Source organism: Taurulus bubalis, assembly GCF_910589615.1.
Source record: "Taurulus bubalis genome assembly, chromosome: 3".
Lineage (NCBI taxonomy): Eukaryota > Metazoa > Chordata > Actinopteri > Perciformes > Cottidae > Taurulus > Taurulus bubalis.
Genome location: NC_136591.1, coordinates 35,587,146 through 35,730,187, shown reverse-complemented (window position 1 = coordinate 35,730,187; position 143,042 = coordinate 35,587,146). Strand labels below are relative to the sequence as shown.

Here is a 143,042-nt window from a genome sequence, read left to right as displayed (position 1 = left end):
GGCCCCATCTTCCTCCCACTGAGACCACCTCAGTGATCCCAAACAGCCACGGCCAGTTCAAGCGTCTCTATCTGTGTCCGCTGATAAGACGGCGCTCTCGCCCCTCTTGCAGGCGGCGAGAGTCTTGATCGTCTCATGACTCGAACTCGCTGTCGCTGCTGACGGAGATCTCCGGGGTGGAGGCTCCTGTTCCTCTGCGCTCGTCTGTGCTGCAGTCGCTGGCCTCCGGGCTGCCCAGGTGGCGAGGAGAGGGAGGCAACAAGTGGGGGTGATGGTGGCGGTCCTGGAGGGAGCCATCGGGTGAGCTCCCAGAGGGCATGTGGGAAGGATCCTGCTGCATTCTGGGTGGAGGGAGAAATGAGAGACATTTGGGTTTAATAGCTGCTCTTCAGGCAGATATTAGTATTCATCATCATGCATGCACTGGAATCTTCCCTCCTTAGTTTGCCTCATCATATCAGTTGTATGCTTTTTAACAAACTGTAACCTATGTTACTGAAGGCCAATCGTGTCTGCTTCTCAGAAAAATGTTGTACAAAAAAAAACATAATCTATACTTCGAGTCACCATGAGCCCATTTCTCCTCGTCTTTTCTCCTTTCTAGTCATAATAAGCATAAGCATATGTACACCTTGACATACCTGTTCTTTGCGGACGCAGCGCGGTCTCTCTGCCGGCGGTTCTTGAACCAGTTGCCGACCTGTGTGGGCGTGAGCCCCGTGGCCTGGGCCAAGTGGCGTTTCCTGGACGGGTTGGGGTAAGGGTCTTGAAGGTACCACTCTCTCAACAAACTGCGAGTCCTTTCCTGGAGAACACATAGAAATATAGGACATATTTAGGCTGCCATTCAGTAATCGTATGTTATACAAAGTATACTCTATTAGCATGGAAAAGCACTTTGAAAAGACACCATATTGTGTTTTGATATCATTCTATTACACCACAATAATCTTAACACTCATATGATGCTCAGTATAATCACATTAGACTGGATTTATGAATACAGTGATTACAATCTACATTAGGAGTATGAATAACAATTTATAGCCACTAAATTGGATCATGTTAAGGGGCTTAATAGGCTGTTGGGGGGACGATCCCTCCTGAGGTTTGGAATTAAAGATTAACACGTATGAACAATACTTCGCCCTGCCACATGAGGGAGATCACACACATGAACACACAACTCAATCTTTGAATCCTGAAAGTTCATTCCTCTATTTTGAAATTGAACAGATTATCATAGCAGTTATCATAACTTTATGTGATGAATAACATCTATTTGCTTCCAAAATAACTACTCATGATCTCATGGCACTAAACACATATTCAGTGTTTCTGTATAATTCTGTATACACATGTTGCTCAAGTGGCACCAGCAGTTAAACATGGAACGAATGTCTATATTGGCTCCTGGATAGCAGATAGGTGGCTCATTTAGATTATTGTTCATACTGTGGTTTTTCATTTTGAAAGAAGTAGCTGCTAATTTAAAAAAAAAAAAGAAGTTTAAACTCTACTGGACCCTGCATACATCTGGCCTTTGCAGGTGCACACATATATGTTACAGCAGCGAAAGTACAAGAAGAAGAAAATTATGCAGAAGTGACAATTATTAAGTCAAGAACACATACAGGTAAATAAAAGGCTGTGTGACATCATATAAAGTTGGTATAAGAGATATGAGACAAATATATGACAAAACAAACCAAGAAACTTGGACATGGACACTTGTGGATTTACAAGTTGTGCTTGAATCACTGCTAAAACTACTAATTTGGCATCTTTGGGAGCCGTAATCAGTTTATCTAACTAAGAATTGTTTTCCCAGATTTGAGTGAGTTTGTGTCTCACCATGTCTAAAGTAGTTTAGTATAGCCTTCACGGCTAAAGGCAGAGGGATTACCACAGATCATTCTCATCTCCTTTAGAGGAGAGCAACTGGTGATCAAGTTTACATTGTTAAGTTGCACTTTCCTACTGATTTTCAATATCATTTTCGCCCAAAGGCGAGGGAACACGTGGGTTGTTCCGGGTTCAGACTACCTGTCACCAGCAGCCATCGTTACACCGTGTTTACCTTGAAGCAATGCGTCTTCTGCTCGCCGTCCCAGATGGTGCGGGGCAGTGGGAACTTCTTGCGGATCCGGTACTTCTCCACCGGGCCCAGCGGCCGCCCGCGCAGCCTCTCCGCCTCCCGGTAGTGCGCGTCCAGCCACAGGTCCTGGAGCTTGGCGTGCGACTCGCGCGTAAACCGGTGGCTCTGGAGGATCTGGTAAAGACCCTCGAAGTTCCCGCCGTGGAAGGCGACCAGCGCCCTCGCTCGCATCACGGACTCGTGTCGGTTCAGCGCCTCCCCGGCGGAGCCAGGGACGGCGGCGGGCAGGGACCACAGGAACCTGCCGAGGCGCTCGATGTCCCCGGTCTCCTCCAAGTTCTCGCACACCCGAGCCACCTGGTCCGGCGTGAACATCGGCAGTGGAAACATCTCGGCTAGGTGCTCTTTTCTCCCTGTAGCTCACCGAAGAAGCTATGCAATGTTCGCGTGGCGCATGAAGTGTCGTGTCCAACCGTGCGTAACGCTCCGTGCGCTCGCTGCTTCTTCTGTGTGTGTGTAGGTGATGGCAAGATTATTGACACTTGCAGCATCAATCTGCTGCCTCTCTTATTAAGCAGCTGAGTCCTTCCTGGTATTTGGGCAAATGTTTCAGAGAAGCTGGTGCGCAACGGTGGCTCCAGGTTTACGAAGCAGAGCCAAATAAAGAACGAGGACAAGGAGTCAACCTGTATTTATAGCGAGATACAATTAGCATCTCTGTAGTTGTTTTGAGAAGGATTATACGTCCTGGCCATTAGCCTCTTAGCGGGGGGTAGTGTGTACAGAGGTGACTGGCTGATCAGCTTGTTTGGCTTATAGCCTGAGGATACATTGACTGCCGGGATGACTGCAGAGAGCAAACAAGCGAGGATAGGCTATTTGGTGAAGGATCTGGTGGAGCTGCAGCACAGCCTGAGGAGGAGAGGCTGAGGGGAGAGTAAATGTGGAGTGAGACAGAAAACCACTCAAGAAAATGGGAGGAGAATGCCAATAAATTAGGTTATTACAGCTTTTATAACACTTTGAAGTGGTAATGAGGACTAGGTAAGCCTGTACACTCGGATGGCACAATTAAATCTTGGGGTCATGGTCATGAAAATCTGTATCACATGTGCCTGGACATTTGGCCAAGAGGACAGGTCGGGACACAAAGCTGCGATCCCCGACCAGCTAATACCCATGTAATTAAAACACATACGGTTGCACCTATAGGTCATCCTCAGCGACCTCTTGCGAGGACAAGACATAATGAAAACGCCCCTAGACATCGGTGTATGGTGGGGCAACTCTGGGACAAGGACTTAATGATCTGCTGTTCAATCCCTCGGATCTCAGTAGCTCATTAATCAGATTTAGGATAATTTTCTTATTAATCAGGTTAAGGATCCTGTCAGCATCTGTTGACCGTAATCCAAACATGGTACACGTCATTTGCACATCATAGCTGGAGGAAATATGTATATGTCACTTTGCCAAGCATCAGTGGACCAAAGGCTGAATAGATAAATATATAGATATTAAATTAGCAATTTCATTTAAAGCCTAAAGCAAACGGTGCTGAAGGCAGACGCAGATTAATCCCTGGAGTGAATATGAGGCTTTGCCTGAAGGTTGCAGTCAGGTCAAGGATCATCTGGTTTAAAATGAGGTGAAGTGGCTTAAAATGTAAAATAAATCTGTCTAGAATACAGATATGAGCCCGCCAGACATCGAGCTATTTTGTGTCTGCAAATAGTTGTTGTTGTGTTGTTGAGATCGATACTAAACAGCACATTGAAATAATTCCTCCAACAAAAACAGTTTGTGTCATCTTAAATATACATATTTAGTGAATATAGTGCTTTAACGTGTTATAAATCTATTGTAGAAGCAAATGATCAACTGTTGATGCACACATAGAATTACAGAAAATGTATTTTCATAGAAAATGAAATGAGCAAAATATGAATCTGATCAATTCAAAGCAAATTATTAAAACTAATTCTATATGAGCATCAAGTAAGGAGTCATCTTAAGACTTATGCTCACACACCAGTTGTGTGTGTTTTGTTGTGGTTTATATTTACATTACATCCTTTTTCCTGAAAGACATAAATACAATATAAATGTTTATTCAGTTTCATGAAGCAAGTTTTACCCAACATTAGTTTTTCTCAACATTGTAGTTATGAGTGAAGCTTCATCTTCTAATGACATTTTGTCAGTGCCACAGTTTTAGAACCCTTACGATTATTAATTATGTTGTTGGTTAAAGTTAGTTGTAAACTTCAGAGAACAAACTAATATTTTAATTTAATATATCACTGTAAAGTTATTTACTCAATTATATATATATTTTTTTTTTTTCTTTTTTCTGACAAACAATACAATATACCACAAGTTACAACAATGTAAAACAGAAATGTCCAAAATATTCAATTCACAGTAATATAAGATGTGTTTGAGCAGCGGAAATTAACACATATGTTTGAGATAAATTACTTAAATTACTTAATTAGCAATTAACCAATTATCAGAATTGACACAAGTTAATTTACGTGGAACTGGTTGACTATTTCTTCCAGCATCAGTCATGACGGACGCTTTGTTCGCTGTTCAGTGGAGTTTAGGGTATAGAAAGCGTATATAATTACTTCATAAGCAGTCGGCAATCATTTGATACGTGTTAGAGCCTAAATCTAGATTAACATACCAGGTGGGATTGGTGAGCTAATGCAGAAGGGGTTAGGTGTGATGTGTGTGTGTGTGTGTGTGTGTGTGCGTGTGTGTGTGTGTGTGTGTGTGTGTGTGTGTGTGTGTGTGTGTGTGTGTGTGTGTGTGTGTGTGTGTGGCACAGAAGGGGAGAAATGAGCTCAGTGAAGATCATGCTCACAGTTAATCTAACCCCTCTAAAGTTTCAGACACTTCGCGCCCCTGACTGCCACCACACTTACGTACACACACGCGCGCAAACACGCACACACACACACACACACACACACACACACACACACACCTTCATTACAAGAAATCCCCCCCAACCCAATCTGTTTAACACTTTGAGAGCAGACTGAACCAAAATCTGCTTAAGTGCTCCCAAGCCGTTAGAGCAGGATGAATGATAAAATGGTGATGGGATGAACGATTACATATGTGTTTGTAGAAGGGAGGGGGGTCGTACATATATATATATATATATATATATATATATATATATATATATATATATATATATATATATATATATATATACAGTATATCACATCTTATACTTTGTATCTTTGTAAAATAGAACATCTTGACATCACTGATCATGCTTTTGTCACTACCTCTTGCAAAGTATATGCAGTGTATATGAAGTGTATATAAGTATGTTTGTTAGTCACCGTACATACTTGTATACACTACACTTCATATACACTTCATATACACTGCATATACTTTGCATTTTTGCACTTTCTATATTGCTTAATTCCTAAATGAATACGCTCTGCTAATTTGTTGTATATATTGAGTTTTGTTGTATATATTGAGTATTTTCATTCCGATATTTGTTCTATGTAACCTTGCTTGCTACTGTGACAAACCCTTGGGGATGAATAAAGTATCTATCTATCTATCTATCTATCTATCTCTTGTGATAGTGATTTAAATGTGTAACTTCAAGGTCATTTAAATCCTAGATGTTTGTCCTTTATGTCTCTTGGCCATATCTTTTGGACAGCAGAGCACCACCTCTCACTGCCACTGCAGTTTTACTCATCTGCAACAATTTCAGACAGACTTTTATTTTGAAATTGATACCCAAAATGTATATACCGTTGTACTTTAAAATGTCAAAGAGAATTACAATAAGTAAACATAGATTTATTCAAATTAATGTTAAATAGCCGCTGTAAACATTTTGGAGCGGCATTCTTAAAGGGAATCTCAACTTTATCTCTACATATAATAGTCCTGCAACATATCCTGTGTTTCTCTAAACCACTGCCAAAGATGAGCAGCCCAAAAACAAACAAAATGCTAACGTTCACTGTCACTTCACAGAAAGGTTTAAAACCTTCAAGTGTTCAAAACAGTCCCAACGCATTCAGGATAGTAGAACCGGAAAAGCCCAACGTGTAGATGTGACTGTGTGTGTGTGTGTGTGTGTGTGTGTGTGTGTGTGTGTGTGTGTGTGTGTGTGTGTGTGTGTGTTTGTGTCCTTTGCTGGATCCTAATTCAGGTGCTGGACCACCCAAAGGACAAGGCACACCTGATCCGAAGGTCAGACTGAGCCGACACCTTTTTTAAAAAGCCACCGGTGCATTCAGGTGCTCCTCATCCACTCATCAGATGAGAGACTCTTCATGTTTACTTAGTCGACCCTTAAATGGTCAAAGGAGTGTAAACATCCATGCAACGGTATAGAGATGAGGCCGAGCTTTCATGTGTTACCCTGCAAAGGGAATAAATAGTGTAGTCCATGTTTAACAGTGATTGAAGACCACCTGATGGGGAAAAAAGAAGGTAAATACAACGCGTTTGTGTGACATTTCCCGACTTAATGAGTTGCTGAGAGTCAATTGATGCACACAATGGATTACAAGACACAGAGGGCTGGGTGCAGCGTTTGTGTTCTCCAAAAAGTAATCGACTGGCTTCGTAGCAGCATTTTAAACAGAACGACTATACCTTATTAACTGGTCTTGAAATGCACAAGTCTTCCCAATACACAACGCCATAGGTTTTAGCTTCTGATCAGGGATAACAAGTGGAGAAAATGGCTGCATATTTTGCTCTTTGTCAAAAAGAATAATTGACAATTTATCGACTCGGACTTCTGGTTTCATGATAAAGTAATAATAACTATAAAGAGTGCACACAAAAAAAGAAATCTTCAGTAGATTTAAACCTTTAGTGCCATTGAGTATGTGTTGTTTGGTCACTGTTTAACTGTGTTTTAATTGAAGAACAAACTGGAGAATGTGTAAAACTTGTTAGCAACTACAAATTAATATACACACACAGACACACACACACACACACACACACACACACACACACACACACACACACACACACACACACACACACACTGCCTCGTTGGTGGAACCCCACTTGGCATAATTAATTAGAGGCTTAAACAGAAGCCTCCTGCTTAAAAAAAATGACCTGTTGATTTTGCCAACAGGCAAAGCAGGGGGCATGCTGTGTGTTTGCGTGTGTGCGAGTGTGTGTGTGTGTGTGTGTGTGTGTGTGTGTGTGTGTGTGTGTGTGTGTGTGTGTGTGTGTGTGTGTGTGTGTGTGTGTGTGTGTGTGTGGAAAGGGGGTATTACCATGCTGTATAAATCCACACCAAGCACAATTAACAAGCAATTGGGAGGAGAAGTAATTAGTATTATCTGCTTATCACCGTCGACCCCTATTCTAAGGAAAATGGGTTAAAAAACACACACACACACACACACACACACTCACACACTCTAATTCCCTCCAGGCAAATGTGTAAGGGCTAATTACAAGCTCATTTGCAACTGAATAGCAGTATCCTCCCAGACAGGTCTATCCCCCATGCGTCCTCCCCTCCCCTCGTCCTCAACATACTGTGTGTTAGCTTTACCTCTCAGCCACGCACTCACCAAACAAACGTCAAAAACTGCTTCCCCGTCCGTCGCTGTGGGGTGAGAGGAGGGGGAGAGAGGGAGATCTCTTGATTCAATAGACACAGGTGATATAAAGTAAATGTGGCATTAAAACTTTAAACCAAACAGATGTTTAAATTAGATCTCCAGCTCAATTTGATGCATATATTTGAATACAATTTAAGGAAATAGACACATATTGTACCAGTGTGTATATATAAAAAGTGCTATTAGCTGAAGCCTCTGCCTCTTTGTGTCAAATCTTAATTTTGTAACTTGTATGATTATTAGTTTTGTCCAACTGTAACACCCGGGGCTGTTTGGTCTTATGAATGTAAAGAAATTGTGAAATATTTTGACAATTTTACATCGCCCAAATTGACATATTAAAAGTATGTGTTATCCCGAAATTAACAGTCCACACTACGGAGATATTACTTTTAATATCATTGCCAAAATTTAGAAAAAAAATTTGATGTGTTTAATTGAATATAATTAGTACATTTCTGCAATGTACAAAAACGTCTGTTTGAGAAACCTAAATCAATATGAGGTGGACATTCACAAGAAGGGAAAGAAATTGAGCTTTACTCGGTAGACCCAGTATGTTGCGGGACGAGGTGGGAAACAATCGTCATGTTGTTGACTTAAAACGCAGAATCACATATCCACGATAAGAAATGCTGCTTGAATAAAGAAACACCAAACTATAAGTCCCATATTAAACAGCTGATTGAGCAGCTGTAACCGTTGATTTCTTATTAAATAGTTTTGTATTTAAAATTACTTTGATGATCAATTGATTATCAAAGTTGTTGAAGATTAATTTTCTGTCAGGCGACTACCGTAAAAGTCGGGTTACAATCCACTTCTACCTCCGATGGGTGTCCCCGCTGTAGCAAGCTAGCAGCAGCGCAAGCTAGCAGCATCGGGGAGCTAGCGCTGCTGCTAGCTCCCCGCTGCTGCTGCTACTGTCCGCGTCCCCTCAGCCCAAGTGTCGAGTCGGGGCTGGCCCCGCTACCTTCGGTGGTTGTCGGGGAGCTAGCGGAGCGCTAGCAGGAGCGCTAGCTGGCTATAGCGGGGCACCAACGGGGACACTGACCGAAGGTAGTAGCGGCTTGTAACCCGACTTTTACGGTAATTGATTACTGCACTAATTGTTTTACTTCTGCGATGATGTCTATATACATAAAGTATGAAGTGTCATCTTCTCTTATTATCGCCGTGAGGTTTTGCTCTGACTGATCTTTCATTTTGTGTTGATTTTGGCGCGCCCCGTTAACAAAATGGCAGCTAAGCCGGTCTGGGTGGGTTGAAACCAGTTGAAAGTTGGTCACAGTTCCTCACAGTAACTTTAAAAGATTATATAATAATGAATATGCCAAGCGTATATTCAAGAGGCCAGTTTCCTTTTTAAGACTTTCACGACGTGTCAGAGGAAGATTCTTGTGGCACGTGACTCGATTCCCTCGACAGAAACAGTGTCGATGGGCCTGGTGCCGTGACATTACAGCACTTACAGGTTAAATCCCGTCTGCGTGAATTAATAAGTGATTCAGAGCAACAAGCTCCTCTACACTTCAAGGTGTGAAGTGGAAAGCTGTCCTGAGATTAGTTGTGCGGTGAGGTGTTCTTTCCAGGCATTATTAACCAGTGGATCCCTTGTTGGTCCCTCCAGTACAATGAAACGCCCCCAGACAGTATCATGCTCGCTGTTGAAGGATCAGCTTACCACAAGCTCACAGTTAGCTGGTAAATGCTAATTTAAGCCTTTAAAAAATAGCCCAGCAACTCACTGCTACTGCTGGATTAGTTCTTTTCCTGTCTCATTGTGGCCGAAGAGCTTGTTTGATTACAGAGAGACGACCGTCTGGGTGACTCACTACGTGATGTAACGGGGACATTTTATAACTGGGAAAGCCTGGAAGCACTTTGACTGTTTGTACGTTTGTTTGAAAGAGAATCAGATGAAGAATCAGGTGACTTTAAAACATCCATCCTGCCATCTTCTTAAACTGTCAAAAGAACGGCTGCACATTATATTGGATAAAACAAATTAAAGTTAGATGATTTAAATGAGTTGTGCGCTCGTCAGTAGTCACAACATAAATGAATGTGTTAAATAACCTGAATATTCTCTCAGGGTTTCATTTAGTTACTTCACAGTTTGCCTAGTATTTATTTATTGACAGCTCCTTCTGAGAACAAAAATGTGTTTCATAAAATCCTCTCACTTGTATTGGTCTCAGCTGCTCCTATGGGTCCGTGTAATTATTCAGTTAAGCTTTGATTATTGTTCTCATTTCTACTTTTATTTCAACTGAGTTTCTGACATGAAACAACTCAAACAGAGCAGCTTGATTTGATTGCAAACTATGCATGAGTTTGCAATAATATAAAAAAAAACTAAAAACAAATAGGCAATATTTTTTGTCTAAAAAAAGGTTTTATTCGTCTTTTTTTTTAAAGACAAATGTAGTATAAACTGAATATTTTCCAAATATTCGTATCAAACCGTCCATCATGCTTTGTCATAGAACCCTCCTCTTCCTCTGCTTCCCTCCATCATCACATGTAACAGGTGTTACTGGAGTTGTTTAGGAATCCTGACGGATTTAAGGTGGGACTTATTCTTACCTAATACTATAATGCTCATTAATTCCTACTTTGGTGACTCCCACTGATCCTCTGTGGTCGGCCCGTCCTCGCCCTCTGTGCTGCCAGCGCTGTCAGGGAGACGGCTCAGCTGTCAGGAGGGAGGAAGCAGAGGATGGTCGGTCTTTTAGAGGGACAGTAGCAAGAGGCGAGAACGTGGGACTGTAGGATGAAAGGGCGTCCCGCTAATTCTGTCCTGACCCACCAAGGAGGGGTGTGTGTCCCTTGAGTATTTTGTGGAACAATTGTTTGGACTGTCTTCAAAACAATAGTTGCTTAATTCTGGTGGTGGAAGAAGGCACTTTGTATGGTTTCTCCTGCTTTGTGGCAGAACTACGACTCTGATAAATCTGAAAATTTAGTCAACGTCGTGACTTTGAGCCAAACTTTGTGCGCTTCATTAAATGTAATTTGTGCATTTCTACAATTACAAAAACATCTGTATGAGGTTCCTCAGTAGAAGTGCAATGGTACGCAAAATTCGTACACGCAAGGATTTTGGGGTCTCGATATTTTTAGTACAGCAAACAAAAGATTTTGTTCTTTTTTTAATTTATTTTCTATTGTCTTATCAGCAAGAAAAAGTAAAACAATTCAGTATTGGTCTAAATTAATTACAAAACTATAGACACATGAATAAACATAATAATATCCAAGAGCTTTGTTTCATTTATCACTGCGTCTCATCACATATCAACAATAAGAAACACTTCTCCGATCAGAAGGGAACAGTGAACTACAAGTCTGAACAGTTCAGGGTGAATCACGTACCATTACCACCGTACTTCATATAAGCTGAACTGCTTTATAATTATGACATACGGGACGTTTTAAAACAGCCAGATCATGTCGGGACACAGATGAAAACTGCCCGTTGGTGACCTTTCTGTCACTTTGTGTATTTTCTATAGGCTTCATGTCAGAGAGCATGGGGGATGGAGCCCCCATCTGTGAATATGTGATACCCCACAAACTAATGAGAGCATAATCTCTCACATGAAAACGTTGCCGTCAGGCGGTCCGACATCAGATACTTGACGGCACTCGACAGAATAGTTGTAAAAACTTATTGTTTTGTTTACCGAGTATATTCTGTAACAAATTTAACATTTAACACCACCTTAATTATTTCTGTCAAACATCCTCTGCCCACCATTTGAGTGATGCATTTATTGAGTTATAGTGTGTACTCTGTATAGTTGTCTTATGCATATTACTTAGCATTGTTGCTACTCCTTTTCATAGTAATCTGTTTTGACAGTTACTATACAATAGGATGTGAATTCTAGAAGGGACAAAAGACTCAAAAAAAGTTATTTCTTTTAATTGTGAGCAGCTTAAAGCGGCTCCTCCATTTACTTTGTGTCTTACATTCACATTACAAGTATCAGTCACTATACTGACTCCTTGTAGTATACAAAGTATCCTTAAAGTATCTCCAGCCTTCTACACACACTTAATACTAGTTTCTCGTATGAAACTCTCATCCAGTTGTTTTTTAATATTTAGCTATTATTCAGCAATGACTACATTATTAACACCAACTGCGATTCAACAGGTGTTTTAGCACCTGCAAAGATGTTATACAAACTCTGACCAGCAAGAAAAATCATTAAATAGTAGTGAAAACAGATATTCACAGTCACTCCTAGCTTATATTGATTTTGTCATGTTGTGTGATCCTTTGATACAGCGGCTGACCGACTCAACTAAAATTGAATCTGTCATATAAATCCCACTTAATCTCCCGTGTTACAACCGCTATATTAAGTATATTAACTAGCATAAGTGACGGCCGAGTGGTTTGATATCAAAGCAGCCTCTCTGTCCGTTTGAATCTTTCCTGCTACTTTTAATCGACTTTTTTAATTAAAATAGAATCCATGTTTGTTGTCTATCGATCAGCCACGCATGATATCACTGAACCCCTCCAGGTAATCTGTGAGACCTTGTTGGCACACAGCCAGGATGTGTTGTGTAAACATTGGGGTACTTGTAACATAGCTCCCAAATGGCGTCGATCGATCGAAGCAAAATTAACTCGTGGCCACGGCAGCCATTGTATAACGTGTGTGTGTGTGTGTGTGTGTGTGTGAGCGGTGGAGAGCATATGTTTTACTCCTTCGGTGTGTGTGTGTGTGTGAGAGAGAGAGAATCTCTTGCAGCACCTATGCAAGCGTGATGACTTTTAACGGTTACTCACCTGTGTGTGTGTGTGTGTGTGTGTGTGTGTGTGTGTGTGTGTGTGTGTGTGTGCTCTTGTGTACATGTCTGCTGTGTGTTTTCCCGCTGGGTTCATGTGACAGCGGGGGTGGGAGGCTAAGAGCTTGGTGAGAGGGATTACCTATATCTGTTAGGCCTCCTTTTCTTTCCCCCCGGCAGTGTCACGTCTCATTACTTCTGTCCTCCAGCGCGGATAGTCTGGCTTTAGCGGGATACATTTAAGATGCGGGCAGCCTGCGCGTCCAAGAACACCAGGTTTAGAGGCAGAGTGATATGCGCGCCCTTTGCCCGAGAGGCTTTTTTTTTTCAGTAAGCAGACAGGTAAACTTCTCCCAAAGCTGGCATTGATGGTCGTTAAGCCTTCGCTTGTTTAAGTGAAACGGATGGCTGCGCCTCAGAGGGAGACGTGCCGCTCAATCTGAGGAAAAGAACACGTGACACTTTGCGATGTGCGAGGAAGACCAGAGAGGAGCTATGAAGGAAGGAAGAGAGGTGTTTAGAGAAGGAGACATAGTCGAGTGTTAAGGGTGAGCTCATAGATGGAGAAATGTGGATATGAGAAGGCATTTTTTTTCCTTCTAAAAATGCCAAACATGTGGTTCCAGCTTTTCTAATGTGAGGATTAGCTGCTTTACTTCAAAATTGAACATCCTTTTGTTTCACTTTTTGTTGGACAAGACATTAGAGGACGTCAAACCAAGCTCTTTTTTTTTTAAAGTCAAAAGTCAGCTTTATTGTCAATTCTTCAACATGTGCAAACATACTGAAGAGTCCAACCTATGAAGTGAATACATATAATAATATATAATAATACAGTGCAAATAGATTTTAAAAAAGAACATTGAGACAACATATAAATTAAGAAAAACGATCAGTCTGTATTACAGCAGCAGTCAGACATTTTCTTGAAATTGTGAAAGGCATCTTTAAAAAAAGAAAATATATTGATAATAATAATAATATAATAATAATCTGGAACTACTTCAACACACTGTTTCAGTAACACAAGAAGCTACAGTTCTCCCACTTTCTTTGACTCAGATGAAAAGAACAGAGAAGATGAAGCAACGTTTATATTGATGAAACAATTAGTCGACCAGTTGTGATGCTTATTGTGCTGCTTATCTCTATGAAATATCATTGTAAAGTGCAATTAATTGGGTGGAGAATCTAGGAAACTGTGATCTGACATCCAATAGTGCGAATGATTGATCAACCAAGACACTAACCGATGATGAAAATATTTTTTTTGCAACAATTCAATTTTTCTTAATCTCACCACCAGACGTCAATCAAAAATTCCCATTTGTCTCAACCTGCATGAATGTGTGTGTTTAACCTCTCTATCAGGGACGTTTAGGGAGTAGCAGCTGAACTTTTGGGCCCTTAAAGTTTCCTCGATGCCTCCCCACCCGTGTGTGACAAACACACAATTGTGTGATTGCAATCCAATTTGTGATTTGTTAAGTCAGTATCCTGAAACAATAAATTCTAAATCCTCCTTTTAGACACTCCAGTTGAACATGTGAAAGACGTCTTCGAGCATTCTCTCGCCTAAACCATTCGGGCCTAATCACTTGCAAATCCTTCCAGTCAAGTGTCTCATTAGACGAAATCACTGATGTTAAGCTGAGTGGCATAAACATCCTCTATGGTCCTCTTTCCATTCAAACCGCTGTTAAACATGCTACAGTGGACAAAACAACCGATTCGTTTGTTGCCACATTTCATTTTGAGAATTCCTTTCATCAGCATGGGTCATTGATTCCTTCATTCCTCACCCATCCGCTGACCCAGAAGGGCCCGCATGTCGACAGCGCCCGCATGTTGACCCCTATGCTCTCATGGCCCCCGCACCCTTTCCTCCCCCCCCCCCCCCACTCCCTGCTCATCTCGCCCTCCAGCTGGTTCCCTCCACTGCCAGAAGCCGAGGAGTTTTCCTGGCCTTAGCAGGGCGGCTAATCTAGATGGCGGGAGGCCTCCCTCCTGCTAGCGTACACAAGAGAGGGCAGCCCTAATTGCTTATGTCGTAAAGCTCTCTGACCCAGATAAGCCTCCACTCCCCAAAGCTGTCGATATAACCCCACTTTACCTCACCAAACCTGGCTCTGCTGATCCACACAAGCTAGCCCCTCCTAATGTTTCTGCACCTTCTGCCACATTATTAACACCCAGGACAGGGGGAGATACGGGGAGAAGGAAACGAGCACCACGAGTAGACGAAACGTGACGGGTTGATACCGGCAGCTTATTTATGGAGGCGCATGCTGCAGGGAGCCGACTACTTTCAGTGGGATTTTGATTTGTGTGTTTTTTTGTTTTTTAACTCGCTCAATCAATGCATGTACTTTGCTCTCATTTCATCAGACATTATAAATGAAAAAGACAAAGAACGGGCCTCATATAGGAATACAAAGGCAGCATTTGTACGCAAGGGAGAAGAAAGACAAAAACTGGAGAAAACAAACAAAAATAAACAATTAGTCTGTTATTTGGTGAATTCTTATATCAACCTTGTTTCTTTAGCTTAAAGGAGAGAGGAAAATAAACTTCTAAAACAATACACGGCTTATTCAGATGCACGAACACCATATAATGCACTAATACTAACAGAGCGTATTAAAAATCATTGCTCAGCACGCTGGGAGTATACGACTCGATGACTTGACCAGAAATCAAAAGTGACAGCTATTTTTCAATGGTGCCACTGCTTCACCAGGTGGAGGGTGATTAGGTGTGCTCAATGAAAGCCCGGCTAAAGCCAGAGAGCATGGCGTTGCGTGCAGCCCGGCTCTCGCATGCCCGGCTCATTGTTGAGCCCGCTAATGCAGGCTTAGCCACAAAATGCCACCGCGGCTCGGACGGTTGTCAAGCGGCGAATGTCACACGTGCTGCAGATGGCCAGTTCCCCGATCAACACGAGCACAGATAGTGATGTTCATTTAAGTTTTCCATGTTAACTTTTCTTAAACTGAGATACTGAATAGTTGTTCTTCAGGTACTCGAGTGGTGTAGCGGCCTCGCTGAGGATTCCTTGAAGTGCACTTTAATACAGTTCTTAATTACTAAAAAGGAGCTTTTAATTGGCTGCTGACCTCGCTCACTGTATAATCACCCACCACATGCTAATGCTATTGGTGCAGGGATGCCTTTAAACCCCATCTTAAGCCATGTTACACCACAGGTAAATGTCAACCGCGTCAAGTGCTTGGTGAACGATACTCCTCCTGATATCTTGGGGTTTTTCCCCTCACTGCCAACGACACACCACGATAAACAAATCTACAAGTTCCATCATAACTTTATGCTCTTTGTAGTTCTTGGCTCGTCCCGCCCTCAGCTCCTGTTTAAGTGATACTTCCAGAAACACTCTTTTTAATATACTTGTCCTTACAAATCCCTCTGGGGAAGTTAATTGATTTAATCTAAGTGCTCAATGAGCTTTACGCGGACTCAAGATGGTGTTCAGTAGTTGTAACAAGTAACTGTAGTTTGTATAATAATAATAATAATAAAAAGTATAATGACAGTTATGGGTCAAATAAAAGTCATCCTGTAGGTTTAATAGAAAATCCAACAATACAAATCAGGCATTATATTTTGTGAACACAAAACAAAATAGAGAAATAAAGTACCACATCACGTCATCACACGAGTAATATGTTGAAATGGATCTTGCTCCAAAATACCAAATAAGAATGATTTAAAGTGGTTCTAAAACCAAAAATATTCCGTACCAAACATTGTTTTTTCGCACCAAACACAATTTCGTGCTACAGTTTTCCTGCTTAGGGTCATTTAAAAAAAATAAAGTCACCCAAATTCAGTTAAACTAAAACATCTTCACAATAAATATATCATAAACACCACAAGCTAACACTTAAAAGTAACCGAGCATCTTTTGCAGAAGCATCTGCTGTGTATCGAAGAAGAGTGGTTGACGTTTAATACTGTATTAAATGTATGAGGTATAAAATCAATCATTTCATATATTCTAGTGGCGTTCAGCTAACATTTCCACAGAAATCCTTTTGACAACACAGACTGCTTTACATTTTGATTGTGCAGTTAGTTTTATCTTCTTCATGCTACATTTCTACCTGCATCATCAGGAGAAAACCCCCAACTCTAGATAATCTAACCGACTACCAGCGTCAGATCCTCGGCGGTGCAATACAGCAGTTTTCCACAGTGTTGGCGTAGTCGTGGTGTTGTACAATGTTCTCTGTAAAGTTCCCCAGTGCATTGTGGTCCTCAGGACTTGTGAGTAATCTCTTCCGACAGAGCAAGTGCCGAGAACGTCTGAAATGTGCCGATGAGTCAATTTCCATCCCGTGGTGTTGTGTAATCCCCGTGTTCTGCTGTAGTGTTTCCAACACACACTTCAAGCAAAAATATATGTAGATATGCAACTCTGCACTTTACACTCAAGGACTTGTTGCCACCTGGTGGTCGCACCACGTCATTGATTAGCACGACGTTCAAAAAAACATCAAACTGGAAATAAAGTTATATATACGCAAAAAAACAACCACAAGGGAGAATTATATATTTTGGCAGTTTCTTGATTGTGCCCTACATTTGCATCGGCCAATCAGAAGGCTCTCTCTGTACGGGAAACTTGTTTCCATACAGCCAGTCATATCATTTTAAACCTTATTCACATCATGTAGTTTTATCTTTGGGATAGAAGGATTTTCTTTCCTCTCTATCTTTTTTAATAATAAAAAAATAATAAAAATCAATCAGCTATGAATTTGACGTTACGTCTAACAACGAAAAGGGACGACTGAATGTGATTTCAGTTGGACTTTGGAAAAAAAGGCCATCTTTGATCAGCTGTCATGAAATGTTGAGCCTCTAACTTCCTGTTCCTGAACTCTCAGGATGTCTCTCCAAGTGAATATGTAGAGACTATTTATGTATCTGGACCGGCTCAAAAGTGTTTTAAAATAGAAAATGTACCTCATATGCTTTAACATTAATGTTGATCAAATGGCATCTAGATTTCAAATTTGCATTAGATAAAAAAAAAAAAAAGCCAGATTTCCAATCTTTCCTTACTTCCAGTCCCAACCAGCAGGACATTCTCTGAAACCTTTCCCTGCTGCTCACTTTCAGAGGGACTTGAAATAAACCCAAGCGTTGGATTACATTAAACTCCCACTGTGCCGTCCCCACGAGAAATAAAAGAAGAAGAAAAACGAGGATGTCTCGGGCAGCGATCTGGTGAAAAATAAGAAACATGTTCGTTTTCATTCTAGACGCCGACAGAGTCGCAGGACGTGTGCTCCTCCTCTTGCATCAGCACCGCCGGCTGGAGGACGGGTATTTGGTTTTCAGGCCCTCCTTGAAGCTGCGAAACAGAACGCGGTTGCGTTTGTTCTCCTCGTCCTTCCTGGCGTGGAACTCCCCTTGGATCTTGAAGCCCCGGTGCACCACGAAGGCCGAGCTCAGCACCGAGAACCTGTACCCGGCAACGTGGAGCTCGCAGGCCTGCGAGGGGGACAGAAAGACACCGTGAGAAGGGAGACGTGATGAGAGGGGGAGGGTAAAGGAGAGTATGATCATAGCTCGAGGAGATGGACCACGGCGGAAAGAAGCTGCCACAAGAAGGACAGAGGATCAAATAAATCAGTAACAAAGTTGATAGTTCATTAAAGGGCCATTCCGCTGATTCAGTGTCATACTTCCATGAAGTTGGGAGACCTGCGAGGGTTCAAAACCGAAGCAGCAGAGGCCGAGATATGACTTTGAGTCCTTAGTGGGGGTCAAACTCTCAAAACACTGGATCTTATGCTTCCCATAATGCCACTCCTTAATTGTCCCTGTTTAGTGAATTACCTTTCAAATGCTACACCCCTATTTTGTAAGGCTTTCAGTCAAAAAATATGCTGAATATGACTGATGATTCCTGCATTTAGAGAGTTTTTACAGGTGGTGTAGTACTCCTTATTCAAAGTGCATTGCCTTTCATGTGTTAAATGTGTATTTCTTCCTTAATGCAGTCATTTAAAGTGAAAGTATCACTAGTTTTAGCTTCTTGAGTGTGATTATTTGTTTGTTTACTTCCTCTTTATTGATGATAAACTTAATATCTTTGGGATTTTGGACACTTTGTTGGACACAGAGAAGGGAAGACGTGCACTGAGAAGTAAATAGTGAATTAACTCAAGACTTTCGCCAAACTTCATTTACAAACTAATCCTGCAATGTTTCGCATCAGGACGTGCTTTTTTTGTGCAAAGTACAATGTTTTCCCCAAATTCAAACGACTCGTAGTCAGTCAAAGAAAGAAATTTAACAAAACTGGTCAAATTAAATATTACCCTAAAATTCATATTATTATCATTGTCTCATCTCTGCAGTGCAAACAGATGCAAACCTGGTCTGCATTAGACCAAAAACCTTAACTCAAGGACCCACTTACTAGCTTTTCAAAGCTTTCAACTGAATCTCACAGTCATCTTCATTAAGTATGTGGACCCGGAGTTATGTTCTATTTAAAATCAAAATAGAAATGTGCAAAGTTGTAAATAGTACAACACCTGGCTGATCCGATTGAAGCCATACTGCTTGAAGTTCTCGTCGTAGAGCGGCACCGTGTGGGGCCCGATGTAGAACGGCTCCCAGGGGTCCCTCCAGGTGAGCGTGTGGGCGACCTCCAGGGTGCCCGTCTCTCTGACGTGGCTGTTGACCCACTGGGAGTAGTTGGTGGGGGCCTGGCATCGGGGACACAGCTCCTCGTAGAAGGGCCGGACCTCGCCCACCTGGTACAGCTGCACCAGCTCCGCCTTGTTGGCCGGCATCTTCCGCGCGTGGCGGATCTCGAAGGCGGGCAGCACGAACACCTCGTCGCTCCTCGGCTCGCGCGCCAGGATCATGGCCAGGAAGTGCTGGTGCAGGTCCGCGCTCGGCACCATGTCGATGTCGATGACCAGGATGTAGGAGGTCTCCGTGCCACCTCGGGCCACGTTGCGCAGCAGGTTGTTCGGGTAGGAGACGTTCCCACTGATGGCGTAGTTCTTGTGTTTGTCCCTGTGGGTCTCCAGCCTGGAGAACACGGAGGCGCAGTCCTCGAGACCCGCGAAGTGCTCCCGGTCCTGGTCAGGGAAGCTGGCCATCTCTCCAGAGAGGCAGACCAGGTGGAAGTCCACCAGGGATTGGATCTGAGGGCAGAAGAAGCTGAGCGCATAGGCCAGAGCTGTGGCAAACTTGACATCTTGCCCGTGCGCAAAAATGGCCACGGAGAGCGGGTTGTGCCACCTGTCCAGCAGAGAGTCCAGGTGGTGCAGGTTGTTGATGGTCGTGTGCGTGGCTAAAGCCAGGACCCCGGAGCCGGGGTCGGATCTGGGCTTCAGGTTTGTGGTGAAATCGCTTTTGATCAAGTTCTTGTACACCCGGTACTGGCCGCTGTTGTCGAAGATCCCCCCGGTGGACAGCGAGTACCTCAGGCGCTCCTTCCGAGAGTTTTTCTCGGGGTGCCCATTCTTCTTGCCCCCGGAGCCTCCGAAGAGCTCAGAGTATCGGTACCGCTGCTGCTTACCGTGGAACTTGGAGAGGAAGGACAGGTACATGAGCTGCAGGAGCGCCACGAGCAGCAGAGCACTCAGCACCACTTTGAAGACGGAGCATTTCTTGGAGAGATGCATTCCAGAGAAACTGCAAAAACAGACACCGGAGCGAGGCTATTTCTGTCCGAGCGCAGCAGCTAACAGCACCGACATGCTAACTTATCGCCGCAGCCTACCATGGCTGGAAATGCAACGACTGCGTGCATCACGTCTTGCTGGTTTAGTGGTACAGATGCCCCTAGGTTTCCCACGCGGCGGGCCTCGACAGCGCGGATGAAACGACGAATATAATCCAGTGTCCGTGATCTCCATCAAAAGACAACACGGCTGTTACCTTTCTGCTGCTGCGACAGCGGCGCATGTCTCTACGTAACGACCGTAATGTTGAGAGTAAAGGCGCCGCCGGATCCCGCAGCACCGCTTCATGGTAGTTGAACCGTTGCTGGCGGGTCACGGGTGGAAATGAATAAAAGGCTTTTAGTACATTGTCGGTTTATGTGACTGCGGTGGTGTGAAAAAGTGACTTTTGTGTCAGTGTCATTGTGTGCATTTTATTTAAGAATCCATATGATTTGTAGATTAAGTCCATAAGACGAGGTGGCCGAGTGGTTAAGGCGATGGACTGCTAATCCATTGTGCTCTGCACGCGTGGGTTCGAATCCCATCCTCGTCGGTGTGAATTTTCATCTTTATAGAATTTAAGATCTTTTGAATATTCATATATTTTGCGTATAGTATCACCATACATCATACAATTATTTTAATCTTCAAAATAAATTTGAGACTCAAACAACCAATAAAACAAGCTGATTTTTTAATAAAAAAGCAGGGTGCCCCAAAAATGTTGTTACATTTTCAGCAAACCAACAAAAAGGCAGCATTGCAAGTCGTTGTTATCCGACAGCGACGTCCCTTCAAATACAAAGCTTATTAAACCACATGCCATCATAAATCTGAATCAGCTTTAATGGCCATGTAAGTTTGCACATACATGGAATTTGACTCTGGTTTCACTTTGCTCTTCGTACTTATACACATAATATACAGTAAACAAGATAAATATAAAAGACATTAAACACTGTAGTCAAAAGAATAGGGACACATAGAGATGTCACACCTATTGTACAGAAGTACAAAAGGCAATTTTATGCAGCTTTGATCTTTTATCAAAGAATCCAAATCCAGTGTTTTTTTTAAGCTCTGGCCAAAAACAGAAGGGATATTAGTTTAAAAAAAAATCCTATTGCCTTATCCACAAGAACACCACGAATGTGAACTATACCTTTATAAAGAATACCTTCATGCATCAGTCAAACAGACAAATCTGGGACTAAGAAATAAGTATAGTAAACACAAAGTGCATACAGTAGCAAGTATTAAAGACACCACTCAAAAAGCAGAATTGTGACATTCTTTTATTCATGACCATCAACAAAAACATGTTTGTCTTTACTACAACATAACCAGTGCAGACGGCACACATCAGGTACGAGGACGCATTTCCTCAGTTTAGACAGTTAACAAATTGATTTAACCAAGCTCAAGCATGTGCTACAGATCATAAAGAATATGACAGCGTTCACTGTGTTTTCAATGGCAGGGCTTCATTAAATATTGATGTTGCGTTGGTAGCTCTGATTAGTCAATCCATGACGTGGGGACATTAACTGACCACACTTTACAAATTGAAAGTAGCCATTCGGTGCCTGGCTGACGAGTGGAGACAAGTGGATGCGTCGTGACTAAATCAAAGAGCCATTAATTTTGATCTATAGTGACATGTTAGCGGTATATTCTCTTGTTCATGCTCATAACCGATGTTGTCCAAATGCCTTCCAGGTCCTGTACTGCTGTGGCAAAGGTGACTTTTTGAAAAGCTAAACCTTCTTAAAAAGGCCCTGTGAAATCAGCTTCTTTTTTTAAACCTAATTTTGAAGTTGTTGGTTCAAAATATGTGTGTTTACCAAAAAATGCACTGTGATGTAGCTTTAGTTTAATAACCACGTGCACACTAGTAAGTTGTAGGCATTGGATTTTTTTTTTTAACGTAGCACCTTTGAGAATTATATCTTAATATGGGGGGGCATATTTTCAATAATCTGATACAGTAAAACACTAATTTGCTCATTTGTAAATGTGAGTAAGACTAAAACAAGTACTTGAAACTATTTCAGAAATGAAAATAGTCATCGACACTAAAAGGCAGAAGTAAGACCAATGGCCTTAGTTGTTAAATGCATTGCACCAGCATTCACACATATGTAACACGATGTGTAGCGAGTTTGTGTCTTTTGCAAAAAAACTTCAATACCAAGTGAAGTATATGAAGCGGAAATTTAATCAAAACAAGTGTTTTTCCTGTGAAAGGTTCAATTTTTGAAACCTAGATTTGATGTCTTCAAACATTTTTTTCAGTACTGCAGAAATCATAAGGCCCTCCGGTCGCCCTTCTGTTACTACGACACTAAAACGCCAGCCCCGCTCTTAGACCCGCCCCCTTCGCTGTCCCTGGAAGATGATGCCGACTGGCCCTGTCCCTCTTCTCCCTCTCCCATCAACCGGATGTTGTAGCGTTCTCTGTACTCCGTGAGTTCACGTCCTTTCGACTGCATCTGTGTGCTGAGGGTCTCGATTATTTTGGAGATCTGAGGCGGAGAAGAAAAAAAAAGGGAAGAGAATGAGACCTTTTCTTCTGAAGGGAGACATTTGATAGACGATGAACTAGTTTTTTCTTTTCTCATCCATCACCTGTTCTTTGTTGGTTTCCAAAGCTGGTAGAACTTCTTTTACCGTCCGCTCCACCAACACTCCTCCTACGAGACGAAAGCATTTCCTCGAAGGGTCCACTTCCCTCAGGGTGTCAATTACTAAGCTGGAAGGAGAAATAAGTGAAGTTAAAAATAAAAGAAATTACAACTAATCAATCCACTCAGCGGATCTGTTTTTTTGTGACTTAAGACACGGCTGCAGATGTTGGAACATCTGCTACCGACCTGTGCTCGTTGATCTCCATCTCCAGCTCTGCAGATTTAGACGCCATACCGCGCTGCTCCTGACGCATCCTCTGAAATGATGCCACCACCTGTCACACAAAAAAATGCACCGTCAGCAACGTAACAGACGCCCAGACGTGTATCATGCTGGTTAATTTTAGTTTGAGCCAGTACAGTAGTGATGATACTTCATTTTGTATTTTTAAAAATCAAGTATTTTGGATATATGGCAGTTGATATACTGGATCAACTCCAGTATGTTTTAACAACATATTCAGAATTGTAAACCAACTGATTTTTTTTAATGCATGGGCTATTTGATAAGTAAAAATATCTACAAATATTTAGGCCTTCCATACTAAGCTATAAGATTTAACACAGACTAATATTTTCTACTATAAAGACTGAGGCGGTAGTGGAAGGTTTTCTATAATAATAATAAAAATAATAATAATAATAGTAATAATAATAGGCAGAGTAATTAAAAGTGAAATAACCATTAGTGTCAGGTCTACTTTATATTTACCTGATTCTGTATTGTACAACAAAAACAGCACTTTGAACACACGAGTACTACATAGTATACAGGAGTAATAGCTACATATTGTTCAGGAGTATTACACAGTAATCTGAATACTTGACGTCTGATTGACGTTAGCATCGGATTTGATGGTCTCCAGTGATACAAATAGCTTCTCCCACTATCTTCAAATGGACAAAACGTGTTCACTATTAGAAACGTAACGTTAATTAAACATAGATCCTCTTTATAAATGTATATCCTATTTAAGGCTGGCTCCCTCTGTTGTCACGTTTCGTGGTGTGGAAGCAGAACGGTGGCGGTGAGGAAGCTAACGTTAGCTTCAGATAGCCGGGAGTCAGATCCGCAACTTCAGCTTCGCGGGACTCGACCGAGCAGCAACAACAACGAGTGGCCCAACGAAAGCAGCCCGAGGTGGAGGTGAAAGTACCTGTTCGGCCGACGGGCCGGACGGTTTTCCACTGGCGGTGATGCTGGCTTTGCTGCCCGTGCTGCTACTGTTGGCTGCCATCTTGGAAGGGTGTTGCTGAGAAGGACCCCAGGCAGGACGTATGGAGCTGGCTCACGGGAGCGCCTGTGTGGAAATTAAGTCCAGCAGCCGGTAAAGGTGGAGCTGATTTTAATTACTTTCCCAGACAGTGTTTACTACGAGGATAGAAGCTAGTCAGACTCCGGTCAAGAGCAGCGCACGGCTAATTTACCGGTGTTAACGTCCTTTTACCGGCTCTAGTAAAAGGCTAAGCTAACTCTAATAATTAAATCGATATAAGCTTGAAAGGTAAGAAGTTAAAGTTTAGTTTAACACCATTTAAATTCGCTGAAAACGGACGCTAACAGGTGCTAACGCCGGAGTTAGCCGAGCTTCTCCGGACAGCTTGGTCACGTGACATGAGAATGACGCGTCACGTCGCTCTGCGTTTCGAAGTGCTGGTTGCGCAATAGTTGTTTTTTAAAATTGGCAAAGATAAATATAGTTCCAAGTTCTACATGATCGGGCTGCACGGTGGCTTAGTGGCTGAACACTAGGCCTGGCATACACTCGGTCTATGGGTTCGACTCCCGCTCCAAGCTGGACTCCGAGTCCCCTTTGAGAGCAACCGAGACCCGATGCTCACCACCACCGCACGGTGGTGAGCACCGGGCCTCGGCTAGGGAGTTAGACCCGCCCCCCCGAATGTATGTGTGAGTTGGCATTGACCTCCCCGTGCAGTGTGGGTTAAGGTTTCCTCCCACAAGCCAAATACAATGCAACAGGTAATAGAATTGGACAAATTCCAAAGTGTCACATATATGCAGTACTGCATAGAATACAGCATATATACCCCGTTAAAAACTCTATTTTATTTTTTTTATAGATAAAGTCTTTTCGCCCAAGCCGGATATCCGGTTACTCGTTTATTTATTTATTTATTTTTTTACAATTTCAACTGAATAAAAAACGGCAAAATACATTGAAATACATTTTATTGAATATTTATTGAATAACAATTTTTAAAGGATTTTTGAATGGATGGTTCATTTTAAATATATATATGTATATATATATTTATATATTTAAATCTCACGTACTCCCAGGGGTCCACATACCCCAAATATATTTAAATGAGCATCTGACATCGCAGACAGTCTCCGGTTAAATTGGTGGTAGAGCACCAATACTCCCAATATAATGAGTTTATGCAGGAGAAACACGCTGCTGTCTGTAAACATGTCACTAAACCTGAAGGATTTCGTGTGACCTGAATTAGATCGATTACACATCGGTGTGTAGGAGGGTACACACTCTTGAACCCGGTGTGCTGTATTTTATCATTTACATGCTCCGTACTGCAGGAAGAAGCATTGAGCATCCTAGTTTAATCTGAAATATGCTTCCTTTCTCTTTGCACACAATTTAATCACATTGCCACCTTTTATTAAAAGGTTAACCTTACACCGAAAAAACGTTGAGTGACACTAAAAGCCAGACCAACCTTCTATTAATGATGAGTCATTCTAGTCAACATTTTGCATTCATTTACTGATTTTATACCCCTTTGAGCATGTAAGAAACATGAATCAGCTGCTGTTTTGCCAGTGACTGACATGAGAAGAGTTTAACAAAACATCCAGCAGGTGGAAATTACGGAGCTTTTATTGCATAGTTTGGATTTGTTGAAGCGTGATATCTTATTGTGAAGGACAGATCTACGGTCCGGGTGTGTTGACAGCATTGATGGTCACTTTAGTGACTCTGCTAAAAGTTAATATCCACACTCTGCTGGCTAGTTTGTGATATAGTCTTATCTTAACCTGTGATAATACAACATAATCTATCTCATTTTCATTTGTAATATCAATCTAAATTTGTAAAGTGATCAAATATATCCTGTAAAAAGCACAATATTCTCCTCTGAAATGTAATGGAGTAGAAGTATAAAGTCACAACAAAATGGAGATACTCAAGTAAGGTACAAGTACCTCAAAATTGTACTTAAATACAGTACTTGAGGAAATGTACGCTTCCACCCTTGATCCAAGAAAAATCCAACTACAGCCAACTTTCTGAATGCCCAGAGTATTTTTATAAGACATATAGCCATTTTGATCATTCTGATACGTCATGTTTTGATCTGAACGTTCATATGTTTATATACATCAACATTTCTTCACTATGTTATCGCAAATTCACCTTTCATTATGCAATTAAATATTCAGCATCACCACAAACTACAGCCTCCAAAAGGACCACTAACTGAAATGAAGCAATTATCGCTGGTGAAAAACTGATATTAATCAGGACAAGTGCAGGATTCATCTTTCCCTACACATGTGCTGTTTGTTTTTTATGATGCAATGTATCATTTTGGTAAGTTTATATTCATAAAAGTATATTTTGATAGTAGAAAACCTATTAAAAATAGTGCATCCAAACAATTCAGCACTCAAACCAAACCAAAGCCTTAAAAATGGACTCTTCAGGAAAATTGTTCAAGATAATCATCTGAGTATATTGTTTTTTCATCAATAAGAAAAGTCAATTTCGCTCAACAGTCCAGTGTTTCACACTTTGTCAGACAAAAGTAAATACTCTCCAGCAGGTGGGGGTGGTGTGCCTTCATGTTGGGTTTTTATCCTCTGATAAACAACAGAAGAAGACAGTTGCCAGCTGATTCTTCCTGCTGTACACACCAAACATATGTGCTTCTGTTGACTAAACGGGTCGGGTCGGGACGTGCGGGTGGGTCACTTGGGTCAATGTTCATGGTCAGGTGCATTTTGGGAACTTCTGCAAAGAATTTGACCTCTCGTCCAGTTCTGAGACAACGGATCAAGCTCAGCTGAGATGCATAAACATTAATCTGGCATAAGATGTAGGATATTCAAGGTGCTTTATATGTATTATAAAGCACCTTGAATATCCTACATCTTATACTACATCTCACTAATGTGAGATGTAGTATAAGTAAGTATAAAAGAGTGTAACATAGAAACACTCAAGTCAATCTGATTTACTTGACATTACTCTGCTGTAATCCTGAAATGTCCCCACTGCGGGACTAATAAAGGAATATCTAATCTAATAAATACCTCAAAATTGCCATTAAGTATACTTGAGTGAATGCACTTACTTTCCCTCTCTGCTTGTTGAGTATTTTCAGTGTTAGTACTAAGTACATTTACTAAAGTAGTACACTTGTTGATGCATTGCTGTAGACTAAACTACCCACTATGTATAAATTAGTTAAAACCAGCAAAATGCAACATACACATTTAATGCAGCAATTATAATAACAATCAAAAACATACATAAATAATAGTAAAACACTGATGGAGAACATTTTACTGCACAATGAGTGCACTTTTGATATTTATAATAAATGTAACTGATTAGCATATTTGTATTTATTTAAGTAGTATTTTGAATGCAGGACTTTTACTTGTCTTGGAGTATTTTTACAGCGAGGTTTAAGTACTTTCACCCACATAAATAAGTACTTCCTCCACCACTGCAGTAGCACAGTGTATTTCTCTCTTTACTAGTTAGCTTCAGATAGCCGGGAGTCAGATCCGCAGGACTCGACCCAGACAGTGTTTACTACGAGGATAGAAGCTAGTCAGACTCCGGTCAAGAGCAGCGCACGGCTAATTTACCAGCGTTAACGTCCTTTTACCGGCTCTAGTAAAAGGCTAAGCTAACTCTAATAATTAAATCAAAATCAGCAAAATCAAATCGATATAAGCTTGAAATGTAAGAAGTTAAAGTTTAGTTTAACACCATTTAAATTCGCTGAAAACGGACGCTAACAGGTGCTAACGCCGGAGTTAGCCGAGCTTCTCCGGACAGCTTGGTCACGTGACATGAGAATGACGCGTCACGTCGCTCTGCGTTTCGAAGTGCTGGTTGCGCAATAGTTGTTTTTTAAAATTGGCAAAGATAAATATAGTTCCAAGTTCTACATGATCGGGCTGCACGGTGGCTTAGTGGCTGAACACTAGGCCTGGCATACACTCGGTCTATGGGTTCGACTCCCGCTCCAAGCTGGACTCCGAGTCCCCTTTGAGAGCACCCGAGACCCGATGCTCACCACCACCGCACGGTGGTGAGCACCGGGCCTCGGCTAGGGAGTTAGACCCGCCCCCCCGAATGTATGTGTGAGTTGGCATTGACCTCCCCGTGCAGTGTGGGTTAAGGTTTCCTCCCACAAGCCAAATACAATGCAACAGGTAATAGAATTGGACAAATTCCAAAGTGTCACATATATGCAGTACTGCATAGAATACAGCATATATACCCCGTTAAAAACTCTATTTTATTTTTTTTTATAGATAAAGTCTTTTCGCCCAAGCCGGATATCCGGTTACTCGTTTTTATTTTATTTATTTTTTTACAATTTCAACTGTGAATAAAAAACGGCAAAATACATTGAAATACATTTTATTGAATATTTATTGAATAACAATTTTTAAAGGATTTTTTAATGGATGGTTCATTTTAAATATATATATATATATATATATATATATATATATATATATATATATATATATATATATATATATATATATATATATATATATATATATATATTTAAATCTCACGTACACCCAGGGGTCCACATACCCCAAATATATTTAAATGAGCATCTGACATCGTAGACAGTCTCCGGTTAAATTGGTGGTAGAGCACCAATAGTCCCAATATAATGAGTTCATGCAGGAGAAACACGCTGCTGTCTGTAAACATGTCACTAAACCTGAAGGATTTCGTGTGACCTGAATTAGATCGATTACACATCGGTGTGTAGGAGGGTACACACTCTTGAACCCGGTGTGCTGTATTTTATCTTTTACATGCTCCGTACTGCAGGAAGAAGCATTGAGCATCCTAGTTTAATCTGAAATATGCTTCCTTTCTCTTTGCACACAATTTAATCACATTGCCACCTTTTATTAAAAGGTTAACCTTACACCGAAAAAACGTTGAGTGACACTAAAAGCCAGACCAACCTTCTATTAATGATGAGTCATTCTAGTCAACATTTTGCATTCATTTACTGATTTTATACCCCTTTGAGCATGTAAGAAACATGAATCAGCTGCTGTTTTGCCAGTGACTGACATGAGAAGAGTTTAACAAAACATCCAGCAGGTGGAAATTACGGAGCTTTTATTGCATAGTTTGGATTTGTTGAAGCGTGATATCTTATTGTGAAGGACAGATCTACGGTCCGGGTGTGTTGACAGCATTGATGGTCACTTTAGTGACTCTGCTAAAAGTTAATATCCACACTCTGCTGGCTAGTTTGTGATATAGTCTTATCTTAACCTGTGATAATACAACATAATCTATCTCATTTTCATTTGTAATATCAATCTAAATTTGTAAAGTGATCAAATATATCCTGTAAAAAGCACAATATTCTCCTCTGAAATGTAATGGAGTAGAAGTATAAAGTCACAACAAAATGGAGATACTCAAGTAAGGTACAAGTACCTCAAAATTGTACTTAAATACAGTACTTGAGGAAATGTACGCTTCCACCCTTGATCCAAGAAAAATCCAACTACAGCCAACTTTCTGAATGCCCAGAGTATTTTTATAAGACATATAGCCATTTTGATCATTCTGATACGTCATGTTTTGATCTGAACGTTCATATGTTTATATACATCAACATTTCTTCACTATGTTATCGCAAATTCACCTTTCATTATGCAATTAAATATTCAGCATCACCACAAACTACAGCCTCCAAAAGGACCACTAACTGAAATGAAGCAATTATCGCTGGTGAAAAACTGATATTAATCAGGACAAGTGCAGGATTCATCTTTCCCTACACATGTGCTGTTTGTTTTTTATGATGCAATGTATCATTTTGGTAAGTTTATATTCATAAAAGTATATTTTGATAGTAGAAAACCTACTAAAAATAGTGCATCCAAACAATTCAGCACTCAAACCAAACCAAAGCCTTAAAAATGGACTCTTCAGGAAAATTGTTCAAGATAATCATCTGAGTATATTGTTTTTTCATCAATAAGAAAAGTCAATTTCGCTCAACAGTCCAGTGTTTCACACTTTGTCAGACAAAAGTAAATACTCTCCAGCAGGTGGGGGTGGTGCGCCTTCATGTTGGGTTTTTATCCTCTGATAAACAACAGAAGAAGACAGTTGCCAGCTGATTCTTCCTGCTGTACACACCAAACATATGTGCTTCTGTTGACTAAACGGGTTGGGTCGGGACGTGCGGGTGGGTCACTTGGGTCAATGTTCATGGTCAGGTGCATTTTGGGAACTTCTGCAAAGAATTTGACCTCTCGTCCAGTTCTGAGACAACGGATCAAGCTGCAAAACAGGTGATCTTCTAATCCTGACAAGGGACTGTATTGTTTTGCTATCTAACAGCTGTCCCTCTAAACAAGGACCCTTTGATAGAACCTACATTTGTGTTGTGTTATGTTAATAAAGTAAAGCTGATATCTGCAAGTCAGTGCATGAATAGACTGCGTAGAGTTTTTAGTTCACATATTGCATTTGAAAGTCCCCATAAGACAATGCAATATTACACAATGAATACATAACAAAATAACCGGTGCCGTTAATGGTCAACCATGGTTGTCCTGACTTCTTTGCCAGTGCACTCAGCTTCTGTGCTCTAAGTATAACAGCAACCTCTCCTCCGTGCAGGATGTCGACGTCCCCTCGCCCGGTGGCTGCAGTGTGTCAGATGACAGCCACCCCGGACAAAGAGGCCAACTTCTCCGCCTGTCAGCAGCTGGTGGAGGAAGCCAAGGAGCGAGGGGCCTGCATGGTCTTCCTCCCCGAGGACTTCGACTACATCGGATCCAGTCAAGAGGAGACGCTGTCGCTGTCTGAGAGCCTGACGGGAGACACAATCTCTAAATACACTCAGCTGGCCAGGTAGACAAACAGTAGTTTCATTTTTGTTCCCAGGTTTGTTTTATTTATTTTTTACTCCGCGTCCCACTTTGACGGAAACGTCTGTTCAGTTCTGCTCTGAGAACCGATATTTTCCATTAGGCTGCTGGTTTAGAGCAAGATAAAATACTATTTTCTAGTTCTAAATTCATTCTGCAAATCTTAACTCTGTCCAAGCGAATAAAGACAGTCTATACACAAGATAAAAAAGATACAGAGCTTTAGGAAAATGTGAAGAAGCAAAACGTAGTGTTGGCTTCATGAACAAGTAGAAAGAGAGACGTGTGCATTTAGAGCTAGAGAGCCAGTCTGGGTTTAATATGTTTATTAGTGTAAATATGTATTCTGTGCAGACGACTCTGAATCCATCAGCAGGCAGCTTCTCTACTATTGTCACACGTGAATAACTGTCACATGTTTAGGATTTCTTCAGGTATTTTAACTCGTCCTTCTTCCAGGAAGTTGGAAGTGTGGCTGTCTCTTGGAGGATTTCATGAGCGAGGACATGACTGGGAGTCCGACAGACGAATCTACAACAGTCACGTCATAATTAACGATAAAGGTACTGCTCCTTGAACAATCTCTCTTCACGCTCAGAAATACACTCATTAAAAGGGCTTCCTCACTGCATTGGAAGACCTGCCCTCCATGCTGTCCACTCCGTGACCCCTTTTGGGTCGACGTACTGACACGTTGTCGTTACACCCACAGGTGACGTCGTTTCAGTTTACAGGAAGTCTCATTTGTTTGATGTGGAACTGCCAGAAAAAGGTGTGTCCCTTAAAGAAAGTGCCTTCACCGTCCCTGGGCCGTCCCTCGTGTCTCCGGTCCAAACTCCCATCGGCAAGGTGTCATTTTAAGAGATAATAATTATCACCAAGTGGAGCTGTAAATGCACATTAATGATTTATTATTATTATTAGTTGACAGAAAGATGTTGGGGGGGGGTATAAGAATATGTTCAGCTCTTAAACTGTAATGCAACATGCTAATGCTAAATATGTCTTATGTTTACATGCAATGCATTTATTTTATTGTCCAGTTTGGAGTGACCTCACTGGAAAGAAACACACATTTTTAATTTAGGAATTTTAAGTTTTGGCTGTGGGTTTTCAAAACGGTAGGAGATTTTTAAAATGTAAAGAAACAAAACGACACATTCTTCTTGCTCAATTCATTTGTTTAATACAAAGAAAATGTTCAGGCATATTTTAGATCCACTTTGGCTTTCCAGCTGTAAAGTTTAACACTAAGATCTGTTGGTGTTCTGAGTCTTTGTCTTGACTGTTTTTATTCTGTCGCCACAGGTTGGCCTGGGCATCTGCTACGATGTGAGATTCCCCGAGTTATCTCTGGCTCTGAGACGGCATGCGGCAGAGATTCTGACGTACCCATCGGCCTTCACTGAAGCAACGGGAGCTGCTCACTGGGAGGTGGGACGAGTCATGATAAGACCAAAGAGAACAGGGAAGGTAAAACCATTTTTCAAAAACAAGCAAACACCAATTCCATGTATTCGCTCCCAGGTGTTGCTCCGGGCGCGAGCCATCGAGAACCAGTGCTTCGTCCTGGCGGCCGCGCAGGTCGGCCGGCACACTGAGAAGCGGCGGTCGTACGGCCACGCCTTGGCGGTGGACCCGTGGGGCGAGGTGCTGGCCGACTGCGGCGGGGTGAAGCCCGGCGTGGTGCTGGTGGAGATCGATCCGGAGAAGGTCAGCAGCACCAGGAAGAGCATGCCGGTGCAACAGCACCGCAGAGACGCTGGTTTCTATCACAGTCTGGAGAGCAGCTGACCAGCTCTGTGGGCTCCGTCACGCTGCTTTATGAGCACTTTATGATGTAATTAATGAGAGATCAAAAGAAAAATGTATTTCTGCTGGTTTATTAATGAGAAACACCAGGATGGGATGGTGGGAACATGAGTTTACTGTGAGGAAATAAGCATATATTAGTGCCAAATGAAGCTGTTAATGAATATAGTGAATTTTATCTGCTCGAGATAAAAGTAGTAGTGCAAACTAGATTATCTGAGCATATTATAAAACAATCTGCTGCATCTTCTTTTACATTCGGCTTTTCTGGTTTAACTTTTGAATCATTTTGTCATCACTGCAGTAGATGATCTCATTTATATTAGTAAAGCTCACTCAGGATCAAGAAAATCAGCTCAGACCGAATGAGTCTGTAAAACAATATTACTCGTTGGTCGAGAGATGGCGCTGTTGGGCAGTAACAATATTAGAAACCGGAGGAAAATGGCTGTAAAACATTCCTGTTCTGGTTAAATTACAGATTTTTTTTTTCATATATATATATATATATATATATATATATATATATATATTGATTAGTTTGTCTTCTGTTTCCAGTAACAAAGTAAATAGTTCATTTTCTTCCTTCTGCTTTAAGGTAACACATCACTGACACTGAATGATATCAAATAATGAGTGAAATGGTGAAGGAAGGTTTAATCTCTTTTTAAATTAAAATATGTAGAATTATTCCTCTGAAGAGAAGGTTTCAGTTTGAGGTTGATCCTGGTGCTGAGAACGACTGCACTTCTTATTCTTTTCATGTTCATTTTTTAAATTGTCAGAATTTTCATATTTGGTTGAATAAGAAAAGAAAGTGTCTGAAATAAACTTCTAGCATGATACTCATGTTGATGTTCATCATTAGTATGGGTTACTATCATCATACATGTACACAACAAAACTAAATTACTACATAATAAAAACAATTATTGTAAAAATAAAGTAGAATCATGTCACTCAAACAGGACGAGGGTTGAAACTGACCATTTGTGTCGTCAATTAATCGGTGAAATGTGTTTCTGATTGATTTATTAACCATTTAGTCTTTAAAATGTCCTCAACTTTGTTAAGTGTTAATGTTAATTCTTAACAGCAGTTAATTAACCAACTTGTTTTCCAGAGCTTTCAACCATATCTCACAGTCTTCTTCAGACTCTGATTTCTTTTTTTGTGCAACCAACGGTGATGCAAGAAGTATTAACATTTCAGAATGTCTATTGAATTATATATATACAGTATATTTATATTATTATTCTTAACATGAATCTGCAAAGCAACTTAATGGCGCAAAGAATCGTAGTGGAGTAAAAAGTAAACACTTGTATTCGAGGGGACAACACCTCCTACACACAATATACAATCAAACTATCGTAAACATGCATAACACCAGAACAAAGAATATCGCACGATGCCCAACACCAACATATTGCATATTCCTCCTAATAAAAAGACGTACAGTTTCACCAGTGAAAGGAGCTCCAGTATTTAGAACCTGTATGTCAGAGAAAGTTGAGTTAACATTCACCTGCTGTTGTCGTCCTGAGAGAAATGCAAAATACCAGCAGATTATATCTGTGTTCCCCTCCATCTGCTTCAGCTTTAACACCGTCTGAGGGAGTTTGCTATTAAATCCTCAGCTGAGATGCATAAACATTAGTCTGGCATAAGATGTAGGATATTCAAGGTGCTTTATATGTATTATAAAGCACCTTGAATATCCTACATCTTATACTACATCTCACTGATGTGAGATGTAGTATAAGTAAGTATAAAAGAGTGTAACATAGAAACACTCAAGTCAATCTGATTTACTTGACATTACTCTGCTGTAATCCTGAAATGTCCCCACTGCGGGACTAATAAAGGAATATCTAATCTAATAAATACCTCAAAATTGCCATTAAGTATACTTGAGTGAATGCACTTACTTTCCCTCTCTGCTTGTTGAGTATTTTCAGTGTTAGTACTAAGTACATTTACTAAAGTAGTACACTTGTTGATGCATTGCTGTAGACTAAACTACCCACTATGTATAAATTAGTTAAAACCAGCAAAATGCAACATACACATTAATGCAGCAATAATAATAATAATAATAATCAAAAACATATATAAATAATAGTGAAACACTGATGGAGAACATTTTACTGCACAATGAGTGCACTTTTGATATTTATAATAAATGTAACTGATTAGCATATTTTTATTTATTTAAGTAGTATTTTGAATGCAGGACTTTTACTTGTCTTGGAGTATTTTTACAGCGAGGTTTAAGTACTTTCACCCACAGAAATAAGTACTTCCTCCACCACTGCAGTAGCACAGTGTATTTCTCTCTTTTCTAGTTAGCTTCAGATAGCCGGGAGTCAGATCCGCAGCCTCAGCTCCGCGGGACTCGACCCAGACAGTGTTTACTACGAGGATAGAAGCTAGTCAGACTCCGGTCAAGAGCAGCGCACGGCTAATTTACCAGCGTTAACGTCCTTTTACCGGCTCTAGTAAAAGGCTAAGCTAACTCTAATAATTAAATCAAAATCAAAATCAGCAAAATCAAATCGATATAAGCTTGAAATGTAAGAAGTTAAAGTTTAGTTTAACACCATTTAAACTCGCTGAAAACGGACGCTAACAGGTGCTAACGCCGGAGTTAGCCGAGCTTCTCCGGACAGCTTGGTCACGTGACATGAGAATGACGCGTCACGTCGCTCTGCGTTTCGAAGTGCTGGTTGCGCAATAGTTGTTTTTTAAAATTGGCAAAGATAAATATAGTTCCAAGTTCTACATGATCGGGCTGCACGGTGGCTTAGTGGCTGAACACTAGGCCTGGCATACACTCGGTCTATGGGTTCGACTCCCGCTCCAAGCTGGACTCCGAGTCCCCTTTGAGAGCACCCGAGACCCGATGCTCACCACCACCGCACGGTGGTGAGCACCGGGCCTCGGCTAGGGAGTTAGACCCGCCCCCCCGAATGTATGTGTGAGTTGGCATTGACCTCCCCGTGCAGTGTGGGTTAAGGTTTCCTCCCACAAGCCAAATACAATGCAACAGGTAATAGAATTGGACAAATTCCAAAGTGTCACATATATGCAGTACTGCATAGAATACAGCATATATACCCCGTTAAAAACTCTATTTTATTTTTTTTATAGATAAAGTCTTTTCGCCCAAGCCGGATATCCGGTTACTCGTTTATTTTTTTTATATTTTTTTTTACAATTTCAACTGAATAAAAAACGGCAAAATACATTGAAATACATTTTATTGAATATTTATTGAATAACAATTTTTAAAGGATTTTTGAATGGATGGTTCATTTTAAATATATATATTTAAATCTCACGTACACCCAGGGGGTCCACATACCCCAAATATATTTAAATGAGCATCTGACATCGTAGACAGTCTCCGGTTAAATTGGTGGTAGAGCACCAATAGTCCCAATATAATGAGTTCATGCAGGAGAAACACGCTGCTGTCTGTAAACATGTCACTAAACCTGAAGGATTTCGTGTGACCTGAATTAGATCGATTACACATCGGTGTGTAGGAGGGTACACACTCTTGAACCCGGTGTGCTGTATTTTATCTTTTACATGCTCCGTACTGCAGGAAGAAGCATTGAGCATCCTAGTTTAATCTGAAATATGCTTCCTTTCTCTTTGCACACAATTTAATCACATTGCCACCTTTTATTAAAAGGTTAACCTTACACCGAAAAAACGTTGAGTGACACTAAAAGCCAGACCAACCTTCTATTAATGATGAGTCATTCTAGTCAACATTTTGCATTCATTTACTGATTTTATACCCCTTTGAGCATGTAAGAAACATGAATCAGCTGCTGTTTTGCCAGTGACTGACATGAGAAGAGTTTAACAAAACATCCAGCAGGTGGAAATTACGGAGCTTTTATTGCATAGTTTGGATTTGTTGAAGCGTGATATCTTATTGTGAAGGACAGATCTACGGTCCGGGTGTGTTGACAGCATTGATGGTCACTTTAGTGACTCTGCTAAAAGTTAATATCCACACTCTGCTGGCTAGTTTGTGATATAGTCTTATCTTAACCTGTGATAATACAACATAATCTATCTCATTTTCATTTGTAATATCAATCTAAATTTGTAAAGTGATCAAATATATCCTGTAAAAAGCACAATATTCTCCTCTGAAATGTAATGGAGTAGAAGTATAAAGTCACAACAAAATGGAGATACTCAAGTAAGGTACAAGTACCTCAAAATTGTACTTAAATACAGTACTTGAGGAAATGTACGCCTCCACCCTTGATCCAAGAAAAATCCAACTACAGCCAACTTTCTGAATGAGTATTTTTATAAGACATATAGCCATTTTGATAATTCTGATACGTCATGTTTTGATCTGAACGTTCATATGTTCATATACATCAACATTTCTTCACTATGTTATCGCAAATTCACCTTTCATTATGCAATTAAATATTCAGCATCACCACAAACTACAGCCTCCAAAAGGACCACTAACTGAAATGAAGCAATTATCGCTGGTGAAAAACTGATATTAATCAGGACAAGTGCAGGATTCATCTTTCCCTACACATGTGCTGTTTGTTTTTTATGATGCAATGTATAATTTTGGTAAGTTTATATTCATAAAAGTATATTTTGATAGTAGAAAACCTATTAAAAATAGTGCATCCAAACAATTCAGTACTCAAACCAAACCAAAGCCTTAAAAATGGACTCTTCAGGAAAATTGTTCAAGATAATCATCTGAGTATATTGTTTTTTCATCAATAAGAAAAGTCAATTTCGCTCAACAGTCCAGTGTTTCACACTTTGTCAGACAAAAGTAAATACTCTCCAGCAGGTGGGGGTGGTGCGCCTTTATGTTGGGTTTTTATCCTCTGATAAACAACAGAAGAAGACAGTTGCCAGCTGATTCTTCCTGCTGTACACACCAAACATATGTGCTTCTGTTGACTAAACGGGTCGGGTCGGGACGTGCGGGTGGGTCACTTGGGTCAATGTTCATGGTCAGGTGCATTTTGGGAACTTCTGCAAAGAATTTGACCTCTCGTCCAGTTCTGAGACAACGGATCAAGCTGCAAAACAGGTGATCTTCTAATCCTGACAAGGGACTGTATTGTTTTGCTATCTAACAGCTGTCCCTCTAAACAAGGACCCTTTGATAGAACCTACATTTGTGTTGTGTTATGTTAATAAAGTAAAGCTGATATCTGCAAGTCAGTGCATGAATAGACTGCGTAGAGTTTTTAGTTCACATATTGCATTTGAAAGTCCCCATAAGACAATGCAATATTACACAATGAATACATAACAAAATAACCGGTGCCGTTAATGGTCAACCATGGTTGTCCTGACTTCTTTGCCAGTGCACTCAGCTTCTGTGCTCTAAGTATAACAGCAACCTCTCCTCCGTGCAGGATGTCGACGTCCCCTCGCCCGGTGGCTGCAGTGTGTCAGATGACAGCCACCCCGGACAAAGAGGCCAACTTCTCCGCCTGTCAGCAGCTGGTGGAGGAAGCCAAGGAGCGAGGGGCCTGCATGGTCTTCCTCCCCGAGGACTTCGACTACATCGGATCCAGTCAAGAGGAGACGCTGTCGCTGTCTGAGAGCCTGACGGGAGACACAATCTCTAAATACACTCAGCTGGCCAGGTAGACAAACAGTAGTTTCATTTTTGTTCCCAGGTTTGTTTTATTTATTTTTTACTCCGCGTCCCACTTTGACGGAAACGTCTGTTCAGTTCTGCTCTGAGAACCGATATTTTCCATTAGGCTGCTGGTTTAGAGCAAGATAAAATACTATTTTCTAGTTCTAAATTCATTCTGCAAATCTTAACTCTGTCCAAGCGAATAAAGACAGTCTATACACAAGATAAAAAAAGATACAGAGCTTTAGGAAAATGTGAAGAAGCAAAACGTAGTGTTGGCTTCATGAACAAGTAGAAAGAGAGACGTGTGCATTTAGAGCTAGAGAGCCAGTCTGGGTTTAATATGTTTATTAGTGTAAATATGTATTCTGTGCAGACGACTCTGAATCCATCAGCAGGCAGCTTCTCTACTATTGTCACACGTGAATAACTGTCACATGTTTAGGATTTCTTCAGGTATTTTAACTCGTCCTTCTTCCAGGAAGTTGGAAGTGTGGCTGTCTCTTGGAGGATTTCATGAGCGAGGACATGACTGGGAGTCCGACAGACGAATCTACAACAGTCACGTCATAATTAACGATAAAGGTACTGCTCCTTGAACAATCTCTCTTTACGCTCAGAAATACACTCATTAAAAGGGCTTCCTCACTGCATTGGAAGACCTGCCCTCCATGCTGTCCACTCCGTGACCCCTTTTGGGTCGACGTACTGACACGTTGTCGTTACACCCACAGGTGACGTCGTTTCAGTTTACAGGAAGTCTCATTTGTTTGATGTGGAACTGCCAGAAAAAGGTGTGTCCCTTAAAGAAAGTGCCTTCACCGTCCCTGGGCCGTCCCTCGTGTCTCCGGTCCAAACTCCCATCGGCAAGGTGTCATTTTAAGAGATAATAATTATCACCAAGTGGAGCTGTAAATGCACATTAATGATTTATTATTATTATTAGTTGACAGAAAGATGTTGGGGGGGGGTATAAGAATATGTTCAGCTCTTAAACTGTAATGCAACATGCTAATGCTAAATGTCTTATGTTTACATGCAATGTATTTATTTTTTTGTCCAGTTTGGAGTGACCTCACTGGAAAGAAACACACATTTTTAATTTAGGAATTTTAAGTTTTGGCTGTGGGTTTTCAAAACGGTAGGAGATTTTTAAAATGTAGAGAAACAAAACGACACATTCTTCTTGCTCAATTCATTTGTTTAATACAAAGAAAATGTTCAGGCATATTTTAGATCCACTTTGGCTTTCCAGCTGTAAAGTTTAACACTAAGATCTGTTGGTGTTCTGAGTCTTTGTCTTGACTGTTTTTATTCTGTCGCCACAGGTTGGCCTGGGCATCTGCTACGATGTGAGATTCCCCGAGTTATCTCTGGCTCTGAGACGGCATGCGGCAGAGATTCTGACGTACCCATCGGCCTTCACTGAAGCAACGGGAGCTGCTCACTGGGAGGTGGGACGAGTCATGATAAGACCAAAGAGAACAGGGAAGGGAAAACCATTTTTCAAAAACAAACAAACCAATTCCATGTATTCGCTCCCAGGTGTTGCTCCGGGCGCGAGCCATCGAGAACCAGTGCTTCGTCCTGGCGGCCGCGCAGGTCGGCCGGCACACTGAGAAGCGGCGGTCGTACGGCCACGCCTTGGCGGTGGACCCGTGGGGCGAGGTGCTGGCCGACTGCGGCGGGGTGAAGCCCGGCGTGGTGCTGGTGGAGATCGATCCGGAGAAGGTCAGCAGCACCAGGAAGAGCATGCCGGTGCAACAGCACCGCAGAGACGCTGGTTTCTATCACAGTCTGGAGAGCAACTGACCAGCTCTGTGGGCTCCGTCACGCTGCTTTATGAGCACTTTATGATGTAATTAATGAGAGATCAAAAGAAAAATGTATTTCTGCTGGTTTATTAATGAGAAACACCAGGATGGGATGGTGGAAACATGAGTTTACTGTGAGGAAACAAGCATATATTAGTGCCAAATGAAGCTGTTAATGAATAGAGTGAATTTTATCTGCTCGAGATAAAAGTAGTAGTGCAAACTAGATTATCTGAGCATATTATAAAACAATCTGCTGCATCTTCTTTTACATTCGGCTTTTCTGGTTTAACTTTTGAATCATTTTGTCATCACTGCAGTAGATGATCTCATTTATATTAGTAAAGCTCACTCAGGATCAAGAAAATCAGCTCAGACCGAATGAGTCTGTAAAACAATATTACTCGTTGGTCGATAGATGGCGCTGTTGGGCAGTAACAATATTAGAAACCGGAGGAAAATGGCTGTAAAACATTCCTGTTCTGGTTAAATTACAGATTTATTTATATATATATATATATATATATTGATATTGATATTGATTAGTTTGTCTTCTGTTTCCAGTAACAAAGTAAATAGTTCATTTTCTTCCTTCTGCTTTAAGGTAACACATCACTGACACTGAATGATATCAAATAATGAGTGAAATGGTGAAGGAAGGTTTAATCTCTTTTTAAATTAAAATATGTAGAATTATTCCTCTGAAGAGAAGGTTTCAGTTTGAGGTTGATCCTGGTGCTGAGAACGACTGCACTTCTTATTCTTTTCATGTTCATTTTTTAAATTGTCAGAATTTTCATATTTGGTTGAATAAGAAAAGAAAGTCTCTTTAGAAAGTGTCTGAAATAAACTTCTAGCATGATACTCATGTTGATGTTCATCATTAGTATGGGTTACTATCATCATACATGTACACAACAAAACTAAATTACTACATAATAAAAACAATTATTGTAAAAATAAAGTAGAATCATGTCACTCAAACAGGACGAGGGTTGAAACTGACCATTTGTGTCATCAATTAATCGGTGAAATGTGTTTCTGATTGATTTATTAACCATTTAGTCTTTAAAATGTCCTCAACTTTGTTAAGTGTTAATGTTAATTCTTAACAGCAGTTAATTAACCAACTTGTTTTCCAGAGCTTTCAACCATATCTCACAGTCTTCTTCAGACTCTGATTTCTTTTTTTGTGCAACCAACGGTGATGCAAGAAGTATTAACATTTCAGAATGTCTATTGAATTATATATATACAGTATATTTATATTATTATTCTTAACATGAATCTGCAAAGCAACTTAATGGCGCAAAGAATCGTAGTGGAGTAAAAAGTAAACACTTGCATTCGAGGGGACAACACCTCCTACACACAATATACAATCAAACTATCGTTAACATGCATAACACCAGAACAAAGAATATCGCACGATGCCCAACACCAACATATTGCATATTCCTCCTAATAAAAAGACGTACAGTTTCACCAGTGAAAGGAGCTCCAGTATTTAGAACCTGTATGTCAGAGAAAGTTGAGTTAACATTCACCTGCTGTTGTCGTCCTGAGAGAAATGCAAAATACCAGCAGATTATATCTGTGTTCCCCTCCATCTGCTTCAGCTTTAACACCGTCTGAGGGAGTTTGCTATTAAATCCTCAGCTGAGATGCATAAACATTAGTCTGGCATAAGATGTAGGATATTCAAGGTGCTTTATAAGTATTATAAAGCACCTTGAATATCCTACATCTTATCCTACATTTTATACTACATCTCACTAATGTGAGCTGTAGTATAAGTAAGTATAAAAGAGTGCAACATAGAAACACTCAAGTCAATCTGATTTACTTGACATTACTCTGCTGTAATCCTGAAATGTCCCCACTGCGGGACTAATAAAGGAATATCTAATCTAATAAATACCTCAAAATTGCCATTAAGTATACTTGAGTGAATGCACTTACTTTCCCTCTCTGCTTGTTGAGTATTTTCAATGTTAGTACTAAGTACATTTACTAAAGTAGTACACTTGTTGATGCATTGCTGTAGACTAAACTACCCACTATGTATACATTAGTTAAAACCAGCAAAATGCAACATACACATTAATGCAGCAATAATAATAATAATCAAAAACATATATAAATAATAGTAAAACACTGATGGAGAACATTTTACTGCACAATGAGTGCACTTTTGATATTTATAATAAATGTAACTGATTAGCATATTTTTATTTATTTAAGTAGTATTTTGAATGCAGGACTTTTACTTGTCTTGGAGTATTTTTACAGCGAGGTTTAAGTACTTTCACCCACAGATATAAGTACTTCCTCCACCACTGCAGTAGTACAGTGTATTTCTCTCTTTACTAGTTAGCTTCAGGTAGCCGGGAGTCAGATCCGCAGCCTCAGCTCCGCGGGACTCGACCCAGACAGTGTTTACTACGAGGATAGAAGCTAGTCAGACTCCGGTCAAGAGCAGCGCACGGCTAATTTACCAGCGTTAACGTCCTTTTACCGGCTCTAGTAAAAGGCTAAGCTAGCTCTAATAATTAAATCAAAATCAGCAAAATCAAATCGATATAAGCTTGAAATGTAAGAAGTTAAAGTTTAGTTTAACACCATTTAAATTCGCTGAAAACGGACGCTAACAGGTGCTAACGCCGGAGTTAGCCGAGCTTCTCCGGACAGCTTGGTCACGTGACATGAGAATGACGCGTCACGTCGCTCTGCGTTTCGAAGTGCTGGTTGCGCAATAGTTGTTTTTTAAAATTGGCAAAGATAAATATAGTTCCAAGTTCTACATGATCGGGCTGCACGGTGGCTTAGTGGCTGAACACTAGGCCTGGCATACACTCGGTCTATGGGTTCGACTCCCGCTCCAAGCTGGACTCCGAGTCCCCTTTGAGAGCACCCGAGACCCGATGCTCACCACCACCGCACGGTGGTGAGCACCGGGCCTCGGCTAGGGAGTTAGACCCGCCCCCCCGAATGTATGTGTGAGTTGGCATTGACCTCCCCGTGCAGTGTGGGTTAAGGTTTCCTCCCACAAGCCAAATACAATGCAACAGGTAATAGAATTGGACAAATTCCAAAGTGTCACATATATGCAGTACTGCATAGAATACAGCATATATACCCCGTTAAAAACTCTATTTTATTTTTTTTATAGATAAAGTCTTTTCGCCCAAGCCGGATATCCGGTTACTCGTTTTTATTTTATTTATTTTTTTACAATTTCAACTGTGAATAAAAAACGGCAAAATACATTGAAATACATTTTATTGAATATTTATTGAATAACAATTTTTAAAGGATTTTTGAATGGATGGTTCATTTTAAATATATATATATATATATATATATATATATATATATATATATATATATATTTAAATCTCACGTACACCCAGGGGTCCACATACCCCAAATATATTTAAATGAGCATCTGACATCGTAGACAGTCTCCGGTTAAATTGGTGGTAGAGCACCAATACTCCCAATATAATGAGTTTATGCAGGAGAAACACGCTGCTGTCTGTAAACATGTCACTAAACCTGAAGGATTTCGTGTGACCTGAATTAGATCGATTACACATCGGTGTGTAGGAGGGTACACACTCTTGAACCCGGTGTGCTGTATTTTATCTTTTACATGCTCCGTACTGCAGGAAGAAGCATTGAGCATCCTAGTTTAATCTGAAATATGCTTCCTTTCTCTTTGCACACAATTTAATCACATTGCCACCTTTTATTAAAAGGTTAACCTTACACCGAAAAAACGTTGAGTGACACTAAAAGCCAGACCAACCTTCTATTAATGATGAGTCATTCTAGTCAACATTTTGCATTCATTTACTGATTTTATACCCCTTTGAGCATGTAAGAAACATGAATCAGCTGCTGTTTTGCCAGTGACTGACATGAGAAGAGTTTAACAAAACATCCAGCAGGTGGAAATTACGGAGCTTTTATTGCATAGTTTGGATTTGTTGAAGCGTGATATCTTATTGTGAAGGACAGATCTACGGTCCGGGTGTGTTGACAGCATTGATGGTCACTTTAGTGACTCTGCTAAAAGTTAATATCCACACTCTGCTGGCTAGTTTGTGATATAGTCTTATCTTAACCTGTGATAATACAACATAATCTACCTCATTTTCATTTGTAAAATCAATCTAAATTTGTAAAGTGATCAAATATATCCTGTAAAAAGCACAATATTCTCCTCTGAAATGTAATGGAGTAGAAGTATAAAGTCACAACAAAATGGAGATACTCAAGTAAGGTACAAGTACCTCAAAATTGTACTTAAATACAGTACTTGAGGAAATGTACGCTTCCACCCTTGATCCAAGAAAAATCCAACTACAGCCAACTTTCTGAATGAGTATTTTTATAAGACATATAGCCATTTTGATAATTCTGATACGTCATGTTTTGATCTGAACGTTCATATGTTTATATACATCAACATTTCTTCACTATGTTATCGCAAATTCACCTTTCATTATGCAATTAAATATTCAGCATCACCACAAACTACAGCCTCCAAAAGGACCACTAACTGAAATGAAGCAATTATTGCTGGTGAAAAACTGATATTAATCAGGACAAGTGCAGGATTCATCTTTCCCTACACATGTGCTGTTTGTTTTTTATGATGCAATGTATCATTTTGGTAAGTTTATATTCATAAAAGTATATTTTGATAGTAGAAAACCTATTAAAAATAGTGCATCCAAACAATTCAGCACTCAAACCAAACCAAAGCCTTAAAAATGGACTCTTCAGGAAAATTGTTCAAGATAATCATCTGAGTATATTGTTTTTTCATCAATAAGAAAAGTCAATTTCGCTCAACAGTCCAGTGTTTCACACTTTGTCAGACAAAAGTAAATACTCTCCAGCAGGTGGGGGTGGTGCGCCTTCATGTTGGGTTTTTATCCTCTGATAAACAACAGAAGAAGACAGTTGCCAGCTGATTCTTCCTGCTGTACACACCAAACATATGTGCTTCTGTTGACTAAACGGGTCGGGACGTGCGGGTGGGTCACTTGGGTCAATGTTCATGGTCAGGTGCATTTTGGGAACTTCTGCAAAGAATTTGACCTCTCGTCCAGTTCTGAGACAACGGATCAAGCTCAGCTGAGATGCATAAACATTAATCTGGCATAAGATGTAGGATATTCAAGGTGCTTATAAAGCACCTTGAATATCCTACATCTCACTAATGTGAGATGTAGTTTAAGTAAGTATAAAAGAGTGTAACATAGAAACACTCAAGTCAATCTGATTTACTTGACATTACTCTGCTGTAATCCTGAAATGTCCCCACTGCGGGACTAATAAAGGAATATCTAATCTAATAAATACCTCAAAATTGCCATTAAGTATACTTCAGTGAATGCACTTACTTTCCCTCTCTGCTTGTTGAGTATTTTCAGTGTTAGTACTGAGTACATTTACTAAAGTAGTACACTTGTTAATGCATTGCTGTAGACTAAACTACCCACTATGTATAAATTAGTTAAAACCAGCAAAATGCAACATACACATTAATGCAGCAATAATAATAATAATTAAAAAACATATATAAATAATAGTAAAACACTGATGGAGAACATTTTACTGCACAATGAGTGCACTTTTGATATTTATAATAAATGTAACTGATTAGCATATTTTTATTTATTTAAGTAGTATTTTGAATGCAGGACTTTTACTTGTCTTGGAGTATTTTTACAGCGAGGTTTAAGTACTTTCACCCACAGAAATAAGTACTTCCTCCACCACTGCAGTAGTACAGTGTATTTCTCTCTTTACTAGTTAGCTTCAGATAGCCGGGAGTCAGATCCGCAGCCTCAGCTCCGCGGGACTCGACCCAGACAGTGTTTACTACGAGGATAGAAGCTAGTCAGACTCCGGTCAAGAGCAGCGCACGGCTAATTTACCAGCGTTAACGTCCTTTTACCGGCTCTAGTAAAAGGCTAAGCTAACTCAAGCTAACTAATTAAATCAAAATCAAAATCAGCAAAATCAAATCGATATAAGCTTGAAATGTAAGAAGTGAAAGTTTAGTTTAACACCATTTAAATTCGCTGAAAACGGACGCTAACAGGTGCTAACGCCGGAGTTAGCCGAGCTTCTCCGGACAGCTTGGTCACGTGACATGAGAATGACGCGTCACGTCGCTCTGCGTTTCGAAGTGCTGGTTGCGCAATAGTTGTTTTTTAAAATTGGCAAAGATAAATATAGTTCCAAGTTCTACATGATCGGGCTGCACGGTGGCTTAGTGGCTGAACACTAGGCCTGGCATACACTCGGTCTATGGGTTCGACTCCCGCTCCAAGCTGGACTCCGAGTCCCCTTTGAGAGCACCCGAGACCCGATGCTCACCACCACCGCACGGTGGTGAGCACCGGGCCTCGGCTAGGGAGTTAGACCCGCCCCCCCGAATGTATGTGTGAGTTGGCATTGACCTCCCCGTGCAGTGTGGGTTAAGGTTTCCTCCCACAAGCCAAATACAATGCAACAGGTAATAGAATTGGACAAATTCCAAAGTGTCACATATATGCAGTACTGCATAGAATACAGCATATATACCCCGTTAAAAACTCTATTTTATTTTTTTTATAGATAAAGTCTTTTCGCCCAAGCCGGATATCCGGTTACGCGTTTTTATTTTATTTATTTTTTTACAATTTCAACTGTGAATAAAAAACGGCAAAATACATTGAAATACATTTTATTGATTTTATTGAAAAAATAACATTTTTTAAAGGATTTTTTTAATGGATGCTCATTTTAAATATATATGTATATTAAATATTTATTAAATCACTTTTTTTCTTTTTAAATATACTTTATTAGAGAATGTGCACAATATGATGACAGGGATCAGCAAACTGCAACATACACATTAATGCAGCAATAATAATAATAATCAAAAACATTAGTACAGTAGTATTTTGAATGCAGGACTTTTACTTGTCTTGGAGTATTTTTACAGCGAGGTTTAAGTACTTTCACCCACAGATATAAGTACTTCCTCCACCACTGCAGTAGCACAGTGTATTTCTCTCTTTACCCCCTCCGCCCCCCGCGAGGATGGGAAACAGGAAGTGGACGTCACTGACACAGGAATGGGACTGAAAAAAGAAAACACCATCATGATGAGGAGAATGTCAAATCCACTCGTGTGAGGAAACACACAAAAAAACTGTTTCAACCCAACAACAACCCTAAAAAAAAGGATGAATTGTCGTGTCCGAGCTGGAATTGAGGCGTCAGGAAGGTAACGCGCTTTCTTTTCTTCTTCTCCTCCTTCTTTCGCGGGTATAACGGTTAGCTATGTGTGTTTGAGGGGGGCAGACGTGTGTGTGTGTGTGTCTGTCTGTGCGCGTGTGTGTGTGTTTCACCACCCGAGGCCATGTCTCCATCCTCTTCCCGCTGTCACATTTAGTGAACTCGCGAGGTGGATATCGCGTCCTTCTTGCCGCACGAGCAGCAGAGCTTACATGAGAATATTTAGTGGATAAAATGCTCGTTTTATTTGTTGGTGGTCGCGGGCCTTTGGCCACACACAAGCCGGCGTTACGTGCACGCAACCCGGCTGTTTTCACCGCGACGTGTCGGGGGTGACGGCGCAGGGTGCGCGCGGGCTGACGGTTGGTGTGTTTTCCATCGTCGAGTGTTGGAAATCGCCGCATTCTTCTTCTTCTTCTTCTTCTTCTTCTTCTTGCTGAATATGTGACTTGTAAAAGTGTAGAAAGTTGGGCTGGATAATACACTCATTTTGATTGTGGTATTTTTTTTTAACAATGACACTTTCACACACCACTTCATATAAGTTTTGTTCAGGCTGATTTTTATTTAATTGTTTTAATGGCAGATGAACATGAGACAATATGACTGTTTGTAATCCAATTTAATTGACTATAAAGCTGATTTTATTTATAATACAACTTATTAAAAAATGTGATCAATCTTAAGTTGTTTTTTTCCCAACAAAATGTTTGAGTCTTTTCATGGCCATAATAAATCAGTTTAAAGATAATACAAAATATACATTGTAATGGCTGTTTTTCACGACAGTCAATGGGTTAATTTAGTGTGAATTTATGTAATGTTTATTTAAAAGGACGAGTAAAGCCTACAGCGTTCACAACTGCCACATGACACAGCATGTCTTTAGACTGCGAGATAATACAATTGTTTGTTGTCACTCTGATATTTTGTGCATTTAAATAATACTAGAATGTAGTTATTGAGTTGTTTTAGCTGAGGTCTGATAAGAAAAGGACACTTGACTTCCTGTATTCAGTTGAATACATAGATGCATTTACATTTAGTAAAATGTGAAGAAATGAGTGAATAGTGCTCATTGCATGACGTAAATTACTGCGAACCTGTCTCTTTACGACACTATAAAATATGAACGATTATTTGTTTCCTCTGAACAGGACGAACACATGTAAATACAAAATACACGTTTTCTAACCAATACTGTATCCATGTCGACAAAATGTCACACTTAAAGCAGTTCAATGTTCAACATGAACTTAAGTTAATGTTTCCCCACTTTGACTGTTTCACTCCATCACCGGTCAGTCATAGTTTATGTTTTAACCATTCGTGGGCCTGTCCTCTCTCCTTCCTCCGCCGCCTTATTGGATTTGCTGTGACTGTTGGTTTAATCAGCGCTGCTGATTGTGTTACGTCTGTCTGGAGTGTTTCGCTTCATTAAGCACGACCTCCGAGTTTCATCCACAGACAGACAGACAGTCGGGACGTCTCATTTAGGTGTTTATCTCCTTCCCCTCCTGATCACACACTGTTTTCTAGTTTGTCCATCTGGAAGATCAGACGACGACAACAACAAAAATCTTTCTAAATCACTTGTCTTGACTTCCATTTCCTTATGTCTCAGATGAAAACATCAGCCTGAACTTTGCTTCCCCGTGACAATCATTCTGTTTTGCGGTGAGTCATGCTCTTCCTGAACGATTAGTAGAACCAATGGCGGCGTAATGAGATAACTAATTATCATATCGGGAGTTTTCACTCCACAACGGATATTACTAGCAGTTAGATTTACATTAGACTCCTTTTTTAGTTCAGCTGTCTTCAGAATAAAATAATATTGTCAGACTAGCGTAGGCTTGATGCAATTGATCGCTGACAAATCCTTATTGGTCGCACACACACATACAGATATACACAAACATACACATACGTACACACAGAGAGAGAGAGAGAGAGAGAGAGACACACACACACACACACACACTGAAGGTTTTTTGAATGGCTGCATTTCTTTTACTGCATGGCTGCAGGCCATACATGTATTATTCATATTTCTGCATTCATTTTGTAAAAGTAGGAAGTTCCTCTGTCTTCTGTGAGACTTGCTTCTTGTTTGTTTTTGTTTTTTTTCCCCTTGACACAGCAGCATATAATGATTAATATCTAATCTACATGATGTGGACTAAATTATTAAATAAAAAGATCAATAGATGTAGTGATAATCTATTTAATATAAGTGAAATCCACTGAAAGCTTATAGTATCTGGCATTAATTGTAAACGGAGAGTTCTTCATGGTATTTGCATGTTTTCATGTGTAGTATTATTATTATTATTATTATTATTATTATTATTGGTTGCACATCTGCAGCAGCTGGTCAGTGTGAGGACTGAGAGCTCCAGCTGTTGTGTTGGAGCTGATGTGCGATCCATATATTGATCGCCTGTTGTCTTTTGAAGTTATTGGCCTCCGTCTATTGGAGGAGGTGTGAGCCCGTCGGTTGGAACCGCTGAGTCACGTCCCGGCAACGGTCGCCTGGGCAACACCTCCTTAGTGACCAGCTGGAGGAAGATAACGGCCCTTGCTGCTCATAGTTGTGTAGCATCAGCAAGGCAAGTGTGTTTGTATAGCACATTTCAACAACAAGGTGATACAAAGTGGTTCACATAAAACCGTTAAAAGCATCAAAACATAATGCAGAAGAAAACAAGATTTAAAAACAATTGAGAACATTCATTTTAAAACATAAAAAAACAGTCAAAAAGCGAAAAATAAAATGCAGTCCACAAACATTAACAGTCCCCGCCACGTTTCGTTCCCTCACTGTTGAGTGTGCTGCTACATACATATGCTCACACACACACACACACGCGCGCGCCTCCCTCTCCTTCGCTTATGCACGTCCTCAGACAGCAAAATGAAACCTGACTCGTAGGATAGTAGCTCCTCAATGATCAACAGACTCTCGGCTCTCTGACATAATTACTGTTTTGGTTGCCGTTGCAAAGATTGAAGGGGAACACAAATGAGTTTTCGTGATTATAGCTTTCTATTCAAATGCCACCAGCGGAGAGAAAAGGGGACAAAAGACGACACGTCTAATGAAAGCAGCCATCGTCAAGAGCTGTCCGTCTTGCTGCAGAGTCTGAGAACCTGGAAATGATTTAGCGTTTTTTTTCCTTCCGGTTCCCTCGTCTCTAAGTCAATGTTTTTTTGTTGTTTTTATGGGTTTTTGGTTAACTGCCAGAAATACAGTCTGTGGGTATCACAAGCTTTACAGATTTTAACGTTTTATTCTACGTCATAAAATACATTCCCACTTGTGAATTCTGTATCTTAAAAAAGCCGCTTGCTAACACACATGAAGAGGAGATGACTGAATGTCGTCATGCTGAACAATATTCCGCCTGAAGCTTAGTTGTGGGAATGTAAAGTCATTTTTAGCACAACATTTACACTTAAAAAAATCATAAAAGTAAAGTCCATTTGTGACGATCATCTTGCTGAACAAAACGTAGAAGTGTCATAAACCTGCGTTTGCACGCATAGCTTCTTCTTTTTTTTTACAACAACCAATCCCATTGGCTGTTTGTTGAGGCAACCAACACATAGCTGAGATTAAATGTGTGTCTTTACATCTCAGAACTACCACAAAAGCTTAGTTTCAATCCGATCAAAATAGTTTAAGGAGACTAAAGAATAAGGAGGATTTAAAGATAATCTTTCTCCAAATCATGATGACTCTGCTCGATTCTTCCGTGCGTCTAGAGGTCAAAAGGTGACATCACACGAGCGCACCGAGACGATCCCTGCCTCCAGATAGACTCTACACACGAGCAGAATTGAATTTACAGCTGATGTGATCTATCTCAGAGGGAAGACCTGTCTGATGGTGAATCATTGCGGTTGTTGGCGCAGGGAAAGTTTCTCTTCCCTCTCTGCCTCACATTATAGACTTTGTGCCAAAGAGGATTAACGGGCGTCAGTTTCACCGCTTGGCGCTCGCAGAGGGCTTTTTGTTCTTGATAGCTCTGTGCCCTGATGGGGGTATTATAACAAAGTGTCTGGATTTATTTGTGAGAGGAGAGTAACTTTCACTGCACCGCCCGACATCTAAAAGGGAAAGGGACGTTTTAAAATATGGAATAAATCCAAATTAGAGCTTGAAGTATGAATTCTTCGTGGAAATATGCAGTGCAAAGCAGCCAAATAACTGTTTTTTATCAGTTTAGAAACATCCCACAAGTGAAATAATGTCTGTTTCACCTTGAAACTCACTGTTTTTAAACATTTGTACTTTACGTCCTCTTTTGCCTCAATCTAGCTGACTCCAACTTTCCTTTTTCTTCACTTCCTTTTTTTTTTATTGTGGCAGTACACAGGAGAAAAAAACAGAACAAGTAGAAAGTGAAATCCATTCAGGTCGATATGAAGGCAGCTTAGAAATCTAGGCTCAGGTTTTTTTTTTTTTTTCAGAGATATAGAGGAATATGGAGCCGCCTGTCAGAGCGTAAAGGATTAGTGAAGGCTGCAGCACCGGGGCACATTAAATGTCTATCTTTCCCCTAAACTCTCTTCCTCTTTTTTACTTTGTGACCCATCACGCCTTGAGACGGATATTCTATAAATATCTTCAGGCTATCTTCTAATTCTCAGGAGTCATTGGACTGTCCTTGTGCCCATTGGGCTGTTGGGGATCCTTTCAGGTCACGTTTGGTCACAGGTCGTGGTGTAGTTCCCACCTCCTCCACAGGGGGGCGATGTCTGAGCACCGGTGAAGCGCTGCGTGTTGACACCACTCTTCTTTGTTTGGCCCACCACTTTTATTCCCATAATCATCCTCTCATTTTAATGGGGGGATGTCCATGTGTTACTGTAATCCCTCCTTCTATAAATACTCCACTTTATGTGCAGCAATCAGAACATTACAACGTCACTGCTGAAAAAAATGTCTTTAAATCGTAACTTTATTATTTTAAAGGAAATAAACAAATTATGAAACAAAGAAATACACAAGCTGTAAAGCTCATTCCTGGCGAAATGCATTGCTACCAACGTAGAGGTGGAAGTTGTCATTTGGTGTTTATTATAGCGCTTATGAGGATTTAATAGAGAGAAAATCATTCCAATGTAAAACTAGGTAAAATATTTATTTATGCTGAATAGTGTGCTTGCCTATATTTCACTTTTTTCCCTCTCAGGGTCACGCTAGAATAACTTGTAATTGGTTCCTTTCTTTTTAATTAGTATCAGATGAGCTGAGATATTGACTTTGATGATGAATCGCAGGTGTGCCGTCTTCTTGTTCCGCTCCTGGCGTCTCCGGTGAAGGGCTCCAGACATTTGTTCCCGATCCTTCCACCTCGTGTCTGGAATGGCTGACGGCCCGCGTCCATCCTTCACTCTGACGGACGTCCTGCGTCCCTTCCCCTCTCGTTTTCCGTCCACACCTCTTTCCCTTTTTAGTTTGACTTCCTCTTCCATCACCGAGCGCTGCAGGGTTGATCCCTCAAGGTTGTCTCCGCCGCGATAATATCATCATTTACCATTTTGTTGTTGCCAAGAACACTTGGACGTGAAGGCACATGTACCTACTAACTCTATTTATGGATACACAACACAGAAAAAAAAGATACAAAAATCTGAAATTGAGGACTTTTAAAATATATATAATATTCAATTAAATTTTGTTTATTTTGTATAGCCCAAAATCACAAATTTCCCTCAGCGGGCTTTACAATCTGTACACACCGGATCAGGAAAAACTCCCCCAGAAAATAGAAAAAAAAACTTTCACAGGGGAAAAATGGGAAGAAACCTGTGTGCTGGGTTTATGAAAGGCTTGCAGAAATGTAAACCAGTGATTGAAAACAATATTGCATAGTGCATATTTTGATCTTGTGATAATTTCTCTAGTAAACAAGTAAAAACTCTGTGTTTGTCGTATAGGAAAGTACTTTGTATATTTCTTAGTGGGCACATCTCATGGCCGCTTGCTCTTTTGGTTTCCAAGTGAAACCACCAATTGCCTCATTCTCCAAATATAAGTGGACAGACATGTGACGGATAACATGATCGATCATGTGACCAGATGATTGTCTTTCAGCTCTGGCTTTTGTTGTTTGGCTGAGAAACGACTCTGGAAACTGGTTGTTTCGATCCTTTTGCCGGACCCTAAATGTATGTCCGACTATTAATCCCTCACTGAGCGCCGGTCCGTCTTTGTGTTTTTTTTCTGTGAGTCGATTTGCACGTTGACATCCCACCCTACTCATCCGTGTACCTGACGGACCCACCTCACCTTGCAGACTCTTTAACTAGCGTCCTCACAACACAGTGTGTGTATCTCCACCCCCCTCCTTCCCTCCTTATCACCCAGGGCACCGGTGCGTTGCTAAATGGAGTCGGAGCAGCTGTACCACAGAGGCTACTGCAGGAACAGCTACAACAGCATCGCCAGCGCCAGCAGCGACGAGGAGCTGCTGGATGGAGCCGGCGCCGTCATGGACTTCCACACCACCGAGGACGACAACCTGCTGGATGGGGATGCTGCCTCCCCAGGTAGGGAGAATAGGACACCTCCAAATACACTCCCTCCCTCCCCCAAGCTGTTTGATTGGTCCTGGACCTTTTGCGCTTCCGCTTCATGACCCGGGCTTGATGAAAAAACCGTCACCCTCCAATCAGATGGGAGCTTTCCCACCGGGCCCGATTTTCTCTCTGTTGCTGCGTCTTCGAGTCCAGAATCGAGTTTGTCTTCATGACTAAGCTGACACGTTGCTGCGCTGGTTATGAGTCAGCCCACCGCTGATGTCAAGACGCATCCAGTGTGTGTGTGTGTGTGTGTGTGTGTGTGTGTGTGTGTGTCGCTCTGCCATCTGCCCTCCATCCACACCCATCAGCTGCTCTCCATGCCGTCTCGTCACACCCTGCAGACACCTGCCGCCGTCATGACCCTGCCTCACGAATGGTTATAAAACTATGAAATTATATTTAAATGGAAAATGAACATAGTTATATTCCAAAGCCAAAGGCTCTTCTTTATAACCTGCTGAACACAAAATGATCTGAGCTCCTGAAGGTTTCGACCATATCTCATGGTCTTCATTCAGGAAATGGTGCTGGCTCCGATGACCTTACTGTGACCTCTAACTCACAGGATACTGTGTTGAGGTGATAATGAGAGTCTTTGTGACAAAGTAAACAGACTAGCTTTTTCAGACCTTTCAACCAAATGTCATGGTCTTCGTTGCCGTATTTAAGTGGTTCAGGGACTCAATAACTAATGAGATGTATTGTTTCTGCCGAAATAAATGAAGGAGCAGCAAAATAAAAATGCAAACTAACTGTAAACATGTGTTTGCCCATTCGAAAGCTTGGTGCTCATTATTTGTTGTGTTTATTTACAAACACATTTGCAGTTTAAGCTATTTCCTAATTAATTGATTAGTTTGTGAAGTCCTTGTAACTTTGCATTATCCAGTAAAACATCAGTTAACTCACTGCTTTATAACCATTTGTACGGCTCTCTAAGGACTCTTTATGTTAATTTAATTTTTAGTATTTTAAGTTGTTTTTGTGTTTGCACGTCTCACTTTTCGTCACGGACAGTGACTGTTCTTGTACCAAACTTTACTTTGCATGGTTCCAGGGTTTCGCCTGCTCCCAGTTTCCTGTGAATTCTCCTGTTTGCATCCGCTACCTCGACCCGGTCACCCTCTAAACGTTCCTGCTTCCTGCAGTTTGTCTTGTGATCTGCCTCCACTTTAATGTGCGCTCGTGGTTCCTCCTCCGCCTCGTCTCTGGGCTTACGTGGCCTGGTCTTTCCTGTCCGGCAGCAAAGAAAGATAGGTGGGTGTTAGTATAAATACAGTCACGTGGCAGAGCCTCTGTTCTTTTTTTTGTTTTTCTGTATTCATCAATACGTCATCAGCTGGCTGGTGGTGTACAAGTGAGACTCAGTGATTTAAGCTTATTTAAAAAGACTTTCTATAGAGTGTGTCCCGATAATAAGTTCAGATCAATACTTCATACATAGTTCGCCGGCCCAAGTGATCTCTGCCTATCTGGCTGCCATCCATGCGCATTGCTCAGTGATTACAGTCATACCTGTCATTCCACTGCAGTCACCGGTTTCTCATTCATTCACAAACTCAGTGGCGCTCTAGACTGATATATATCTGGTGTCCCATCGACATCCGATCTGCTGCATCCTGTTGGTTCTTCCTTGTCTGAGTGAAAGCGCTGATTCCTCTCGTTTTTGTTCTGGCTTGCGGCTGATTGGACAGAAAACACACATGCTGCTGGGGGGGGGTTGTGTCCAAAGATTAACGATTTGGAAATGTGCTGGTTTTGTTTTTGTGTGAAATCCGTGTGTTCTTTGAATGCAAAACGTTATCAAACTAGTGTGTGTTCTGCATAGGATGAAGACGCTGTGTGTTTGCTGTGCAGAGAGGAAGGTCTGTCTTTTTGAATCGGTTCATTAGCATCACCTGCCTTCATTCGAGTAGGTTTAAAGTTAAAAAATTAGTTTGAAAGGTTGTTGTCAAAGTCAACTAGTTGCTTGTTGCTTGTTGCTTATATCCCACTAACTTATATCCCACTATGACCTGCCACCTCTCTTTACTTTGATGCAAATGTTTTCATTGTGTGCATGATAAGCCTTATAATACATGTATGGTGGGCATAAACCGAAATATTTCTGTTAAAGTGAACATCTAATGCTCTCTTTAGTATTCAGTGTTGCCCACGTAAACACTTCTGTTTTGTCTTTGCCACATCAGTTTACCTAAAGAGGGAGCATGTGTGTGCGTTTAAGAGGGATTGGCTTTCATTTCAGTGTCTCCAGCCTCTCCTTCTTTTGAAACTGGACCTCTGGCCAGTTAACTATAAGGTGAAAGCAGGAGGTAACCCTAACCTGCCTCCACTTATACCGTCACCACCACTGCTACAGCGAGCTTCAGTGAGACGCAGGACACATCGCTGATTAGTTCCTTTCAAATATTAAAAGGACAAGGAAAATAAAAAAGGAAAAAATTAAAAGGAAATGACAGCTGTTGCTTTTAACCAGTTACTTCATAGCTACTTCTGTATTTGCCCGGGGCGCCACCTTCCACTCTGTCACTCCCTGTGAGCGACACCCATACGTGCGCCGACATTCCCGTGAACCAGTTTGCCTGCCAGCCTTTCAGGAAATCTCCGGCAGCCTGCTTCTTGCTTGAAGCCGGTGCGCTGCCTGCTGTGCTATTCCTGTGTGGTAGTGAGGGGTGGGTTAACTGGAGCGCTCATAACGCCCTCCTCCGGGGGCTGGCTCGCTCTCTGGTCCCGTGGAGATTGTTTTCTCAAACTTTCTGTCTGCTTGGAGGAAGGAAGTAAAGCAGAAACATGGAGCAATGCTTTGGGGAATATGGGGCCGTGAATTGAAGTGGATTAAATCATTTTTTTCTTTTTGAACTCACTGGATTACGTAGACTTGAGAGGTTTTTTCCCCCACCGGTTTGACGTCCCGACCGGGACGTGTCGAGCAGGGAGGTAGCAGACTATGGCTGGCATCACCTGTGTCATTGCCTAGCAACAGGAGCCCCGCTGAAAGGTAAGGGAGCCCGGAGGTCTAACGTATGACGGACTGTTTATTTCTCTATTATCGTGAAAACAAAGGTTTAAGCGTGTGAAAAGTCAGGAACCTGCAAGCTGCATTGTTTCATTTAATGACAGACAATCACACCAAGTTTACAAAACACCTTCTGTCCTGAAGCAACGACCAACTTTGTGATCATTTAACCCATGAAGTCCACTTCAGTTCAGACGGGTTGGAAAGTAGATTGAAGACACAATTTCTCACAGTAAGTAAAACATGATAAGGATCGCAGGAATTATTCACATTTTTGGGTCTGGAGCCAGTAACCTTTTCACCTAAAAATTATAATGAATTGATAATCAAAATGTTTTTTTTGCTTATCAATTAATTGACTATTTTCATTATCCTTAGTATAACTTCCATTACGTCTTACTTCAACCCCCCCCTGCACTGCTCAGAATAGAATATTCCATTTCAGAGCTTGCCCTATCAAACACACACACATGCGCACACACACGCACCCCTCTGTCCCGGCAACATGGTCTCTCCCACCCAGGCAGTGCTCACTGATCTCCCCTAGCAACCAAGCAGGCAAGGCTGACCGGGCTCGTCTTTCCCCTTTCAGTGTGTGTGTGTGTGTGTGGGGGTGTGAGTGTGTGTGCGTGGTGACATCATCAGCTCCAACAGTCAGCTGCTGCAGTGGAGGGAGAGCGAGTGAGAGAGAGAAAAGGATGGGGGAGGGAGAGAGAGGACACACTCACACACACACTCTCTCTTCCACTCAAACACACACACACACACACACACACACACAGCCTCGCTTGTCTTCCTCTGGTAAACATGGCAGCGGCAGCAGCGACTAACACACGCAGCGAGCAGTGCGTAGTGAAGCCTAGCTTAGCTTAGCCTAGCCTCGTCTCAACTGTCAACATGGAGGAGGAGGACGCAGCGGCCGACCCCTACTTGCCCTACGACGGGGGAGGGGACACCATCCCGCTGCAGGAGATCCCTAAAAGAGGTACGCCATGTCCCCTCTGCTGGTTTTTTCCCTCCTTTCCTCACGCTGCTGTGATGACAGAGGCCATCCTCCTCCTCCTCCTCCTCCTCGTACAGAGGGTGCATGTGGCTCCATCATGTTGTTGGCGAGGCGTCTGAAGGAGTGCTAGTATGGATTTGAAGCTGCCATTGCTATTGACTGCATGTTCACTGGGAGCAAAACAGCCACCTGCCCAGCTCCCTTCAGCATTCCACTCTGTAGATGATCAACCAGCTGTGTGTGTGTGTGTGTGTGTGTGTGTGTGTGTGTGTGTGTGTGTGTGTGTCCATCAGCCAGAGATAATGAGATAAAGAGGGAGTTGGGTTTACTGTGAAGGCTTGTGCTCGGGCCTGTAAGCACAGGCGACTGAAGGCAAACACCACGGGCATCCATTTTAATTTCCCCTCACTGAGAGGCACACTCGGGCTTCGGCTGCTGCATACGTGATACTGGATGTTGTTAGACGTGTGTCGTCGAAGCGGTTCACAATGTTCCCGCAGTGCGAGCAGTCGGACACCTGTTGGCGTCACGTCGTGCATAACGAGGTCCTCGGGGTGAAGCCACGCAGTCGCATTGTGCCAGCTTGTTTTTCCCCCACGACACAAATTCTGACTTCTTGCGCCGCGTCCTGTTTCTCTTCCCCGGTGTGGCCTTCGGGGGAGTTTTCTCTCAGTCGGTTCCTTGCGGGCCGTGTTAGATTCTTACGGTGAGCGAGCAGAAACAAAAGGCCCCTCGTGAGTTTAGGACTGCCCACATCATCTCTGTGCAAAGGGATGTCCCTAAATCCAAGCTCAAGCGACGTCCTCTCCTTTCTTGAATTCCTCGCCTCTACATCTACCCCTCTCTCTTATATTCTGTCATCTCTTCACGTAGAAGCTCTACCCGTGTGTCTTGATTACAGGAATTATAATCCAGATTTGCTTTTGTGACAATTTCCTGCTTTGATAACCCGTCAACTTTGTCGGAGCGTTCGTACAATAAATGGAGCGATTTGGTTGCTCTGAGGTCATTTACACTGTGTCCTTGTCTCAACCGTCCTGAAACCAACACGTCATATGTAAACACACACACACACACACACACACACACACACACACACACACACACACACACAAAGGGGGAGGGGCTTTTCAGACTTTGATCGATTTCTATTTGTCAGCCTTTCCGTGCGCCTCCAGTGTTTCCTCCAGTCTGGTCGACAGGCTGCGGTCCAGGGCTGTAAGGAGGCTGTCGGGTCAGTTCATGATGCTGATCACATGACCGCTGAGCAGACTATCCCGACTCCAACCGGGCTGATCCAGGGTGTCTGAGCCAGCGGCCTCTAAAGCTCTCTGATCAGATTTACTCGGCAATAGTAGAGTACCGATAGGTCAAATACAGAGGAGTGCTGGGGCAGTGGTTTCACTGGAAACCTGGAATTTCTCCACCCAGTAGACACTGAAACCGCTGACTAATCCACATGCGTCATAATAACTAAGAAGTAGTATTCTTGACCTGCGTGTGCACCGCTGTGGCTTTTCTCCATGATGCAGGCTGAACTGAACCGCCGTGCCGCTGTTCTAAAGCACGAGGGGAAAAGAAACCGAAGCTCTGCCTTCACATGTGTGTCTCCTGCTGGCAAAGCGCTCGTACGCCATCTCTTTTTGGCTTTTCTGTTTCCCGAGGCGTTGTCCTCGCATGGCTCGACTCCTGACTCGACTGACGGGTGCCAGTAGTGCTGCATCGTCATCATCATCATCAGCCGCTCTCAATTATCTCATCAGTCAAATCTGTTCTTGTTCTTGCTGGAAGCTGGAAATGTTTCCTTCTCAGTCAGCCATTCGGCTTGTGAGCTGTTGCCGCAGTCTTATCGTTGTCTTCATAGAGCAACACAGCTGGGTTTCTGCCAGTGAATGTGTTTTTTTTTTTCTCTCCATTGAATTAGTTTTATAGCCCCCTTAATCTGCATTTTAGTTTGTCAGGTGCACATTTATTGAAACAATGAAATCATACATTCGCCTTTTAATCATAAAGCACGTAAGTCTCTTACGTAATATATGTCTGTGTCTGTGGTCAGCATTTCTGCAACTACTGTATGTGTAGTGTGGAGAGCTATTCTGTTGGTTTTCAATCAAGTTTTTTGCACTTTCCTGCTGAGTCGAACCATGAAGCAGCTTCAGGCCAACGGTGGCCAGAAGTGATGTCTTTTAATGAACTGGTCTGCCCTGAAAGCTTGAAACCTCGAGTACTTTGCATTGAGAAGTGCATAATGTCAGTCAAACCCTTGCTATGGAACTGTGCCAGTAGTGGTTTCTACTATAGCAACAAAATACTCAACTAAAATATGTATAAATAGCAGTTTTCATTAAATGAACCAGAATCCAAAGCAGCCACAAGGTCGTGCTTTATTTTGATACGGCTTCCTCTCGGGTGCTTACTACGCAGGTGGCAAACTGATGACTCAAAGGAAAGTCGGTCTTAAAACCACGTAAACAAACATTTCCTTTGAAATAGTCAACGGGAAAGTCACACGCAGCTCTACTTGAGTTTGTTTTGGGGTGTTTTTTGTCCTCAGATGGCCAATCTGTTCAAAAAGGGCACATCTCAGTCCTGTCCAAAAATACAGACCTCCATGTCAGACTTCAACACACACACACACACACACACACACTATCCCTGGATGTATCTACCCAGCGCTCTTACGGCTGCTGACTCTCCATCAGTTCTCCTCTCTGAACAGGACTTGTATCTGCCCGTCAGATAAAAGCTACACTTTTACCATTTTGTTCCTGCCTCTTTAGGAAATTCTCCCCTGAAGGCTCTTCAACTTATTTCTGCTCTCCCACATCCCGTCAAACATCAAAGCGCCCGATTAGAGCCAATAAGCGGCACTTTCTTTCAGCGGCTGTGTCGCTTCCCACATTCGTAATGTGGGAAACAGGATTTATCTTCCGCTTATGTCTCCGTTATTGAGGATAACAAATATAAAACGTTGCTTTATCCCCAAACTAATATGTATTTAATCTGATACAAAGCATTACCTGATTCTCTCCTGTTGTGGATTCATTTTTTTTTGGGTGCATTTAGTTGTACAATGTATTAAATATGGTAATACCTTTTTTGTATTGTTATATCAGCTGCAGTGTAGAGATGCAGATGCATTGATGTAATTTTATGGCTCTGCTTGTGAGGGATTTATAATGTTCAAAGGGTCGTTAGCATCTGTGAATGAGGCCTTGTTTGCTCGACGTGACCCTGCCCCAGTTGTAGTTGTGCTCAGGGGATTAAAGATGAATTGTAGACTGGAATGTGTATGTTCGCTGTTCAAATGGCCGCAAGAAGTAATATCGCTGGTGTGTCATGACTCTCGCCCCATATTGTTACAGATCAGAACCCGTCACGAGATTACATGCAGGGTGCATTTTAGCATGACTTTTTGTTTGTGTTCTCTACTCCTTAAAGTGGTTCTTCCAGTTATAGTCATCTGATAAAATAGTTGAATTTCTACCCTCCGTAACGCCCTCTGCTGTGAACCGTGCCTAATGCTGGAAAACAGGCCTGACCCATGTGTGACTGACCGCATGGCATTGAGCGAATAAACACGGCAGAGGAAGTCGAGATGGAGCGTTACAAACTAACCGTATAAAAGCATTTGAGTCTGGTTTCATAAGGACAACCGGAAATATTAGTTGAGGGAAACAACATTTGCATTTGCAGTTGTTTTAAGAATTACTCTTAAATTGTGTCCCTTCAATATTGAAAAGGTCATGTTGTAAGAGTTACTTTTACATGGCATGCAAAAAAAAAAAAATTGCCTCGCTCGTATCTCTTCATGTGGTAAATGTTCAAAACGTCAACATTGTACCTCATCCTCTGACTTCTGATCTCTCCAAGTGATAAACTACCCATGTATTTCCCTTTTGAGGTACAAATGTGCAACATTATTATGCTTTTTACCATATTTATAAGGCTGGGTACTTATTTCCCAGCAGCATTTGTCACTATTTAGCTTCTGTTTTGTGTCGTTTGGTCAGATTTACTGTTGCACCCATTTTGAATGCATCTGATATTTCTGAATAAACACAGACGAGGAGGAAGAAGTTGTTCTCGGGATGTCGTGATGCGCCACATAATCATTTTGACAGTATTCTCCAACTGTTGCTCTCTTGTTGCCTCTCTTTTGTCCTCGTTACACACTGAACTGCCTTTGTGTCGCAGAGAAAGAAGTCACAAGTGGGAGGACTAGGCTCCGCTTTTCTGATGATTTCAAAATGTCAGAGGACCGGTTCTCCCTAATTTATTAAGCACACTATGTGCCACATCAAACATGTGGCACAAAGTGCATTTTACAGATGAGACGGACCCTCTTATACTTGACTGTCGGACCATGGAATGAATCATGAGGACGATGGGAAGGTTTTGAAGGATTTAGCTTAAAAATATTGCAGTTTTTTTACTTTCTTCTATGAAAGAAATTTCTGATCATGAAGCCGTGAAAGCTAAGTGGGAGCCACGCAAATCCTGTGAGGTTTTCCAGATAACAGGCTGAGAGAATGCTGCTTCTCCTCGCTCTCTTAGTGTGTGTGTGTGTGTGTGTGTGTGTGTGTGTGTGTGTGTGTGTGTGTGTGTGTGTGTGTGTGTGTGTGTGTGTGTTGTTCACCCTTCTTTTCTTGAATCTGTGCATCCAGCCAGACCAGATGTGTTCAACCAGAGGCATTTAGTGTCTCCTGTCGTTATGAGCGTTAGATAATAATCTATTTATAGCATCGGGACAATCTTTTAAACAGCAGTGGACATCGTTTGCATTGTGTGTTTTGTTGTTGTATGCGATCTGCCGCCTCTGCTGCGACTGATCCTACTCATGTTGAAGTCAATACTGAACTCGCTGCCTCATAACCTAGAGGCCGATACAATCACACCGTCGCTAATGAGACCGCCAGACGTCTATGAGTCTACGCTTCATAGGACGGGGGAGAGAAAAAGCCAACAATAAGATTCACGATATACTTAAGCTGTTGTTTACTTAGTCTGGCTTGCACAGAGAGCACGTTTAGTAGAAGTTGCAGATAGAAGGCTTCAAAATGTAAAATGTAAAAGGCCACCAGAGCAGGAAAAATGAACTGCCGTTAAGGTTGAGCAGCTAGCTTAGTGTGCGGGTGTGACTGTGTGTCAATGAGGATAAAGGTTGACCGATACTTCACAGCATAGTTAACTCATCCTAACGTTCAGGCGGTGCAGATAAACCTCCACTCCCTCCGTGTTTTATGATCCAGATGAGGCGATGGAGGGTTTTCTCGGCGTGGCCGTGTCGTTAGCGCTCAGCGGTGACCGCGTGTTTTGCTCGGCGGTGTTTCTGATGGGCCAAATAATCCAGGAGGTGTAGCTCTAATGCACCGCAGGCAGCACCGGGATGGATCTCTCTTTCTTTTTCAGGAGCATTTACAAGGATAAGATGTACGGCCAAAACATTACATCACGAGCGTTTCTTTTTTTGTCTTTACACAGTCAGATGTGATGGTACTTGTTTCTTATCTTTTATATCCTGCATGCTCTATCGTATTGTATTTTTTGACATGATGTGCTTCATCTTTTTGACTCGATGGAACTACATTGCTGAACCATGAACTCGCCCTCATGACCCTTTTCCTTCTGTCGTTCCTCTTCAGGCTCTAACTACGTCATGTCTAACGGGGGCGGGGCACCCAGCAGCACCACCCACCTGCTGGACTTCCTAGAGGAGCCCATCCCGGGTGTGGGGACCTACGACGACTTCCACACCATCGACTGGGTCCGTGAGAAGTGCAAGGACCGAGAGCGACACCGGAAGGTGAGGAGACGTGGCGAGGCCGGCTAGCTAAGCAAACCTCTGTCCTCTGACCCACGTCTGAAGGAAAAGGTCTGCGCTGCCAATTTGCTTTAGAGAAAAAACATTCTCAATGTCCTCCAAAATGTTCGTTATCCAAAAGCTTTCAACAACAATGACAGTCGGCTTTTCACTCGGCCTTCGATTGTGGCCGTTCATAACAACACACCTTCTCTTGTGGAGTATGACCTCGCCTTGAAGCGTGCAAAGGCATCCGGTCTTCACACCTGGGTTTAGTATGTCGAAGGGTGTTACTGCTCAGAAAAGTGCTCCACAGGAAGTGTGTTTTACATCACTTCCTGTGGAGCAACAGTTCGTTTTTGGTTGCACAAAAGGTGGGTAACTGGGTAGTTATGCAGGGTGAGCAGTTTTAGCCTGAAGGGCTTATCAGGGAGGGGGAATAGTCCGATCAACCTCCAGAAACTGCAACAATCAACGGAAAATCCAAAGAAAATGATTTTAATATCAAAGATTTTGCAATTATTTCTTTTTTAAATTGAGGTTTTCTGCAAAAAAAGAAACATTTTATTTCAGCCAAACACAATTTTTTAGTGTTGCATTGCTGAAACGTAGATTGACAAGAAAAATAAATCCTTGTTTTGGGGCGTTCACTAGTGTGAACTCATGAATGAATCGGAGTGAATGGACACTAATAGACTGCTGTCTTCCTGCCCTTCATGTCCAGGTCACAACCTCCCTGTGTCAACACTTTTAACCAAATATTGACACGGCGTTACAGCCTCCTGGAAGCGATAACTCTGAGAATTTAAATGTTATTTGAATACTTTTTCAAACCGTTTTTTTAAACCAGGTCTCACCTGCTTTACGGAGGTTTTATTGTTTTATTGAAGCAAGAGTAGAAACACAGCCTCTAGAGGAGATAACGGAGTTGCTTATCATCGGGGACGAGTTGTAAACCTTTGACCTACTTGCATTACTGCCACTTTAAGTCATTTGATAATGTTCGAAAAAGATTCTAAATGTAGTTTTCTGTGTTTTTATGCATTTGATTTTGCTTTTGTTTGCTAACTGTTGTGTGTTTTTAGATCAACAGTAAGAAAAAGGAGTCGGCATGGGAGTTCACAAAGAGCCTGTACGACGCCTGGTCTGGGTGGCTGGTGGTGACGCTCACCGGCTTGGCCTCAGGTAGCACACACACACACGCACACACACTCGCACAAACACACGCACACACTCGCACATGGCTGTTATCTCCTCTGCTGGTGACTCTCACGTGCTTTTCCTTTCTCTTGGTCTCTCTCTCCGTCTTTCGCTCTCGTTTAACTGCAAGCGGAAGCATTTTCTTTCTCCGGCAATGATCAACACAAAGGTTTTCTATTTATTTGAAACGGCACAACCAGAAACCCTTTACGTGAGGACCAGCTAATCAAAGATTTAAAGTGCATGTAGGAAAGCTTGTCTAGCATCCAGGTTACAAAGGGAGGGGAATTGGCACAATCCTCATGTATATAACACTCACTCCCCATGTCTCATCCAATGAAGACTCATCTGACCTGGAACAAGGATTTCAGTTGTTTCTGATACATTATAAAATAATAATAATGCAAAGGAGGGTCTCCCCTCTGATGTGGATATTTCCAGTATAGAATAATGCTTCTGTAGTGAATTGCTTTTGAATGAATGTAGGTCAATGTTTAGGGTGCATGACGCTCTTCGGTCATCAGGATTAGAGCTAACTTTAAGGTTTAGGATGCAAATTAAAGAGTCTTATTAGAGCAAAAGGCCTCCGTGTTGCAGCCTGAACACGGCGTTGTCAGGTTGAACTTTGTATTTTCTTTTTATATTGCGACTTTTACAGACTTGAGGCTACTTTGCTGTTCTAAATTAATATAATAACAGGCAAATATATATACATGGTAGCATACCTAGTATGCTAACTCCCTCTGCTTCTTCTTTCTCTTCTTCCTCCCTGCCTTCGCCTCTTCACCCCTTCCTTCCTCCCTGGTTCCCTCCTCCAGGTGCTTTGGCTGGCCTGATTGACATTGCTGCTGATTGGTTGAACGACCTGAAGGAGGGCGTGTGTCTGAGCGCCATGTGGTTCAACCACGAGCAGTGCTGCTGGACGTCCAATGAGACCACCTTCGCTGAGCGGGACAAGTGCCCTCAGTGGAAGAGCTGGGCTGAGCTAATACTGGGGCAGGCCGAGGTAGACTAACACAGGCACATGTTGGGTCTCATGCAACCTCAAAGCATCCTCCACGTTTACATCAAATGTACTTTTACATGTTAGACGCACCACTCTGCTGCTTTTGTTATTCACTAATTACATTGCTATCATGAGTGAATCTCAGCCTTGTGGTCTTTTAATTTGAAAGATGCAGGAAGTATTGAGATTCATTTTAAATAGTTTATCAGAAATACCATGAAGAAAAGAATAAACACAGTAAACAGAAAACATATGTCTGTTTAAAATTGATTAATGGAGAAAGAAACAGTGGAGAGAGATTCAGTTTTCCCGACTTGCTCTAAGTCACACGTGTTTTAGGACTTTGATGCTTTGGTCCCAGTGAGTTTCGTGGATCTGACTCCTCCTCTTCCTCTCCTCTCTGCAGGGGCCCGGCTCGTACATCATGAACTACTTCATGTACATCTACTGGGCTCTGTCCTTCGCCTTCCTGGCGGTGTGTCTGGTCAAGGTGTTTGCTCCCTACGCCTGCGGCTCGGGGATCCCTGAGGTGAGGAAAATATCGCTTTTGGAGAAAAGAAAACCTTTTCAAGTACACTTGAAAGAGATGCTTAAGCCTCTCCTTGGTGGTGCCAAGAGAGTTGGCCTTCATGCAACATTTCAAACATTTATTTTTCTTGACAGATATTCATTTGGTAAAAGATACTTTGTCTTTGCTAAGTCACACAACCCAAAGATACTTTTAACCACAGAACGTATCAGTTTCATCAAACTAATGGAGGTTAGCGGGCTGCCTCTCTTTGTGCATGAGTGTCTTTCCTGTCTCTCTGTGTCAGAGTGAGTGAAGCAGCTTGTGCAGATTATTGATGTTCTTTTGTATCTCTCGTTTCTTCTAATTTTCCTCGTGTGCAATCAATTTGCTCTGGCTGTCAGGAACTCAAAGAAGCACATGAAATAGAAAGCCTATACATCTCTGCAGCTGCCTCCATGAAAGCGGTCTAATTAGTTATTCGCACCCTTAAGGCGTGTTTTCATTCGTATGGGGTTTCCCTTTAATGTCATAAAAAGGCATAAACTTGTTCACTCAGTGGGCAGCAGGGAGGTGACAGGTAGGGCCACCATGTAAAAAAAAAAAAGAGATGTATGACAGCATCTGTCTCCTGATTTTACTTATTAAATGAAATAATTACCTGTCAGCTCTCTACTACCCACTGAAACAAAATTTAAATTGATTTGAATACTTCTTTCTCAATCACTAAATGAATAAGAAATGACCAAATCTGATTACCTTTATCGAGACAGTTAATGTCATACTAGTTTGATAATAGTTTGAGTCAATTAACAAAAGAATGCAGTACATATGCTGGTTCTAGCTTCTATAATCTGAGGATTTGCTTCTGTTTTCCATGGACTACAAAGACCACACTGCGTGTTACCTTTGTTCTGCACCTTTTAATACCTCGCTCTGCCATGAAGGTGTTTCCTGCCCTTTTAACCTCAGTGGAGAATCAATTCAACCTTTACCTTCCTCTTCGTCTCTCCCAGATCAAAACCATCCTGAGTGGGTTCATCATCCGGGGCTACCTGGGCAAGTGGACCCTGTTGATCAAGACCATCACTCTGGTCCTGGCTGTGGCGTCTGGCCTCAGCCTGGGGAAGGAGGGGCCCCTGGTCCACGTGGCCTGCTGCTGTGGGAACATCTTCTCCTACCTCTTCCCCAAGTACAGCAAGAACGAGGCCAAGAAGCGAGAGGTGGGAGAGGAGACGTTCAAGTCGATGTTTTTGATTGTAACGTGAAATTGTCTCACGGTCTTTGATTCATCCCCCATGTATTTCATCATTATGACATACGTGTGTTTTCAAACCCGTCCCGTCAGCTGAGGTGCGTTTGTTTTGTTCTCTCAGGTTCTCTCGGCTGCGTCGGCGGCCGGGGTGTCTGTTGCTTTTGGCGCCCCGATTGGAGGAGTGCTCTTCAGCTTGGAGGAGGTACAGTTACTGTCGTTAACTACTCTCAAGCTTCACTTCCTGCTCAAACTCACCGCATCCTCTAGACATAAATGGCCGGATAACGATTCAAAGTGAACGCCTCCTCTCTCTCTCTCTCTCTCTCTCTCTCTCTCGTCCAGGTGAGCTACTACTTCCCCCTCAAGACGCTGTGGCGCTCCTTCTTCGCCGCCCTGGTGGCGGCCTTCGTCCTGCGCTCCATCAACCCGTTTGGAAACAGCCGCCTGGTGCTGTTCTACGTGGAGTACCACACGCCGTGGTACCTGTTCGAGCTCATCCCCTTCATCCTCCTGGGAGTGTTCGGAGGCCTCTGGGGCGCCTTCTTCATCCGAGCCAACATCGCTTGGTGCCGGCGGCGCAAGTCGACGCGCATGGGCAAGTACTTCAGATTGGGACGTGGCCCGCCAGCCCGGAGGTGGAAGTCGTTGGAGATGATGAAGCTGTCAGAAAGATCACTGTCAGCGGTTTGCACTCGCAGACTTCAAACGACCAAATGATTTAAACGGTTCAGGATGACGGCTTTATCGTTTCAGTCTTCTTTAATGTTCTGAGCGCTATGAAGCGAAGATGAATGTCTCAGGGTGCTAAAAGATTCTCGCAAGCAGCCATTAGAAACACTTAAGGTGGCAAGAGAGGGTCATATGGACGGGTGCTTGTCGATATTAAAGGATAGATTCATAAGTTATACAGAATTCCCTTTGTTTTGTTTCCATAGATCGTTACAAGAAGGGTGATTTTGACATTAAAAGCATATTAGGAACGGATCTATTAATGCCATTAATAAATACACATCAGGATTTGAGGTCCTGGTTAAAGGCACAACATGAATGAATGAATATATACTTTATTAATCCCCAAGGGGAAATTTGGTGTCGAGTAGCAGCCATTTACACAGAAAATAAGATAGTGTAAGATAGTGATATATATATATATATATATATATATATATATATATATATATATATATATATATATATATATATATATATATATATATATCTATATCTCTATATCTTTCATCCCTGTTGTTTTTATATCTTATCTTATTTTCTGTGTAAATGGCTGTGTGTGTGTGTGTATGTATGTGTGTGTGTGTGTATATATATATATATATATATATATATATATATATATATATATATATATATATATATATATATATATATATATATATATATATATATATATATAAATAAAAATAAAGATAAAAATAGCTGGATGAAAGAAAAAAGAACGGTATTAATTTAGGAATTAACTTAAACAGTAGAAGTGCAAAAGTGCAAGAATTTATGTGTATATTAAGTGTGTGTGAGGTGTAAATAAAAATAACAAACAATATGAGAGTGCAAAAATGCAAATTATGTATGTAATGTAAACATTTTATAACGTGTTGCATTGTCCCCGTCTTTAGGCAAGTACCCGGTGCTGGAGGTGATCTTCGTGGCGGCCATCACAGCCGTGGTCGCTTTCCCGAACCCGTACACTCGCCAGAACACCAGCGAGCTGATAAAGGAGCTGTTCACCGACTGCGGCCCGCTGGAGTCCTCGCAGCTCTGCCAGTACCGCAGCCAGATGAACGGCAGCAAGGCCTTCACCGACAACCCCAACCGGCCGGCGGGGCCCGGCGTCTACGCCGCCATGTGGCAGCTGTGCCTGGCGCTCATCTTTAAAATCATCATGACCATATTCACCTTCGGACTCAAGGTGACGCCCCGGGTGTTTTTTCTGTTCTGCAGATGCTTCGCCCTGCATGTCTTCATCCACGCTAACACCACTTCCTGTTTTCGTCGTCCTTAAGGTACCGGCGGGTTTGTTCATCCCCAGCATGGCCATCGGGGCGATCGCGGGGCGAATCGTCGGCATCGCCGTGGAGCAGCTGGCCTACTATCACCACGACTGGTTCATGTTCCGAGAGTGGTGCGAGGTGGGCGCCGACTGCATCACCCCGGGGCTCTACGCCATGGTGGGGGCCGCGGCGTGTCTGGGTGAGTCTGAGAAAGACAACGTGATCGTGTATCGATAGAAATGGCGTTAGTTGGTCAGAATGTGAGACAATATTAACGTTTTGAGCCTCACATATGTTATTATACTGTTAATACTGCAATCCTTTTAAAACTGCTTTAATTAGAACGTGTTTTGTATTCTATGTGATGCATGATTACAGGATTTTTGCTATAGTCAGATGAATTACTTTGTTTTTGCAGGTATTTAATTAACTAGACTAGACAAAAAAAAACTCACATCAGGTTATTTAGCAATAACTTTCTCATTTGGCTTTTTTTTTTTTGTAGGATAGGATATATACTTTATTCATCATCATCGTGTGGCTGGAAAAACTGAGGGGAAACTTGATTGGGCCGCCGCAATCAGAGTAGACATTTGAGAAAATGAAATAATAAAAATGCAAAGTATATGAAGTGTGTAAATAAATATATATACAGTGAAAGCAGTGCTAATGTTAATGTCTGATGATTCCATTATATATATATATATATATTCACTAAAATTCAGATGTCATCCTCTTGGTTTCCAATGCTCACTTTTCTAGAAAGTAAAAGTTTTTTTTCTTTATTAAAAGAAAGTAACAAATGTTACAACTATCTCACTGCAGTGGTGACATAGGATTATATACAGTATACTCTGGTATTTAACTCTCTGGGTATTTTCTGTCTTAATGTTCATTCTGGTAAATATAAAAGTGGGATTTTTTCCAGCTAGAATCTTTGTTTATTTCTGTCTCGAGGTGTGTTCATGTCCGCGTCTCCCTCTCCTCAGGCGGTGTGACCCGCATGACCGTCTCCCTGGTCGTCATCGTCTTCGAGCTGACCGGCGGCTTGGAGTACATCGTCCCCCTCATGGCCGCCGTCATGACCAGCAAATGGGTGGGCGACGCCTTCGGCCGCGAGGGGATCTACGAGGCCCACATCCGTCTGAACGGATACCCCTTCCTGGACGCCAAGGAGGAATTCACTCACGTCACGCTGGCCAGGGAGGTGATGAGGCCTCGCCGCAGCGACCCGCCGCTAGCGGTGCTGACGCAGGACGACCTGACGGTGGAGGAGCTGCAGAGCACCATCAATGAAACCAGTTTTAATGGTTTCCCCGTGATAGTGTCCAAGGAGTCCCAGAGGCTAGTGGGCTTCGCTCTGCGCAGGGACATCAATATCGCTATAGGTAACTGTGTGCAGAAATGTGAGGGAGCACGGGAATGCTACTCGGTAATCCCCAAAGTGACAAATTAAGACATTTTCTCGTTTCTTTCTCTCCAGAAAATGCCCGTCGCAAGCAGGAGGGCATCATGTTGAACTCCAGGGTTTACTTCACCGCGCACGCACCCACGCTGCCGGCCGACAGCCCCCGGCCCCTCAAGCTGCGCTCCATCCTGGACATGAGTCCCTTCACGGTGACCGACCACACCCCCATGGAGATCGTGGTGGACATCTTCAGAAAGATGGGGCTGCGCCAGTGTCTGGTCACTCACAACGGGTAAGTAGGACATTTAAGATTGTCTCAAGAGGAAGGATGTGCCGTAAGAACAGAAAATCCTTCTCGCATCCTTTTTTTTTTCTTTTTCTGGTGCTGTTATGATTGACCCCGTCTAAGGTCGACCATTTTGCACAAACATGTACACACTGTCCGGTGTTGCATGGGCTCTAAAATCCCTGGATTTACCCTGTAATCTGCATGGCCAGGCCTAACCGCTGTGCTGCACCCCCTTTACCCCCCTCCGCCCCCCCCCCCCCACACACACACACACACGAGCTGCCGAGACTAACTACTACTACATAACAGGTGTCATGCTGGGAAATGTAGTCTGTCAATAAAGTCTGTGGATGTGTGCTCTGACTCTGAGAAGTGAGAAAGACACCGTGAGCATTTAAATGATTCATTTTAGTGAATACAAATGTCTCACGGGGGTCAAACTCACGAGGTCCAGGTTCTGCATAAAGACACCGAGTTCCAGGACGGGTTGGGTTCAATACTCCTCTATTCACGGATCACTTCTCAGTTTGCTGCGAATCACCGGAGAGGAGCTGTTTGGCTTCATCGACATCTTTATGTTAAACTATTTTTATTCACATTTTGAAGGATAAGGCAAGTTTTATTTTACATTTTTACTTATTATTATTATTATTAATAATAAAAAAAAGTGACATGTTTTTGATAGACAGACAAAACTTACTAGAATTAATTCATTGTTGTTGTGATTTATTGGCATTAAGAAAAATATCACCAGACTTATTTTTTCACATTTTCATCCAAATTTTGTGCCAGAATCTGCACAATATTTCACAAATGAAAGTTCATCCTGTTGTGTGAATATTGGGATTCCCGTAAATCATTGTAGAAAAAAAGAGAGTGCAACAAAATGACTGTAGTAATTCAAAGAGTGGCAATCAAACTTAATACCTTTTTAAAATTACGCTTTTTTTTTTTTAAATTTTGGGTTAGATTTTCTGTTCCGATTTTGAGTTTTCTGTTAAACGTTTTAAGTTGCAACCTGTTGTGTATGTTTCTGTGCTGCTGCTGTCTTGTTCTCTCTCTGTCTCTCTTCTGTTTGTTGTTTTTGTTGATTTGTTGTTTTCGGGCAGTTTACCGAGTAACGAGTGTGTGTTACAGGATTGTTTTGGGCATCATCACAAAGAAGAATATATTAGAGCATCTGGAGGAGCTCAAGCAGCACAAGGAGCCCCTGGTGACTAGCCCCACCCCTTTACACATGTGACCCCTCCCACACTTTCGCACCTGTCTCTTAGGCCCCGCCTCTTAAGAGGGCTGCATGACACTGTTGACAGTTCCCGGCTACACATAAAGCCTTCCTCCTCTTCTTTTACTCGCTGTTTGCTCTCTGTTGTCCATGGGTTGGTTTAGTGTGGATTCACCTCTAATGCAGCCGCTCATCGTAGAGAAACATCTGCAGATAGACTTCCTCTGACCTCCATCTTCACCGCTAGTAGCAGTCTTCACGAGTCATCGTATTTATAGAAGTGCTTCCTTATGCTTTTCTGGGTCCTGCAATGTTGGACCTCTACGGGAACTGTCACCCACATCGCCCCAGAGCCCCTTTCAGACGTGCGCCTCATTACGGAGATATGCCGGCAATTTCACACTTTGATGTTAAAGTTATATTACTGTTAAAGTTGTGGCAGCGCTCTCTTCTAGCAGGTAAACAATGAGTCTCGTTACGCTCTCTAGGACAACAGCAATACATCATCGTCTTTTACGCGAAACTTTCAACCACATCGAGGCCAAAAAGGATCTTTAATGCGTCACTTTTAAGCCTACGTGTTTGTTTGTGTGTTTGTTTTATTCAGTCAATCATTACAATACAATATTCTATATAATATACAAAACAGAAAGACTGAAAAGGTATAGGTAAAAGCAAAAATGCTTATTTATTCCTATCCTAAATTATTATTATCAATTAAATCAGATAATTAATTTGAAATAAAGAAAACAAAAAAAACATTCACACTTGAAACCCTCAAAAAATGTTTTATAAATAATCCTTTTGGAAAACCAAAAATGAGTTGACCGCTCTTACATCCATGTTAGCGTTGTTCCATAACTGAACTCCTACAATAGAAATACATCTTCTTTTAATCCCTTCTTTAGCTTTTTGTACAATAAACTTACAAACATCTCTCAAATCATATTTACACTCATGTATTGAAAACAACCTTTGTGCACAGTCTGGCAGTGACTTTGCTTTAGCTCTGTACATTGTCTGCATCATTGTATAATAAACCAAATCATGGATGAGAAGACATGCAAAAAGCTGCAGAAGCCTCCAGACAAAGCTTTGTGTTTCTGCTTCACTTTAAAGTAAAAATAAATTCAGTGAAACATTGAGATTAAGTGTCTGAGCCATTGTCAATATGTTGTATTTTCATCTCCTCATGATGGAAAAGAGAAGAATTAAAACAAGCATTCTGCTTTACAGGTAATTCATATACAATACATGAGTCATAATGTAAACGTTTAGCTTGAGCGCTGTCCCATCGTAGGCTGTAAACATCTTTATTTGTGTCCCATAAATACTGGATGATAAAATGTCCGCAGTTGATAACTTGATGGCTAACTAAGAGATTAACTAAATACATTTTTAAAAACCCATCCCTGGTGAAGCCGATGAGAGAACTTGTCCAACTCGCTGCTGAACATTTCTGTAAAGCTCAGCCTCCACGTCTGAAAGGGGCTCCGCAGCTTTGCACCTCATCCCATCGCCTGTAGCTCTGCTCTTGGTGTCGTGTGCGCTGCATCCTGACGTCCACGCGCCTTGTTTGTTTCCACGGTAGCGTAGGCGTGTTCTGCTCTCATCCTGAGTATATTCTGTGTCACTGAGCTTCACCACTAGAAGTCATTTGCACGTCTGCAGTCATGTGACCATGCCCCCCCACCCCCCCCCCCTCATCTTCCTCCTCACGACGGTAGTCGATCATTTCACAGTGACGAGTCACCCGCCTTCAATTCTCTACCTTCATTAACAACTGCTTTTTCTTCTTTTTTGTGTGTGTTTTTTAACTCTTCCTCTCCCCCGGTTCCGCTCTGGGTCTCCACAGATTGACGACATCTGACTCGTCGGCTTATCAACCACTTGGCGAGTAGCTAGCCGCCTTGGGAAAGCGGACTACTGTTGTGTTGATACCTTTAGAGGGAGTGTCTGTTACTCTTTCATGACTCGATTCATTCCCGTACGTCCCTCATTCTGTAGTGAGCGCTGTGGTGCAGTGACGTTGTTGTGCTGCTAGTTAGCGTGTGACCTTAAAATGACCTTAATGACGTCATTACTAATCTTGCTCTAACCTGCCGATGTTTCCTCTTAGCCAGCCGCGTCCCGTCCTCTTCTTCAGGAGAGAAAACAGATGTGTGTTCTCCTCAGTCGAGGGCCACAACAAACACAAACTAGCTTAGCCTCAGTGGTTACGGATCTTTTGGTATTAATATCGACTGAAGAGCGCTTCATCGGGCTCATAGCTAACCACCTTGTTTAATAATAGAGCACATTGATACGCAGCACTGATTACTGTGTAATTTACTGATCGTGTAAAACAGGTTTACCTTGACACAAACGATGAACATCATCAGTCTGTCTCCATATGAGGAAACGGAACATAAATAAGAGAATAATTAAAAGAATAGTCCAAATGTATTAAAGAGGATGTGGCAAGTTAGTGAAGAGGATTTGAATACATTGTGAAATATAAATCTGCTACAAAAACAAGAAGCTGAGGCGGCGTTTGAGTCGATTTCCCTTCTTTATTCTGGAGATAACTCTAAATATATGTCAATACAAACCGCTGTGGACTCTGCTGGCTAACGGGGGATATCTGACCCTTCACTCCCCGATCGGCCCCCGGCACCCCGAGCGCCTGCGCCTGCTGATTTCACTGGTTTTAAAAACCAGTGACGCAGTCGTGGATCTCAGCAGCTCCGCCGGGTTCTGATCCGAGTGTCGTCTCACCGGTGTTTCTGGTGTCTCCTGCTGCTGTAGCTCCTGATCCCGCCTCGACTCCCCTCACTCAGACCTGAGTTCAAATGTTCCTTTTTACGCACTTTTATTCACTTTTTGTATTTTAGGGTTCAAATGAAGCTGAACAGCACATGACCATGCCTCCATGTGACAGTATTAAAACTCTGCACATGCTTCTCTCTACTTGACCTCAGACGACGCTCACGGCTGCATTCAAGAGCACAAGACTCGTGTTTAGACAGCTGGAGGAGTCAAAGACATTTAACATCCGCTCAGCCTGCGCTCTTGACTCAGCAGGATTAGCCGTGGATATTTAGACACGTGTGATTTATACGGACACAGTCTTGTTAGTGGGGTCGATCAGATAAGTGTGCTTTATAGGAGAGGGAGGAGGAGGAGGTCACATGGGTCAGAAATCGCTCGCATCACCGTGGAGGTGTGGATAGACCTCTAGTGGTTTTACGGAAAAGGATTTAAAAGACAAATTTACACAAGGCAGCTTGTTAAATTCAAGTTTCTTCAATACATTAAGTTAATACATACAAGTGTTGACTTAAAAATAACTTTTCAACCAGCTTGTTACATAGTGAATGATATTTAAATGGTTTGGGGTTTCCTATCTTTTCTGGCAGCTGTGAAGCAGATTGTTAAGATTGTTCATCCTTAAAGATGAAACATCCGTCTCCACATCCATCCTCCTAAAAGATGCCTGACTCCCGTGACGAGGTCGTCTCCTCGTCTCCTTCTCAGAGGTCCTAACTCTTCTCCACGTCCCCGTTCACTACTTCCTGTCTCCTTGTAGGATCCAGGTTCTCCTTCCTTTCAGCTTTGTGGACCGATAACATAAACCGGCTGGGGCGGCGTCTGAACCGGCCCCCGGCTCCCTGGTGGTCGGGTCCCGGTTCAGACCTGCTTTCACTCCTTTCCCCCTCTGGTTACTCACTCCCTCCTCTCCTCCGGCTCACTTTTGCTTCCTCAGGGACTCGTGTTTTTGTTGGCTTTCCAATCGATCAACGTCCAAAAATATATTGAATCCAATTGAAGTCTCTCTGATGGAAGACCAACAAAAGCATGATGTTTTCTCTCCTCCACTCCAAAGCAGCAGCACCTCCTCACTCCTCTAACCCGCCTCCTCTTCTCTCGTTCCTCCCTTCTTCCTTTGTCTCCCTCTGCAGGCGGCTTCTTGGTATTATCACAAAAAAAGATATCCTTCGTCACATGGCTCAAATGGCAAACCTAGATCCCGAGTCCATCATGTTCAACTGATCCGCTCCTTCCAGGACGGCCGGGGAGGAGCGGGAGACGACAGCGAGGAGGAGGTGCACCTCCTGGACGGCTCCAATCTCTGACACTCGGACCCCGCTTTCTCTTTTTAGTTTCCAGCTTTGTAGGCGGAGCCTTAGCGGGACTGACTGTGGCCCCCAGAGACTTACCGGCCGTGAGCGATAACAGACATGATGTACGACTTTTGTTGTCCTGCTCCTGGCTGCTGAGGGCACACGGAGGTCACGGGGTTGACGGCGAACACATGAGGAAAGCACTTTTTACACACACACACAAAAACCACACACTTTTGCACCTGCAAGACACCTCAGACATGCATGCTCTCTCTTCACATACACATAACCTGTAAAGAAGACACCCATTTTGCACTCTTCATGTGCCTCACCCTTGTCTCCGCTGAAGTCGTGGTAGACGTCGCCTGGCAGGGGTCAAAGGTCAGAATGAACCGCCGATGAGGGACGCGATGAGGGACCTTGAAACCCGCAGGCGTCTGTTCAAGTAAACTCACTTTCCTCGTCCCGCTGCACTCACCAGACCTGTCCGTCCTCCAGAGAAATACATTGTTTACCTGTGATTTAAATGTGTGTGAGAGAACGTGTGTGTGTGTGTGTGTGTGTGTGTGTGTGTTTGTGTGTCACCAAGCGCCACTACATTCCAGCCAGGATACCGTGGGAACTGAGAGGACGTGCACCTGCTCCTCACCTCACCCGACACCTGTGGCAGAAGGCCAGGATCGCATGGCTGCTTCTCCCGGGTGCACGTTGGTCTAAATGGGACGGCTTTAGCAAGTGTGTGTGTGTGTGTGTGTGTGTGTGTGTTGGGTCAGACCTTGATGGGTATTGTATTTCAAGAGCAGAAATGTTCCCTGTAAGAAGGAAAAAAGGGGATAAAAGAAAGACCTTTGTGAGCATGTGATTTCCTTTCTGAGCCAGCTTTGTGTGTGTGTGTGTGTGTGTGTGTGTGTGTGTGTGTGTGTGTGTGTGTGTGTCCTTCTCGTTGATTCATTCAGTGTGAAGGCAGGTCGAGTGTGTACGTAAAGGAAACAAAACAAAGAAAAGAAAAAGTGTCCACTTTGAGTTCTTCTGTGTTCTCTGTTACAGGAAACAAAATATATCACATTTGTTTTTTCTTCTCAGACTCTGACTCTGTAATCGGTTACGCTTTTATGGCTCGAAGCAAAACAAAACTGGAAATCTAAGTGAGTGGTGGTGACTTTTCTTTTTCTGAACTCTGTCCACGTCTTCTGGTAATAACTTCTGTTACTTTCAAGCAAGGATTGGTGTGTGTCATGTATTATATTCCCCTTCTTACTTTATCAGAAGAAACGTTCTATTTAACGCTCCATCAATAAAAAAAACAAACAGATTTTCCACTCACTGAAAAACAAAGTTCAAAATGTAAAGCGATCTTGTAAAACCACACTTTGATTAAATGGCATTTCCCAACAGCTGATGGTGTTTTGATTTGAGCCACAGCGAGAGAGATGAGTGGAAGTTAAGAGTTAAATTGATAACACTTTGCTTTAAAATGACAGAATACAGGAAATCAAAACCAATAAAATGTTCAAACAAGATTAAAAGATTTAAAACTAACAATTATTAGGTTTCTTTTGGTCAATTACTCAAGCCCAGGTTTGGATAAATACCCCAAATGTTGTTCAAGTCCAAAACAAACGTATTCCAATCATAATGACGCTGTAATTCTTCACATTATACAAGCTGTGGTCAGCAAATACCAACTTTTAATACCGACATAAATAATGAATAATTAAACTGACGAGTTGAAGAGCTTCTTTCTTCCAGACGTGATGACACGACGACGTCAACCAGCGGTCTTTTTTTCATTTTAATAAATTGTTTTGTCACCTGCTGTTTCCAAAGTCAGGAATGATCTTTCAGGCTTTAGTTCATTTTAATGTTGAGCAACATGTATTTTCCTTTTTAGTGTCATATATCCTGCCGATCATCTGCACGTTTCAGTTCCAGCAGGTTGCGCTCAGTCTCTCTACGTCTGCCAAGTGCCTGGCAAAGGTTGTTGTTTTCCTGGCTTTACACACCTGTATTGTATCCCCCCAAAAAACTCCCAGCTTCTCCCAGCAACATTTCCCACTTTGCCCTCAGAGCGCGCAACGTGTCGCGCTCCTGTCTTTGTGCAAAAGATGAAGGGAATAGAAGCGATGGAGAGATGAAGCGGGGACAAGCGGCAGCACTTTACCTGTAAAGTGGCGGCTGCAGAGAGAGAGAGAGAGAGAGAGAGAGAGAGGAAAGTCGGGTTCCTCCTGCTCCTCGTCTGCAGGCAGCAGATCATTTAACCAGTGGTGTTGCCTAACATTGTATTTCATACTGATCTCGATGTTTTCTCCTTTTTATTTCTTTTTTTTTATTTATGGGTAGTGTCGATAGAGTTGTGCATTATTATGTATAATTTGATGTATGATTACATTGATTGTTTGATTGTACATTTAAAACTAAATGTTATATAAAAAGATTACATTTTGGTTTAAATTAAAAGGAACAAAACGTTGGTCTTGGTGCTTCACGGTGCGGTGGGATCTGGTGGGATTTGGCGCCACCTGGCGGCGGGATTGTAGATTGCAACTAACGGGGCTTCTCCTGCGGGCCGAGCGTTTCGAGAGAAATAAAGTCGCCGACGTCAAAACGCAAATGGCCCTTTTGTCGTGCCAGTGTTTTTGTTTGTCCATTCTAGGTTACCGTAGGAAAATGGCGGCCCGCTCCGTGAAGAGGACCCGCCGTGTGTGTGTGTGTGTGTGTGTGTGTGTGTGTGTGTGTGTGTGTGTGTGTGTGTGTGTGTGTGTGTGTGTGTGTGTGTGTGTGTGTGTGTGTGTGTGTGTGTGTGTGTGTGTGGATACTAACTGCTCATTCTAAGGTAACCGTTATTTTTAGGTGATTACACACTAAAGAAAACAAACATCCAACAAAAGGTTCGAAAATGTGTGTTTGGTAGATTATTTCTCTGTTGTTGTAACAACGCTTCTTGGCAAAACATTGCATACCGTTGGAAAGCCCGTTTATTCACCTTTCAAGCGGGCTTTCCAACGGTATACAATTTATTGCCAAGAAGCGTTGTTACAATAGAGAAATAATCTACCAAACACAAATTTCCCAACTTTTTGTTCGATGTTTATATTCCATAATATTTCATCTCTGCCAATCGATTCTTCTAAAACCGCACACTGTACCTTTTAATTGTTTTTCCTGACCTTTTTATAAATTATCATTTCTGTGCAGCTTCATTTCTCTCGGGTATTACACTTTTACAATACTAGTGGCAACAAGATATCCATGATTCCATAACGTAAGGAAAATAACTTGTTGTATTTCCTTGGTCCAAAACTATTTCCACTCAAGGTTCACTTGTTCTGGAGCTTTTGACCGTATCTTGTGGTCTTCATCAGCAGATACAGTTTGCAGCGCTTTCCAAGGTCAAGAATGTAAGATCAAGCTCGACATTTGAGTCTTGAAAGCTGCCATGAAGGATGAAGACCGTGTGATACACTCAAAAGCTCCGGAACAAGCGAGTGAGTGGACCTTTAGTGGAGTCTTGCATAAACTCTGCCTAAAATGATATAATATAATTAATGAGGTTCAACATTTTTATAGACAAAATATTGATGTTTTAAAGACCCATAAAATGCACACTTCCTGAAAAAGTCAATATTTAAAGGAACAGTTAACCAATTTTATACATGAAGACTAGTTTAATTCTCTGTGTTTTAAAAAGTGGGAGCGTGGCAATCGAAGGAGGTCAATCTAAGATTCAGTATTTATTTATATTAGAGCGAATATTGTTCGTCAAAACAGATTCTCCTGCTTTTAATTTTGACAGTAGTTTACCAGTGAAGTGCATCTTTAACGCAGACATCCTCCTCCACCAGCAGGGGGCAGCAAAGCTCCACTGTTCTTTCAAATCAGAAAGCCTTTCTCTTCTTAAATCATTTATAATCCAAAGGTTTCAAAGGGAAATACTTCACGCATTAAGGAAGAATAGACTGTTGGAAGGCGTTTCTATAATTTTGTCCAGCTCCTGTGCTCATAAACACATTATCTGTCTTCAGTCTTGCTAAAAGCTCAACAGTGTCTGCATCGTCATTAGCGTTAACAGTGCTTTACTGTTGGCACCCAGGGGTGGGAGTGAATTAGGAGGTTGAGTCTGGAGGTGACAGGGGGGGAGGGGGAGGGGCTGCCTCTTCCAACCACAGAGCAGCCTTTGTGAAAAAAGAAAAGTTCACAGAGTTTTCAGAGTTTGACTGCAGCACGTGTCTCCTGGTGTCCCGTTACAGAACATCTATCACTCATGACTCAACCTGAGACTTTGGGGTTTTTTTGGTTCCCCATGTCGGCGTCAGTGAGCCTCCTCTGCGTCTGCCTTTATGAGAAAAAACAATACTACTTTCACACCAAACTCCATATAAAGGTCACTCATTTTAAAGTCTTTGTCGGCGGAGTTAAATAAATGTTTTTTAGGGAATCTTTTGTTAATCTCACATTATTTCTTTCAACAATGAGCTCTGTGTTGTGAGCGGTTTGAGTCCTTCAACGAGACGTTTTACCCTCCGGTCCAATAATTATATACTCAATAAATCTGGGTTAACATTTGAGTTATTTTTGTTTCATATAAGTGTTTTAAAGCGACAGCCTTTCACCTCGCGCCCGATCTTTGCCTCAAGATTGAGAGATTTCTCTTTACAACATTTAAACGGTTGATTAACTATCAGAGGACAAGTTTTAACAAGGATGAGTGTAGGAAACAGTAAATACACTTTTACAGAAGGATGACACACTAATGGTAATGCCTGGGTGATACTAATACTAATAATACCTTTTAGAAAACACACATTTAAATTAATTGAGGTATAGCAGACATTTCTGAGCAGGTTTATAAAGCTGTGTGTGTGAAACTGATGGAGGAAAACACAAGTGACCAAACGGTGGAAACAATGTCGTTGTTTTAGTTTTTTTACACAGCACTTTCATTTTATTCCACTACAAAAAGAAAAAGCCATCTCAAGAGCACCAGCAGAAGCAGAACAGAACCCAGTTCTCCTCCACCAGCGGAGCCGAGCAAAGAAAGAGTCCTTCGGTCCCACCGTCCACCGACACATGCAGCAGAAATGCAACCCTACTGTAAAGCCTCTGCAGAAGCACGACGATGCCAGAGATCGGGCCAGGAGTTAAATTAAAAACCTAGAACTGCACACGGCTACTCTTCTATACTGAGGAGAAAGAAGACAAAATATAGATAGTTTTTAAACTAGCCGAGAACAAAAACCACAGCACAAGGGGTAATAATAATACTCTTCAAATATTTGAAAGGTAACAGACAAAAACTCTACCGAGAGGTGTGTGTTTGACCCAAGCAGGAAATATACTGTACACACACACACATTTATCTGGCTTACTTGTTGGTTGTTTTATAGAAATACAGTCGCCGTACAATCATGAAATGGTGACCAAACTATCTTGTTTTTTTCCGTCCAGCATGCATCTCTCGGTGAGCAGAGTGTTGTGCGGTGACAGCGCAGCGGCTGGAGCTGGATGTGAACTCTGGAGCGGAGGAGGGAAGCGTTCATGGGTTTCAAAATAGCGGCATGAAGAGCAGCTTGAGGCAGATTTCTGGTGTTAATCATAAAAACTATCACTGTAAGAAACTAAAAGTGGAAAAATCAGCCCCTCCCCTTTGAGTGAAGTACCCTTGTTCTTTAAATAATAGTCTGAGCTATGAAGATCTTTACAAATCACTGCTTATTACATTAATAATATTATTGATTACCTCTCGCGTACATTCAAGCATGATAGTCCAGAGTGAACAACCTGCTCAAGTGTCTAAAGACATTGTGATTTATTCTCCGAACGGCCTATAAAGGCTTCAAGAGATCGTTCCGCTTCAGATGAATACAAATGTGATTGTTTCTCTCCAAAATGTCAAATTAAAAATGTTTTGTTGACTTTTGTTGTTGTTGTCTTCAAGTGGAGATGCATAGCAGGATAACTCTCGGCTCCCCCCGGGTTCAGCTCGTCACACGTGGCTCTCGTAGAACACCTGGCAGGGAGGAATTGCTTCTGTCGGCTCGGGCGCCGCCGGCTCGATGTCCGGATCTTCCTCCGCCTCGGGCTGCTCCTCGTGGTCAAGAGGAGCGACGGGTGGCGGGGAAGGGGGAGGCGAGGAGGAGGAGGAGGAGGGAGGAGGAGGAGGCGGCGAGTGAGGACGAGGCGAGGAGGGAGGAGGCGAGTGAGGGGGAGGCGAGCAGGGTGGAGGCGAGGAGGGCGTCGCCTCTGGCTGAGCCGGAGCGTCGATGCTGCAGTAGTTGGTGATGGCGAGCTGCGGGTGCACCGACACCTGGATGGCGATGTGCTGCGGCTGCTCCTGGACCGACGAGTTGTCCGAGTCGGCGGCGGGGGACTCGCTGCGCTCGCGCTCGCGCTCCAGCTCCCGCTCCTGCAGGATGGTGAAGACGTCCCTCCCGCCGATGGCCCGGCACACCGTGTCGCGGAAGCCCTCGGGCGCCTGTCTGACGAAGGTGTGCCGCATCTCCTCCACGCCCACCACCTCCAGGATCTCCTCCATGAAGGTGCGGCAGTTCATGATGAGCGGCGGCAGCGGGATGCTGCGCGCCAGCTCCTCGATGTACCGCGCGAACTCCATGGTCTTGAACTGCGTGACCTTGGCCAGCTCCAGCGTCTTGGCCGAGGTGATGATGGGGATCCGCTTGGCGATCTCGAAGGCCTTCTGCAGCTTCTCGGCGCCCTCGGTGCGGAAGAATTCGTTGATGGCTTTCTCCGTCTTCTTCAGGTGGCTGCTCATCATGCAGAGGCGCGTGACGTTCAGCGCCATGATGATGGTGAAGGTGACCAGACACACCACCATGTAGTACACGCCCATGTCGCCCTTGGTGATGACCACGCGCAGCGTCACGGTGCAGTTGGCGTTGCCGTGCACGTTGGACGCCATGCAGGTGTACTTGCCGCGGTCCGCGAACTCGATGCCTGTGATGTTGAGGACGCCGGTGTCCATCAGCCACCACTTCTCACCTACGGAGAGAGACGGAGGAAGGTCATGAGGACGGAGAACAACCAACCGGCCATTGAAGGAAACTGTGGTTTATTACACCTTGGGGTTTTGTTTATGTCGTTCTTCTTCTCCTGTTTATAACCTGTATGATGGTCTGACTCACACTTGTGTTTATTAGATAGATGGGATCTGACCAATTACTTTAGTATCATCATAACTGAACCAAAGCTATACATTTAAACACATTTTCCTTGAACAAATTCTCAAAATCGGTGTGATCAAGTGGAACAAGTACTAAAACCAATCCATTACTTTGCGGTAAAAAACATTGGTGGGACTTGCTGACCTGCTTTTTTCCCACAGATGCTCCATAACCCCATTAATATGCAGGTTGCCCACTAACTCACGGTTTAAACCCTGAAAATCCTCTTAATGCATCTGTTCCTCTGCCGTGTGACTTGACAGCCCGCTCCCCTCCGCGGTGTTTTTGCAGCTGATGCTGCGCTTTACAAGAGGAACTCGCTCACTCAGATGTGCTCACGTTGTACTTCTGCGCTGTTAAACGTTTTTTTTTTATGGCGTCTGACGGCACGAGAGAACAGAATGTTTTGGCACACAGATTTATTAATCGATGGAAGTCTTTAAACAGAAGTGTGCCCTCAGATCTTCTGTATCAGCTTCTATCTGTGAAATGTAGAGATGTTCAGGATGTGCCATGTTGATGTGCGATGTATATTTGGATCAGATTGTGAGGGCAGCCGTGACCTTATTATTCCTGCCATATTTCAATATTTAAACAGGTGGTGTGGCTGCTCTGTGCGCTGAGGTTTGAGTCATCAAAACAGGACGGATCTATTTACATGTTCTTGTGGTTAATTCAAACACGATTGAAGGATCAGGTCTCTCAAATAACAAAAAAAACAAAGACATTTTTTCAGTGTCACAATTTTAACAAACGTTAAAGCGCACAACAGCTTTCGGTCGCAAAATGAGTTAACGACCAGTGAAACATCCGTCCGTTAACGGCCAGAAACGTTTGAGAAAAGTTTAATAAAAAGTGAGCTGGACACCGGTAGAAGCTACAACATCTCGCAGTGATGTCATCAGCAACGGCAGTGTGTACAGTTTATATGACTGGCGGCAGTATATTTGCTTTGGTTATCGGCTCTTATCAAAGCGACGAGGTAGTTATTTCGACTGATAAACTGATCGACCTATTAGGTGAAGTCACGGCCTTTGTGCGGTTCAAACAAATAGTCCCGACATTTTGGGATATATAGGCTTATTTGCTTTCTGGTGGGGAGTCGGTTAGATAAGAAGATTGAGGCCGTTCTCATGTCGGTCTGTTGAACATAAAGCTGAGGGCAGCAGATGGTTAGCTTCTCTTAGCACAGAGACGAAAAACAACGCAAAAACACTTTGATTCATGAATGGAATAAACAAACGAGAAATAAAGTGTTAATTGGTGAGCTTTAGAGTTGCTGGAATGCACATTTTGTGACCCTTGTTCAGTTTATGCGAAGCTAGTAATGAGTAGAGTCTGTAAATCTGTAGTCGGCAGTCTGGAAGAGAACACAACAACATTTTCTACCGCCTTTTACACTGCTGGCACGATCAATTTCCCACACTGGTTTCCACTGCCGATGAATGGGACGGTCAGGAAATGAAGCCTGGCCGACGACAGCGTCCATCCGCCTTTTCATGCGAGAGCGAGATTTCTATTTTTACCTCCACCACCGGATCATGTGCTGTGATTGATGTGCTGCCCAATACTACAAGCTACTTTGCAGGAGATAAAGAAGAAAAAAGCAGTCTGAGTCACAGACAGACATCTGCAGAAGAAACAAGCGAGGGCAGGTCGTGACGCCGCTCTGCAAGGAAGTGTGTTTACTGCCGAGTGAAGTGCTGCCTGCCTGGTGAAAGTCTCCCCTTCCCTAATGATATTCCTGTGTGTCGCCCAGGGGAGCGGCTCTGTGGCGCTGCAGGCGCTGCTCTGGGTTTGTGGGTCGTATTCACAAAGCTGCCCGTCCTCTCTGACGGCAGGTTCCAACAGGAGAAGCATCCGAAACTCCCACTTCTTCTTTGGCGAATTACAAGATTCAAAAACACAAGACGGCACGGAGCCTCGCCTTGAATGGAGATCAGTAGTAGAAACTTTCTGAACGATTTCCTGACACTAATTGGTAAAACAAACTGTCATTCCTGTGAGAAAATAATCACGGCCGCCAGACGAAATGTGCAATAATTGAGCGGACTTTCCCTCTGAATACTGACCACGAGGACTAAATATTTTAAGGAAAACATCTGCTGGATGTCAGGGTGAATAAAATCAGCTCCGTACACAAAGTCCTCAGTTCCTGACGTTTCTTTTCCCTCTCGGCCTCTCTTGTTGAACGCCATCATCGTGATCCAACATTGAATATACAGTATAATTACTCTTTGCACTGAAACAGAAGATGGCCTCTCAACACCTGCAGGTATTGTCTTCCATGTGAGCTCACACACTTTGTGTGCATCAGAGCATCAGGATGCACCGCCGTCATATTTTCCAGTAAACGCCCCCAGAGAACGATCTTTTCCACAATAATGTTGATAACGATTCGCACACATTATCTTTATATTGTGAACTACATTAGGTCTGCCAGTAATCCCAATGGCATCAAGCTCTAAACACAATCACTGGTGCTCTGGGTGAGTGATATCCAACTGATAGGTTTCCAGTTCTGCTGATTCATAACCTAAACTGCTTCAGGGCCATATTAGATTTTCATTTTAGAATGATTTTTGCATCAATTGATGAAGTTTCTTTGTTTGTCAATGATTTAATTCGCTGGATTAGTCAAAAACAGACATTCGGTTATGTTATTCATTGACGGTTTCAAAATATTTTTCCAAAGAAGTATAACTATGTGCGGACTCATCAAGTCTTCCCATAATTCAAGGCTTCTGGGTTCATTTCTGAAACACAAACTATTGCCTCTATCTACGACACATGGAAATGTAACTGAGCAAGGCAGCAGGCCAGTACGCACTTGAGTGGCGAATAAGATGGATGCGTGGCTATTTTTAACTAGTGTACCCGTATTGTAAAGTTTTTAAATACAGGATGCGGACCATGAGCTGGCTGAAAGGAATTTTAAACAACAAAATCAGAAGGTGGGCAGGGTTTCCTTCAGTGGTCATTTGACTAAATAAATCAATTCTACTGGGCAAGACTACTAACTAACTCGCTCCAATTGCTCCTAAATGTCTACTTGTTAAAGCCTTCTTAATAGTGAATAATAAACCTGAAACTCTTCTCCATTTGCTGCTAACGAATTCCTCATTGAGTGGCGGTGCAGTGCTGCTGACAAAGAGAACAGGAAAGTCTCAGGAAGTCTCACCATTCATCTCCGTGTCCAGACGCTCTCCATGGGAGTTGAACCACTGGACACTGGGAAGCGGCTCTCCGGTGACATTGCAATTGATCACCGCGCAGGTTCCCTCACGGGCAATTATCTGGTGCACTTTAGTGAACACAACCGGGACGAATCCACCCTCTGTCGCGTTGCCGTTTTCCGTAAGGTTTCCGTCCGCGTCCCCCGAAAAGGCAGCGGTGGCGTGGGAGGCGATGAGGGACGCCAGGACCAGAAAAACGTATCCACCGGTCCTGTACATTTTCTCAAACTGCTGGTGTGTCATCCGAGAGGAAGGAGACTGTGTCATTCCTCCTGTGTCTCCATCCAGCGGACTGGCTATCTCTTGACGGTTGACGGCAACTTGGTATTCAGCTCTGTGACTTGAAACATCTCACTAGAAAACAGAAAAAGTGAGATTTATTAATCGGAGATGGTGCCGGTTCACTTGATGCTAAGCAGCTGGAACAAACTGATAAGGAGGCTGTTAAAATAAATACAGGATTGCGCCTAATCATCATGAAAAAAACAAGTGGAAAATTCCTCACACAAGTCTTCAAATTACTTGTTTTGTTTCAGCAAATGCAAAGATATTCAATTTGCAATGATATAAAAACAGAGCAATAAGTCCTCATATTTCGTCCTTAAGTTATTCTAGTGTTGTTGATTACTGATTTAGTTCAATATCACGCAAAACTACCCTAAAAACTGTTCTTTTGATCACTGCGATCACAATAATTGATCACCCCTACCTTTAGAGCCTGCAGGTATTAGACGACCACTCATGAAAAACAGATTACACTTGAGCGCAATCGCCCACGTCTTAGTCAGCACAAAAAAAGATGGCCTTTTCTATGGTACTGACGTACAGATCACCTTCATTCATAGTTTACTAACATTTATATAACATATTCATCAGATCCGTCAAATCCAGATAATACGTGTCTGCAGCTAAAACGCTGATTATAATAACACGTATTTAGGGCTCAGTAACGCTGCAATAGATCATTTGTAACGTTAAATGATGACGTAGTTTGCTCCTGCGTTATAACAACAACTATTATCTTGATAAACGTGGAAAGAAAAGACACAGCGCAACATAACGGAGCTGTGCGTGGGCTCAGTCTACTCCCTAGTTCCTCTCGTTGCACATACGAAGATAGCGTCGACACTCATTTAATGAGCGTCAACTATTACGTTATTATTAAATTATTACTTTATAGAACATGTTAGTAAAATGTGAGATTGCTTTCAAGATGTCGTCGCCTCGAACGGCGCCGTTTAGTCGCAAAACACGGGCGTGGGACACGGCTATGTGCTGGACGGCGGATTTTACATCACGGGACCCTTATTGAAAAAACGGAGGTGCCGTATTTAACTAAAAATAATGTACGGTTTAGCTAAAGATAAAGATGAATGTCACCGTAGACAATAGTCGGAATCATCGCTAAAGAGCGTGAAAAAAAGAAAAAAATGTATCCCGAGTAATGCGGTACCGTCCCCCCTCAAAAGCGAGACAACGGCCCAACGGCTCGACGTCAACGGCTCAATCGTCGATAAAAACCGTTGAAATGTCAAAACATCCCAGTGGATTAATGGCGGGGTTCATACTCACGTCATGGTCCGTCGCTGGTCACGTTTAGTGGGGAACAGCGAGGCTGTTACTCCGCATCTCCATCCTCCCCCACCCGCTAGTCGTCCGCTGTGTAGCCAGCGACGCTGCTTGCTTCAGACTAGACTGGGTGGCAACATCGCCCAGACAGTTGCTTGGGTTGCATTGCGATTATACTACTACAACAATGAATTTATTACAACTCTTTTCAAATAGAGCATCCATGTAGGTACTTCATGGGGACCCTCGGGGCTTATTGAGTACATTTCAAGAGGAAATACTTGTAGTTTGCCCTCTGAGCAGATCGTTAAAGGAGCTGTATTTAACGTTCAGTGACATGTTGAGAGCCGTTAGAGGCAATCAAAATGATCCCAATTACACATACTTGACTACTAGAGTGTTTCCCTCAAACATGTTTAAAGCTGCATTAATTTACATGTTGGCCACTCGGGTGCAGCAGAACAAGTCGTAAACACAATGCAGAAACATTATAGACATTAAAACATTCATGTTGTTTAGCCATCCGACCACTGTAGTTCATTATTGACTTTCTTTTTAGTTGTGTTTTTATCTTAACCAAGTCCTGACATTATTCTCTGCATTGTTTACGTGCATTAATGCTCCATAAAGCTGAGGACAACTGGAGAGTTGAGTGATTAAAAACCTGTGGGTTTGTCATCACCAGCCACGCCTATCATCTTACCACTGGTAATTAATAAGTGCAGCTTTAAAGTTGCCAACTCTCAACCGAAAAATTGAGGCTAACTAACACACTTTGTGTTGTTTTGTCATTTCATTCGTCGGCCATCTGTATTGCAGTGTGTTTGTGCAGCCTGGCCTTGAGGCTCCCTCGAGAACACAGCAGCAGGATCTGGGCGGCTTCCCAGTGTGCCATCGACCGCTGTAAAGACCGATGGGCTTGATACTCTGCTCACATATAGAGGTGAAGTGCAAGTACATTTCATTTTGTGGTGCAGGTCGTAGACCTTTCAGAGCACATTTGATTTTAGACACGTAATGGCAGGTGAATGGACTGTTGGTGAAATCCCATCCCCTCTGCATTTGGGATCAATTACAGCTAAAAGGTTGGACTACAACAAAGCAGCTTTAGGGGGTCTGTAGTGTTGTGGCGAGAAGATAAAGCAAGAATAGGATCAGGGGCATAAATGGCAGGAGGAAACACACTTTGAAGCAAAACCATAAATGAAGGCAGAACTAAAGCGCCTCAAAACAAAGATGAGTCAGAGTTATCCGAGCTGTTTTTGTTTGTGTGCCAGAGTTGAAAGCTCACTGACCTTGAAGCCGCAGTTAAAGTCTGAAATCGACACTCTGCACCAAGGCCTCCGCACACAGTCAATAGATAAGTCAATAACGCTCCGTCTATGTTTAGAAACATAGAGGGGATGTTCGTGTGCCGGTGTTTATCAAACATTAGATAATTCACTTTTACCGGTCGCTCCATTTTGTGAGATATTCTTCTTTCTGCACAAAATGTCACCAAATTGAGGTACATTTGTTGTTGTTTTTTACTCGTTCTTGTTGCGTCACAGTTTTACATGCAAACACGATAAGCTCATAAAATGAAGTCAAGCTGCCCAAGTAGTGCAGACTAAACACATACACACAGTATATGACTCCATAACTAAACACTCTGAAAGAGGTCACTCTTAGCGCTTTCATGCTTGTGTACATTTCACTAATATTTAACTTTAAAAAGCAACATTTAAAATGCAAGAGTCTCAGTTTTCTGAAGTATATTCACAGGGTGATGTTTCAGTCTTTACCAGAGGGGTTTTAAAACATCGCTTCACTGTAAATAACTGTCGCAAATACCAGATTTTTAAGCCAAACCTCTGACCCGGTTATCCCTTTACGGATGAATGCTTCAGCTTTACACAAACACGTCTGAGAGCTCGGTCACACGGCTCACACTGGGCCACATATTAACACACCGGAGGGAAAGTCTGTACAAAGGAGGGGAAAACAGTTTCCACCGACACACACAGACCCGATTGTTGTCAGCCGGTGTCGTTCCAGTTCGTGATCGGCTAACATGCAGGTTGTTCCTTCAGGTCACCATGAAACAAAGGGGGTCAACCCCCAGGACTCTGAGTGTTTACTCCAATCATAACTGTACAGTTTTAAGTAACTGTGTGGTTGAAACTATGCACAAACACAGATGTCTTTAATCTTCCGCTACCAATAAGAAACAACCCAAATTATTTGTGTACCGCGATTATCAGTAGCCTAAATCGTTGTTTATAAATATAACAATTTGGCAGATAAAGGTGACATAAGACAAGACTCTTTTTAGGTAAAAACAGAAGTAGTCAGAGTTTCTGGCACACTTTAACCTACTTCAAAGGTGCACAAAGAAAGGGGAAATGGCTTGTGGCACTTTATTGTGAAACAATTTGCGGCTTTTAACGGCACCAGGAATAACCCTTCTGTCTGTCTCACAATGCAGTTATTCCTGATATTAAGTATTGCTGGATTGTTTCCAGATTACAATAAAGCAACATTTGATTGAGAAAATTGTGCGATAATGAGAAAAAAAACATACTAAATACTTAAATAAAATAAAAGTTGATGTATTTTTTTAGGGTTCCAGCAGTCACACAAATTAAGACTCAAAAGACAATATGAAAACAAAAAAGGTTGTTTACTTTTTTTGTACATGGTAAACATAAACACATCCTCAATGTATTTTTCTTCTCTTGCTACAAACAGCTTTCAATGATCGGCACCAAGTACAGTACATCCATTGTAAGTTTCTCCTCTTGATATATGGACATAATCAGAGGTTACACAATAGCAAAATAAAATAAAACTTTATTAATATTTTTGAAAATAGAAGCTTTCAACAATAAGTTAGAAAATACAGCATCTTTTAGGGAAAAATAGATATTTGTTCACAAAGCCTCTTTGATGAGAGAAGAGAGTCTTCTGAAAGCCTGTTGAAATCATTGTGAGAGATTAGAATCATTATTGAGTGTGTGTGTGTGTGTGTGTGTGTGTGTGTGTGTGTGTGTGTGTGTGTGTGTGTGTGTGTGTGTGTGTGTGTACCTCATCAATCTGCTCTGGTGTGGAGAGAGAAAAGGCCGCTCTGACGTAGGGACAGGGGTCACTACTGTTGATCATGAAGACGCCTCCAGGAACCAGCAGTACCTTTCAACACACACACACACACACACACACACACACACACACACACACACACACACACACACACACACACACACTGAATCATGGGAAAGATAAAACACTGACAAAGACTCTCTACAAATCTAAAGTGTCGTTTAGCTGTCGACTCGGAGTTTTTACTATGCGCTGCTTGGAAGGAACTGCAGAACCATGGAAAAGCCTGATTGTACCCACTCTTGTTTATAATCGGCTAATCAGCTCTCCGCTAGCAGAGATTTATAAGTGCTGTGTGTGTGTTTGTGCGTATGTGTAACACTCAGTTGCTAAACCCACTCACAAGAGTGCACAATGGCCACTTTAAATGCAGCATCCCACACGCTATTCAGACACAAAACCTTGGTTCACACACACACAGAAATGCATTCTGGGTACCTGCTATTTGCATATTAGGTGTACAGTAGGTATGTGTTAACCTCCAGTGGACACAGTTAATTGGGTTTTGTTCCACATTAAGCCACCAGAAGGGATTCATATGTGAGGGCTTAGACTGAAATACCAGAGGAACAAATTGTGTGCTGACCTCTTTCTCCAAGGCTTTCTCCATAATGAGCTGTTGGGTATCGGCTATGCCCTTTAGTTTGATCCACAGGAACATGCCTGCCGACGGGGTGTGCCACTCTGCTACATCTGTGAACACACACACACACACACACACACACACACTATTGAAATAAATTTAAACAAGCCTGCGTGTTTGCTTCCTGACTCATATCAGGATTTCCCTTCCGTGATTTTTTTTGTCTGTTCCTCTCTTAAGATTATTAACGCTTTAACTACATCTAGACTATTAAAGTAGTTAACACTTTTCACAAATGTAGTGGTCGTTGTTCCATAAATCAACACGTTTATGTGGAAATGCCTTAACATGTAGTTCCTACAATGGCCACTAGGTAACTATACTGACTCAAGACAACTTTAACTTCTTACTACACATGTCCTTTTTTCTTCTTCAAAAAAAACTACATTAAGAGCCAAAATGTTTTTTCCTCTCGCTCCGTCTTCAAGGTGCTCAGTTGGACCAAGCATCATAATAATTCAGAGAGTCTGTATTAATCTACATTACTTTACTTTTTTAGCACCAGTAAAGAGTACAGCCAGTTCCTTTTTTTTTTAGCTGATTGGACAATCTATCTGACATAGGGCCATTTTTTTGTATTCAGTAAAATATTCAAAGGTTCCCTGTTGAGTTAACTTGGAAACAAACAAGTGTGTCTTGCCAAAACTTAGTGTCTTAAAATCAAGAATGACCAACCAAAGTGATGAGGGAATGTGTCTTTTCACTTTCTTCACAAACCTTTGAGCCACTTGTCTGCAGAGCTGATCATGGCATTGCGTTGTTTCCTGTAAAACTCAATCACCCTGTGAAAGGGAACAGAAACTGTGTCATTGCTTTTCTTGACCAGTCAAACCAGTCACGCAGAGCTGCAGCATTGTGGGAGGCGACGTACCCGTCTATGTGCTGGAGGAAACCCTCTCGGCCCCAGCTGTGCAGCAACTGAGACACCATGAGCTGAAAGGAGGCAGCGCACAGGTTATATAATGCAAAGGCCTGTGGAGCCAAATCATTTCACTGTAAAATGACCCTGCAGCAGAGAATCCACCTGCAAATCTGTGTTTCTATCAGCACACCAGTGCAGCTGCAGCACGACACACCTTCTAGAAAAGTTTGTTTTCGTCCCGTTCACGTCTCCAATTCTAAATCTTTCGGAGTTATTGTCAACGTTTGGTCTGGATTAGATGAGAAAGCAAAGGCGAGGGTTGAATCAGAGCAGATCTGTTTTGCAGATCCTAATTAATCTCCCTCGACTTCCTTATTTAAAACTCCTCTGCAGCAGCTGCCGATCCAGATGCACCACGGCGTCTGGTTTGGCTTTGGCTATGGCGTGACGACACGCCCCTCCTCGCTGCTGAGGTTATGCAAATCTGGCGTGCCTGAGGGACGGGAACAGAAGCTGTGTACAAGTATGAGGAAAGACTCCATGACTGCACCGCCCTGACGTGTGCCGACTGCTGCGCGGAGGTCTGCTTGGCTCAGACTGCTTTTTACAATCTTATATTGCGTTTCTGTTTTGCCTGTTTAGCGGCCAAGACGACGGAGGATTCCACAGAAAGCATCAAATCATTTCTACTTTAAATGAATACAAGGAAAAGAATACGTGACAAAGTTACTCAACACAGTTGAAAGCAGTTAACCAGAATTGTAGACTGAGTGTTTCATTCACCTGCGTGAAGGTACTCGTGTGCATCGTGGAGGCCTGGATGTGCAGCACCACCCGGTCCACCAGCGGTTTGGGACCGGTTACGAAACCGATCCTCAGCCTGGAACAAACAGGCACAGACACACATAAACATGCGGGTGGATTTCTTCATTATGTGGCTCAAAATTAAGCTGGAGCTTATGTGTAAAACAGAAAAACAGTTCCTGAGCACAAGTACACCAAACGTGAGCAGTGGGAAGTGGGAAGTTACACAATACGACGATAGGCTGGGAATAACACACACACCGTTTACAGGTCCTGACTCATTAAAGGAAACCGCAGAGCTTCACATGCATTCGGTTTAAACACACACACACACACACACACACACACACACACACACACACACACACACACACACACACACACACACACACACACACACACACACACACACACACACACACACACACACACACACAGGCGCTCACCCTGAAGACAGGATCTTGGAGAAGGAGTCTGTCCTGAGGATCCTCCCGTCAACATCCATGGAGAGGAACGTGGGAGCCCACGGCTGCCAATTAACAACACTATTAATCATAATAATGAATGAGTTCGGATCGTTAACACACTTCATGGTTCTCCAAAGTCAAAGTGCGAAGATCAGACCATAAAGTAATGAGACAAATGCACCATTTCACCTTTTTAAATGACAGAGAAGACGATGCGAGTGAACTCTTTGGGTACCTTGTCAAACTGCAGGAAGTAGTAGGGGTCGTCCTCGATGATGAGCATGTCGTACTGCCTGGCCAGCTGTTAAGCAGGTGGGAGGGAATAAAACAAAATGTAGAGGGAAAGCAGCCTCACAACGAGCTCTAATGAGCAGACCCAGATGTTAACGGACTGCTTTGCATAAATAAAATGCAGTGTGTGCATGCAGTCGTATTTCGGACCCCCTGAGTCAGGCGGGACAAACCTCGTACACTTCCTCCTTCCTCTGAATGCTCATGGAGGCGCCGGTGGGGTTTCCTCCGTTGGGGATGGTGTAGAGGATCTTGGGGGCGGTGCTGCCGGGCTTCTGGACCTCAGAGGGGTCCCACCGAGACAAGACCTCCTTCAGGGCTGCAGGTATCATGCCGTGCTGGTCGCTGGCAACGTTGATCAAGTTGCAACCGAGCGGCTGGAGCTACAGAGGAACGCAGGAGGCGAGACGGTCACAGAAGCCTGAGTCACTGTACGTGTGTGTGTGTGTGTGTGTGTGTGTGTTTTTAATCAAAGAAGCGCTCTCACCGCTGCCAGTGTGCCTGAATACGTGGGTGCATCCAGCAGAACGTTGTCTCCGGGGTTGACCAGCATCTCAAACACCTAAAAACACAAACGCATGTCAAGCTGATAAAAGTATGTTTAATAGATTATAATGTATGTATTTGATCATTTGAGCCCGGCTACACGGACAGCTGGTGGAGCCGGTACCTTGCAGAGCCCTTCCTGGCTCCCCGTGGTCACACACATGTCCGTCTGGGTCGGCGGCTTGTGGAGGTCCTCCTGCAGGCTCTTCATCCATGTCAGCAGCTCGGGAATTCTACGTACAAAAGACTTCTCTCTGTAATGTGTGGTGTCTTTATATAAACACAGTGCATTTCCCTTTTGCTACTTTCAGTAATTACATCTATGACAGCTTTTCCACATGCTGTTGCTGGGTATGTTTTCTGAGAAAAGTGTTGCGTTTTGAAAAAGCATAAAAATGTATCGAGACAGACAAAGCACTGTTTGATAAACTGCCGATATGTTGTTGGCTGCGAGCACCAAAGAAACAGCTGTATATATTTGGGCAAATGATACTCAGATTGGGTTTGAAGTCAAGATTAATCCTTGGTGTAAAATCTTGTTGTCTCGTTCTTTTTGGGCGGCATTTTCTGGATTTATTGGAGAGCAATACTCAAGAGAGATGACAGGTGCCACTCAAAGTGTCACTTACCTTAACCTTATCTGTTTGTCTGAGCACTTTACCTTATACTTAATTTAATACCCATTGCACTGTTGTTGTCGTTGATTGTTGTTTGTCTCGTCTAACGTCTCATGTCTAATGTACGCACCTTCCGCCTAGAAAAATTCCTCGTTTGTGTAAACATTCCTGGCAAATAAACGGTTTCTGATTCTGAAGTGTCTCTGTTTGTGTTTTAAAAAAACAAACAATCCATACAGGATTCCTGTGTTGATGCCTCACCCATTGGAGGCAGAGTACTGCAAAGCCCTCTTCATCGTCGTCTCATCGAAGGTGAGCGTCGGCCCGTTCTTCACCTTGATGGACGCGGACAGGAAGGGGAAGGTGTTGGGGTTGGGCGCTCCTCCGGCCAAAGAGATCAGGGACGCAGGAGACCGCTGCTGCAGCTCGGCTAAAATAAGGCAAAAATAATGTATTAATTGTGTTTGAGCACTTCAAAGATTACATCTCTGTGGAAATGTAAAAAAATATATAACTTTCCAATTAAAATATGGCCCATTTTAGCTTCCTACTGTGTATCAACTGGTTTGTGCTCAATAAATTGACATATGTTAGACATTATGCATCAAAGCCAAATATGAACTGACAGGTGCTGTATTGGCTGATTTCGAGTAGTGTCAATTATTTATTAAATATTTCTGCTGATATTGTGCATACGTCGCATGAGTTGTTTTCATTTGCATTTGAATAAATGAACTTACTCAGCATCCGGATAGGGGAGGGCTTTCTAGCTGCGCTGACAGCGGTGAGAAACCGAGCGTAATTCATGATTCCTGCGAAATTAAAAAAATCACAAACATGTACCCTCACGTAACAATTAATACACTGGGGTTTTGTTTAATATAGAACACGTTGCAACGTATTACATGAAACATATTTGACGACAAGACAACTTGACATTAGTCAATAATTCCCACGTTATTCCCTACTTTAAAGAAGACGAGCAGCTCTGTAACGTCGGATGTATGAACAATAAACTGTGTTATAGTGACACGAGAGAGCGGGGAAACGACAACGAGCAAGTTAACGTTAGTAAACTGGAAAAATGACAAAGCGACGACGTTCAGGTGTGTGTGTCACTGACCTTGCGTCTCTCGGCTGAAACACCCCGGTGGCTGCTGGGTAATGTATTTCTTAGAACACCAAGATTCATCCGCGGCGTTCAAAACGTGAACTACATTGCCCAAGACGCTAAACAAAAACAAAAAACTATGAAGAGCTCGCGATTAAATAACTTCGCTTACTTTTTTTTCACATTTTACTGTTGAAGATGATATCACATAACTAGTTTGATTCATTCAAGAAAGAAAACTATCGAAAGCTGAAGTCGCGTGACTCCAGTATCAGTCGCCGGTTATTTTATTTAGTTTTTCTCCACTAGAGGGCAGTCAACCGAATTTAACGACTCAACGCGACCGGAAATGACGAAGGAAATGAACTTCCGTGTTGTTGTTGTAGCTTGGTCGAGCTAACTAGCTACTCAAGACAAACTGTGTAACGATAGCGTAATTTTAAGTTATTTGAAGTTTACCAATTACATTCAACCTTGCGTCTTTTCCTTTCAAATCGCAACTTGAATCGTTTTATTCGGCGTGAGTTTTGTTCAGGCGTCGGCAGCATGCGAGAAAATGTCTAAATAAGGTAACGTGAAGCTAACGGCCTGGTTCAACTCAACCGTCGGCCTGTTTCATTTCATATATAACGTTAAATATAACAAATGTGTGGTTATGGCTGAGCTAATATACTAGACAGAGAACATTAACATGCACTTAAATCTATGTGTTTCCTTCGTTTAAACGCAGTGTTTAGATAACATGTGTGTTTCTCTCCTCCTCAGTGAAACTCGTTGAGATGTCTGCTGTAGACTGACCGTCCTGTTCTCAGCTTTTACGTCCCCGTCGGCGTTTCAATGGGGAAAAGGAAAGACATGATTCACCCCAGGTTCCTTGGTGAGTATGTGAGAGTATTGGTATTACATTTAGTTAGTTTGAACACATTTTAAAAGCTAACACAACCGCCCTGTCATAAATGTAGATATTACAATGTTGAAACTGTTTATTTTCAACTTTATGGCCATTTTGAAGGTTTGTGATGCTGTTTTATTGTATTGCAACTATGCTGAGATGTTTCTAATATTGTGTCCACCCCCTATTTATCATATTAGACTGTAGGCTATATAACAAACGCCTCTCACTGTATAATGCAATACAGTTTAACATCATCACAAACTGCACGCTATACAGTTGAATCAACCAACACTTGTTTAACAAAAGTTTCAACAATCATACATTTGGAAGATTGACTCTGAGAGAAAACAGAGACTGCGTGTTTGAGTCCTCTTATTTACTGCCAGGGTCCAGTTCTGACAATACTGCAATTTTTCCCTTTTTTGTAAGCACCAGACTAATTATACAGGATCACAAAAATGCCAGATCAGAAATATTCCAAATATCACAGAGGCTTTTTGGACTGATATTCTTGCTTCGTACAAATCTTCTTTGTCGACATCGATGCACTTATAGGATTGTTATTTAATAGTTCATACATGTTTATTGTATTTATGTGTTGCGCTCCTCTCGTCCTCTGCAGGTGAAGGCGGCTCCAGCCTGCACAGCATCCACAAACGGAAACACAAAAAACACAAGAAGCACAAGAGGAAGCACCACAGCTTCGCCGAGGCGCCGGAGCCTGTAGTGATTCCTCGTCCTCCTCCGCCACAGCTCCGCCTCAAGATCAAACTGGGAGGACAGACGCTGGGGACCAAGAGGTGAGGCGGGATGTCGAAGATGGTCGGTTTGGTCGTAGTGCCGGTGCTTCCTTTCATCTCAACCCGATGACTTCTGTTTCCTGTCTGTAACAGTGTTCCCACCTTCACCGTGCATCCCGGTGTGGCTTGTCCTCCATCTCCCTTGATGATTATTAATAATGTTAATAACAACGATGATGACGACGACGACGATGATGATGATGACGATGATGACGAAGAGCCCTCTGTGCCTTTGGAGCAGTATCGAGCCTGGCTAGGTGAGTTACAATAAGATAATACTAAGATTCTTTACACTGGAGCTTGATGAAAAGTTATAATCTGTTATTAGAGTTGATCAGGTCTGGTGATAAAGATTGTGGGTCATATACAGAGAAATACAAGCAGTCATGGGCCAAACTATTAGTGAATGCACATTACAGTGATTTGTTGTTGTGTCCACGTTACAAAAACTATTCTTCTATCTGCTGCTCTTAAATATAATTTTGATTAAGTAGATACTTTTGCACTCTAAAACGGTACATGTCCTAAGTGTCCCCATGATTTTATGGTTAAATAAGTCAAGTTAAAACCGGCTGAAATTGACAAGTTTTGGTTTTGTTCATGCCTTATTGGTCCACAAATGTAAATGTAAGATTCAAACGTGTAATATTAGGATGTGAAGAACGGAACTGGCAGTAAAGATAAAGGATTTGTTTCTGTGCCAAGAGGTTACAACAGAGGTAATTTTACTGAATTTAATCAACATCTAGGATGTGCAATTTGTTAGAAATCTGCCAATGGAAGTCAATGGATCACTAAAATAGTAGAAACAATCTCCCTCGACTTCCTTATATAGTAGAACAAAGAGCATTAACTATGAAAACATTTAATAAAGTTAACTTTTAAACATGCAAAAACACTGGTACAGTATTGAAAGATGTCTGTCTAAAATACCTCTAATACGACATTAATACTTAAATGAACATTCACTAAATTCTAAATACAATTTTAAAGAGCTACATGAATTATCTTTCATTCAAAATTAAGAATGCAAGTTAACTTCATATTAGTGTTTTTGCTGTTGTAACACGGTTAAGACAATTTTCTGGCCTTGGTTGGACAATAAATCCACGTTTGTTCTGTATCAGATGAAGACAGTAACCTGGCCACATCCCCTATGCCAGACATAGACTCAGACTCCATGCTGGGCGTTCCCGTGGACGAGGAGGAGCGGTGGCTGGACGCTCTGGAGAAGGGAGAGCTCGACGACAACGGGGAGCTGAAGAAGGAGGTGGACGAGTCTCTGCTCACAGCCAGACAGGTGAGGAAGAGCGGAAGCAGGAAACACGGACTTCATTGCCCTGCTGATTTAAAAATAAATAAAGTAGCGATAATCGTACATCCCTGAGTGTTTTGTGTGTTATGTTTAGAAAGCCCTGCTACACAAGCAGCAGTGCCAGCCTCTGCTGGAGCTCCCCATGGGCTACAAGGAGAAGGAGATGACCGCGGAGATGATGCAGAAGCGGGAGGAGCGAGCCCGGAAGAGGCGCCTGCAGGCGGCCAAGAAGGCGGAAGACAGCAAGAACCAGACAATAGAGAGACTGACGAAAACCAGCAAGGCCAAGATCAAAAGCATGAGAGAGAGGAAGTCCCGGCAGAATCAGTGTCCCATGATCCGGTACAGCGACTGCGCCCTGGGCTTGGCCATCTCCTTCCCCTCAGGGGTCACCGCACCGGCACCGACGGTTCCCCGTCCTCCACCGGCCGCCCCGGTGAACTGCGGGGTCACCGGCTGCTCCAACCTCAAGAAGTATTCCTGCTCGAAGACCGGGGTTCCCCTCTGCAGCCTCCAATGTTACAGGACCAACCTGCTGCTCGTTCAGAGCGCTGCGTGAACTTTAACGGGACGAGCAGATTCAACATGGACTCAAATGTAGTTCTGTTACTACATCGTGAAGGTGGGGACAGTCCACGTGGCCGGATTGATATACAAGTTGGACTTTACACTTTTTTGGGGGACAAAATATGTTGATTTACTTTTTCTCGCCATGCTTCTGCATGTAGCTGTGTCCTATTCATAATAATTATGGTTTTCCCAGCAGAGGTGCTGGTTACTTAATTCAATTATGTACATTATATAATGTTAAGAAGTAAAAACTATATGATTTCCTTTTCCACAGTGTCCGTTTGTTGAAGATAAAATGTATATTTTTGTTAAGTTTGGAGAAAGAGTAACATTATTGCTACATCCTTGGACTATTTTTAATTTTGTCAATAATGTAAAACTATGTTTAGAGATGCACGAAGGCCGTTAAAGAATACAAGAGAAACCGTTTGACTTTTAATCTCAATTTTGTAACAAATTACTCAATGTCCATACAAAACTGTACATCTTAAATTAAGTAACGCCAACACGGCAAACAAATTGTGACTATCAACACAACTTTATTTCTCTCGTCGACTTGGAGCAACAGCGTAGTTTTAATCGGTCCAGCTCTAAGCACAGGTTTACACTAAAGTGTTGAGTTATTCACCAACTGAGTGGCGTTTCATCGACACACATCTATGGTGAGCAATGACGCACAAAAATGACTGGTCTGAGGTCAGCAGTTGCTCTTTGCTCTGTCATGCTCTGTTGTCATGTTCAGGAAATCATCTGGGAACAGGAGGAACATTGAGATTCAGAGTCGCTTGTTAGAAACTATGTCAACCATCATAAAATCCCCACATTTAATCAGGTTGAATAGTTTTCCTGAGAGTGCAACAGAGCCCATAATAATCACAAGGCCAGTCCAAAGGAGAGTCTGAAGGCCATCTCTACAGGAACCTCTGCCACCGAGTCATGGAAACACACGTAGAACTCCTGAGGGACCGGCTCCAGCAACATCCGCCTGGAAGACGAAGGAAAAAACAAGATTGGCACTTGAGGAAAAAGTATGTCAATCTGAAAGTGACCTCAGTTACTATTCGTTGTTTCCTGTTCTCAGCTGCTACAATGTCACGTTTACTTACAAGGATTATTGGAGTGAAGGACTAAATCACTCCAGACGTGTATTTCCTCCCTCCCCAGTTTAAACAAATGTAAGGCTTGTGGATAGAAATATAGAGAGCTGACGTACCCTATGACCCAGTAAGTCATGGTGGGAGCCGGTTTCTTCTGGTCGGTCCAGTTCTCTGGTTTACACTGAAACAGGACCCCGTGTTCCTTCACGGGACCCAGACCCCAACCTCCGCCCTGAGGCCTGTCTACAGCCCGGCGACCCTGCAGGACAGAAGACGACCCAATCGGTTGATTAATTACATTACATTTAATTTAGCTGACTCTTTAATCCAAAGCGACTTTGAGGATGAGTCCAGATGCTGGAGGAGGAAGTGGAGGCTTGTTGACTTCATCTTCGACAGACCTGTTGGCTCTGTAGGCGAACTACAGGGGGTCCAGGAGTGGGTCGGTGAGGGTTTTGAGGTGGGACAGGACTAGGTGCTCAAAAGACTTCATGACCACAGAGGTCAGGGCGACGGGCCTGTAGTCATTGAGTCCTGTGAGCATTGTTTTTTGGGGACAGGGATGATGGTGGAGGCTTTGAAGCAGGCTGGAACGTGGCATGTCTCCAGGGAGGTGTTGAACTGAACACCGGAGACAGCACAATGCTTGAGGTGGAGGGAGAGAGTGAGTCTGAGCTGTATTGTGGTGGTGGGGGATGGGCGGACACTGGGATGGCTGAGAGGCATGGGCCCCTGCTGAGCTTGGGGAAGGGGAACTGGTGGTCTGAAGCCAGTGGAGGGGATCATGGGGGATGGGGTAAGGACTGTCCCCGCCTTGCTAAATCCTTCTCCCCACTCCTAAACGCCTGTTCCTTTATCAACCTTAGCCGTCTGACTTTAGCTGTGAACCAGGGCTTGTCTTGTTATGACTCACCCTGGTGATAGATAGATACTTTATTCATCCCCAAGGGGACATTTGTTTGTCACAGTAGCAAGACACAAACATAACAGGAATGAAAGATGCTCAATATATACAACAAAACAGCAGTGTATTAATTTGGGAAATTAAACAATAATAATGAAGTATATGAAGTGTATGTACAGTGAGTAACAAACAACAAAAGCGGTGCAAGGGCTATTGATGTTGAATCAATTGACGGAGGAACTGGCCAGAGGTGAATTATTCTAAAGTCTTATAGCAGTGGGCAGGAATGTTCTCCTGTGTCGGTCCTTGTGACGGCGGAGCTGCATGAGTATGTTGGAGAAAGCGCTCCTCTGTCCCTGCAGTAGGCGGTGGAGAGGGTGGTCCGGGTGCATGATGGTACACAGCTGTCTTCACAGAAGCTGATGTATGACGTCACATCTCTGTGCGCTCGTCCCAGTCTTTGCATTCCAAGCACGCCTGAAGATCCTCCAACAGACTTACAGAGCTTTAATTTCTGCCTGTATGCAGGAATCAGGTGGAACATAAAATGGTCAGAGTGCCCCAGTGCAGTGTGAGACGTGATAGGCCCCGCTTATTGTGGTGTAAGCATGTTGGAAATGTATAGCATATATATATATATAAAAAAAAAGGTATCAATATTTTTAAACCACAATGCGTTTTGTATATGGTGCATATAAAAGAGCTTCATATTTTTAGGGAAAGTATCCCTCCTCGTTAGTATAGTGGACAGTATCTCCGCCTGTCACGCGGAAGACCGGGGTTCGATTCCCCGACGGGGAGAATTTATTGCTGTTGGAGCAACTGGCACCGTATTCTTGTGCATATTAGCAGTTCTTTCTTATTGTGTTTATACGGTATGTTAAGAATTTACTTCTGAACACAAATCGGGTCATGGCGAGCACAAAGCTGGAGAAGTACAGCCCTCTGCCTCCAGCAGCACACACTGCATGCAGAAGACTGGGGTTTGACTCCCCGTCGGGGAGTATTCATTGCTGGAGGAGCAACTTACACAAGATTCATGAGCAGTGGCGGCTGGTGAATTTTCTTTTGGGGGGGGGGCGCAGTTGGGCGGCGCGGTTTAAAGAGCACTCAATAACACCTGAAGTGGCACCCCTCATTACACTGGCACCGTCATATGCCTGGCAGATGAGTTTACTTTTCTGCTCACCTGGGAGGATGGCAGCAAGGCGTTCTTTTAATGCCACGGCAATGGTCTCTGCTGTAGCTGACTGCAGAGGGATGAACTCAAATAATTTTTCCTCCACATTAGCACCATTGATGTAGCGAAGCACAAGCACAAGTTGGGTTTGTGTGCTAATGTCCATGGTCTCATCTGCTTGGATCGATAGAAAATCGCTGCTTTGAACTTCACTTATGATCTGTTCCCTCACAACAGATAGCATACAGTCAAGAAGCTCATTCTGGACTGTTTTGGATGTTCCCTTAAACACAGTCACGCTCTGGAGATGCTCTTTCAGTGCACTGTCAAGTGAGGCAACAACGTCCACCAAGCCACGGAATATCCCTGGGTTATCAGAGTTCTCGCTCTCATCATGACCACGCAGGGCAACTCAAATGCACCACAGAACTTCACACAGTCCATTATCCCAAACAGGCTTAGCTTCATGCTGTTAGCTAGATGGCTGCGGCAAGATTCGTGCTTCTTACACTTCTCGGTGAAGTGCTTTAGATCCCTCATCCCCGTTGTAGTCCAGAGTGTTTCAGTCCCAGGACTTTGGAACAACAGACAGGGGAAACAAAAAAACGCATTACTCACTGAGCATCCAGCTAACCAGCTCCGGTTAGCATATCGGCTCGAGGAGAAGCTCCGGTTGTACGTCCTCCCGTGGTCAGTGTTTTGCTGCTGAATTTTTAAATCCGGACGTTCGGGTCCCAACTCTTTCAGCCTCTTCTTGTCAACATCTGACCGTCGGTTGAAAGGTGTTTCGCGTAGAGATACCACAGAGTTTTCAGTCGCCATACTAACACAATCAAAGTCTCTGCTAGTGTTGCTCGCGTAGATACGTGGGAGCTGTATGGGATGTGAGGGAATGATAAAGGTCTCTAATTCGACAAATAGTCCAACCACGTTGCAATAAGAAACAATGTCATTGGCTAGGGCGCACTTTTGTGCGCCCGAGGATTCTCGTTTCATCCGCTAATGAGAAGCTGTCCTTGCCGTAACGCCCCTGAAATGTTTGCTGGCTTCCATAGACTTCCATTTGGCCGGCGCCCCGAGAGGGGAGGGGCTTTTCTCAGTGATGATGAACGGCGATATATTATATTTGGTCACATTTAAGTGGTTGTTGACAGGGGCTTACGGTCTCCCACACACATTTAGCGCGTCAACACGGTATATTTCTTATTCAAATTATTTGGTATATAATGTTTTTTGACAATATATATAATTTTTTTTTTCTTTTTTTTTTTTTCATCGCAAAAGTTTAAGAGGGGCGGCGCCCTAGCGCCCTCTATTGACGCACCGCCACTGTTCATGAGCATATTAGCAGTTGTTCTGGAGGCAGAAGTAACGCCTAAAACAAGAAGATATAATATACTAGTATGGATACTAGATACAAGTATCTTGTTTTGCCAAAACAAAACCCAACATATTCAATTTAAAACTTAAATTCCTAACATACCGTACAAATACAATAATCATCTATATCAGGGGTTTCAAACTGCCGGACCTCGGGCCATTTACCATAATTAAAATAATGGCAAAGGTCAAAGGTGACCGTGCCTGACCGGGCAGTTTTGGATAAGAAGCTAGCAGGTTACGCGGGGCTTTGTTTGGCTGCGAACAACAAAAATGTCTCTTTCCAAAGCAAAAAGGATAGTGGATGATGAAAACAGACGGTTTCAAGATAGATGGACATTGCAGTAGTTGTTTGTGGAGTTTAATGGAAATGCCATTTATCCATTTTAAAGGAATATAATCTGAAGCGTCATTACTCAATTTAACACGGAGAACAGTATGAGAAGTACCTGGGAGACGAGAGGAAAAAACGAGCCACGCAGCTTCAGAAAGGACTCGCGTCTCAGCAAAGTATTTTTCATAAAGTCATGTGGTGAGTGAGTTAATCGTCAGGAAAGCCGTTCATCGAAGGCCAGTTTCTGTACGTTGCATGACGCTGATATTCTGTGTCCAGAAATGAAGTGCTTGTTGAGCAATATCTCTCCATTGGCAAACAGTGGCAGAGTGGATTAACGAGCTGTTGAGTGACATCTATGTTCAGTTACGCGGAAAAGCCCATGGTTTCATTTCATACTCTGTGGCGCTTGACGAAAGCACAGACAAAACCGACAATGCTCAGCTAGCCATGTTCATCAGGGTCTTAATGATCAATTTGAAGCGAGTTTGTGTCCACAGCCATGGGACAGCTATTGACCATGGAATAAATAACCACTAGTTCTGCTTTATACTTGTTGTGGAAGTCCCAAACACGTCGGAACATGAAACGCCCTCGTATTTGGGTTCATAACATCATCTCTAGCCGCACACAGCTTGGTGAATTTCACCGACTCCTCCAGGAACTGCGTCTCGCGTATCTCCGTAAAACGATACCGATTATGCCATCCACCATGGAAATAACCACTAGTTCTGCTTTATACTTTTTGTGTAAATTCCACATATGTCGGAACATCAAACTCCATGGTGTCTGGGTAATATTATCCGTAGTCCCACAACAGCATGAAGCCGCGGTTCTGGCGGAGCAGCAGTCGTATGTGGTACATATAAAAGAGCTTCATATCTTTATGGAAAGTATCCCTCCTCGTTAGTATAGTGGACAGTATCTCCGCCTGTCACGCGGAAGACCGGGGTTCGATTCCCCGACGGGGAGAATTTATTGCCGGCGCAGCAACTGGAGCCGTATTCTTGAGCATATTAGCAGTTCTCATGTTTTCAGAAGTAAAGCTAAAGCCGCTTGACAAAAGAAGAAGTAAATATTGACTTTTGTCAAGTAGACGATCGGTGCGTTTGAATGGTATGTTAGGAATCCACGTCAACACAACCGGGTGCTGGAGAGCACAAAGCTGGAGGAGTACAGCCCTCTGCCTCCAGCAGCAGGCACTGCATGCGGAAGACTACAAATTCCAGCCTGACTCACTGAAAATTCTTCTTTTGCCTTGAGACTTTCATAATCTGGTCTTGGTGTGGAACACCTTTTTTTTTTTTTTTTTTTTTTTTAACTACCTCACGCCATTAACCATGATTAGTGTCAACTGTGTCGTGAGGTGAGATACGGTCTGAGTTGGAGATTACATAGGTTCATGAGTAAACTCTGACTCACCCTGGCTGGCAGGCTCTGCTGAAATGCGGCCCGTATGGAGAGGCAGCAGTGGTGGAAGTTGCGGATGATCTGTGGGTGGATGGAGCCGCTGAGCTGAGCCACCTCTCTTTGAGTCGGAGCGATGAAGATCCCCTGAACGGTTTCCATCAGGACGTAGTGGAACAAGGTGTTCTCTGCACCTGAAGTCAGTCTGCCACAACAACACAATGTAGGTTTTTAGCCGTGTAACATTAATCAGAATCAGAAACCGTTTATTGCCAGTAATGTTTGCACAGACGAGGAATTTAGTTGGGCGGAAGGTGCATACATTAGACATTAGACGAGACAAACAACAATCAACGACAGCAACAGTGCAAAAAGTCTAAATAAGATAAGGATTAAGTGCTCAGACAACAGATAACATTAACGTAAGTGTATGTTAGAGTGACGTGTGTGTTTAAGTTAAAGTTAAGTGTATGTATTAAGTGTATTAAAGTTAAGTGTATGTGGCATGTTAAAGTGACGTGTGCGTTTAAGTTAAAGTTAAGTGTATGTGGCATGAGTGTTTAAATATGAATTGTGCAGTGGAGTGACCGGTAGGAGGAGAGAAAGGAATAAAAATAAAAATAAATGGTCCGAAAGAAAGAATGGTCCGTGAATAGTCCTGTGATAGTCAGTCAGTGGGGAACCCGGGCTCTATTAATGAGCCCGACTGCCGACGGGAAGAAACTGTTTGTGTGGCGTGAGGTCTTAGTCCTGATGGACCTCAACCTCCTGCCAGAGGGAAGGGACACGAACAGGTTGTGTCCAGGGTGAGAGGGGTCAGCTGCGATCTTTCTTGCCCGCTTCAGTGACCTGGAAGTGGACAGGACCTGGAGGGATGGCAAATTGCAGCCAATCACCCTTTCCGCAGAGCGGATGATGCGCTGCAGCCCGGCCTTGTCCTTGGCAGTGGCTGCGGCATGCCAGACAGTGATGGAGGAGCAGAGGATGGACTCAACGATGGCGGTGTAGAACTGCACCATCATTTTCTTTGGCAGGTTGAATTTCCTCAGCTGCCTCAGGAAGAACATCCTCTGCTGGGCCTTCTTTGTGATGGAGCTGATGTTCAGCTCCCACTTGAGGTCCTGGGAAATGATGGAGCCCAGGAAGCGGAAGGACTCCACAGCGTCGACGGGGGAGTCACACAGGATGAGAGGGGCGGGTGGGGCTGCATTCTTTCTGAAGTCCACAACCATCTCCACTGTCTTCAGAGCGTTGAGCTCCAGGTTGTTCTGGCTGCACCAAGTCACCCGGTGGTCAGTCTCCCACCTGTAGGCAGACTCGTCCCCACCAGCGATGAGTCCGATGAGGGTGGTGTCATCCGCGAACTTCAGGAGCTTGACGGACTGGTGACTGGAGGTGCAGCTGTTGGTGTACAGGGAGAAGAGCAGCGGGGAAAGAACGCAGCCTTGGGGGGAACCGGTGCTGATGGTCCGAGAGCCTGAGACGTGTTTCCCCAGCCTCACGTGCTGCTTCCTGTCAGTCAGGAACTCTGTGATCCACCTGCAGGTGGAGTCGGGCACGTGCAGCTGGGAGAGCTTGTCCTGCAGCAGAGACGGGATGATAGTGTTGAAGGCAGAGCTGAAGTCCACGAACAGGATCCTGGCGTAGGTTCCTGGGGAGTCCAGATGCTGGAGGATGTGGTGGAGGGCCATGTTGACAGCATCGTCTACAGACCTGTTGGCCCTCTAGGCGAACTGCAGAGGGTCCAGGAGTGGGTCAGTCAGGGTTTTGAGGTGGGACAGGACCAGGCGCTCAAAGGACTTCATGACCACAGAGGTCAGGGCGACAGGCCTGTAGTCATTGAGTCCTGTGATCCTGGGTTTTTTGGGGACGGGAATGATGGTGGAACGTGACATGTCTCCAGAGAGGTGTTGAAGATCTCAGTGAACACCGGAGACAGCTGATCAGCGCAGTGCTTCAGAGTGGAGGGGGAGACTGAGTCCGGGTCCGCTGCTTTGCGGGGGTTTTGTTTTTTAAACAGTCTGTTGACGTCCCTCTCCAGAGTAGTGAGGGTCGTCACTGGGGAGGGCGGTGATAGAGAGGCGTGAACCCCTGATGGACTGGGGGAGAGTGGGCTGATGGTTTGTGGCTGGCTGATGGGCCTGTGGGGGATGGCGTCAGGACTGCTCCATTGTCTATCGAAACGACAGTAGAACTTGTTCAGCTCGTCTGCCAGGCGGAGGTCGTTCATGGCGTGGGGGTTTTTCGGCTTGTAGCTGGTAATCTGCCTGAGCCCTCTCCAGACAGAAGCAGAGTCACTTGCTGATAACTGTTGTTGCAGTTTCAAGTCCTTGTCCCCACTCCTGAATGCCTGGTCCTTTTGCAGCCGTAGCTTCCTGAGTTCCGCTGTGAACCAGGGTTTGTCATTGTTATAACTCACCCTGGAGCTGGTTGGAACACAGCTGTCCTCACAGAAGCTGATGTATGAAGTTACAGCCTCTGTGTACTCATCCAGACTGTTAGTGGCAGACCTGAATACATCCCAGTCGGTACAATCCAGGCACACCCGAAGATCCTCCAGAGTCTCACTGGTCCACTTCTTGAATTTCCTCACCACAGGTTTGCAGAGCTTTATTTTCTGCCTGTATGAGGGAATCAGGTGAACCATGGCGTTGGAGAGAAATATTCCTGGCAGCGCTGTACGAGCTCCCCGTTTACGGAGACGCACGAGCGCACCGGCACGTTTCCCTCTCCTGCGGCGTCTCACTGCGTGCGCCAAAGTGAGTGCACTTTTCAGAAGAATGTCCAGTAGTTCAACAAAAAACAATGAGCACCAACACACCGAGGCAGCCATCTGCGGCGCAATGATTCAAGTACTTATACATACAATTATACATGCAGTCAGAATGAAAGAAAATTATTATTTCCTATCACCCACTTCATGGTGTTGTACATCTCTTCTGTCTCCCTTTCAGTCAGGGTCTTCTTCAGGGTGCCTAGATAGAACGGGTTTGGGTGCTTCCTTCGGGGAATCTGATGTGAAAGCATGCAAAAAGCACAAGACAATAAATTACAATACCATCAATCCATTAGCTTTCGCTTATCCAGGGCCTGGTCTTTGCAGGATTACAGCAGCAAACGGGTAAAGTGCACACAAGAGACAAAGTAAAACAAAAATAAAAATACAAGTAATATAAACAGTAACGAATGCACAATAACAATATTATATATACAGACAGAATACAATACATTTATAATAAAATGTATTTATATTGCACAGTTAAGGTAATTAAAGTGACCAAAGTGATTGAAGTGTTTATTTGTTTGTGATCTACTGCGATCTCAGCTGGTTGTGCAGCCTGACAGCAGCTGGAAGGAAGGACTTGCGATACCTCTCCATCACACACCAGGGATGAATCAGCCGGTGGCTGAAGGAGCTGTGCAGAGCTGCCAGAGTATCCTGCATGGGGTGGGAGGTGTTGTTCATCAGGGATGAGAGCTCAGACTCTTCCTGCCAGTTGTCTTTGATGCTGCTGCTCCAGAAAACCACTCCATAAAATCTTGTGATGTTGCTCCTCCAGCAATAAATACTCCCCGTCGGGGAATCAAACCCCAGTCTTTTGCATGCAGTGTGTGCTGCTGGAGGCAGGTTGCTGTACTTCTCCAGCTTTGTGGTCCCTCGGACCCGATTGTGTTTCCAAGTAAATTCTTAACATACCATATAAACACAAGAATAAATAATTGCTAATATGCTCAAGAATACGGTGCCACAAATAAAAGGTGTTAAAGTCTCACTAACACCCGATTCTGTTAGTCCCAAGGCAAAATAAAAAAAAAATCAGGCCGAAACTTGTAGTCTTCCGCATGCAGTGCCTGCTGCTGGAGGCAGAGGGCTGTACTCCTCCAGCTTTGTGCTCTCCAGCACCCGGCTGTGTTGACGTGGATTCCTAGCATACCATTCAAACGCACCGATCGTCTACTTGACAAAAGTCAACATTTACTTCTTCTTTTGTCAAGTGGCTTTAGCTTTACTTCTGAAAACATGAGAACTGCTAATATGCTCAAGAATACAGCTCCAGTTGCTACGCCGGCAATAAATTCTCCCCGTCGGGGAATCGAACCCCGGTCTTCCGCGTGACAGGCGGAGATACTGTCCACTATACTAACGAGGAGGGATACTTTCCCTAAAAATATGAAGCTCTTTTATAGACACATGGAAATGCAATGTGGTTCTAAACTAGCAATGCCTTTCAAAATATTTGTTTTATTTGCTACACATTTTCGAGATGCTTACACCACAATAAGCGGGGCCTATCCGAATTCACTCGCACTGCACTGGGACACTATGGCTATGTAATGGTCCACCTGATTCCTGCATACAGGCAGAGAATCAAACTCCTGCAGTAGATTTTCAATAGCAGAGGCATATTCATCACCACTGAAGGCTGTGCCCTCATCCACAAGATATCTGCATAGTGTGAAAAGGCTGAGATTTCTTTTGCAGAAAGCTGAGTCTTCCACAATTTCAGTTTCGTGGAGAAGGCTTTCACATTTTCATAGGTTGCTGTGATTAGCTGAACCTGGGGGTCCAGGATGTTCAGCTCCTGTGTTACGTCCACTAGGATTAAAAAATCCATAACCGTTAACCTTGTTTTTTCTCTCGTCTCCTAGGTACTTCTCATACTGTTCTCCGTGTTAAATCGAGTAATGACGCTTGAGATTATATTCTTTTAAAACGGATAAATGGCATTTCCATTAAACTCCGTCTGCGTTCATCATCCATTTTCTTTTTTGCTTTGGAAAGAGACATTTTTGTTGTTCGCAGCCAAACAACCAACAAAGCCACGTATAAACTGCTCGCTTCTTATCCAAAACTGCCTGGTCAGGTGCGGTCACCTTTGACACCTGATGTAGATGATTAATGTATTTGTACGGTATGTTAAGAATTTCAGTTTTATGTTGGGTTCCCAAGATGGCGGGGTGTGCACAAAGCGAAGCTCTTCGTCTCTCCAATTGAATCTGATCTTTTGTTTTGGCAAAATATCTTGTATATTATATCTTCTTGTTTTAGGCTTTACTTCTGCCTATAGGACAACTGCTAATATGCTCAAGAATCTTATGCAAGTTGCTCTTCGAGCAATGAATACTCCTCGTCGGGGAATCAAACCCTGGTCTTCCGCATGCAGTGGGTGCTGCTGGAGGCAGATGGCTGTACTCCTCCAGCTTTGTGCTCTCCATGACCCGATTTGTGTTTACAGGTTCTAACAGGTTCAAATTTTTAACATACCATATAAACTGCCAAAAATAACTGCTAATATGCTCAAGAATACGGCACCATTTGCAACGCTGGCAATAAATTCTCCCCGTCGGGGAATCGAACCCCGGTCTTCCGCGTGACAGGCGGAGATACTGTCCACTATACTAACGAGGAGGGATACTTTCCCTGAAAATATGAAGCTCTTTTATATGCACAACATAGCAAACACAATGTGGTTTTAAAATAGCGATGCCTTTTCTTTTTTTTTTTAAAGGTGGGATATGCTATACATTTTTGCCATGCTTACACCGCAATAAGCGGGGCCTATCACGCTGTCACTCGTGCTGCACTGGAACACTCAGACCATGTCATAGTCCACCTGATTCCTGCATACAGGCAGAAATTAAAGCTCTGTAAGCCTGTTGGAGGATCTTCGGGCGTGCTTGGAATGCAAAGACTGGGATATTTTCAGCACTGTGACATCATACATCAGCTTCTTTGAAGACAGCTGTGTACCATCATGCACCAAGGTGAGTCATAACAACGACAAATCCTGGTTCACAGCTAAACTCAGACAGCTAAGGTTGATAAAGGAACAGGCTGAGGGAGCTGTGCAGAGCTGGCAATGTCCTGCATGGGGTGGGAGGTGTTGTTCATCAGGGATGAGCGCTTCGCCATCATCCTCCTGTCTCCCACCACCTCCACTGTATCCAGAGCAGTGATTCTCAACTGGTGGGTTTAATTAAACAGCCTACTGGTTATAACATTCACAACTGATGGCGCTGCCTGCATGACAGGAAAACACTCTGGGGTCGTGAGGAGAATGGATTGCTGCTTAATTTTCTGTAAAGCACAATGTTTTTCAGTATTTACCTACTGATGAGGTAATCACAAGAAGTTAATTTCGTATGAATCCTTTTGAATTTCACTTTTTGTTTAATTTGTTTTGAATTTGTGGAAAAGCTGCTCCTCAAGACAGTGACTTTTCCCATAGTAAAGTGTTTGTCATAGATTCAGTGAGTGTGTATTCTCAGTTAAAGTTAGGTAATTTGAGTATTTTTGAAACTATTTCTTGTTTGTGCATGAAAGCTGTTGAGTCTGTTTAAAAATGGGTGAAGATTCTGAATTGTTATGTTGTAATACCTTGCATCCTGAAGATGCGCTTTTAGTTTTTAATTAAAATGCAGCTAATTGAGTGTAAAAGGACATAGCTCCCTCTCTAGCATCGCCACCAGCTGCTCGTTTTGGTTTATCATTTCACTTGTTTGTGTTAGGATACATATTCTCTACTATCTCAGGTTAAAACGGCACCATCTTTTTATTTAATAAATTTGAGAAGTTGAGAATGTTCCTTGATTTGGTCGCGGCTTGTCATTCAGGGGATGATGGTGGGTCCCGGAGCCAGACCAGTTGAGAACCACTGATCCAGAGGACACCCCAGCCTTCTTTACCAGTTTATTAAGTCTCTTCCTGTCAGCTGTCGTGATGCTGCTGCTGCTGCAGAAGACCACTCCATAAAAGATGGCTGATGCCACTGCAGAGTCGAAGAAGGTCTTTAGGAGTGCTCCCTACACTCCAAAAGACGGCTGGGATGTTAAAGCCACCAGCCTGAAGCTGTTAGGGGGTGGGGTGCTGTGAGGTGTTGGAGTGGGGGTGGGTTGCTGGTCACGGAGTGCTGTGTATGAGGAGTGTGGAGGGGAGCCGAGTGTTGTGGAAAGGGGAGTGGAGGTGGAGCAATCCACAGGGGGTGCAGATGATGGGGGTTGCAGCAGCAGGGACGTCTGGGTGGGGGAGGGGTGGATGGCTGAGAAAATCTGTTAAAGAATAAGTTCAGATCATTCACCCACTTTTCCCCCCATCACTGTTGGTTGGGAATCTTGTACCCGGACAACACCTTGAGGCTCTTCCAGACTCCACTGGTGTTATTCTGTTGCAGTTGGTCCTCCATCTTCGTCCTGTAGATATTTTTCCCCTCCCTGATCTTCTTCTTCAGCTCTCTCTGCACAGTCCTCAGCTCTTCCTTGTTACCAGATCTAAAGACCTCCTTCTTCTCCTTGAGGTTTTCCAGAGAGAACCATGGTTTGCTGTTTGAGAAAGCAAAACTTCTGTGTTGAGAACACCGTACCCACCAGGACTGTACGGTGTTCTCAACACAGAAGTTAATATAGTCAGTAATGCAGTGAGACCGTTGATGTCCTCCCCATGGGCATCAGTGAATATGTCCCACACAGGTGACTCAGTCCTTCAGAGCTTCCTCGGCTCCGTCGAACCATCGTCTAACTGTGCGGGTCACGGCTGGTTGCCTGTGCACACGGACTCAGACTTGGAGATATTGACTCTCATCCCGACCGCTTCAAACTCGGCTGCAAACCGGTTCCAGTGTGCGCTGAAGGTCACGTTCTAAAAAGGAGCAAACAGAACCACATCATCTGCAAAAAGCAGGAATGCAATTCTGAGGTCCCCAAAACGGACACTCCTCCCCCCGGCTGCGCCTTGAAATCCTGTCCATGAAAACCACAAACAGGACTGGTGACAAGGGACAACCCTGGCGGAGGCCAACATGCACTGAAAACTTGCTTGACTTTAAGCCGAGTATCCGGACACAGCTCTCACTTTAGTCATACAAGGGCCGTATGGCTCGTAGCAACGACCCGGTACCCCGTGTTCCTCAAGTACCCCTCACAGGACTTCCAGAGGGGCATGGTCGTAGGACTTTTCCAAGTCCACAAAACACATGTGGACTGAATGGGCAAACTCCCATGACCCTTCAACAGATCTGCAAGGGTAAAGAGCTGGTCCACTGTTCCACGGCCGGGGCGTAATTCGCGCTGCTCGTCATGAATCGGAGGTTCGACAACCGGTCGGAGCCTCCGGTGTCTCGTGAGTATCCCCACACCTGCCCACTGCCACTCAACTTGGGCAACTCCGGAAAGGATGGAGTCCATTTTCCAGGCGAGGTGCAACAACATTTTTCAAGCCGATTCATGAAGGGTCAGTGAATACAATACATTAAATTATAATAATAAAACAATATGATAAGTACAAGGTCCAATAAAATCGTACGTTATCTAGATCAGTGATTCTCAACTGGTGGGTCGCGGACCCGTTTTCAGTGGGTCGCGTGTATGTGCCTGGGCAAAATAAAAATAAAATAAAAAACTGTGCTTTTATTTTAAAGGGCAGCGTAGTGCCTTCTATTCACACTCCTTAATGCTGCGTTCACACCAAAAGCGAAGCCACTTTTCTTTGCTGAAAACAGTTAATTTCCGCCATCCACCATGGAAGAAATAACCACTATTTCTGCTTTACATGTTGTGGAAATTTCACAAACGTTGGAACATCAAACGCCCTAGTGTCTGGGTGTATAATATAACATACTATATTATACGTAGCCGCACACAGCTTCTCCAGGAACTGCGTCTGAGTGACTGCAGCTTCAAGACTATCCACTTATATTTAACGACAGGAGCTCATCAAATTTGAGGCGAATTCTTGGCCTTGCACCATTCATGCCGCCCTGCGGAAATGTGTATGTAATCTACTCGTGTAAAAAAGTCAACTCGCATTTGGTGTGAACACCCCAGTTCCACTCGAGCAGTAAAAGCCATGCTACCATTCAGCACTACCTGTCTCTGTGGGTGTGGCTTCTCAGCTCTGGTTCAGCAGAAGACTAAACACGGGGATAGACTGAACATTGAGCATGACCTCACTACTCACGACTAAGACCTGTGAGGAAAAAATGGAATTTAAAAAGAATCTTCAAATTTCTGAGAAAATTCAAATGTAAAAAAAATGGAATTCAAATTTTCTCAAAAAATTTGAGAAAACGAAAATCCAAAAATATTTAAAAAAAAATAATGGAATTCAAATTTTTTGTATTCTCAAATTAGAATATTTTTTTGAATTCCATTTTTTTTCCTCAAATTTTTGAGAAAATTTGAATTCCTTTTTTATTTTATATATTTTTTAAAAATTTGAATACCATTTCTTTTATTCTCAAATTCTCAAAAAAATTGAGGGAAAAAAAATGGAATTCCAAAAAAAAAATTCCAATTTAAGAATACATAGAAATGGAATTCCATTTTTTTATTCTCAAACTTTCTCAAATTTGAATATTTAATGGCATTCCATTTTTTTTAATTCTCAAATTACAATTTTGTTTTGAATTCCATTTTTTCCCCTCACATTTTCTCAAAAATTTGAATTCCATTTTTTTGTATTCTCAAATTAGAAGTTTCCCCCTCAAATTTTCTTGAAAATTTGAATTTCATTTTTTTGTATTCTCAATTTGAGAATTGAAAATGTTCCTTGATTTGGGTCATTCAGGGGTGATGGTGGGTCCCGCAGCCAGACCAGTCGAGAACCACTGTTCTAGATAACCTGCCAACTAACAATTTAACAAAGAACCAATCCGGACCAAATTTAGACTTAATAAAAGACTACAAGTGTACCTTGAAGAGGCCTCCGCTGCCTCCACTCCCATCTGACCCTCCAGATCCCAGCGAGTCCCGCCGCCCCCCCAGCTTCCTCCCAGAGTCAGGGGTGGAATGTGGACTGAGGCCTGGAGCCATTGATGACCCAGACCCTGACCCAGCATCCATCTGTCCCTCACTGCCGCTGTCAGACAGGCTCCTCTGGGGGCTGGACCTCCGGGCCTTCTCCCCAAAGAGGCTGCGGCCTCTGGACCCAGATGAGGAGCCTTTAACAGCCCCAGCTAGCTTGCTGAAGACGGGGGAGGAAGAGGCCAGGCTGTCCAGGCGGTCGCGGGCTGTGGCAGCAGGGAGGAACCAGTCAGCACACGACAGGCATGGAGCAGGCGGAGCGTTGAGACGCTCCTCAATACCGGCTTCCAACACCTCCAGTTGCAGCAGTGTGGCCTTCACCTGGAGCCAGAATGAGAGAAAGCGATTGTTAGATGTAGTCATAATGCCTAAATTCACTTTGCTGCCCTGATGTCCTCAGGTAAGTAAGAGCCATAAACCCATTAGCTTAAATTTTCGGCTTGTATGTGTACATATAAAAGAGCTTCATATCTTTTAGGGAAAGTATCCCTCCTCGTTAGTATAGTGGACAGTATCTCCGCCTGTCACGCGGAAGACCGGGGTTCGATTCCCCGACGGGGAGAATTTATTGCCGGCGCAGCAACTGGAGCCGTATTCTTGAGCATATTAGATTGCAGTCGTAAAGCCACTTGACAAAAGAGTGCGTTTGAATGGTATGTTAGGAATTTTCTTTAAAGTTCAACAAGGGTCACCTGATCTACGTAAACACAATCAGGTCCTGGCGAGCCCAAAGCTGGAGAAGAACAGCCACCTGCCTCCAGCAACACACACTGCATGAAGTGTCTCTGAGATGGAGAAATAAAAAAATACAAGCAAAGAAAATATATAATTTGAACAATAAGCAAATACTATAAATAGATAATTGGCACGTGGACAACGAGAGCACCGATCAGTGATTCCTCTCCTTACCAGTCCCACTATGAGGAGGAAGTGACGTCCTTGAGGCTGGCTGTAGCCGAGCGCTGCGCTGCTGCCGTTAGCTCTCTGCTGGGGAAACACCTCCCTCCAGATGACCAGCTGACCCACCCGCTGCTCAGACGCCAGCGGCAGCAGACAGTAGTGCTGGCAGTACAGGCACACGTCCAGCAGGTCCTCTTTAGGCAGATGGTTGGCAATCAGGTAGGACTGGAAGGAGAGTATGTGGATAATGTAGAAACATCTTTGAGGGCTTGGAGCTAGCATTGTAGGTACAAAAAATACTTTGGGAGCAAATAAACAGCCCGTTTCTGATCTTTTTAGTAATTAACTACAGGGCATGACATCCGTCTTGCTTCAGTGCCTTGAAATGTGTACGGCATCAGGACCCGATATGATCTATGGAAAACCAATATTTCCAAAAAAGGTCCCACTTCGAATTCTTCTCGATGTGAAGTTTGAATTTATTTTTCCCACCAACACACTTGCAGACCGAGAACGTATATAAAAATAGACATCCAGTAAATGGTGATAATAGATTTGGGAGCATCCCAGGTAATATTCACACTGTCACTGTGACAACAGTGTACTGCTCACTGCCCTCCTCCTCTCCTCGGTTAATATTTTAACAGAGTAATTTGGTTGAATTGTCACTCAGCCGTAGAACTGCTCATCATGCCGTCATGTTTGAAAGGTCATATTCTGTCAGCCGGGTCTTCTATGGTTGACATTTCAGGTTAGCAGTGGGGTACCATCAGGGGAGGATGTACATAAGATGAGGCTGCTGGCACTGAGGTGTGTGTGTGTGTGTGTGTGTGTGTGTGTGTGTGTGCGTGTGTGTGTGTGTGTGTGTGTGTGTGTGTGTACCTTGTAGAACAAGCAGGAGCCAAGAATTACGTACAGACGCCTCAGGCCGAAAAAGTCCTCAGACTGTTAAAGGACAAAGATAAAAAGACTGAAAACATACAAAGACTTTGGAGGAAGATGATGGTGACAAAAAATGAGGGGGCTGAAATAGTTTGACCAATAAACTGTTGACTGAATTCAGCAGATGAGGAATTATTCAACTGGTTCGTCTGTATTATTTTAGGAATACAACGAACCAAAGAAAAAAGTATACTTAGCAAAGCTTGCCATGATGATCATTTGAAAACTCAAGATTTGAAATCCATTTGAATTCTGAAGTGCAGCTGTATGTGCGAAGGACGAACCAGACCCCATTAGCTTCTCATAAAAAATACACACACTTATCTAAAAATAGTCTAACCTTCTCCTCTCCCTGTTGAAAGCCGCTCAGCTGACATCTATCTTCACCCAGCTAATGAGCAGCAGAGTAAGAGGTCACAACGCAGCAGGAACCACTGATGTGACTCTTTAGCCCAACACCTGTCCCTCCATAACAAGTGACATACTTTAAAAAAGTAATTAATGCTTTCAAGACAGGAATGCTGAAGTGTTTTCTCACCATTTCTCCAAAATCAGAAGACTCGAAATCCGAGAGAACAGTATCCACCTCCATCTGGGAACAGAGGAAATTAAATAAAAGCTTAACAACATTGAATTATTAGCATGACAAAGACACAATATGTTTTATCTTTCAAATGTCCAATTTATTGTCGTGTTTTCGAGAGCCTTTGCACCTGCATTCGTTCAATATATTCATTGACATGGACACGATCCATATGGGATACATTGTGTAGTTTTCAACAGTGGACACTAGAGAGCACCCAAGCTCCATCTGTGACAACATTATCACATTCAACTATTGAGGAAGCAGGGACAAAATGATGTACAAATATCTGTTATTGCTGTATTTACTTCTGCTCCAACAGTACATTTGATCTATAAATAATAGTCTTGTCCCAGTCTTTACACGCACACACACACACACACACACACACACACACACACACACACGCACACACGCACACACGGACAGAAAATGTACCTTGATTTCTGGAGGCAGCGTGAGCCATCGGACTGCCGGCAGTCCGTCGAGAAAAAGGGTCCCTGAGACATCGTGGGTCGCCGCTGAGGAGCCGTCCCTCAAGCGAGACGGCTGGATGAGCTGCTGGAAGAACAGGCAGAAGAAGTGGTCCAACCTGGGAGCGTGGTCCACCTTACAGAACGCACTGCGGAGGACACGAGGAAGATTAAAAAACGAGCACACAGAACTATAGAAGAATGGTTAAACTTCAAGACTAAAGAAAGAGAGCAAGGGAAAGATATTTGAGAGTAAAGTGAGTTAAGAGAGTGAGACAATTAAAACGTTGTGTAAAATCCAGCTGGAACATTTGGGCTTTGAACATTTTTATTTCAATATAGTTTCAACCTTCTCTCAGCAGGACCACAGGAAGGCAAAGCCGACTCACTTGTCTAAGGAGCCGTACATCACTTTTAGTGTCCGGACTACGTCTCCCACCACCGTCTGCAAATACAGCAGAGGAACCCTGGAGGGAAATGGAAAAATGTCAAACACAGACATGAATAAACTTTGGCTTCAGCCGATCTTATCAAATATTTGGACCAACTGCCCGAAGCCGTGAAGCAAAAACATTTATAAGTTATTGTTTTTTTTCCTATAGGTGGGTGTTCCTCAAAAGTCTATCTCTGTGCTTTTAAAGGCATGAAGGGGATCATTTCTCAACCGAGATGATGATTGATCTGGTTGATCTGGTGGCGAAAAGTGAAAAGAATTTGGGTAATATGACTCATCTCATGAACAACCATATGCTCCTTAAAAAAGGGTTTCATCCAGCCAACAAAGGAGAAAAAGAAACGCGTGTGAACGTTGAAATGGTTTTTACAGATTGTGCTCTTAAGTATATTTCCTCCTCCACAAATAATAGTTCATTTCTCAGCCAAATGTCCTGTTCAGAGGATTTATCACCACACCAATATCAGTACCTTGATATTAAAATATCATCTCTTGAAAAAAAAAAAAAAAAATTCAGATGATGTCTGTTTTCCAGCTGCACTTCAAATGACATGTGGTGGAGACGGGGCTTATCGCACAGTGTAATAATCAGAGTGCAGCATGTGTGTGCGTGTCTGATGCTCCCTCTACCTCTCAGCAGGAAGACCGATGACCAACAGGTTGTTGCTTTCCTTCCAGTAGCCCACATGGACCAGCTGCTTCCCCAGCAGGAGAGAAGAGCTAAAGGGAGACGAGAGGGGAGACAAATAGAAAAACCGATGAGGACGGAGCAGGAAACCAGAAGACAACGTGACCGTTACATTCTTAACATCCAGTCGGCAACCCTTTTTTTCCTTCTCAAGCTCAGTGGTTTTTACACCCAACTGTGAATTGTGTTGATATTCAAAACATCCAGCAGGGAACTGGCAGAAAAGTCTGGAATTTGAGGGAGCTGTAATAAAAATATTTTGGGAATTCATCATCACCCCATTCATGTAGAATCCTCATTACGTATTTTTTTTTATATAAAAGACCAAATATATGAATAATATCTGCCTTTATACTGAACTTTTCCTAGTGCCTGTATTTTTTCAATGGCACAGAGAAGAATAGAAAGAAAAGCAAATTCCCGTAAATCCAAAAACTGCACCTAGTCTGCCTCTTAATGAAAGACCCAGCACTATGTTTGACAAAGTTAAAGGGTTTAGAGACAATGTGGATTTAAATATATGAGAAAATAAAATATTATACACATTTATGTTTCGATATTCAGGAAGAACATAGTCTGATTTGATAAAGAACCAGTTGGAACCAATCAGAGTTATAGATTGGTTATTAAAATCTCCCACATGTACCCCCAAAAAAGTTGCATTTCTATTTTTCCTCCGCGCTGCTTCCTCTACCTGAGTATTCGCCCTCCGGTGACGTTCTCCAGCATGTCACACAGAGTGAGGAAGATGCCCCTCACTCCTTTCAGCTGGCCGGACGCCTCAGACACCGGGTACTGGTACAGGATCTCCTCCTGCAGACACACATCCACACGGGAGCATCTGGTTCATTGGGTCATGACGGAGATATACTCAGCAGAAGGAAACCACTCTGGTGAGCCTCTCAACAGAAAAATGAAAATGTCAAAGATTAACACATGAATGGATGTTTTTCAATGTTAGTTTGGTTTCAGTTTTACTTCACTTTGGAGCAAACACAAAGATGGCCCTTTAAAGATGAATCTTACTCAAAGTATTTTTCATGTCTGACTTTCCAGAGTAAAGAAAATACAGGAATTTGACTGAAGCCCACAGAAACTCTCGTCTGGAAATCACTGCACACAGTTAGTGATTAGTGCTTATCTTTTGATGAAACACAATGCAAGCTACAAAGAAAAGACGAAAGAGGGCTCCGGGCAGATTCAGGGAATCTTTGGTGACATTAGTATTCCTCCCAGCATGTTGGAAACTTTGAATAATACAGGGCAGATCAGAGGCGCCGAGAGGATCAGAGGAGGTGGTGGGTGACGGGATAAAAAACATGAATGAACGGGCCCTTGTAGACTTGCCAACCAGAACAAAGAAACACGAAAAACAACCAACACAGTACAACGCTTCAGTTACATCTCATCTGTACACACAAAAGCAAAAAAGAAAGGCTCGGATCATAAAATCATCACACACCGAAGACTCAAAAATACCACCGCTGAACGGCTCCAATTTCTGCCACCCAGCAATCAAAGGACTAAAAAAATCAAAGTCAACGTTCATGCAGTGATTCTGTGATTGTGATTCAGAAAATAAATGACAGACAACCCGAACTCTGCTCTTATAAAGACAGGAAAAAAAATGTGGCTACACAAAAAGGAACTGCAGACCACGAAGTACGGCCATAAAGAAAACAATAACCTGCCAATCGTCGTCCGCAGGGGGAATGTGATTACAGTGTAGGAGGCGAGTGAAAACACACACTGTGGGATTAACACTTGAAAACAAGTGAATATGAAACAATATGAAACAGGTCTCTGTGCACGGATCCAGTTTTAAAAAAAATATTATTTTGTTAAAATAAAGGTCACAGCATTAAAATGACAGAACGGTTATTGACAGGAGGCGGTGCGCTCGGGGCAGAGCGCCTCAACCTCTCCCTGCTTTTCGGTCAGTGGCACCCACAGGCGTTGGACACCGTCCAGAGCAGTAGTTTTCTGAAAGAGTCTGACTCACATCAGATGAATTCAATGGAAGTTTTCCATTCCTGGATTTGGGATTTCCTACACACCTCCGGTCATTCATAACACTCAATTATCAGAACGCTCCTCCGTACTGCTGTATAGTTGAATGATTCAAATACAGTTTTTTACAGCTGCTCGGAGTCAGTGTGCTCTTGACCACAAAGTCAGTATCAGGTTTCCCCAAGACCCTCTATCTTTCCAAAAGGATGGAAAAACATGTGGTCATCCAGGGTTTAGATATCAACAACAGCCTTTATATTCTGTTTCTTCTGTCACTTCTATTTATTTTAAATTTACTGGAAATATTTAAGTTTTGTTTTTCCACTGTCAGCACCCACTGCACAAGCTCTCTTTTAATAACCGTTTCCACCGAGGAACTCTGTGAACGTTGCTACGTTTTGACTGTCTAAATGCAAATAAAGTACTTACACTCTTCCTCCGGGTGTATCTGACCCGAACCCTTGATCACGGACACCAAGTTAATTATTTACATGATGTTACCTTTTATATACGCACAACAAAAACTGAACGTCCCTGGGTGGGCTTGAACCACCAACCTTTCGGTTAACAGCCGAACGCGCTAACCAATTGCGCCACAGAGACTGCTCTGCTGATCCCTGCTGGTGGCGAACCGTATTTACTCCTACGGGTTGTGATACATGACAGAAACGAAGCATTATGGCATGCAGTGGAGGGCCGTCAGGGCCTGAAAGCCTTCTCTGCTGGCCTAAACAGAATCACAAAGTTATAGCTATTTTATAATTGAAATGTTTTATTGTAATTTATTTTCTTTATATAATTAAAAGTTATAACTGTTTTATAATTTAATTGTTTGCGCAGGTAGAAAATCCACGGCCCACCACTGCATTTATGACTTGTGCCATCACCAAAGCAGCAGCTTTGTGGGGTTTCCAGCATTGAACGTCACTGACTGGTCAAATACTTTCGACTTTTCCACAGCAAACACTGTTTTGCTTCAAAGCTCTTTGTTTTAAGTCCAACATTAACCATAAAAAAGATTTATGAGATTTTATGATCACAGACTGCATTTCTAACGTTTTAGATCTCTCTCTACATCTAACTTCAAACTCAATGGCACCATTGTTGTTGCTGTATTGCTGCATCTAAAATAGTGTCCAGTCGTCACTATTTGATATGTCAACAGACTAATAAGCACTAATCGGCTTCAGACACAATATAAAATGCAGAGAGCAGTACGGTGAAGCCTGGTGTAGAAGCCATTATATGATTTGTGTTTTACCTGTTTGTTTGATTCGTTATGTTTTGATGACGCAATGATGTCAGGGGGCGTCAACGTTATATATAGACGTCACCCGAGTGCAGCCAGGTGTGTGTTTTTGTTTAGAGAAGGGGAACCTATTTTTAACCGCATTAAGATCACATTAAGATATCGCCCTTTTGAAACGCATTTAGAGACAAAGCGGGTTTTTTCTGTTGAAGAGGAGTTTTCATTTATTTTTCTGTTATACAATAAAAGGATTTGAAGTGACACTACGAAAATGCGCATTCATTTACCGACCGCTCCTACACTTTTGTGGGTTTGTGATTGTTTTGTCATTCATCAATTTCTGCGAAGACCCATACTTGCATCAGACATTATATATCGACTGACCTCCTCCTGCGGTGATGCTGAGTTCAGTTTAAGCGAGAGGTACATGACGATGTGCGGGATGTGTCCTATGGACATCTGAAGTTCGGCTGTGTCCTCTCCCCATAGCAGACGCACCAGCTGGCTGACCGGAGGGGAAGAGGCCTTCGTCTTTCGGTGCAATAAAGTGTCGCTAGCACTGCTGCCGTCCCACTGAGCCACCGTCTCCAACGTCAGCCTCACCTGGAGAGGAGAAAAATAAGAAAAAGATAAGCCACTATGGACTGGTCAACAGTGCTCATGTGTCTGTTGTAGGAAAACAGAGGTGCGCTCGTGTGCCGTGCTGCCAAAGAGAAGAATTCATTCAGGGAAAGGCTGAAAAGTGAATAGCGGGATGGTGATTGTCGGAGAGAAAGTGATCCCAACATGCAGACATAACCGCAGCATAACAAATAGCAGGGATCTGTGTGCGTGTGCTTGTCTGAGCACGGTTGACTAATTTTAACCAGACGTCTGAAACTCAAAGAAACAGTGGCAGCACAACAAGGCCGCCAATCTGCTCTTGTTCCCGCAGTTTATTCTTTGTCACTACTTTCCATCCCAAAGTTCTCCATTTTTTACTGAAATTCATAGAAAGTCACCCACGCATTATTGTTTAAACATAACTGACGCAAACACATCTCTAATGAAAAACAATGTACATTGTAGAAACGCTACCTATACACACTGTGCTGACTGGGCTGAAACCTGTCAGTGGTAGAGAGGCCATCTATGATGCTAAACTGATGTTAATTCAAGGAGTCCAGATGTGAAGAAGAGCAGCAATGCATGATCCACTTAAAGAGGTCAGCATCTCTCATCTGGACCAGCAACCATCACTGCAGGTTTTATTTCTATTAGGAATGCTGCCACGTAGCCCTGACACAAGGGGAAAGCCCGATAAAGACAATACAGTAGGTTGAAGGAGTTTTCCTTCATGGAGACATTTAAACAGCAGAACAAAGGCAGAACCATTAAGGTTCTGCTGGGATTTGACCTCAAACCACAAGGGGCCTTGCTGATCCAGTTATCGTAACTGGACACACTCCAACTACAGTTTGGTATTTGACTGTTGGGACGACCCTCTCTGCCACTGGCCGTTGTCCCCGCAGGTATGCAGGTGAGCGTGGCAGAGAAGGTCGTCAGGAGAGTGGGGACGCTCATTAGTGGCAATGATTCGAGATCACGGTTTGTTTTTTATTTGTGCAAGTTAATAAACCCTTTTTTCCTGTTAAACCACTCATTTTCTATGTATCCCCCTTCTTTTGTCACGGCCCGGTTCGTGACAAGTGGGGGGGCTTGTCCGGGATTTGAACCCGGGACCCCGGTTCGTGACACTGTTAAGACAGAATGTGAAATATGGCAGTTATTAAACACCCTACGACTGCTCACATTGTTTACACACACACTGTTTTTTTATTAATAATGAATGACCCAAAGGGGAGTCCAGTTCCTAACCCAGACGTTGCTTGAGTCTCTAACTAACCTGAGAAAGCCATTTAGTATGCTGAAAGAAACAAATGAGGTGTTGTGGTCATTACTTTCCGAAAACGTGGGTAGTTCGAGATCATATGGTGCCCACCAAATATGTTGAAGAGAAGGGGATCGTATTCCCTGGTCAAAAATGTGGAAACTGTATTTTTCTAATCCTGCGAATGCTCCCAGAACCCTCCAAGGTCTGTCAGCACTAACCACCAGACGGCCACCCGTCTCCACAGCAGGCGCCTGCATCTTGGCCGCCAGCCACTTGTTAGAATGTTAGGGGTATTATTAAAGAAGAGCAGAGTAGTGGCGGGACACCATGTGATGTACCTTTCAATTGGCGACAGCGACTAGTTCACTCAGACGTAAATATTTTGAAATGCAGGAAGCGAGACACAGCCTCTGATTAGATTGAGCTGAGTGAATCGAATTCAGACGAGACAAACGGTAGACAACGTTCAGATGGGCAAAGCGTACATTTGAGAAATCACTGGGCAAAGAGGCCGAGTGGGCTAACTGCAGCACTTTCTCTCATCATAAATAATAAGGATGTGGTGAGACTGGAGTGTGCTCTCACTGGAATTCCAGTCTGTTGATGTCAGTCCTTCGGCACACTCGCTTGTAGATGGACACTCGCACTCAAGGACACTAGAGAAGGAGTAACGGAGGCTTGTTCAGCTCTGAGGGTTAGCAAAGGGCATGGTGGACTAACTTTGATACTAATATTTGTTTTTCAGAGCATAATAAGTACTGTCTGCGTTCCATCTGGCACACAGAAAAACCATCCTCCAACACACACACACACACACACACACACACACACACACACACACACACACATGCACTCACACATGCACTCACACACACACACACAAGCATGCACTCACACAAAACAATCATTCTGTCAGCAATACAACTCCATTTCCAGGTTGTTGTTTTTTAGAGTCACCGTGGTGCCAGAGGAAACTTGTGTTTTTAAAAAAAAAAAAAAAATCTGCCTCGCTCTTTCCCTACAATGTAATTTGGTTTCCGACTACATCTTCTAATCAGCTGAGCTTCCAATCCCACAACGGCTTCCTGTGGCACCGAAAAAGAAATCACACCGCAGTCCCGTCTATCCGCAGTGTTTGCCGTCGCCACACTCTGTCATTTGCAAATTCCTACTTTTTGATGGTCTGCTTTTTGGTGAAAACGCACGACTGAGGCACAGACTATGGATTTTTTGGTAACTGCTCAAAGGATCATTTCTCTAATTGAGAGTTGTCTAATGTTAAACAGCTCCAACGTCTGCTTTCTAGTCACATGTTAGCAGCTGAGAAGAAGCCCTTCCTTTTTAAAGTAGTGTATTGTCTACATGTACCGCCCTAGTTTGCAGTTTGTGACGAGCCAAGATCCTAAAGACGTAAATGCTACCTTATAAATATTGAAACATTCACATTGTGGGCCTCAAATGAAAAGAGGAGCTCCCAGTATTGGTGGCTATCAATATCAATACTCAAAGAAACTACAAACACCGACCTGCGTTGGTCCGGGGATGCATGACAGAACCCTCTCGATGTTTTCAGAAGTCACATCCACATCGTCCACCGCTACAAGCGCATCACCTGAACACAGCATGCAGAAAAGGCATATTTATCTCATTAATGCATGTTTAACCCTCTTACAGTCCCACATTCAAATGTGGGTTTGTCCCACGCATTAGGACCAATAAATGCATTAGAACAAGCGAGGAAGTGCTACGTGGATCTGAAAGATTACATTCAAACCAGGTCATCTTGATTCATAGCAGCACATAATGCTGTCCACAAGAAAGGGAATACATTCTTCCAAAATTAAATCTACTGGTGAAATCCAGTCACTGGGATGACTAAAAAGTTTAAATAACAGAAAGCCTATGTGGTCAGTAAGAACACTACTTGTGCTCCTGGCTGTGTAGACCCAGTAAAAGGCCATTTAAGAGCTTCACCTGCTTGTGTGCAGAGAGGCTGACCCCCGCCTCAGTAACAGAGCTATTTCAGGTATTTAACCACTCTAATTGTTTAAGCATGTAGCCAGGCTGAAATAAAAGCTTCTCTAAACAGTAACTGATGTGGGTAGTCATTTGTGGTGAGGCACGACTGGAGTTCGTCCGCCTGCTAGTAAAAGCTGTCCGGTCATTAGCCCCGAAAGAAGAAAATCACTTTAGAGAAACTGAGCCTTCAAACAGGCAGATTATCATTTTTACAGAACCAGACCTGCATTTAGAGTTTCGTTCACTCTACGAAACTGTGTGCTGAAAGTTTCATTCGGACTGAATATACTTTCAGCTCAGTGTTGGACGTGACTAGAAGCTATTAAAACATCGTACACACATTTATTTAATCAAGAACGTTGTGGTTTTACAACTGAAACTATGGTAATGAGTTGTACTTTGTCGCTGTGAAAATGGTTTTACTGCACTGAAAGCACACAACGTTCACTATTTAAGCTCTAGGCTCTTTTTCCCCTCAAGAAATCGGACTAAGACGGCGCTGTACTAATAGTAGCCCGTGCTTTGGCGGTGCGTTTGTGTGGTGTGGAAGTAAATGAGTTAGGAAATAAAGTTTTTATTTTAATCCAAAAAAAAAATGCTCCTCCTTATCTTCTCAGGTGAGGTGTGTATGTATGTCATCAGCCAACCCGGATCTTTTAAATTGGTAAGCATTGCCCAACATACCTAGTTAAAAAGGCTGATAAAATCAGTCCCTGGTTTATGACCTTGTAAAAATGGCCGATGTATTTTCAGTTCAACTGATATTGTGTTATAGGCCTTTTAAAAACTGTATAGAAAATACTGGAAGGCATTTAAGATGAATAAATACCAGCTAACTGTTGGATTCATAGTCTTACCTATCAGAATTTGGCCACATTTGATGGCCGGGCTGTTGGGTATCAACCCATGAACAGTCAGTCTTTCCTCCTGGCCGACCACTGCGGTGTCTCCTCTGCTCCAGGAGGGGCGATGCACCACCCCGAGCAGCGCTTCCAGCAAGCCTCCACTGTCAGACAGAGGTGTTGATGACCCTCCAAGGCGTTTAGGGTTGAGGTAGACACACACTTCCTTCAGCTGCTGCTGCTGCTGGACCGTCACACCCTGCCTTTGACCCGGCTGGTTCTTAAGGATGGATGCTGGAGGTGATGAAGCCGAGTTGTCTTTACCTCCATCCTTTCCTCCTCCTTTGCGTTTAGATGGCCGACGTTTTCTCCTCAGGATCCTGGCTAACTTCTTAAGAGTGGGCTCACCTTTCGTCCGCGATCCGCAGCGCTGCTTCTTGTTTTGCTCTGTGATGACCTCTGCCTCCTCTTCGCTAAAGCGAACATGATTAGTGGACACACCTTGATGGCCGGGGGCTTGGGCCAATGCGGCCTCCTCTTCGCCCTCACTCAGCTCTAGGTAGAACAGCTCGCCATTCTTCTGGATGTCATCAAGCCATTCTGGTTCCAGGTCACTGAGAGAAAAACAAAAAGAGCATTGAAAGACACCTAGTGTCAAAGGCACAGTGGTATAATGCTGGGAAGAGAGGATACAGTGCTATCAGACTGGGAAGAGAGGATACAGTGCAATCAGACTGGGAAGAGAGGGCACAGTGCTATCAGACTGGGAAGAGAGGGCACAGTGCTATCAGACTGGGAAGAGAGTTGCACTGGCATCAATCAATATGATGATACAAGACATGTGATAGAGCTGCCATTTTGTCTTTGTTAATTCATCTGGCCGTTTTTTTTTTCTTGAGTGAAATGTGCAGTTAATGTCTCTACTTGCTTGCCATCATATCCACATTAATAATTATTTCTGTCCTTAAAGGAATACAATATTATCCACATGCCCAGTTTAAGCTTTTGGGCAATTTTTATGACAAACTTGTATCAAAATACTGACTAAAATACTTTTTTCCTTTCAATATTTATGTTTACATTATCAGTTCTTGCATGTGTTCATAAGCCCACAGTAATAACTATTATATGTAGAAAAAAAAAGATAAAACCGTAATAACATGCTTGACCAGAAGGGTGGGACTAAAAAGAAGATAATTTTCCTTTTGGTCTCTCTCTCTTTTTAAATCTGCTTTGAAGAACCTGTGGTCGGCAGCTTTGACGTGACGTCCATAAATTTAGTGAGGTTGGCGAGTAGCATACAATTATTTAAGAAGGTTCACCTCCCAAATTGAAAACACTCAAGCTATGAAAAGCACAAGGAAGGAGTTGCAAACTGCGTGGGTGGGATGACACGTCCTCTGTGGCAAAGCTGGCCTGACATTTACAAGCACTTGCATTGAAAAAACAACTTAAAAAGCCTGCGTTTTATATCTGCAACTAAACCATCACAATGGCAGTGTTAAGTGTCAGGTTACAGCATCTCCTCCTCACAAACTTTTCTAGCTTGCTTGCTTGCTTGTCTCATACACAATATCCAGCAGCTTCAGGGGTCTCACGTCACCACGTGCAGAGGGTTTGTTTGTTTTCTAGTCACGCAGTCAAACTATCTTCTTACTCAGAGCAGTCGGAGCTGTTGAAACTCGATGATGTGGATTCACAGTCACTTTCGGTGCCGTGCTCGCCACCATCTTCTCCCTTCTGCCCGCGAGAAAGACTTTTTTCGGTGCACGTGCGCGCGTTTGCGAAGGCCATTTGTCGACACGTTTCTTATTTCCGCAAGTTATCACAAAGTGCGCCGCTAAACGTCTAACTTGTTTAAAAAAAAAAAAACGACCCGCGACGTTCACTCGCCATGTTGGAAGCGTTGACGAGCAAGCTGGGGGTGCTGTCACGTGACGCTGCCGGGCCCCAATCTGATTGGCGGACGCCGCAGTTGCCCATAACAACGCAGAAACTTTGAGTGGCCAGTTTACCTGCAGCACGAGACTCTCGACCCGGTGAATAATGCAGTAAACCGCACGGACTAAACAGCACACACCTGCTCGCGGATATTTAACTAAATAAACACATTCAATTGCGAAATCCCCCCCAAACATCAATAAATAAATAAAGTTTTACACAATACATCACAATAAGATGCCACAACAACGGCATTTTAAATTAAATGCACGTGTTGTTGCCCCGCCTCCCTGCAGACGTGCACGATTTATTTTTTTAAATCCCCTCCGGTATTTTGCAAACTTTTACACCTCTGACCAAACAAAAGCCTTTTTAAAAAAAGCTACGTGTTCCCGTAAAGGCGTCACTGACCTGTAAAGGAGAACGCTGCGAATAGAGTCGAAATCCTCCAAGTTTTTAGAAAACGAACCTCCATCTGCAGCAATGTTAAACATCATTTGTGTGTCATGTTTTCGCCGAACCAACAAAACGCTGCGTTCACCTAAATGTCCAGTTCATTAAAATTAAACTGCATTTTAAAACTCCAAGAGGTCCAAAAGAAAAGCTTTAAAAACAAGTTAATCCTCCACCAACAACAGATAATTCCTCTCCGCTGCCCCGCAGGAAGTTTCTGAGCGCGCGCGCCTCCTCCTGCAGTTTCTCACGTCAATCACTGAGGACTGAACGGTTCAACGCGACTCAACGGAGAAGAAACCCGCTGCAGCTTTCTTTAAGCTCTGAATGTTTCTCCAGGCCAGCAGAGCGGAGTTTGTCCCAGCGGTCTTCTTGGCAGGTGGACTAGAAACACGCCTACAAAAAGCTCAACTGACGTTTATTTCTAAAAGACTCAAAAGCAACTAATCACGCACTCAGAAACTCACGTCATACCCCTGAATACGCGCAGCAATAACTGTGATTTATATTGCGGGTTGTTTTCATGCCAGGCGTCTGCTACGTGGTCATTTACATCGTTTTTTTTATTTTTTTTTACATACAATATCCTGGAAAAAGTTATTATTAAAGCTCAAAAAAAGTTACTCCAGCTGTAAGATCAATGTTGTGGGGAGATGCATTTTAAGTATTAAAACCACACAAAACTCATCAAGCAACATGTTTGTAATTCTGTTTAAAGTAAAGTAGATGGTTCCACTTTTGATTGTATCCATAAGATTCTTAATAATGTGGTGTCAATGCAGGAAGTACCAATATCAGATTATACAAATACTGAATCAAAAATACAAATCCTGCATTCAAAATTAGTTCTTGTTACTAGTAACAAGTATAAAAAGTAAATGTTTGCCATAATTAAGTTTAGAGTAGTTATCAGTACTCTGAACTTAATTACAAGGGGGACAGTCCATATATTTATTACTATATTGTGAGTATATGGATTATTCTCTATCGTTGCTTTGCAGCTCATGATTGATCACATCTAGTTAACTAGTAATACTAAAGGGTAGAATAATGTGTATTTGCACTCAAACAACATTCTTCATATACAGTTCAAAGTGTGACATATACACATAGAACTTTTACTTAACTTCTTCTAAGTGTAACAGAATTAGTTTTTAACAGAATTGCACTACCACTCCGCACATACTCCTCCCCTCAAAGTCCCCAAAGGAGACAAAGAACGGTCATCAAAAGTAAACAGCATATGAACTGAATCATGACTGAATGCCCGCTTCACGCTCAGGGAAGAGTATCACCATCTCTTCATCGTGGTTAGTGAGACCAAACATTTTAGAAACACATTTCTCAAGTCAGAAACTATAGAAATGATCCCTGAAAGTATAGTCTTAACCTTTACACTGTGCTGGCCGGAGTACTAGTATGACGAACACACACTCCACTGTCATGGTGCATACATTCAACAGTGCACACTAGATGTTTACTGACAACATTATCACAAATAACATCAAAAAAGAAAGAAAAGAAGAAGCGTAAAACACTGAATAAAAACCACCCTATGTGTATATATCTATATAGTTCTTAACAAGCAATGGCAACATTTCAATGCATAATTATAACATAACAGTTTCTGCCACCGGAAATACATTTTAACACAGTTCTGCTGACAGTACAAAGTACAACATATACATGACGACTGTTCCAACGATAAAAACTTATATTAACTAATAAATGATATATACAATATATTCATTTAGAATACGCAAAATGCTGTCTTGTAGCAAACCCCTCCAATGAGTCTCTTATTGGGCTGATGTGGTCCTGCATGGTAGTGTGTTAGCTTAAATGCTAACAGCAACAGCATGGTAGCGTGTTAGCTTAAATGCTAACAGCAACAGCATGGTAAAAGTTGTTTTTAAAGCCGGTATGTTCAATAATCCTCAATATATGTACATTGGCTAAATGCTGGTGTCACATTGTTTAAAGCCACAGTGGACTAAAAACACGCCTATTATGGGCGACCAACAAAAAGCTCAGCTGTCGTTTATTTCTAAAAGACTCAAAGCAATTAATCACGCACTCATATCGACGGAAGAAACTCACGTCATTCCCCTGAATACGCTCAGCAATAACTGATTTATATTGCGGGTTGTTTTCATACCAGGCGTCTGCTACGTGGTCATTCACATCGTTTTTTTACGTACAATATCCTGGGAAAAACGTCTGAGCATTTCAAATGTTATTATTAAAGCTAAAAAAAGTTACTCCAGCTGTAAGATCAATGTTGTGGGAGAGATGCATTTTAAATGTAGTTAAGTCAAAGTATTAAATAGCACAAAACTCATCAAGCAACATGTTTGTAATTCTGGTTAAAGTAAAGTAGATGGTTCCACTTTTGATTGTATCCATAAGATTCTTAATAATGGGGTGTCAATGCAGGAAGTACCAATATCAGATTATACAAATACTGAATCAAAAATACAAATCCTGCATTCAAAATTAGTTCTTGTTACTAGTAACAAGTAAAAAAAGTAAATGTTTGCCATAATTAAGTTTAGAGTAGTTATCAGTACTCTGAACTTAATTACAAGGGGGACAGTCCATATATTTATTACTATATTGTGAGTATATGGATTATTCTCTATCGTTGCTTTGCAGCTCATGATTGATCACATCTAGTTAACTAGTAATACTAAAGGGTAGAATAATGTGTATTTGCACTCAAACAACATTCTTCATATACAGTTCAAAGTGTGACATATACACATAGAACTTTTACTTAACTTCTAAGTGTAACAGTATTAATTTTTAACAGAATTGCACTACCACTCCGCACATACTCCTCCCCTCAAAGTCCCCAAAGGAGACAAAGAACGGTCATCAAAAGTAAACAGCATATGAACTGAATCATGACTGAATGCCCGCTTCACGCTCAGGGAAGAGTATCACCATCTCTTCATCGTGGTTAGCGAGACCAAACATTTTAGAAACACATTTCTCAAGTCAGAAACTATAGAAATGATCCCTGAAAGTATAGTCTTAACCTTTACACTGTGCTGGCCGGAGTACTAGTATGACGAACACACACTCCACTGTCATGGTGCATACATTCAACAGTGCACACTAGATGTTTACTGACAACATTATCACAAATAACATCAAAAAAGAACGAAAAGAAGAAGCATAAAACACTGAATAAAAACCACCCTATGTGCATATATCTATATAGTTCTTAACAAGCAATGGCAACATTTCAATGCATAATTATAACATAACAGTTTCTGCCACTGGAAAATAATTGTTGTTATCAGTACTCTGAACTTAATTACAAGGGGGGCAGTCCATATATTTATTACTATATTGTGAGTATATGGATTATTCTCTATCGTTGCTTTGCAGCTCATGATTGATCACATCTAGTTAACTAGTAATACTAAAGGGTAGAATAATGTGTATTTGCACTCAAACAACATTCTTCATATACAGTTCAAAGTGTGACATATACACATAGAACTTTTACTTAACTTCTTCTAAGTGTAACAGTATTAGTTTTTAACAGAATTGCACTACCACTCCGCACATACTCCTCCCCTCAAAGTCCCCAAAGGAGACAAAGAACGGTCATCAAAAGTAAACAGCATATGAACTGAATCATGACTGAATGCCCGCTTCGCGCTCAGGGAAGAGTATCACCATCTCTTCATCGTGGTTAGCGAGACCAAACATTTTAGAAACACATTTCTCAAGTGAGAAACTATAGAAATGATCCCTGAAAGTATAGTCTTAACCTTTACACTGCGCTGGCCGGAGTACTAGTATGACGAACACACACTCCACTGTCATGGTGCATACATTCAACAGTGCACACTAGATGTTTACTGACAACATTATCACAAATAACATCCAAAAAGAAAGAAACAAAGAAAAGTATAACACTGAATGAAAGCCACCCTATGTACATATATCTATATAGTTCTTATCAAGCAATGGTAACATTTCAATGCATAATTATAACATAACAGTTTCTGGAAAATAAATTTTAACACAGTTCTGCTCACAGTATAAAGTACAACGTATACATGATGACTGTTCCAACAATAAAAGCTTATATTGACTAATAAATGATATATACAATATATTCATTTGGAATACCCACAATGCAGTCTTGTGGCAAACCCCTCCAACGAGTCTCCTATTGGCTGATGTGGTCCTGCATGGTAGCGTGTTAGTTTAAATGCTAACAGCAACAGGGGGATTACAGTTGTTTTTCGCCCACACATTTTAAATGTTATTATTAAAGAAAAAAAAAGTTACTCCAGCTGTAAGATCAATGTTGTGGAGGGAGATGCATTTTAAATGTAGTTAAGTAAAAGCATTAAACCACACAAAATGTATCAAGCAACATGTTAATAATTCTATTTAAAGTAAAGTAGATGGTTCCACTTTTGATTGTATCCATAAAATTCTTGATAATGGGGTTTCAATGCAGGAAGTACTAATATCAGATTATACAAATACTCAATAAAAAAATCCTGCATTCAAAATTAGTTCTTGTTACTAGTAAATGTACTCAAAGTATAAAAAGTACTCACTCAATGCAGAATAGCTCTTTCAGAGTTATGTCATTACTACCCACAAGGTAGCCGGTTCGATCCCTGGTCTCCCCGTAGTTCGTATGTCGAAGTGTCCTTGAGCAAGACACTGAACCCCAAGTTGCTCCCTGCGCACTTCTCAGCAGCCCACTGCTCCTAAATTGCTATGGATGGGTTAAATGCACAGAGCAAATTTCATGTATGTATGTAATATGGCGACGTAATAAAGTTGACTGAAACAATTATCCTACAGCTGGAGAAACTTTTTTATCTAACGTAGTATGATTTGAATTATTACTGATGTAAAACATATTTAATTAATAAGTCATACGATTTTACAGTTGGTTCATTTTTGCTACTTTGGGTTGTTCATTCTATTAAAATGCACACTATTTCATATGCCCTTCATCCTTTTTATAGATGTGATCATGATCTGCAATGCAACTATAGAGAATAATAAATAGATTCATAATATACTAATAAATATATGGAGTGCCTCCCTTGTCATTAAGTTTAGAGTAGAATACATTTTTAATAAAACAAACATTCTCCATATACAGTTCAAATTGTGATATATCCACATAGAACTGTGACTTAACTTCCTCTAAGTGTAACAGTGTTTGTTTTTAACAGAATTGCACTACCACTCCGCACATACTCTTCCCCTCAAAGTCCCCAAAGGAGACAAAGAACGGTCATCAAAAGCAAACAGCATATGAACTGAATCATGACTGAATGCCCGCTTCGCGCTCAGGGAAGAGTATCACCATCTCTTCATCGTGGTTAGCGAGACCAAACATTTTAGAAACACATTTCTCAAGTCAGAAACTATAGAAATGATCCCTGAAAGTATAGTCTTAACCTTTACACTGCGCTGGCCAGAGTACTAGTATGACGAACACACACTCCACTGTCATGGTGCATACATTCAACAGTGCACACCAGATGTTTACTGACAACATTATCACAAATAACATCCAAAAAGAAAGAAACAAAGAAAAGTATAACACTGAATAAAAGCCACCCTATGTACATATATCTTTATCGTTCTTAACAAGCAATGGCAACATTTCAATGCATAATTATAACATAACAGTTTCTGCCACCGGAAATACATTTTAACACAGTTCTGCTGACAGTATAAAGTACAACTTATACATGACGACTGTTCCAACGATAAAAGCTTATATTAACTAATACATGATATACACACTATATTCATTTAGAATACCCACAATGCAGTCTTGTGGCAAACCCCTCCAATGAGTCTCCTATTGGCTGATGTGGTCCTGCATGGTAGCATGTTAGCTTAAATGCTAACAACAACAGCATGGTAACAGCTGTTTTTAAAGCCGGTATGTTTAATAATCCTCAAAACATGTACATTGGCTAAATGCTGGTGTCACATTGTGTAAAGCAACTTAATGTGGAAACAATTTAACAACGTAAAAGATGAGAAAATCTAACTTTAACGTTGAGAAGGACTAGAAAATAACCTAGACTTAGTGTGCATCACCTTTTGGCGTCCGACCTCAAACGAGCTTACGCGACAGTTCCTTTACGTAACAAAGTAATACGCCTGCATGAGGAAACTGAGATAAATAAATGAGTTCAAAACGTTTTAATTACTAAATATTACAATAAAAATACAGAACATGTTTTACAACTTTTTGTCATTACAAGAACATGTTTGTAAAAATTCAGGAAAACATGTTCCTGCTCATTTGAAGTTTTGTTTAGAAAAAAAATGTATTTTTGTAAATGACATGCTGGGAGCAGATATACGGTATAATATGAATAAAATAATAACACTGGGCTCCGTAGTCTGCACAAGACGGCAACCACCGTGTTATCCTCCACAGTGAAACAAGCCTCGCTATCACCGGGCACGGGGTCCAGTTAATCAAAATCCTGATTGTTATTAGCCAAGGCTCTTTAACTGCTGGTAAAGTTCACTAACACATTTAATCCAGACACGTGCGTTAGAAAAAGTGTCTGCACCTTGATTTAAGCAGCAAGTCACGAGCATTGTTGACTTGTTTACGTTCCTGTGTTCAGGCCCCCAGCATTAATTTGCTAAACAAGCTAGTTACGTCATCACGTAACATTGAGCGCTATGCAAGCTAACGCTAAGCGAACCTCGCTAACGCTAACTTAGCTAGCAGTCCATCATGAACTATAAACATTATTTATAGGCAGCCTGTATATAAAATGTCTATACTTATATTCAAACCCCCTCCCGTTTTAGAAAGACAAGTGTCGTGACAAGACAACCACAGACTGGTGACGTCAATGGAGTATCTTTAAGGCAACGTTAGCTAGCTAACATCGTGTTAAAGGTCATTACACGGTAGCTGAAGAACCGTTTGAACTCCTTACGTATTTTATCGCCGTAAGTTACTTTACTCCACGGCTTAAAATACTATATACGTTGTTAAGTAGTTATACAATACGCATTTAAATAATGAATGACGGCATTTACTCACCACCTGTAAAACAATTATGGTAAAACGGCACTTGCTTCTTCGAGCCCCATCTGCGCATGCTCGACTCATGCAGGAAGAGAACGTCAAGTTAAAAGTGAAATTGTGTTATAATCTCTTCACTGCGTGCTTTTTGTTGTTGTTGTTTACGTACAAAAGTAGTTGAAGATGCCGATTGAAGTGTAATAAATCCGTTTTAGAAAGTAATACAAACTATATTTGTAATGATCTTTGAATATGCACTAACACTGCAAAGTATAAATAGTCTTTACCCTATCGCCTATATACTCTTTGACCTACAGCTTTCATAGAATAAAATATACATCTTAACTTCTAAATTGCTTTTAGGAAGTTAATGAGCATCCAAATAATGAATAAAGTATGATTGAATAACAGCAGTATGTGCTATAATAATTGTATAATTTATACAGAAGAAGAGTGAAACTTTGTTAATGAATGAACATCTGAGACTGAATATGTAGTTAATACAGTTTCATCTAGTGTATGTTGGTTTCGCAAATATCTATTAGTTAGGCTTATTAGGACATGGAGTTGTATCCACAGATATTGATGGTTATACCGGTATTATACTCTCCTCTTCTGGCATGTGGAAATGTAACTACACTGACCCCAAGTATATCTTGCAGTTATTTTAAACATCACACACAAACAAAGAATAACAAATATGCGATGGTTTGCTGGCTGCATGGACCCCTATTTTTTATTCCCTCCAAATTCATAAATTAAATCGTCTTGGAACCGCCCCCCTCCACTTTGTTTACTCTGACGTCATTCGCATGCGCCACTGTCGTCGAAGAAACGAAGCGACATCTTAAGCATGATGTCTCCCTCTTGGCATTTGTATCACTAATATGTTGAGTTTAATGTGTCATTTTGTGGATTTCAGAAAGAAAACACACGAACATGATTAAATAATTTACCGTTAGTCACAAATAACTAGAGAAATGTGCGGACTTCTACAGAATACATCATGTTGCTTGTTCTTTTAGGGGATGCATCTGAAGTCAGTGTTACAGAGGAGAGCAGCCCCAGGCTGAAATGGCACAGACTGGACCAGGTGTGTGTGAAACGCAGCTGAATGGAGTTTCAGAGGGGATGGATCTGCTTCAAATAGACGTGGAGACTGAAGTGGTAGAAGACAGGCCAGGGAGGGAAGCTGCACCTTTTTCTGTGAGTTTGATTACTAGTCCTTCATTTGAAATGCATCTCTTCAAGCTTGCATTGGTTTCCAGGATAGCAGAGTAGCTATTCATTATTTTATCTATAATATATTATATATACAATATTTTGTTAATTACATAATTATTGGTACTGTAAAATATATATTTTTTAAACAGGACTACAGCATAAAAGCAAGACAAGATATGAAAACAAATAAATTGTACAGGTGCATGATCTAAGATCTTCTAAATGATCTTATTTGGTTTCTAAAGCAGTTTGATATGCAGTCCAAAAACACCTAAAGTATTCGTATCACAATGGTTTGCAGATCAAAAAAGATTAATCAGTATTTTGTCATTTAGGGTTGTATTTAGGTAATAACCATGTTTTTAGACTACTTTGACTGATACAATGTATGATTATGTGTGATGTCAGAAAGTGTAGGCTGTCCTAAAATACTGTAAATGTCTTGTTATTGTCTGCTTTGTCTGTTTTACAGAAGAATGTGTTGAGGAAGCAGCGACGCTGGGAGAGGCAGCTGGCAGCGAGGAAAAGCAAGAGGAGAGAAGAGAAGCAGAAGAGGAAACTCAACCGAGAGCAGGAGTCGGGTACAGATCGAGTGAAGAGAATCACACACTCGTGTTGCTTTTGCATGGAGATCGAAGGTGAAAATCATTTACATTTTCACTCCAGAGCCTACTTCACCAAAACAGTCTTTCCTGTGTTTTTTTGTCATACAGCTCCCAGCGCAGATAATCCTCATTTTACCAAGCGGGTCATGAAAGCCATCACCAAAGAACGTTTAGCGGAGGCTCAGTCCACGGGGTTCAAACTCTGTGTAGACCTGAGTATGACAGACCTCATGTCTGACAAGGTAGGTGCCCTCGAAATGAGTACAAAACACCTGGTTCTGTTTCATATAACTGTTGAACTGATCTCCACAGAGATGCAGTCACCTGTCTGCATTCGTCTAAATACCTCACCTGTGCATGTTTGTCCCGTTCAGGAGGTAAGTCGCCTGGCTGGACAGTTAAGACGGCTGTACGGGTCGAACAAGAAGGCGACTCGGCCGTTTCACCTTCTCCTGACGGACCTGAGGGAGGACAGCCGGCTCTACAGAGAGTGCCTTCGAATGAACGAAGGCTTCCTCAACTACATGGTGATTATTGTCGTTCACTCTCTGAATCCTCTGGCAAATACTTCAAGAGAAGGATAAAACAGGAAATCTCATTAAGAGCTCTGAAGTTAACCTGCAAACAGGTATTTAAAGGGTTATTTTAGCCTAAAAGTGAATACATAAAAATTACTATTATTAGTAAGATTAGTTGAAATATTTAGCAAGAATTCCCTTTTGCATGTTTCTTTCAGATGGACATAACAGAAGAAAGCTGTCTGGACCTTTTTCCTCCAGAAACCGTCGTCTACCTCACTCCAGATGCTGAAGAAGGTTTGATGAACTTCTTAAAATTTTATATAAATATCTGTTTTCTTAAAGTACATGTCTTAATCAAAGCTATAACTATGACTGTTATTATTATTATTACCATTTATTACCTGTATTTCATGTTTTTTTGGGTGGGATATACAGTAGCTATTCTAAAGTTGTCTAGTGTGTGTGTGTGTGTGTGTGTGTGTATATATATATATTTATATATATATATATATATATATATATTATTTTCTAAGAGATAACTACTGTAAGGGGTTCACAATTCAACAAATAAAGAGTATGAAAAAAGAAATATGTTTTCAATGTGTATGTATAATATTTCAGTTGAAATGCATCTTTTGGCCAGCAGGGGTCGCATTCTGACCACATTCACGTGTCTATAAATGATCACAGAGTACTGCCAAGACCATTTTTACTACTGTTTCTATAAATACGACTACTAGCACGTTACTAAAGGATGTCTTCATACATAGACATTGTAAAACAGAGAGATGATCTAAGTTTTAAAAAATAGTAAAAAAATACATGGAAAATTAGACAATGATTTCAAAGCAAAGCTCCAACATATTCACATCATGTCCATATTCAGTGTCTTTTCCTATTCTATTTCCTTTGATACACTTTATAAATCTTTGTGTGTTTCAGCTTTAGCAACAGTGGAAGCTGACAAGGTGTACGTCCTCGGTGGCCTTGTGGATGAAAGCATCCAGAAGGTATTCTACATGAAGACGGATCATAACCACACAACACAGACATCACACAACAGCAACTCTTTCAATTTCGCTGAATAGATGGTAGTTTTCGTTTTGTTTAAATCAGTAAAAATACCTAATTTCAATTCAGCTCAAATACAATCTATTCGTTTTTGATACCAATCTGATTGCATTGCTGGTTGAGATTATATCAATACGTGTGGGATATGTAACTTATTTTCTTCTCTGCAGAAGTTGAGCTTGTCGAGAGCCAGAGAACTGAGCGTTCACACGGCGAGGCTGCCCATCGACGAGTACATGGTGAAGAAAAACAATAACAAGAATTTCCACTCCAAGATCCTGGCTGTCAATCAAGGTGAGTAATAATGTTTAGTTTGCAAGACAACTGAAGCAATTCTGTATTTGTAAATGGTCGAGTCTCTCTCTTTGTCCACAGTGTTTGACATCTTATTGGTTTTCTGCAACACCGGCAGCTGGACAGAAGCCTTGCAGGCCTGGTTCCCCCTGGGGAAGGGTTATGTTGTTGCGCCAGAGGATTGCCCACCACTTCCTGTCGCTCCATCTGAAACTTAGCGTGAGGATTCATTTTCCTTCATGCTTTATATACAGAACTCTTTCTCCATCCATCTCAATTACCGGAGACGAGGTGCTACGATGTGATAGGTGCCTGGTTTAAAAATAACTTTTGTTCTATATGTATATATATATATATATATATATATATATATATATATATATATATATATATATATATATATATATATATATATATTAATGCTGGAGATGTTTTTTTAGTTTTCATCTAAATTTAATAAAATAACTTTTGTATTTTTTTGACTTTCTCAGGACTACAATGTCAAAGCCATAATTATCTCCAAAGTGGGAGATTGTGTTTACATTTTTTTACTTTGAATACAAAAATGTTGCCTCCT

The 143,042-nt window shown here is 42.4% G+C and overlaps 11 protein-coding genes across 14 annotated transcripts; 5 read left to right on the top strand and 6 right to left on the bottom strand.

Moving 5' to 3' along the window:
* Positions 1–133: 133 nt before the first annotated feature.
* Positions 134–2,488, bottom strand: six7 (SIX homeobox 7; the record flags this gene model as incomplete). Its single annotated transcript, XM_079215623.1, has 3 exons — positions 134–341; positions 642–805; positions 2,081–2,488. The coding sequence occupies 3 exons, from the start codon at positions 2,486–2,488 to the stop codon at positions 134–136; spliced, it is 780 nt and encodes a 259-aa protein (XP_079071749.1).
* Positions 2,489–17,883: 15,395 nt separating this feature from the next.
* On the bottom strand, positions 17,884–20,231 carry b4gat1 (beta-1,4-glucuronyltransferase 1; the record flags this gene model as incomplete). The annotated part of the gene is made up of 2 exons (XM_079214861.1): positions 17,884–18,075; positions 19,128–20,231. The coding sequence occupies 2 exons, from the start codon at positions 20,229–20,231 to the stop codon at positions 17,884–17,886; spliced, it is 1,296 nt and encodes a 431-aa protein (XP_079070987.1).
* Positions 20,232–21,550: 1,319 nt separating this feature from the next.
* pfdn2 (prefoldin subunit 2) lies at positions 21,551–24,540 on the bottom strand. Its single transcript, XM_079215579.1, has 4 exons — positions 24,118–24,540; positions 23,147–23,235; positions 22,902–23,025; positions 21,551–22,798 (listed from the first exon to the last, which is right to left on the bottom strand). Exons 1-4 carry the CDS (start codon positions 24,196–24,198, stop codon positions 22,610–22,612), a joined length of 483 nt encoding a protein of 160 aa, XP_079071705.1. The 5' UTR covers positions 24,199–24,540; the 3' UTR covers positions 21,551–22,609.
* A 5,909-nt stretch (positions 24,541–30,449) lies between these two features.
* Positions 30,450–33,766, top strand: LOC306733502 (deaminated glutathione amidase-like). The gene is made up of 6 exons (XM_079214752.1): positions 30,450–30,530; positions 30,862–31,095; positions 31,572–31,675; positions 31,825–31,961; positions 32,421–32,546; positions 32,640–33,766. The coding sequence occupies exons 2-6, from the start codon at positions 30,863–30,865 to the stop codon at positions 32,904–32,906; spliced, it is 867 nt and encodes a 288-aa protein (XP_079070878.1). The 5' UTR covers positions 30,450–30,530; position 30,862; the 3' UTR covers positions 32,907–33,766.
* A 4,178-nt stretch (positions 33,767–37,944) lies between these two features.
* Positions 37,945–41,258, top strand: LOC306734702 (deaminated glutathione amidase-like). Its single transcript, XM_079216081.1, has 6 exons — positions 37,945–38,025; positions 38,357–38,590; positions 39,068–39,171; positions 39,321–39,457; positions 39,915–40,040; positions 40,132–41,258. The coding sequence occupies exons 2-6, from the start codon at positions 38,358–38,360 to the stop codon at positions 40,396–40,398; spliced, it is 867 nt and encodes a 288-aa protein (XP_079072207.1). The 5' UTR covers positions 37,945–38,025; position 38,357; the 3' UTR covers positions 40,399–41,258.
* A 12,848-nt stretch (positions 41,259–54,106) lies between these two features.
* Positions 54,107–79,594, top strand: clcn3 (chloride channel 3; the record flags this gene model as incomplete). Of its 3 annotated transcripts, XM_079215324.1 has the most annotated exons (14): positions 54,107–54,269; positions 63,967–64,127; positions 65,210–65,309; positions 66,143–66,330; positions 66,737–66,859; positions 67,855–68,061; positions 68,215–68,295; positions 68,436–68,688; positions 69,725–70,017; positions 70,112–70,298; positions 71,089–71,487; positions 71,583–71,799; positions 72,934–73,009; positions 76,963–79,594. In XM_079215324.1, the coding sequence occupies 14 exons, from the start codon at positions 54,107–54,109 to the stop codon at positions 77,134–77,136; spliced, it is 2,622 nt and encodes an 873-aa protein (XP_079071450.1). The 3 variants fall into 3 exon arrangements, with proteins under 3 accessions (XP_079071450.1, XP_079071451.1, XP_079071452.1); XM_079215325.1 differs by lacking the exon at positions 72,934–73,009 and having other exon boundaries at positions 76,963–77,053; XM_079215326.1 differs by lacking the exons at positions 68,215–68,295; positions 72,934–73,009 and having other exon boundaries at positions 76,963–77,053.
* Positions 79,595–81,999: 2,405 nt separating this feature from the next.
* On the bottom strand, positions 82,000–89,199 carry mfap3l (microfibril associated protein 3 like). The gene is made up of 3 exons (XM_079215923.1): positions 89,111–89,199; positions 87,484–87,892; positions 82,000–84,120 (listed from the first exon to the last, which is right to left on the bottom strand). The coding sequence occupies exons 2-3, from the start codon at positions 87,803–87,805 to the stop codon at positions 83,108–83,110; spliced, it is 1,335 nt and encodes a 444-aa protein (XP_079072049.1). The 5' UTR covers positions 87,806–87,892; positions 89,111–89,199; the 3' UTR covers positions 82,000–83,107.
* A 2,459-nt stretch (positions 89,200–91,658) lies between these two features.
* aadat (aminoadipate aminotransferase) lies at positions 91,659–97,283 on the bottom strand. Its single transcript, XM_079216138.1, has 13 exons — positions 97,216–97,283; positions 96,737–96,905; positions 95,983–96,091; positions 95,800–95,874; positions 95,486–95,695; positions 95,257–95,322; positions 95,001–95,083; positions 94,534–94,630; positions 93,760–93,821; positions 93,606–93,670; positions 92,832–92,938; positions 92,174–92,275; positions 91,659–92,061 (listed from the first exon to the last, which is right to left on the bottom strand). Exons 1-13 carry the CDS (start codon positions 97,280–97,282, stop codon positions 92,020–92,022), a joined length of 1,254 nt encoding a protein of 417 aa, XP_079072264.1. The 5' UTR covers position 97,283; the 3' UTR covers positions 91,659–92,019.
* An 811-nt stretch (positions 97,284–98,094) lies between these two features.
* ino80b (INO80 complex subunit B) lies at positions 98,095–101,425 on the top strand. Of its 2 annotated transcripts, none has more exons than XM_079215496.1 (6): positions 98,095–98,155; positions 98,352–98,463; positions 99,104–99,281; positions 99,375–99,538; positions 100,445–100,581; positions 100,691–101,425. In XM_079215496.1, the coding sequence occupies exons 2-6, from the start codon at positions 98,424–98,426 to the stop codon at positions 101,153–101,155; spliced, it is 984 nt and encodes a 327-aa protein (XP_079071622.1). In that variant the 5' UTR covers positions 98,095–98,155; positions 98,352–98,423; the 3' UTR covers positions 101,156–101,425. The 2 variants fall into 2 exon arrangements, with proteins under 2 accessions (XP_079071622.1, XP_079071621.1); XM_079215495.1 differs by having other exon boundaries at positions 100,409–100,581.
* Positions 101,426–101,743: 318 nt separating this feature from the next.
* On the bottom strand, positions 101,744–131,734 carry intu (inturned planar cell polarity protein; the record flags this gene model as incomplete). The annotated part of the gene is made up of 17 exons (XM_079214720.1): positions 101,744–102,151; positions 102,380–102,522; positions 107,484–107,673; positions 110,386–110,480; positions 117,156–117,587; positions 117,959–118,051; positions 118,176–118,391; positions 119,049–119,111; positions 119,647–119,700; positions 120,130–120,313; positions 120,554–120,631; positions 121,249–121,338; positions 122,001–122,119; positions 124,950–125,168; positions 127,965–128,050; positions 129,315–129,913; positions 131,652–131,734. The coding sequence occupies 17 exons, from the start codon at positions 131,732–131,734 to the stop codon at positions 102,040–102,042; spliced, it is 2,856 nt and encodes a 951-aa protein (XP_079070846.1). The 3' UTR covers positions 101,744–102,039.
* Positions 131,735–139,824: 8,090 nt separating this feature from the next.
* Positions 139,825–142,683, top strand: trmt10b (tRNA methyltransferase 10B; the record flags this gene model as incomplete). Its single annotated transcript, XM_079215797.1, has 8 exons — positions 139,825–139,956; positions 140,447–140,555; positions 140,688–140,821; positions 140,954–141,106; positions 141,316–141,394; positions 142,043–142,110; positions 142,342–142,465; positions 142,547–142,683. 8 exons carry the CDS (start codon positions 139,825–139,827, stop codon positions 142,681–142,683), a joined length of 936 nt encoding a protein of 311 aa, XP_079071923.1.
* Between the last annotated feature and the right edge of the window lie 359 nt (positions 142,684–143,042).

Excerpts from the sequence above, each read along its gene's own strand:
- pfdn2 (XM_079215579.1), bottom strand. The coding sequence starts at position 24,198 with ATGGCAGCCAACAGTAGCAGCACGGGCAGCAAAGCCAGCATCACCGCC. Across the intron at positions 23,026-23,146 it reads ATGGAGATCAACGAGCACAG|CTTAGTAATTGACACCCTGA; the intron begins GTCGGTAGCAGA and ends TTCTCCTTCCAG. Across the intron at positions 22,799-22,901 it reads TGGAAACCAACAAAGAACAG|ATCTCCAAAATAATCGAGAC; the intron begins GTGATGGATGAG and ends TCTCCGCCTCAG.
- LOC306733502 (XM_079214752.1), top strand. The coding sequence starts at position 30,863 with ATGTCGACGTCCCCTCGCCCGGTGGCTGCAGTGTGTCAGATGACAGCC. Across the intron at positions 31,962-32,420 it reads TCCAAACTCCCATCGGCAAG|GTTGGCCTGGGCATCTGCTA; the intron begins GTGTCATTTTAA and ends CTGTCGCCACAG. Across the intron at positions 32,547-32,639 it reads CGGGAGCTGCTCACTGGGAG|GTGTTGCTCCGGGCGCGAGC; the intron begins GTGGGACGAGTC and ends ATTCGCTCCCAG.
- LOC306734702 (XM_079216081.1), top strand. The coding sequence starts at position 38,358 with ATGTCGACGTCCCCTCGCCCGGTGGCTGCAGTGTGTCAGATGACAGCC. Across the intron at positions 38,591-39,067 it reads AAATACACTCAGCTGGCCAG|GAAGTTGGAAGTGTGGCTGT; the intron begins GTAGACAAACAG and ends TCCTTCTTCCAG. Across the intron at positions 39,458-39,914 it reads TCCAAACTCCCATCGGCAAG|GTTGGCCTGGGCATCTGCTA; the intron begins GTGTCATTTTAA and ends CTGTCGCCACAG.
- mfap3l (XM_079215923.1), bottom strand. The coding sequence starts at position 87,805 with ATGACACAGTCTCCTTCCTCTCGGATGACACACCAGCAGTTTGAGAAA. Across the intron at positions 84,121-87,483 it reads TCTGGACACGGAGATGAATG|GTGAGAAGTGGTGGCTGATG; the intron begins GTGAGACTTCCT and ends CTCTCTCCGTAG.
- aadat (XM_079216138.1), bottom strand. The coding sequence starts at position 97,282 with ATGAATTACGCTCGGTTTCTCACCGCTGTCAGCGCAGCTAGAAAGCCC. Across the intron at positions 95,875-95,982 it reads GCCAGGAAGGGCTCTGCAAG|GTGTTTGAGATGCTGGTCAA; the intron begins GTACCGGCTCCA and ends TTGTGTTTTTAG. Across the intron at positions 93,822-94,533 it reads ACACGAGTACCTTCACGCAG|CTCATGGTGTCTCAGTTGCT; the intron begins GTGAATGAAACA and ends GCCTCCTTTCAG.
- ino80b (XM_079215495.1), top strand. The coding sequence starts at position 98,424 with ATGGGGAAAAGGAAAGACATGATTCACCCCAGGTTCCTTG. Across the intron at positions 99,539-100,408 it reads GCAGTATCGAGCCTGGCTAG|ATGAAGACAGTAACCTGGCC; the intron begins GTGAGTTACAAT and ends GTTCTGTATCAG. Across the intron at positions 100,582-100,690 it reads CTCTGCTCACAGCCAGACAG|AAAGCCCTGCTACACAAGCA; the intron begins GTGAGGAAGAGC and ends TGTTATGTTTAG.